The 115,510-nt window shown below is 39.5% G+C and overlaps 6 protein-coding genes across 6 annotated transcripts; 2 read left to right on the forward strand and 4 right to left on the reverse strand.

Moving 5' to 3' along the window:
• Positions 1 to 746: 746 nt before the first annotated feature.
• LOC120717579 (protocadherin-17-like) lies at positions 747 to 13,518 on the reverse strand. Its single transcript, XM_040005684.1, has 4 exons — positions 9,746 to 13,518; positions 8,511 to 8,569; positions 8,191 to 8,360; positions 747 to 1,534 (listed from the first exon to the last, which is right to left on the reverse strand). Exons 1-4 carry the CDS (start codon positions 12,212 to 12,214, stop codon positions 957 to 959), a joined length of 3,276 nt encoding a protein of 1,091 aa, XP_039861618.1. The 5' UTR covers positions 12,215 to 13,518; the 3' UTR covers positions 747 to 956.
• Positions 13,519 to 31,817: 18,299 nt separating this feature from the next.
• Positions 31,818 to 35,536, reverse strand: pcdh8 (protocadherin 8). Its single transcript, XM_040005685.1, has 4 exons — positions 33,104 to 35,536; positions 32,899 to 32,969; positions 32,487 to 32,620; positions 31,818 to 32,334 (listed from the first exon to the last, which is right to left on the reverse strand). Exons 1-4 carry the CDS (start codon positions 35,465 to 35,467, stop codon positions 32,006 to 32,008), a joined length of 2,898 nt encoding a protein of 965 aa, XP_039861619.1. The 5' UTR covers positions 35,468 to 35,536; the 3' UTR covers positions 31,818 to 32,005.
• A 25,927-nt stretch (positions 35,537 to 61,463) lies between these two features.
• Positions 61,464 to 65,957, forward strand: si:ch211-199f5.1 (protocadherin-8). Its single transcript, XM_040005855.1, has 3 exons — positions 61,464 to 64,237; positions 64,344 to 64,542; positions 64,837 to 65,957. Exons 1-3 carry the CDS (start codon positions 61,772 to 61,774, stop codon positions 65,148 to 65,150), a joined length of 2,979 nt encoding a protein of 992 aa, XP_039861789.1. The 5' UTR covers positions 61,464 to 61,771; the 3' UTR covers positions 65,151 to 65,957.
• Positions 65,958 to 67,009: 1,052 nt separating this feature from the next.
• On the forward strand, positions 67,010 to 70,150 carry cnmd (chondromodulin). The gene is made up of 7 exons (XM_040005694.1): positions 67,010 to 67,021; positions 67,398 to 67,541; positions 68,106 to 68,246; positions 68,364 to 68,477; positions 68,610 to 68,763; positions 69,175 to 69,365; positions 69,923 to 70,150. The coding sequence occupies exons 1-7, from the start codon at positions 67,010 to 67,012 to the stop codon at positions 70,148 to 70,150; spliced, it is 984 nt and encodes a 327-aa protein (XP_039861628.1).
• Positions 70,151 to 79,416: 9,266 nt separating this feature from the next.
• Positions 79,417 to 84,240, reverse strand: LOC120717606 (endothelin receptor type B-like). Its single transcript, XM_040005743.1, has 8 exons — positions 83,383 to 84,240; positions 82,780 to 83,231; positions 82,536 to 82,648; positions 82,145 to 82,349; positions 81,797 to 81,937; positions 81,575 to 81,708; positions 81,345 to 81,453; positions 79,417 to 80,634 (listed from the first exon to the last, which is right to left on the reverse strand). Exons 1-8 carry the CDS (start codon positions 83,537 to 83,539, stop codon positions 80,467 to 80,469), a joined length of 1,479 nt encoding a protein of 492 aa, XP_039861677.1. The 5' UTR covers positions 83,540 to 84,240; the 3' UTR covers positions 79,417 to 80,466.
• A 12,717-nt stretch (positions 84,241 to 96,957) lies between these two features.
• On the reverse strand, positions 96,958 to 113,777 carry cog3 (component of oligomeric golgi complex 3). Its single transcript, XM_040005378.1, has 23 exons — positions 113,561 to 113,777; positions 113,171 to 113,317; positions 113,009 to 113,070; positions 111,006 to 111,171; positions 109,905 to 109,979; positions 109,494 to 109,586; positions 108,368 to 108,493; positions 108,186 to 108,266; positions 108,059 to 108,102; positions 107,812 to 107,938; positions 107,088 to 107,179; positions 106,676 to 106,815; positions 104,483 to 104,643; positions 102,493 to 102,601; positions 102,282 to 102,400; positions 102,078 to 102,167; positions 101,341 to 101,461; positions 100,943 to 101,031; positions 100,683 to 100,817; positions 100,165 to 100,240; positions 99,926 to 100,053; positions 99,343 to 99,441; positions 96,958 to 99,176 (listed from the first exon to the last, which is right to left on the reverse strand). Exons 1-23 carry the CDS (start codon positions 113,726 to 113,728, stop codon positions 99,147 to 99,149), a joined length of 2,478 nt encoding a protein of 825 aa, XP_039861312.1. The 5' UTR covers positions 113,729 to 113,777; the 3' UTR covers positions 96,958 to 99,146.
• Positions 113,778 to 115,510: the final 1,733 nt, after the last annotated feature.

The raw sequence follows: 115,510 nt of genomic DNA on the forward strand, positions 1-115,510 counted from the left end.
TTATTAAATAGAAATAGCTGTGTAAAATGTTGATTGTGATTTTCTTTAGCAGTTTCTGTGACTAAGATCTTTATTACTGCTAGGTCACATGTGCTGGTATACAGTATATAGCTAAAGTTGGCACATTTGCAGAGTCACTAGTGCTATCTGTCATTAACACACATTAAGCACCTTGTAGACATAAAAGCACTTCTCTCACATAAACAAGACAGCTTCAGAAGTTGTCACCAGTCAAAAATAATTGCCTTCCATGCACGCACAGTGTATACAAATTTAATAAAATACACAACAAGTACAGTGGCCCACATTCACGTGTAAGCTCAGCTTATTTTCACATAAACTGCAGAGAGGACGACAATAAAATTACAAATACATTCTTAAAAAATTGTTTTTCGAGGAACCTCAAATGGTTTTATGAAAAGGGACATTCCCTGTTGCACCACCATTAACAGTTCATAAGACACTTCACTTTTTGAATGTAACGTCACTGATATGTATTTCAGTTGCTGTGATATTCAAAGAGATGTTCCTTATACACTAAATGGAGACAGAAAGCTTCACTGTACAAAAGCAGACAGGACTCAATAGCTTAACAGTAGCAATTTGTTCAACAGCCTCACAAAATTGGAGTTTGAAATGTGTAAAATACAGACACCTAAATCGACGGGTACAGTACACTATGAAAACACTTGTAGTCAGGTAAGCACTGATTGGCCCCCACCTCCCCCCCCCACCCACCCCCCAAATCTTCACAGCAGTCAAAGACACATATTTCACTTGAACACAACAAGTCACAAACTCAAAAAGAAAAGACATACAAAGCAGATGGTTTTTGGTTACAATGCGTGTCTGAACACCTCTGTGGGTTAAATTAAATCAGCTCTTGGTCATTTGATCTGTGATATCATCATCATCACCCCTGGCAGGTGAGAGAGAACGGGATCGCGCCCCACCTGTCAGTTACCAGAGTCCCGAGGGTCGAGAGCACAATCTGACCCCCCACACTCCTGGCTGATGACAGAGCTGTGAATGAGACTGCTTGACAGGGACTTAGGCCTGAGCTCGCAGGTCAGGTAGGAGGGCTCCTCCAATTCTGTGTGCAGTGGGGAGCACTGGCCATCTGGAGGGCCATAGGCACTGCTGTCTGAACCCCCGTCCCTCACTTCTTTGGACTCTTGGTTGGCCATGTCCGGGGGCACACTACTCTTGGTGGGACTACTAGACGCAGATGGACTCTCCTGGAGCGGTGGGCTTAGTGCACGCTGCGATTTTAAGTAAGGTTTGACATTGGCCACAAGGATTGTACTGTCCCGCTGTTCCTTTCCAAACGTGCTGAGGGTTTTTCTGCTGTTGCAGCTGATGGTGCCATAAATCTCTGTCTCTACCATGGCATCCATTCCCACAGGGATGAAAAGGTTGGTGCGATTATCGGCGCTGTCTGCTTGGCTTCCTACCCGTAACTTTGGCATCCAGCATCTGTCAGAATGTCCCAGTGCACGACATTCATCGGTGCAGTGGACTGATTTGTCTTGCTCTGTAAAAACAGTTAAACATTTTGTTATTGGACCATGCTGGGGTGAGTAAAAAAAAAAACAGAAGATGATGTAGATGGCATTTGAAGGATGAGCAGCAATAATAAAACGCCACAAACGGATGCAAATTTTGATGCTATTAAAATCCAGCTCATAGCTAAGTATCTTTGTTGATATAGAGTATGTGTCACCAGACATTTTCAGAATAAATAGCAACAGCAGCTTATTGCGACAGCAACTGTGAGGGTTTGAATTTAGCAATGCATGTTTTCCATTCTAAAAACTGCTTACGATGCAACCTTAAAGCACTGATACGCAAATAAAGTCATATAAAAAAAAAGTTAATTTTATTCTTTTCTTTTTCCGTTATTGTACCAAATGAATGATTCGTCCTATATATGAAATCTTTTCCCTCTGCTATTCTCAACAACCTGTGTAGGTGTTTCCTGGAAAATATCATCTGGTGCAGAGGAAGTGATGTTTTTTTTTTTTTTCATTTACATTTCCATCAGAAGATGTTTGTGTGAAATAAACAAAAAAAAGAAAGAAAAACAAGCCTGAATTTGCATGACTGCATTCGCCATTTCTGACCAGAAAGTTTTGAAACAGTCCGTAGTTGGGATGTTGTTCGACATTGTGCGGGCTCATTATTTTCATTTTTGTATATTTTTTCTAAAACTTCAAAAGATAGAATGTTTGGGAGGGAGTTCAAAAACTGTTATATTGACACTAAAATAATATATCCAAGTCAGTGGATTTTAGTTTGATTGTGGAAGTGCCATTTGACCTTGAGTGTTTCTTTTATTTATTTTAAAGGACTCTGGTGCATAGCCAGGGGCTCATTGGCACATTTTTCATCTTTTTTAGTGGATGCATATTGTGAACTAAGCTGTTCTCTGAACACTTGTGGACCTCTGCTGTAGTAAACAGTCATCAACAAGCTCCCTAAACAACTGTCTTTGGACACTGGCTAAAATTAAGATTAAATCTTTCTCATAAGCTTCTTTTAAAAGGCCAAACAATAAGCTTTAAATATAATCCACACTGAAAGTATTGAGTACTGTTGATTTAAGTGGTCCGCTGGATATTCCATGGCTGCAGTAGATTCTGCTTGATTGGCTGATGCGGCACACCACAACACAGGACTGCACAACGTGTTCATGGCACTAAATGTCAGCAACAAAGGAGAAATGGACAGCGCTCTATATTTGGGTTGTAAATCCATCGTTTACATTTCACACCACACCCAGCCCTGGAGGGGTACAATAAGCACACAGAAAGCAACACGTACCACAGAGCCAATTTCCATGGTGTAATGATGTAGAAGGTGTTGTTTTTCCTGACGCCATTACACTTTGCTATTGAAATTAATTTGACAATGATGCAATGGGATGTCTTGCATGTAGCCACAAGAATAAAAATGTCAAACACGTCTTTGTAAATTGACGGTAAATCCTACTTTTCTTTCATTTGCTATACATGTAAATGAAACTGCAATTTAATCTATAAAACTAATATTTCAAAGAATCCTCCAATTGTTCTGCTGACTGATTAAACTTATGTAAAAAAACAAGTTTTCATTTGTTGTGATTACTTTGAGGTTTTAAAGGCACCCTTTCACTAAATATACAAAGAAATGCAAACGATGAATTGATTAGTATTTGATTAAATATTTAGATGTTGTAGATCCCAGAAAATTGATTCTGTTTACTTGGGGATAGTGTTTTCCTTTATCTCCAGATGAACAGAATCAACTTTCTGGCATTTCCTTACCTGGATGACTGAGCATGCATCAAGACATAGATGGCTTGTACGCTTATTGTTGAATGGGGTAGACATTAATACAGATTGGGACACAAACAAAACAGGACACAAACACCGCTAATACAATCTTGTTACATATGATGTTAAATCTTCACATCATTCCTCTCTCATAAATAAAAAAATCACTTTCCTGCAACTAAAATTCCAATCAAAACTTGTATTTCATTTATATAAATAACTGCAATATTTAATTCACATGACTTGATGCTACTCTGATTAGCTAGATAAGGCTCCTCTATCTTGCTCACATGTCATTCTGTGGAGCAAATGAGTAACCCTGAATGAGGCACTTGATCTCATTTTGAAACCCGGCTTTGATGAGGATGGGAATACACAGCCTGGAATAAGAGGAAGCTCCACATGAACGCGTTCATCCTAGAAGAGGTGGATAGATCCTCCTTTTCAAAGGCAACAGTACCTTCCGCATAAACTGGCCTCGACCAGTTTGCTGGAGGATACTAAACGGCAAAGAGGAAGTTCAAAATTTAAAAAAAAGATACCTCCTCTATGCCAAAACCCCCAAAAGCAGTAAAAAGCAGCACCATGTGCCACACAGCCAGTGGAAGCTCATTTGCAAAGTACATGCCACAATTATCACATACCGCTGCTCAAGTATACGAACACCAATACACCCACACATAGCCATAGGATATAATGGAACTGTTATTTATAAGGACTGGGCAGATTTAAATGGGGTTGTTAATTTACATAAGAACTGTTTTACAGATTCTACGTCTGCAAAAATGTTGAAGGGAAAGATTTTTACATTTTCTTCCCAACAAATGTTAAAATGGCATTCAGTGTGCTACAGATTTCTTGAAAGGGCAACAGTCATTTCTTTGTAACGTTGTGTGTGTTTTATGTGCAAAGTAAAGACTTTTGGGAATAATAGGTGTAATTTGAAATCATGTCATCTCCTAATTGTATATGAGATGTGACTTTTGTCTGTTTATACAGGCCAATTTTTTTCACATTGAGGTTTTCTGTAGAAAGATCTCGCATCAAAATGAGCATAAACACAGACCTTGCAGATTTCACTAAATGAAAACCCCACCTTTTACCTTTGTGTGCTGCTAGTTGCTCTGCTGCTATTCCCAGCTAAGTAAACATAACAAACATTGTAGGATTGAAGATCCTTTATATAAATGTGTGATGTAAGACGTGCTCTGAGAAGAATTAAACCAGCCGGTGCACAGCTAATGCACACAGACTCACATTTTCTTAACAGATAGCTCTAATAATTAGTTCAACGATCTGGAAATTTTGATCTTTTTATGATCTTTTTTTATATTTTGCTTTTTAAATTTTTTTTTTAATTTATTTTTATATAAGATATAAGCGGAACATGTGCTTTATCAAGTTTTCTCAGGTCAATGATCATCATCGATTGTGCTTTTACAGTTTATATTAAGTTGCATGTGGCCTGTCAGATCCAAGGTAAAGAACAGAAGCCTTTGCGATTATTGTTAAAGTTGTATCTAAACAGTAGAAATAAAGTCTTCTCTTGGTCGCTCATATTTGTACTGGGTCAGTACGATGTGTAAATGTATCTTTGAAAACACAAGTAGATGCTGACAAGCCATAGCAACTCTTAGATTTACTAAACAAATTTGTATTTCTGGGTTTCGGGCAGCAATGATTTTTTCCTCTCATGCTGGAGGTTGTAAGAACTTATGTTACATTCTTAGCATAAACTATTATGGTGCTTTGTCAGGATTCAAAATATGCATTTGCTCAAAAAGCATCTTACAAGAGAGAACTAAATTATGGCTTTGATTTGGCATAACTGCAACACAGATCCTGCATATTGTAAGTGCTACACGCTTTGATGCATCTACACCCCAGATTACAGTTCTGTGCCCCATGCATTTGTGTTTCTCCATCTTCTTTTCTCCGCCACAGAGAAAAAAGTATTTTTTATGCACAGATACACAAGGCCAGAACAATAAGCATAAGCAAGGAGAAGCAGGGAGATGCTGAATTCATTTCCATGCTGCCTATCACCAGTGCGGAGGAGCGAGCAGATGATGCTGATGCAAAAGGATGTATGTGCTTAGAAGGTACACCAGCAACAGAGTAAGGTATTTTTGCCGTTTGCACTATTGTGTGGTGCTAGAAAGCCCAGAGTAATTGAAAGACATGTTTATATTATATAAGGTTAAATTGTTACTCAGATAATACTTTACATTATAGACCTTTCTGCTTAGAATTTATTACCAGCATGTAAACCTTGTATATATGGCACCTGTGCAGTTTTAAGCATATCTAGGCTCATACACATGAGCTTATAGTGTCTATCAAAAGCTATAACGTACCCTATCCTGCAATTAAGATTATTAAATAGTTTATATTACTACAGTTATAATATATATATGTTTAGGGATTTTGCAGTCTCCACTTGGGTGCCAAAAAGAGGTGTTATAGCTTAGAACAAGCACATTCATTAACAGCTGAAGTGCATTAAAAGGCATATTTTAACTGTTTATATTGTCTGTTTGATTGGGAAGGTTAAGCTATTACCCTTTTTTTTTTTTTTTTTTTTGCAATTGTGTAAATTGCACCAAAAGGATATTTTTTCCACTTTTATTGTCCTACACTACAGGTTTTTCTACAACACACAATATATACATAGGAAATTAACTAGGCACACTAGCTTGTATAGCAGTACTGTTAGATGTTGTGGGATTTTGATAGTTTAAAACAGGCTAAATGAAGTGGGAGTGCCTTCATCTGCTCTGCCTGCTCTCCATTTTACATTTATCACTGAGTAAAATTTTGTTAAATGCGTGCTCTGAAACGACGGAGCACCTTTATGTATTCTGCTGCTGCATTTACACCGCCACATAACAGAAACATGACAAAGTGACAAATAGCTGTGATCTTATGGGCAACTGTAGAATGCAACAATAATGTGTTCTCAAAAACAAAGAAACTGCCTGCCCATTATAAATAGAATCAGAAAAAGCCTAGCAACATACCCACTGTGCATCTGGTGTCTGTGAGAGTGAATAAATATTCAGAGTGCATGATGGTGGAAGCTGCACAGGTGCATATATTACCTGTATCAAAGCAGCCAGGAGACTAGAGGGATGGTAAAGGTAAAGACATAAAAGCAATACTACTTAACCCACAAGCTTTTGTGTTGGTGCATTTGGAACTAAAATTCTGAGGTGTCTCCATTTTGGATAATAGCACTATCTTGTCTAAATCTGCAAAACAGTGGCTTTGTTGTTCAATAAATGTACCTGCATGTTTGTGTGGTGTGTGTTTGTGTGTGTGAGAGAGAGAGACAGTGAGAGACAGAAGGAGTATGTGGGTTGGAGGGTGTTTTGTGTGTGTGATCACGTCTAAGGCATAATGCATAATGTAGACCTTCCAGCTTGTAGTCTGCGGACAGTGACACCATTTAATGTTCAACTGACCAACCCCAGGAGAGAGAACAGAGTTTAATCCAACCATTAGTTTTGCCTTTTAACTGCATTCCTCACATGCAAGCAGGGAAGCCATTAGCAAAACATGTTGATATTAAAAGCAAAGCCCGAATTCATCGCTTTTCTCTTATCTTATAAATGCAGGTCTATAAATTAACTGACATTCCTGTCAAGCGAAGCGTCAGTACTGCACTTCTAAGTATTCAGTTTTGCATGTACAAAACATCTCCTTCAATATCTCTTCATGTGATTGGCCTTAGAACTTGGGTTGAATCAGATTCAGAAATGTGCTGCAAAAAAAAGTGATTGAATTTACACCTCCCACAGAGTCAAGTTTGGTCTACCATAATTCCTCATAGCACGCACACACACACACACTCACTCACTCACACATATATAAAAGTGAGATAGATCGAGAGAGAGAGATTCGCACATCCTTCTGGCAGCCGCAAGAGTGTTTCCATCTCTGCCCTCCTGAGCATGCTGCAAACAAACAGTACATAGCAATGTAAATGGTGTGGAAAGTACTGCACAGGGACATGATGACCACAGCCATTCTCTTCCAAGGCGCAGACAAGGAAATGAGAAACATCACCACTTCACTCAAGTCCCCCATTATCTTTTATCTTACCACTGAGAGTTGCTCTCATATTTTCAGTTTATATCCACAATAGCTAAATATATCAGACCCTATCAGGTCAGCCAGGTTGAAACAGATTGACAGTCATCTATGATTATACTCCTGGCAGCGCCAATCGTTTCAGATTTGTGAAATAAAATTTAACATTTCTATTTCCAGTTGGAAAGCAGGCTCCTCTCAAAACAGTGCAACCACAGCAAAACCAATAACAGCTGAGAAAGTCTTTCCAAGCAAAAGGTGGAAGCTCTGTGTCGTGTTGCACCATAAATATCTTTCATTTTGCACCGCAAGTGCCGATCATGTTTCTTGTCTCTGTCATCTTATTCAGGACATGTATGTGACAAACCTGTATTAAAATAATGACATGATCAAAGAAAGGCGCCTACGGAGGTACACTTTGCCATGCATATGAGGTGGTTTGATAGCTAAATCAGACAGAAGATGTTTGCAATTTCTACCTTCAGCCAAGGAACACTTTTATCCTTTTAAACTATCATCTGCCTTCCTCTCTGGTGCCTTCATGTCATCTTTGAAACACAACTCAGGCTGCATGCAAGTTAAAGTGGGACAAAGTAACACTGCAGCTACAGCATCTAATGACAGTTCAGCTTCTTGACAGGAGAAGTGGCTGCATTGGCTGCACCCCCCAAAATGGTAGACCCCCACTTAAAGATCAGTGAGGTGCATGCATGTTCCCACTGGATAAACTATAAATAATGTCTAGTGTAAGAGTCAGATAGGCATCTTCAAGATGTCCACTCACCCTGCTCGAAAGGCTGGCCATTAACTGCTGTTGCTTTCATCTTGAGGGCCTCCCTGGCAGACGTGTCGCAGTGTGAGCCTTTATTAGTATCCTGGTCACTATCAGCTTGGTCACTATCACCATGGCCACTGTCTCGGAGGCTTGCTCGTTCTGCATCCTTAAATGTTGAGCTGCAGCAGAACAGGAAGAGGACAAAAAGAAAGAAAAAAAAGAATTTAACTTACCTCTTAACTCCTGTTTGATAGCCATAGTCAGCTGGCTTGATACAAAAGTGAAGAAGCTAAATGCACTGGTCAGACGTTTTTGGCTAGTGCTCTTACCTTTGAACAAATGGCTGCCTGCTGCCAGCATAATTGGGCTCTGAGGGAAAATTTTCAGTCTAAAAATGAAAGGAAAATAATATTTTATATTGTCCATGTTAAAATTTTAATTGACAGCCCAAGTAACATGAGATTAAGACAGGAAAAGAAATTATCTTATCCAGTTTTTAGATTCGAATTTCTTTACTCTAGCACGTGGAAAATCTGCTCAAGAAAATCTGCTGAGCACCTGGCAGTGACGAAATCACGAGAGGAACAAATCTCCATTGTGACCATATGTACTCTCCCTCAGCGAGGCGAAGAGTTAAGCATTAGCCACTGTCATCAGCATCCTTTCCACCCTATCTTGACAATAATGTGTTTGTGTTGATCACACCCACATACTCTAGTGACTGGTGACAGTGCCAGGCCTTGTCATCTGCGTTATCATCTCCAAATGAGACTGTCTGTGAGACTGTCCTAGATATTTACATGGTTTACAACACATAATTCTGCTGTGCTAAACTGCACTACAAGCCTATGCTGTCAAATTAGCATGTTAGCTGGCTCGTGTATTCAACCCTGCCGTCTCTACAAGGCATGGCTGGACCCTATTAATGGCCTTATCGTGCCAACTTTGGATACGGGCTGGTGGATCTGGCCCATATTTGCGGGGAGCGAAAAATGCGATTGTAAGGTTATGCTGTGTGCATCTCGCTGTCTGGTGCACATTGGTTCAGTAATGTGATCGGACAAGCTGCTCAAACACCTGTCCAATCCCACATTTCAGGCAAGGTTTTGTTTTCACTCTATAGCAGCAGATCTGGCAGGGTCACAGCAGCCTTCTTCAAGACTCACACTGTTTGCATGTCTAACTGAGAGTGCTTTCTGATTATGAAGACCAACTGCACCATTTTCCAAAAGAAGACTTAAGATTGAGCAATTTCGAAATGATTCTCAAATACTGCTATGGATAAAAAAAAAATCAAAAAACCTCTCCTTAGTGAAATGCCATTTGAAGCACATGAATACGATTCAACAGTAAGTTGCCGTATAACGCTTTATATGCAGAGAATGATTCAGAGCATCATAACAGCGGGAGAAAAAGTGAAAATAATGATGTCTGCTCACAGTGACAGAGTTTCTCTTTTTTCAGTCGATTACTTTTCTTTTGTCAGATCAGTATGGCTAAGCAGTGTGTACAGATAAGCAAGAATAAAGGGCTGATAAAGAACACAGTGCAGCATCCTTCTTACCTGTATCACTGACATCCTATTCGCTGGAGTGTCTGTGCTAAGCCCGGCAAAGCTGGAGTGGCAACCTGCCCTGGGGACTGTCAGGCTGTTTGGGGTGGTTTTCAGGTACATGACCTCTGACCTGGGCAGTGTGAGTGGCAGGGGGCTCTGGTAGTCAAAACAAATTGGCGAGGTGATGAGAGACGGGCTGCTCACCACGTTCATTCGACTCGCAGAATCTCTCTCCTCCATCTCACTTTGAACCAGCATGATGTCACTCTTGTTGATCCGTTTCTTTTTCCCCTTCCCCACTGGAGGATTGGAGTACTCAGCCATGCGGCAGTTATAATTCCCAGCCTCCTTATCTTGATGCTTGGACTTGACAGCAATGGCGGTCATGACTGCTAAGAGCATGACAGAGATAATGCAGAGGGTAACTATGAGGGGCAGGGACACATCCCAGTGCTGCTGTTCCCCACTCGCGCTGGATCCCCCTCCTGTTGCTGTGTCTGTGTTCGCCTTAATGATCAGCTTAGCCACGGCAGATAAGGGGGGCTTGCCATGGTCAGTTACCTTCACCACCAGCTCAACCACTGGGGCGACCTCTTCCCAAAGAGCATGGGCAGTTCTGACCTCTCCTCCCACTGGATCCATCTCAAACAGGTGGTCATCGTTTCCCTCTGTGATCTCATAGGTCAAATGTCCACTTTCTCCATGGTCATGGTCCACTGCTTTCACTGTAGCCACAATGTATCCAATACCTACATTTCTAGGCACCGGGATTTCCGCTGTATCATTCTGAAGAAGCGGTAAAATAATAACCGGGAGATTGTCGTTGACATCGAGAACACTGACTCTAACTGTAGAAGTGCTTTCCATGTGAGGTGATCCTCCATCTTTAGCCTGAACTTTGAACTCAAATGATTTCGTTTGCTCATAATTGAAAGACCGGGAGGCATATATGGCTCCATTGGTGGGATTAACAGACACATATGTGTAGACTGAAACATCTCCTATATGTGATGGAAGAATGGAGTACATCACTGTCCCATTTCGACCCACGTCTGGGTCGTGGGCCAAAACGGAGCCCAAGTACTCCCCCGGGATGTTGTTCTCAGGCACCTGTAGCACATACACTGCTTTTGTAAAGCGTGGTGCGTTGTCATTTTCATCCAAGATTTTTACAGTAAATGACCTAGTGTAATTCAAAGACGGGATCCCATTATCTCTGGCTACAATTGTTACATTGTATTCATCTTTCATTTCCCTGTCCAGAGGTCTATCGGTGAGCAGCGTATAAAAATTGTCATTGTTTTCTTGCAGTCTGAAAGGTACATTTCCTAGTACCCGGCACTGAAGTTGACCATTACGGCCGGAGTCTTTATCTGTCACTCTGACCAGCGCTATGACAGATTCTGGAGGCGCTGCCTCGCTGATGGCTCCCTGCCGGACAGAAACAAAACTAATTATTGGCGAGTTGTCATTTTTGTCAAGCACTTTGACGGTAATTTTACAGTGGCCTGGTATTGGGTTGGGCCCCAGATCCTTAGCCTGCACATCAAACTCTATGATTGGATTCTCTTCATAGTCAATCTCTCCCTGGACCTTGATGACGCCAGTATTGGGGTCGATGGAGAACAAATCTTGTATTCGCTCAGATGCATACCCAGTGAAGGAATACACCACCTGCCCGTTACTTCCTTCATCTTGATCAGTGGCGTTCAAATCTATAAGTACTTTTCCAGGGGGAGAATTCTCTGGAATCTCTAAAACATAAGAGGATTTTTCAAAAACCGGGCTATTGTCATTCGAATCAGTCACTCTGACGTTGATCTGCATGGAGCCCGATCTTGGATACTCCCCTCCATCTATTGCTGTGAGAAGGAGGGTGTGATGACTCTGATCCTCCCTATCCAGAGGTCTCTGAACCACCAGCTCCGGATATATAGTCCCATCGCCTCTCACTTTTAAATCCAGAGAAAATGTATTGTAATCATCTCTTGTGACCTGGTATGTCTTTATCCCATTTTCCCCAGAATCTGAATCATGTGCAATAGTGAGAGGAAAGCGTGTCCCAGCAGCTGCGTTTTCTGAAATATCAATATTGACATGATCTGAGGGGAAACTGGGTGAGTTATCATTTATGTCCTGTATATCAATCTTGATCATGCATATTTCCTTGTCATTTGCAAACACTTCCATAGACAGCTGGCACTTTGGGTTACGCCTGCATAATGTCTCCCTGTCAATCCTTTGTTTGGTGAAGATTAGTCCACTCTCCGGGTCAACATCCACCAGATGTGGTGCTGAATTCTCCAGTACTCTGAAGTTTGATTTTTTCCCTCTCTCCATGGTCCCATATCCGGCATCTTTTGCTATATTACCTATAACAGTTCCAGGTCCTTGCTCCTCCGGGACAGAATAATTGAGATTTTTCAATGTCAGGGCTTTAACCCACAGCAGTAAGAAAACTGGTACAGAGAGACGCATCCCTTCAACCTGATCCGCAGTAGTGGCAGAGAGAAAAAAAATCCTCGTTGACTTTCAACCTGTTGATTACGGCAAACCTAGACTACTAAACCCTAACCCGGCATGTGGTTTACGCCGATCTTTGGCTAATTAGGTACTAAATCGATGCGTGAACCGCTACCTCTTTTTAAATTGGTATTTTAACCTCTTTCATATGCCGCTCGGCTATGATGAACTCTTTCTGTAAACAAAGATGACCGCCTGGCGATACCTGATGTATGAATTAAATATCAAATTCAACATCGTGTACGAGAAATGCTTTGGGGTTTTTTTCGTTGTTTTTTTTTCTCACGGGGGGGACTTAATGAATAATCGATGACTATAAAGTATTAATATTCCCTCCTGCATCCAAGGTTAAAGCGCTTGAATCTCTCTGGTGAAGGTTAGACCGTAGCTTACAAAAGCGCATTGCCCTCATGCGACATCTACACCTAGGCTACAGCAAATTCTGACATGCCCGTTCAAAATGCAGCATTGGCCGATGTTACCATTCGCAATGCATTTACTTTTTTCCCTGTGCGGCACACTGTTGCATATGGGTTCTGCTCGTGTAGCATATACAGCCTACCCATGCCACAAAGTAGAATAAAAGCAGGATATAGAGCTGCTACTCCTGTCCAACCTTTTGTGTTCCCGTCATTCAAGAGCATCTATAGCACGGCTGCGACTTTTGCCCGATGATTGTCCTATAATCAGTCCAGTAATCCCATAATCCAGTCCAATTGGACCCAGTGCTCTCGCATCCTTCATTCGGGCAATGCTCATCTGCACTGCCCCCGTAAACGTTGCCAGAAAATGCAAAAAGAAAAAAAGGCTGCTGGAAGATTTCAGATAATCAAAATTAATCGCTTTTCCTGCGCTCAGTTCTCTCCGCGTCAACTGTTGAAACCTGCTCCCTTCACAGTGAGCTGATCTGCCCGGAATCCTCTCGACGCCTTTATAACAGACTCCGGTGTAGGTTGTTTCTTGGTGCATTTAACATAGTTTCTGATCGTCTTCCAGCAAATGAGTGAACAGTGACAGATCTTGCCTTGGGGGTTTCTCCAATAGGTCTGGCAAGATCGCATGAAGAAGGGCTGTTCTAGTGCTACGTGATTCATTTACTGATGTGCGCGCACAGAGCAGCAGCATCAGAGGGAAAACGTGCTTGTGGATGTTGCTCCTAATACATGTGGAAGTGAACTAGGGATTATGAAAAGATAGGTGAAATGTGTTTGGCTGGGAGGAAGTAGAAGCGGTGAGGATTTGACAAGTGATCATTTTTAAGGTGAATTGGATCAGATGGCCAACATGGTGTGGAAAATGTGAAATTAAAGTTGATAAAAATGTTTCAAGGTTTCTTCCCCTTGCAGTGCCATGTTCTTGGTGTCATTGAACATCTTTGGATATTCAGAACTAAAGATTCTTATTAATTATTAAAAAAATAACAGGCGACCACCTGTCTCTTGCATTGCACCTTGTTGTCGATTAGTGCGATTAGTTCTGAGAAAATCTAACCATGACATAAAATAAGAGACAGACTGTGGGTGTTTTCAGGATTATCTCTGCAAAGGACATAAGAGAACTGCTTATTCCTCTGAAAAAAAAAATAACAAGGCTTATTTCCCAGCTCAAATATCACAGCTGTTGATATAACCTGCCTTCTGCATCTATCACACTTGCTTTCAATAGCCTATCCACATCAATCTCATATCTCATATGGAAAAAGATGGACTGACATTTAGTTCACTCAGCATTTCAACAATATGACATTTGCATTTTTTCCCCCTCACTTGACCAAATCTTAGTGACGCATGGGGCTCCTTGATGATGCAGGTACCATACCAGAGTCATTCTGAGAGGAAGCTGTGTCAACTAGTGTGGCCCGGTTTCTCATTTAATTCCATGTTGCCCAGGATCTAAATCAACCTTGAGTTGTCCCCGAGTTCATTTTCATTGTCTGAAACATGGCTGCTTTCCTCCTCTGGGGAGCATCAACTTTGCCTTGCCAGGGTGCAGCCTGCATAAATTGGCCATTTCTGCAGGTAAGAGATAAGGACAACAAAGGGAAACTAATTATCATTCAGTCTATGTTAAAACCTCAGGAAAGAACTGCTATTGACAAATGTGTGTGCATTGTCACAGTCATACCATTTAATATGATCTGAACTTTGAATGAGAGGGTGGTTCATATCCATAATAAATAGGCCACATCCTAATGTGAGGCTTTGGCTGCCTTGTTCTTATAGAAGCTGATGACTTTGTCATGGATAAGTTTCTCTAATGAGACCACTGTCCCCGCCCTGGAGTATGAACCACGATCTCTGCTGCTTTTCTTGCAGTGAAAACACAGGGATGTTTTATGACGAATTGATTTTTACCTGGAAGCACAATATTTGGCTGGTGTAAAATCATACCTGTTGTATTCCACAGGGGTTGAAACGGCAAAACACTGCTCATTTAAGCATACTTGTAATATCTTGGCATCTCTTTGATGTCATTCACTTACCACTCTGCACAAGCGTGATTAGAGGTGAGATTAAATTGTTTATCATTCTGTTTTTCCTCCCGTTGCTGGTTGCACCACACTTCAAGCTGCACACCGGAATACTGATGGTGGTGAGTGGGAATGATGATCAAGTCAATGAATCTTGGTGCAGAGTAAACAAAGGGAAAAGCAGGTTCTTCAAACAATTTCCTCCAAGAGACATTTTGCAAAGATGTAAATTGCGCACACAAAATAATTTGTACAGCAATGGTCGGGACAGCATCCCTATTAACTGTAAAGAAAAAAAGTTACAATAGTGACAACAGCTATTATGTATGATGGTCAAAATAACACAGAACAGTGACATCCAGTAATAATTATTACTCTGAACTACTTAAACTACTATATTGCAATAAAAAGAAGTCTGTATTTCTGTAAAGTTTCTTAAAGCCCACTATTATGTGTCTTTCACTGTGAAATAATGATCCATATCCCTGCATAATCGATGTGTCATGATTCTTCAGCAGAGTACCCATCTTAAAGGGACAGTTCATTCAAGCACCAAAAACTCTTCCCCCTATTCTTGTAACCACTCATGCAGAAAATTTTAGTTTTATGTGTCAAGATTTTTGAGAAGCCTGCCTCTGAAACTTCTGCTGCCAATATAATACAAAAAAAAAGTTGTACCGAAACACTGAAACTGAATTTCAATGTACCTGCCGAAGGGATTAAAGGGAAATCTGTTTTGTACATTCCACACAACATGATATCCACATTTTAAGGCAGTGGTTCTTATACTGGGGTTTATGCCATCTACTAGTGGGGCGAGGATCAGGAGAATGAAACTAAAAGTTGGGGGAAGGACATTGAGTTTTCCCTGTTTATGCAATAGGCATGCCAGAAAAAGAAACAAGAAGAGGGAATATTTCCCTCATAAAAATGAATTTGGATGAAAATGAGACTGATATAACCCTTGGAGGGGTTAATCAGTCTAAAGGACTATCATTGATGACTCCGACCCCAATCTTACCTCCAGACCTAAGATATATATAATTTCTGTTTTCATTAAATTGTTCTCCCATGTCTTGTTTATATGTAAACAAAGAAAACCATCATTTTAACTGACACACATAAATTTTGCCTTTCTCTAAAACACAGGATTAGTTTATGATCACCACCCATAACGACTTACACCTCAGAAGGTTAATATTTCCTCAGTGACTAACATACTGTTTTTGGAGAAAAAAAAGTTTGTTTTTGGTGACATGCAATTTTCTTTCACCACCCCAAAACAAATTCAGTTTGCTTCAGTTCAGTAAAGGTAGCAGCAGACATCTTGAAATTGCAGCAAATAAAATAAACATTATCTGCATGTGAGTCCAGTCATGTCCTATTTTCATCTATTCTGTTTTTGCACTCTTCTTAAAGCATAAGTCTGGCCATATTCCCTATTTTTTTCTTCACAACAAATCCTACAAAAAGACCAAATCCAACAATGCCAAAAAAATGATCTGACTGACAAGTGATGCCTGGAATGTAAGAGGTAAGGACGAGCAGAAAGATGGCACAAAGCATAGGACTTTGACTCTGGAGAGGTTTGCATCCTGAGCCCCATCTGTGGTTAGACTAAAGCAAGATTAGGAAAAGACTGTGGTCTCATCTAATGTTGATGACTGCAGTCGCCGTTCTGCATCGAGACACAACTGGAACTTACTCTAACCTTAACCATGTGCTTTCAGTGCATAATCACAACCATAACAAAGCTCAGTGACAGTGTGATTAGTTTTAGGTGTATGAAATGCGCTATTATATACTGTAATACAAACCCAACATGATAATAAATACACTGTCAGCAAACATTTCACTGAAACTTTATGTAAAACATTTGTGTAACTTGCCAAATACCTTAGTTAACAACATTTCCTTATTATGTTAATAGAATATGTAATTGGGGCAGCTTTACATTTCCTTCAAAATATATTAAAATATTTGCTGCTGCTACTTGTAGAAATACAATCTCATAGGGAGACGGGTTGACACTGTTGCACTGGGTAGCATGTTTCTTCATTAAGATTAACATGGGAGCTGTTGTTTATTTTTAGTCCCATATACACAAGCTGTCATAATTCACTGGCATACCAAATGTGCATTAATCTGCTGCTGAAAATATTCCCAGAGAAATGCCCTATTTGCCAACGAGTCTCCAAACATAAACAGCCATATAGGTCAGCTGTTCCTACCCAGTGATATGACCCGTAAGAGAATACCTGAAGCAGAAGAAATGCCACAGATAAATTGTCAACAACCTTGGCTGAAAAAAATAAAAAATAAAAAATAAAAAGCCATTTATGATATGACAGTGCTGTGGTGAAGGACTGGTTATTTTTAATTACTTTTTAGATTAGCTTTAATTCAAACTATGATCTTTTCAGGCATGCAGGCACTTATTTTTAAATTAGTCTCTTGTATTTACCTCAACCATGAAAGAGCAAGGTCGGCAGAAGAAAGATAGTACTTCTCTGTAGGGTTAGAGGACTTTTTGTCATTGCATAAAAACAATATAGGTTTAATCAGCTTGAAACAGAAAGTAAACAGCAGCCATCCATGTTACTGTCTGGTGTTGTGTTGTGTTGACCCATCCATAAACCCTGACCACCTTTGTATTTAAGGACTGGGATTTGATCTGTTTCCAAGTATCTGTGTTTAACTTTTCATTAACTGGAACTTGACCTCATCTAAAACCATCCATCTCTGATGATGTTTAACCTGACCCCAACCTTACAGCGAGTCTTGGAAGCAGATGTAAGAAACCTCACCTGATGTCCTCCTTTGGTCCTTCGATAATAATTATTCCCATAAGTGGACTTTGTTATTTGTGGCGTTTGGTGTTTTATGAAGTTGTCCAACAATTGAAAGGATTTTTTTTCTAGTGCACTGACTTGTCTTATTTGAGCTAATCTAGTTTTCAAGTATCTCCACTAATATGTTACAGTTCAAAGCACACTCAAATACCAGACCATTGTCACGTGTTATTCCCTCCACTTTCTTGTATTATTCCCTAATTTATAGATGTCTTTCTGTATATATGGAATAAAAACTTTTCTTGTTCATTTCTGGCAATAAATATAGTCAAAGGATAAAAAAAATATGTTTTGTTTTATTTCACTGGTTTTCTTTGCACAGCACATCCACATCTTGGCCTTTTACTAGTGGCCATTACTCTTCCATTTTTGTACTGCAGGTTGACAATTGTTATGTGGTTCTCTCATATCCACCTTTATAGCAGAGCTGCTTGCCTCTCTGTGGGTGCAACAAAAGGAGACTCACACATCTCACAAGCCTTGTTATCATGATACGTGTCGAATAAATTATTTTTGCTACAAACCAGCTGTGGATTTGCATGTAAATGCAAATCCTCAAGGGTCAGTGTGTCAATTCTCCAACATTTCAATTCTGAATCAGAACTGCGGAGTCAAGCCTCCCTCTCTAGAGTGTATGGGTTAAAGCGTTGATGTTTTTGCATTAGATTTTTAAAGAAGCTCTCTAGGGATCCAGCAGTTACAGCATCTGTCTGCCAAATTCTTAAAACATAAATTCTGAAAATAATTTTGGAGTCTTCATAGCACCCAGTGCAGTTTTGGTTGTTGGTTCCTAATAAATTCTGAAAACAAATCTCCATTTTTTTGTTTGTGTGTGGGGGGGAAGGAGTTAAAAATATGACAGTCTTTTTAAGAGTTTATGCAAATATGTACCTTAAAACCTCACAAATTGCCTGCTCATCAATCAGTCTGGTAAAGAAGCATGCAATGCTGTGCTGTGATCCAAACACAAAACACATTAGGATGGCAAAACTTGCAGGTACTTTAGTGGAGCTGAATTCCTATTCAGTTCACATTGAACATTTCAGACTGGAATCGTGAATGCAATTATAAGACACAAGGAAACACACGCCATAGCCTGCAATTGCACATTTCCAGAGTTTCTGCAGTAAATGAAAAACAGAGTTTAAAAAGAGCTCTGTTTGGGGGTCAGTGCTACATAAAGGCATGTCAGATTTGGTGCTAATTGCCTTTGACTAAGCCAAAACATCAGTGAGTCAAATATATTAAATCATTTTAATTTGGCTTCACTTGGTCACAGTTGCTGGTTTTAAGCTTTGTTCACGACACAAAGGCTAACATTATTTTAAGCACAAACTACTTAACAGTCAAAGAATGCAGTCAAATAGAGTCATTAATTCATGTCTGCCTCTTGATAAGGTGTACATAAAAAATGGTAATATATATTGAAATAGATACTAACACTCGCGCATTATTAATATTTCAGTAAATCTATACAATTTACCATTCAGCTAGGCTTCATTAAGGGATCTGGAATTTGTATTACAAATGAGTCCAATAATTGTAAATAGCCTGAGCTGTAAAGTATTGCAAGCATAAGGAAGAATCACACGCTCCTGAAGATACATTGATTATTCATTTCAGTAATGAGCTAATGTCCTAACTCGTTAGACCTCAGCGCTCTAAAGTCACGTGGCAGATTTTAGCGACTCCAGCAACAACTTACTGTTCAAATTTCAAAACAGGCCTGCAACACAACTGCTGCGTCTTTGATTATGTTGGGAATATCACAGATTTGGACATTTTGATTCAGGCTTTGAACAAGGCTGTTTGCTCAATTGAAGTCATTCTTTCCTATTGTAATGTAAGAATATCTAGTCAAAGTCTTGAAGCTATAAGTATCCTGCCAGCCTGCGCTTACACATTAACATCTTTCCAAGTACACTCCAAGGAGAAGATACCCCTTAAGTTAAAACTGATGTTTTTAACTCAAGGGATGGTGTATGAAAACCCTTGGGACAGCTGTAGGGGAGACTACAGGAAATGGTAAGGAGCCAGAACAAGAGCTGGGAAAAAAAAGAAAAGAAAAGAATAAGAAGAGCACACTTCTCCAGGTGCACACACACGCACACTCAAAATACGAAAAACACTACAAAGTCCAGCATCAAACTGCAATGTAACCAAGGTTTTTTTTGTTTTGTTTTGTGTTTTTAACCAGAAAGTAATAGATGAGTGGATAAAGCTTAAGAAGGCCATCATCAAGCATCTTACACTAAGATGTAATTTCTTCAATTACACGACAACTGAACCAGTATGAGAACTATGAAGAAAAGTGCATTGTATTTGCTAATAAAGACAGAAGTGAAAAGCACTTTGAAAAGGGCAAAAAGTTATGGAGTGCTCATAGATGGGCATATTACATAAGCGCATCAGTAATCCTACTGGTGCAAACATTTTAAGAGAAAAAAGAAAAGAAAAGATCGGTACCACTCTTATCGTGTCGATACATGTGGAGCAGGAAAGAAAAAAAAAACAGTTCGGCTAGATCTGATATAAGCCTATCAAGACTTCTAAAGCTCACGGAATAACACAATATATCTCATTTGTTTTATCTATACACAAAGAATGATCTTAAAATTGCACATAAATTTTGTTGCAGGTGGAGTTGTATTGTGCGCAGTGTCCCTACTGGTTGCAGTCTAATCTTGATTGCGATGACAAGACTTCAGATAACCAAGCAAACCTTGCTTGTAATTACCAAAATGATTGATTCTCATTAGCAGATTTCATTTTGTGTAGATATTAAACAAACAAAATCTGATAATTAGTGGGCTTTAAAGAGGTGGCAGGCATACAATTTGCTTTGGTGATATCTAGGGCATCTCTTTCCCCAGTGGTAAAAGCCTTTATGCTAAGCTAATCTAACTTCCACCTGGCTTCAGATCCACTCTTAGAGCACAGACACGAGTGGTGAGTAAGTTTTCCTCTAACTCCTGGAAAGAAGTCAGATTTTTTTTTCCAGGTTCATTCTATTTTTTCTAACTTCTATTTATTTAGTGAGACGTTAGAGGTGCATAGGCCCAGAATAACTTACAAAGACATATAAATGTTTAAATCTATTTGCATCTTTTTCCACAAACACAGAACTCAGTATCAAAGAGTGAATTTGAATCCTGCCACAGAAGAGCCATATATTATCAAGATAAATATAACATGTGTGCTACTTTATTTTGGGGGTCTCTGTCTAAATTTCACTGAGCTGAATCTAGTGCACAGTCTCGGGAAGGTTGTGCCAGATGTCTCATCTCACTCTTAGCTCAAGTGTCCCACATACAGTGTGAGAGAATTGCTGGTTACACTGCTCTTAGGACTGGCAGAGAAGCAGCAGGTTAGAAAAAAACACCTCCCAGGAGAAATGATTCAAGGTATTGGAGAGCCACAGAGGTGAATAAAGTGAATGCAATTTCAAAGGGGAAATAATGGAGGTCACAGTGTTTGATGTTCCTATGCTGGTCACGAAAATAACTTGGTTGATGATGGAATCAATCACACCTACACGGGAGTGAATGTTAATGAAGATATGTTTAGTAGTTGTTGTTTTTTTAATTCTTCTTCTTCTTTTTTTTTTTTTTTTTTTGCATTTTTAATAAACAAAGTTAACATCAAGCCTAGACATTGCTCCGTTGCTCCAGACAGAATGAAGCGCCGTTATCGGCAGCCATGATATCAGCTGACTGAAGCAATAATATTTGAAATGTGACGGGTGTTTCTTTTTTTCTTTTTTTTAAATGCTGTTCTTCTCCTGTGTTTTTGTTGAGATGAGTGAACACAAGGTCAAAATGGAGTTTATCCTCTGATATCACCTGCCAGTCCAGACAAGAGAAATGCTCACTCAAGGTGACATTACTTTGGTGTCTGTACTCAGCATGCCACTACATCTTTCATTTCCTGTGAGCTAAAATTTACAACTTATCCTTTGACAGGAGGAGTAAACATCTCTAATATGACCCAGGCTGTGATCTTCCTCGGTAAACAAAAGAAAACCTGCCTCAGCCTCTGTGATCTCTGAGAATCCAAAGCAAAACAATAAACAAACCGCTTTTTTGTTTTTATATATTTTGAATATGAGCCTAAAGCCCTTGAAAAATGAATCGTAAGGATTCAAATTCAGCATGCAACACTGCAGTGCATTTATTGTAAGATTAGTGGTTTTGACAGTGACTACATTCGGTATTCTGTGTGGGATTAAGGTGAGAGCCATGAAACGAACAGCGCTTACATAATTAGATTGATAATAGATAGCTACAATAGGGGAGTGATTTGGAAGAGCTCATAACATATTCTTATTCTTTCTGCTGTGGCACTTCATATTAGGCTTGGAAAGTTATTTAGTATGCAATGGATCAATCACCATCCTCAAAAAGTCATTTAAATTAACTTCTTGGGCAGATATCTATCCTGCAAAGTGGCCGACAGAGGCAAGGGACTATCAGAAAATTAAAAAAGCATAACACTTTTCAGTGTGAAATTGAAATGGAACAAAACTGTGCAAAGCATAAACATGCCAAGATGTTCACTGACAGACTGTCTTTCTTTTATATGTGGATGTTTTTTCTTTTCACAAATCTAAACAATGAGGAGCGACGCTTTTTTTTCTTGCATTCACGGCTCATCATCCTCTCTCTCACAACACACTCGGCCTTTTTTATTGACAACTGGACTAGGATTTTGTGTCCTAGCATGCCACTAATATGGTAGCCGTCAAAAGCATGACAGCTAAATTCATTTTTCAGTCGAGACATTGTCCAACTTATTAAAACTTAATAAGAACTGAGGGTAAAACCCCTGCACTAAGTCTCTCTCAGTCTCTCCTTTTAAATTAAGAGGAATCCAAAGTGAATGTTTGATTCTCACTAAATAAAAATAAGCCAATCTGTGTGCAGTGCATGTCTAATTGCAGATGAAGCATCAAATTAAAATGTCAGGGACCGGTTGGAGAAGCAGAGGCTGCCGAGCCTTAGTGTTTAAATTTATGTTTGAGATTATGCCATTTTCAAGGAAGGTGTAATTTGTGCAGCAGTATTACCAGCGCAACACCATGTTATTAGTTTCGACAATTCTCAGTCATGTTAATGTCGGGAAGGAAGGAAGACTGCGTGCCACCTAGTGGGATGTGAATAACCCATATATCTCGCCACCAATTAGTATTAGGCTGTACTGTAAAGTGACAGGAAACTAATTCATAAATACTGTAGCAACATGAAAGAGGAGGGAAGCCATCCGCAGAAGAAAAATAAACTGTCAGTTCCATACAGATTGGGGAACATCAACGGAGCCTTTCCAATTACTTCAAGGTTAACTGTGAACCAATAACTTCAGGGAACCGAAGAAACAAAACATTGTTAGCTAATTATAAGCAAGTCATTTAGACTGATTGATGCAACATATTATTCTGTCCTCTCCCTCTTGCACTCTCCCTCTCTCTCTCTCTCCTAATTTTCTCTCCCATGTAGCGGAGAATAGTATAAAAGCCGTGTTTCCTTTGGCAGCTGTCTCCATGACGGCCCACACTGACACAATGAATGAGACACTCTCCCTGCTCAGCAGTATACCACAATCAACTGGTGAACAACTGGCACAGATTTATCATCATCAGCACAGGACCAAAGCTCGATGTGTGAGCAGAATCAGTCTGCAGATACAGAACTGTAGGCAGGGCCATTACTGTTAAAGGCAGAGGTCAACCACACAGTTTCTGAGGTGGCAAAGATGCAGTCAAGCCCTTGTATGCATTTCCGTATTCAGAAAAAAACCTATTTGACTGTGCCTGTGGTTGGTTAGGTAAAACATTCTGTTTGCATAGATGCTACATAACAAAGATGCTTAAAAGAAGGTCCTTTATGAGAATGCTATGATCATTGTTTTCTTGAAAATGGATAATAACAGCTCATCCAGAATACAAGCTGAATTGGGATTTAAATGCATATTTTATATTGCGATCACTGTGAATATTCTCTGTAATGGTCTTTAGCGTGCTCCACTTTTTTCCCCTTAATCCATGAATAATAATTACAGTTGAAGCAAAAAGAAAGAAAATGGAATATATATTTATTTCTATATTGCGTGTAATTTTGATTTTCCTTTTTTGGGGGGTTCTGTTTGAGATAAAGATAAAAGAGCAGAATATGGATTGCATGGTACTGGATTACTCTTAGATGTGCTCGAGCTTAAAATGAGCACTCAGTGATCTGATTGCAGAAGCCCCTCAAAATGTACTCATCCTTTGTTTGTTCATCAGACTTGAATGCAACACGTTCGTAGCCTCCAGATGATGCCACGTTGGACTGACAGATTTAAATCAGTGGAAGCTCTTAACAGAATTATGTAAACAGCACTGAAAAATCTCGAGCTATACAATGGAAAAAGATGAAATAGTAGTGGGAAAGTAAAAGTACTGACACATTAATGCCGCGCTGCGTGATGTTACTACTGAACACAGGCTCCGTGTGAGACTAGAACTCCATTAAAAGCGGATGTTTTGTAAAAGCATAGCGAGAGCTCATGGATTACACTGCCCTGCTTTTGAAGAGAAACATTTTCTACTTTGAGTGAACCAGTCACAATACAATACATGAAAATACCTATTTTTTTTATTTGATTATTAATATATTTTTGAGACTTCATTTTAACAAGATTGCAGTACATAAATCTGCGCCCCATAAGTGTAAATGATGTTTGGGCAGACTGTAATTTCTTGAGGTTCCATAGCATGATGATTCCCCCTAGTGGTATAAGAACCAAAATAGAACAGACAGATACTGGCACTGTTATTTAGTGCTGCCATAAGCTACATAGAGTGCAGTTAATTATTCAGGTTGTAATAGTTTTATAGATAAAAAGCGAGGGTCTGTGTAAGATAACTTCATCTATATGGACTCAATTTCACCCCAGTTTGATTGAAACTGACAGAATTAAAACATATAATAAATCTTAACTAACCTAACTAACCTATGCCTGTTTACATTTATTTTCTTTAAATTTAAAGAAATAAGCTCAAGCATTCCTGTTTGTTCTTTGTGGTTCATGCTGTGAACATTAACCTCCTAGGACCTGGCGTCCACATATGTGGACATCACATTTTGGGTTATTTAGACCAAAATACTCAATTTTGCTCTACAAGGGCCTGATATCCACTTACAAGGACATTATACTGCTACTGTCCTATCAAAATTTTAAACGAATTTCCTCATATGTGGCTCTTATTTTTCTTAAAAACAAAAATAAGGTAAAAAAAAAAATCTGGTAATTCTTTGTTTTTACATTCATCGGGCCCCAATATGCCCAAATATCAAAGAGAAATTAAAAATGCACGCCATCGAAGAGTTCAGGTCTTAGGAGGTTAATACATTTCAGATTCAACTAGAGTAATAATATAAAATCAATAATGAATGATGAAGGAGCCAAGATGAATTGATGACCTCTATATTGTATTATATAGCAACATTCGCCTTTAAAATGTGCTCCTCATGTAAAAATTCTGACACATATCATACATGATGGTACCAACTTCCTAATCTGTGACAAATACAGGCAAATATTTCTATTTGTAAACCCACAGAGTATCATTTTGGTCATTTTTAGTAAACTTTGGGGAATATAATGACTTTCAGTGTACAGTTTCTCTAAACTTATGATGCTGTTTGCCAAATTAATCAGTACATAAAAAACTGCACCAATTTCTTCTAACAAATTGGGGATTTTAGCAAAAAGGATGAACACATTATACAGTGAATACTATGTGCTTATCCTTTGTCCTGCAAGTATAATTTGTTTTGTTTATGATCTGTAAGTAACTGATGTTAACTTGAGAGAGTTGAAAATAAAGAGAGCGATCCAGGCTACAGCATCTTGCAGTAGCTTGCTGTGTTGGTAATAATTCTAATAAACTTGAACACAAGAGAGAGGAAGACAACCTACAATGAGTTGAAACATTCACTTTTTATTTATTCCTGCTTAAAACAAATTATTATAGATTTCAAATTTTTCTTTGGTTTTCATATGTACCTGTTTTCAGTGATATCAACTTTCATAGCAGGAAGTTTAATAGGCAGATAATTCTTTTCTGTTTCTCATTTTTGCCATATTTTCTTTAAATAAACTATGTTGGGCAACAGCATAATAAAACTGGAAATTCTGTTTTTTGGTGTGACACCCCAATATTCTCAGTGGCCCCGATATGGCCACCCCTATGAAAAAACCCTGGAGGCGCTACTGGCTGTGTGACGTAAAGCAGAAAAAAAAAATAAAAGGTGTACTAATAAGTCGTTGTACCAGGATGTGGGGCTGTAACAGTTTCACTGCACCTTGGCATTGCCTTGACTGACAGCGCTCTATGCAGTCCTGTGAAAAACTAAGTATGTTCTTACTGTTTCCATAGGAATTAAGAGAGTGAGTGACAACCAGGGTCTGCTAATCAAATGCACTTGGCTGATTAAAGATCAGAAAATGAGTCTAACTGCAAAAGCAGAGCATGGTCCAGAGCAACAAGCGTGCATTAACAAAATACCACAATCTTGCAATCAGAGAAATTGCAAACAATCCGGGAGTTACATCTTAGACTATACAGGCCATTTTAAATATTGAAGTTCATGACAGTATAATTAGAAAAAGCCTGAAAAAGCATGGCTTGGGAAGGACTGCCTGAAGAAATCTTCTCTCTGAAACATCATGGGAGCACAACTTAGGTTTGCAACGTTGCAAAGTGGAGGTATCTGGCCGCAATACATAGCGCCACATTTGGTAAAAGCAAAACACATCACATCAACATAAACACCTCATATCTATCAAGCATGGTGGCAGAGATGTGATGATGTAGGTTCGATTTGTAGCCACACCATGACTGTGCACACCTCTGTATACCAAAGTATTCTAGAGTTATGAGTGAGTCTATCTGTCCTAAAGCTTGGCCCAAACTGTTGCATACAACAGGATAAGGATCTCAAGCAGAAACAGAAAAATCTACAACACAACGGCTGAAAAAGCAAGGAATCGAGGTGTTTCAGTCAAAGTCCAGACCTCAACCTGATCAAAATGCTGTGGCAGAAGTTTAAGAGAGTTGTGCATAAATGAATGCCCACAAACCTCAATGAACTGAAGCAACGTTGTAAAGAAGAGTGGGTCACAATTCCTCCACGGTGATGTGAGAGACTGATAAAGTCACAGAGAAAACAATTACTTCAAGTTATTGCTGCTAAAGGTGATTCACCAAGCTAGTGAATCATGGGTATACTCAGTTTTTCACAGGACTGCATAGAGTCCTGAGAAAAATATTTTTTCACATGACTGTATGTGGCCTTAGGCAATATATTCTTTATAAAAAATAAAAGGATACACAAACATGCACTGAATTGGATTTTTATGTTCTTATTTTAGCTGTTTTTAAATTCTTAAAATTGCCTTTTCTTTTCATTACATTGTAAATAGACACAAGGTGAGAACAATTTATGATTTATAACTAACAATTTATAATTAAAGGTTTGAATTAATAGTTAAAGGCTGTTCATTTAAAACAAAAGAACAACAAAAACAACCCAAAAGACCTTTTTTGAGAGGTATCTGGACTTATCGTTTAAAATAGACCCTGGATCTGAGCGATCCAGGGTCCCTGAGCAGTTATGGACTTGTATTATATTATATGTGTTTTTGGTGTTGCTGTCCTTCGTTCTCCCTGCTTGCAGGTATGTGTGTGTGGGTGTGTGTGTCTGGGAGCACCTGTTTACAGGTGCCTTCAGGCCTGGTAGGTGTGGCCCTGCCAGGTGGTTGACCACTCCTGAAGACCATCACACAGCTGATCAAGCCCCGTTGGAGGAGCTATTTAAGAGTGTGGTGGAGCTCTCTCCGACACTGGATCATTGCGTGGCTTCACGTTAGTCTCTTGACCAGTTACTAAGTTTAGTCTGCTGCGTGGTGGTGTGTCTGACGGCGGCCTCTCTGTTATTTCCCCAGGAGAAGCATGGAGACGAGAGGGCAGTGAGCACGGGGTGCTCAGACACTGAGAAGCGGAGACAGGGATACTAGACTGGGAAGAGGACATGTCACCGGAGTTGGGAACGCACTGGGGATCTATTGTTATGTTTTCCATTTTCACTGTAAATAAACGCACTGTTTGCATTCAGAGCTCCACGCCTGGGTCCTCCTTCCTCACATCCCCACGGTTGGCCAGCGTCAACCGTGGCAATAGTGTTTATAGGAATTGAAAAGTAACAAATATTCTGAGTCCTAAAAATATTCAAAAGCAGTATTTCATAAGGTAAAGACACATATATTAAACAATAGAGTCTAGAACTGAAAGAACACCTTGTATTAATTAAGGCTGAGTGCAGGAATGGCAGCAGTGCAACTGAAGGCAGCACACTGTGATCACTTGTTACAGTCTGAGTGTCTGGCATTGGGTACTGAATATTACAGGTTGTGATCCAGGCAAGAGACCTAATCCAGAGCGAGTTTTTTTTTTTTTTTTACTTTACTTTTCAAGACTCATTTTTATGCAACGTGTGATCAAACAGAGCAGGAAAGGGGGAGTTGGCTAGCTGAGAATTCTAGGTTAAGGTAATTGTTCCACATTTTTGATAAATATACTGCATTTCATTTTCTTTTTGCAGGTTACATAAAAGGTTAGATATGCCATATTCGTATCTGTCCATTCAATAATAACCGGAAGCCAGTAGCCAATCAGCTTAGCCTCGCTCCAAGACGAGAAATTGGGAAACGGCAATCCTGGCTCTGCCCTATTTTAAGAACATACCTTCGGCAGCAATAACATAAACGAGAATAAAACAATCTGCAGTCATCTATGTGAAGAAGTATTTATTGTCCCGGTATCCCACAACAACAGTTATCAGAGAATTTATCAGGTATCGGCTAATGACTTGCCCCTGGGGGTCTGAGGTGTAACCAGCAGCTACGCGAAATAAGGGATAACCTGATATTCAGGTCACCACTCCCTGTTCCCAATCGCTATTTGCTGTCCAACGATGGATGCTGAATAAAAAAAGCTATTAAGAAGCTAAACTGTCAGAAATTGATGGCTGATGGTTTCTAGATTTCATTTTAGACCATGGATTTCTCTTTCTCTCTGCACAGACAGTTATTCTGTATGCAAACTCAAAAAAATGACTGTTCTGTATTACTAGACTACAAAATGACGACAGATGGAAACCAGAAAATGTCTAGTATGAAAAATCTTGTCCCTTGCATACAGAGCCTGCATATTCACATGCAGATATCTGTTTATAGAGATTACAATTACAGTGACCTTTAGCAGTCTGGTTGCCTTGCAACCAAAGAGAAAAGGCTAACTGTTTCTCCCAATTTCAGTTCCTTGTGCTAAGCTAAGAATTGCCAGATGAAGGCCACATGTCAGCATGCATTGGTCAAGCAATAAATCTGTTCTGTTATGTGTTGCCTTGTTAAGCTAAGCTAAGCTAATGAGCTTCTGGATCCCACCGACTGATATAAGTGATATTGATCTTCTTATCTTATCTTCTTCAGCTCTCAGCAAGAAAACAAATCAGTTTTTTTCTTCCCAAAGTGACACATCGTCCTTTAAGATTGTTCATAATCTCAGTGTGGCCTGGATAGTGAGTCATAAAATCAAGGTTTCTGCTAGTCGGTGATTAAATTGAATCCATAATCTCAATAATCATAATAACAGTTTTTCATTCACTGTCACAATTACAGGCATTTACTTTACACAGGAGTAAAAAGCCATAGTTTGACATAGGCTTACATGTAAATGACGCAGATGACATCTTAATAGTAAATGAACATAAACAAAAGTTTTGCTTCTAGAAAAAACTGTCAAGTGGAAAACAAATGGTGTTATTTTTTTTCACACCAGCTTCACAATTCAAAGCATCCAAAAGTCAATACCCACACTTGGCAGTTCAGACAAAGATGAAGATGAGGTGCGAGACGTACAAAACATTGCATTCTGGGATCGGCCTGAAGCACAAAATGACAGTGATTCAAAAAAGCTCCATCTGTACATGCTGGGTACACTGGGGAATTGTGTCTCAAAGTTGAAATGCTAAGAGACCATAACAGCATAATCACAGTCACATAGTTAGCTATTTGTCAAAAATAAACCACAGGTGCTGAGGCTAGAAATGACGTGTGCAGATCTGACTCATTTGTCCGTAGACTACTGATGAGCTGAAAACCAGGTCTAAAACGCTCACTTTCTACTACTATGAGGAGATTTCAAATGCACTGCGAGAGTTGCTGCAGGACATTAATGGGAAATCCATTTGAAAATAAATGAACATGGTGCCTGCTAACAATGGCTTTTTCTGACAGACACGCAATTTATAACAAACTGTGTTTATAAATGTACCTTGTGGCATAAATTGTCAGGTCAGTGCACAACTTATTTGACCTACAAGGAGCATACAAAGCAATGACGAAGGGAACCATACTGTATTGATTGATAAATGCATTTTCTTTCTGTGTACAATTGGATATCTGTCAGACCAGTACACATCACTGGGGGCACAAATATGACCTTCTTTTTAATCGTTTGCCTTTTGTTTTGCATGGCCTTGAATAACTTAGCAATATTCGAACTGGAGTGACTTTGCAGAATACAAGCATTCAATAAAAAAAGGTGGCCATGACAGATTAAATATGGAATAAGGTTTGAACATTGTCCTTTATTCATGAGGCACATTGAGGTGATGTGTGAGAACTCTGTTAGTGCTTTAGGTGTTATGTAAAAGGCATCTAATCCACTCCATTCCAGCTTTTATCACAGCTATCAAAAACTAAAAAAGCAGGTATTTATGCTTATGCAAATGAGCACTGCCCTTAGCCCCCGCTTCCTGCAGATGAACAGAAAACAGAAAAAAAAAGTAATGGCTCAGGCTGTCATCAGATTCCACTGAGAGCTCTTTTTTTCTACAGCTTTTTTTCCACAACTATTTATTTCCTCTTAAGTAATGTCCCTTAAATGGCTGTTATGTAACTTGCCACAGCTTCAACTCTTGTCTCATTTGCCTCCATAAATCAAATGCTTATTTAAATCGACCTTTAAAATAACGAGGACAGAATATTGTGACAAATTTGGACATGAGCAGATGAAAATCAGCAGGTATTGAATACTGTTTAAAATGCTCATTTCCATGAGTAGTAAGTAACGCAGCTCAGAAGAAATTTTTGAAAAATGTTTATGTAAAGCAGTATTAAAACTGGCCCGTACTTTTGAAGTTGTTGATGAAAACTCAAGCACTTCCCCATGGACACGGTCTCTTGATTGAGAGATGTATTTAATTGATCTTTTTCCTGCATAATTTAAGTATAGGCTTTCTGGATTCCTGTAGCTGTCCTGGATTTGTACTTGTACTCACCAATGATGGGTCTTTCTGAGGAGACAAACAGTACAAGCATTACAGCTTTGAGATTGAAAATCATGTCAAGGTTGGCTAATTGTAGGCCAGGTTTCTGTATATCTGGCTTTTAAAAATCATCAGTGTTTCATCAATAAACTATTTGGGACCTGAGGCACTTCGCACTGTCACTAAATATTTCTGGTTGAAGTGAGCTGAAAAATAGCAACCAGTGTGGCAAATGTAAGAGTAGCTTGGCAAGAACATGGTTTATCAGTGTCAGAGAAGAAGTTGCATGAGAAAACTGTATATTACTTGTATATTTATGTGCTATTTTCTGAATAAATGTACATGAATTTATATTCACGGGCTAAGGATTTGTCCCTCACAGCAATGACAGGCAGGAATTTGTCAAGCACCATAATACCTGTTGTTCTGTGTTGTGTACAGTGATGTGAATTATTTCAAAGCACAAAAGCAGGTGTGACAGCACCCAGCATGAATTTGTAGGAATAATGGTTCGTACTTTATTTTCCACTTGAGTACCAGTTCTACTCTCTCATTTGCATGCAAGAAACTCCACGGAGCAACCTAGGAGTCTTCAAAGCCAGTCTCTCAGGTAATGCAGCATCAGGTTTTACATCTGATCGTATCTGACTGGAGTTTTGATCATGTCGATTCAAACTGCGGGAACAGTTCTATGTGTTTACCAATTCAGGCAGGGGTTTCTGATGGCAAGGGGCTACCACTTCATCTTGAAAAGCTAAGTTTTGTTCAGTTAAAATAGATTAATTGGCAATATTTTATTATGTTTGCCGTGTCACCACATTTGGAGAAGAAAATCTTGTAATGAATGAGCCTTTTTGGTATTTCAATCACACCTTTATTGGAAAAAGAATGAGCAGCGTGCAGAGTGCATTAAACTGAATTTCAAAGATGTAAAATTACATTTTGCAGTCGTGAAAAAATGTCTTCTATCATAAATATGTACATGTTTTAATGACCCACATGGACAACAAAAAATATTTACACTTTCTATGTACACTTGGAATAACCTTTTTTTTTAAAAGACAGTTGCAACTTCCGAACCTGTAGCCACAGTCACAATATTTGGGCTCTGCCTGACTGCACCACGAGCCTCGTGTTGTTGCTGAGGGTAGTAGGAAGGAAGGGTTCTGGTCCTGGAGAAGGTCTGCATGCTGCTCCGGGACTTGGGCTGACTTGTGCCATAACAAGAGTCCTTCCAAGACTCGGGGCAGCCATGAGGACTGTTGAAGACAGGCGCTGGGGAAAAGCCTATTGTGTATGCAGTGTTTCTAGGGGCTCGGAAGCTCTGTGGCTGTATTGCACAGTAGGTGCCTTGGCAATCCTCTGATAAGCCGTTAGCTGCACCTGAAATAGAAGCAATATGAATTTAATAAAATAATAATGGTGAGCATTTATAGATTAAGATTTTACATATATTTTGAAATAATTGATCATTTATATATTTCTGGTGAAGGTTTGCTTTATCTGAACTTCAAAACACATACAGGAAAACTCACTCTTTAGCCTCGGCTGGAAGGTTCTGAAGTTCTTTCTGACTCCATCGCCACTGATATCAGAGTCACTGTCGTTGAAGTCACTGTCCCCTTTACCACTGTCCTTCACGCTCAGCTGATCAGTGTTGCTCATCCCACTGCAAATGCAATCAACAAATACAGTATGAGGCACAACTGCATCACATTAGCTTGATTATTGATGACTTTTTTTTCTCTGCATACACAGCACGGGACTTTGTTGCCCATCTAACCTCATTTTGCATAGATGCCACAAGCAACTTGTATGTTTTGTGTCTGTGACTGTGTGCGCGCGTGTGTGTGAAGTACTGTTTTTTTTTAAGAAACTCTTTTTAGTTTGATTTCACTGTTTGTAAAGCATCGGATCTGAGAAAAGACATTCATTTAGTTGTCTTACCTCACTTGCAAGCAGTATTTGTCACCTTGCCACACAGATGTTGGTTGGAAATGCTTGGAGGGCAGGAACATCTAAGAGAACAAAGTGACAAGAGAGAGCTTAGTTTCCATTTCTGGCACACAGATCAAAGCAGTACTAGGAAACATCCTATAAAAATATGAGGGAAAATAAAACAGAAAAACAAGACTAAATGTAGTTTACTCACCTTCGTCTCAGAGTCCCTGCTCCTCTCCTCATACAGGCAGGAATCATCGAGAGACAAAGAGGTCCTCTCGTGGAAGAAGCCTCCTTGACCTGTGTAAATGTTTGGTTCTGTTGAACTAAGCATGGGCAGGGGCCTGCCATCAAACAGGCCCTGACACACTTCTCTCTTGGCGCCACGGCTTCTCCCCCCACATCTGAGTTTACATGTCACAGCTACAACCACTATTGCAATCAGCAACAATGCACAACCCCCACCGAGCATAATGATGATAATTAGTGAGCCATCAACGCCGGTGCTTTCTTCATCACTTGACCGTAGCACAATGACAACTTGGTCTTCGGAGGGCTCTGTGTCTGAGACGACAAACCTAATAGTGGCACTGCTAGAGAGTGGGGACCTGGCATTGTCACTCACTGCGATTTTCATTTCCAGCACGTCCCCAATTTCAGCTGTCAGCCATTGTTTTAAACCAATCTCTCCAGTGTCTTTGTTCATTGTAAAAAGCTTCAGATCACCTTGCACAATTTGGTATGAGAGTTCTCCATTCACTCCATCATCCTCGTCTTCAGCTGTTACACGAAGGGCAAGATAGCCAGGAGGTGCATTAAAGGGCAAAGGAATCTCAGCAGAGTCATTCACAAGGACAGGGAAGGTGAAATATGGATAGTTGTCATTTTGATCCACAACTCTGACCCTGATTGTTGATGTGCTTGACAGAGCAGGGGAACCTTTGTCTTCTGCTTGGATGACCAGCTCAATCTCCTGAAGCGTCTCATAATCAAAGGACCTTAAAGTATACAAAGACCCTGAGAGGGAATCCACAGAAACATAAGTGGACACTAAAGAGCCGCCTGGTACCTCTGAATCGAGGAGTTTGTATGAGACTTTGGCATTTTTTCCCATATCAGGATCTCGAGCAACAACAGTGGTCACATATGAGCCTGGGATGTTATTTTCCAGGACTGAAACTTCATAAAGTGGCTTACTGAACAGAGGGAAATTGTCATTCTCATCTGTTACACGGATAGTGTACTGTCTGATAGTTTTGAAAGGTGGGCTTCCCAGGTCTTCTGCAACCACAGTCAGGTTATACTCTGGTATCTTCTCTCTGTCTAAAGTGGTGGTGGTAACGATCATGAACGTGTCTCCATATGCCTGCTGGAGGGTGAAATGCTCGTGCTCGAGCAGACTAACGCGCACGTACCCATTGGAGCCAGAGTCTCTATCCGAGGTGCTGATCAGAGCCACGAAGCTCTCTGCCGCTGCAGCTTCCGTGATGTAGGCGACTCCATCACTGCTGGAGGTCATGGGTTTGATGCTGATTTCTGGTGCGTTGTCGTTCACGTCCACGATATCTATCACAACTTTGCAGGTGGAGGGGACAGAGTTCGCGCCTAAATCAGACGCTTTGATGCTCAGCTCATATGATCTCCTCTTCTCAAAATCGACAAGCGCCTTCAGGGTCACGTCACCGGAGTGGGGGTCGAGGTGGAAAAGGCGCGCAGCTTCTAACGACAGCCCGTCGGAGAACGCGTACATCACTTCGCCATTTATGCCGTCATCGGGATCAAACGCGTGCACTCTGAGAACACGGTGGCCCACCGGAGAGTCTTCATTCAGCTCAACTTTCAGAGAGCTGTGCTCAAAAGTCGGGCTGTTGTCGTTAAAGTCCAACACTTTGATACTCACAGTCATTGACCCGGACTTTGCAGGCATTCCCCCATCATATGCGGTGACTTCAATAGTGTAGGAGTCCTCCACCTCCCTGTCGAGCTGCCTCACCAGCACCAGTTCAGCAAACTTCACCCCATCCTCCCGATCGCGTACTTCAACAGAGAAATGACTGGAGGAGGAAGTGTTGTAGCTTTGGATGTAGTTGTCTCCCACGTCCTGGTCGAGCGCGATTTGCAGAGGGAATCTAGAGTCCAGTGGCACATTTTCTACTATCTCCAGAGTTGTCTCGTTGAGAGGAAAATTGGGAGAGTGGTCGTTGATGTCTTTCACCTCGATCTCCACGTGAATGAGTTGAAACTTCTCCCTGGAGAAGGCCACGATGTCGAAGGTGATGAAGCAACGGGGAGTCCTGGGGCAGAGCTGCTCTCGATCAATTATTTCTGCGACACTCAGAAGTCCGTCGTTCTCTCTCATGTGAATCACAGAAAAGTTATTCTCTTGCATAAAGCGGAAGGAAGTGGCAGGGTCATCAGCTGGATCAATCTTTAAATCTTGAGACAAATTACCTATTTCTGTCCCGGGTGCGTCTTCTTCATAGGTGAAATACCTTGTAGTTGTACACTGAGCAGTATTTAAAAATAAAACAAGCGCCACGCACAGCCCAGCTGCTGCAATCTTGCAAACTGTCATATTGAAGAGCTACTGAATGCTGCACAAAAAAAGTCATAAATCATGCAAGCAATCCGCCACTTGTGCTATGTCAGGTCGAATCACAACGGTGTTCAACTCTGACTTTGCTGCGGGACTATAAGCTCCGGTATATGCAAATAGGCTGCCCAGTCGACCAATGGCCTTCCAGTCCTGCACCAAACGGAACACGTTTGCCACTTCTGTTCACTGTTTGGGGTGCAAATGGTTCACTGAATAAACCGATTGTGGGGCTTTGTGCAGGCTGATAAGGTTGTTTTCTAAATAAATCTACATAGGGCCATTAATTAACTAACTAAATTACTTGGAGGACTGCATATAATAGGACTTCATGCCACAAGAGGAAGTTTAAAATTAACAACTTAGAATAAATGACTGGGCGAGTTTGTTGCCTCTCTAAAGGACATTATGCAGAAGCTAGGATGTAAAGACATTAAAGCGCAATGGACATATGCCAGTGAAATTATACATTGGTGGTAATTACTGAGAAGCAGAAAAACGTTAACAGGGGCGCATGACATAAGAAAATATTATGAGCATGATTGGCAGTCTGAGTGCAGTTTTTGCTTTGCGGGGAGTGATGCTTTTAAAATGTGAGGAATAAAGGTAGTGATGGAAGAAATGTAAGATGTTTGAAGTAGAAAAGCCACAATGCAAAAAAAAAAAAAAAAACTCATTACACAAGGAGGAGCAAATGCATAAAGTAAAAAATAAAAATGTTGCAGAATGATTGCCTGCATGTGTTTTCTTATAAACATTTTATTACAGCAATATTACTGTGGATGTTTTAACAGTGAGGAGCATCTTAATGTTGTGGAGGTGGTACTATTTTGAACACGTTTATACCTACTGGCTCTTTAATAATGCATTACATACATATGCCCAAGATTATCATATGAGTATAGCTGTCAATTAAATGTGATGCAGGAAAAAAGTTCTACATTTCCCTCTGAACTAAGTAGAAATATAATATAGCGTGAAAATGTAATATATATACAAGCAGCAGAACACAATAGTGAGTTAATGTATTTAGTTATTTCCAGCCTGTCTTTAAAGGCAGGAGAAAATGCAAAATATGAACTAGGAAAAATCTAATAATGGAGGGTCCCAACACTAATGACATTCATTTATATTCATTTTCACACATATTAAAATCACATAGTGTTCATATTTTGACATTTAAACTTAATAAAACTCCATACATATTTATTTTTGCAGTTTTTTTCTCCTTCCACATTTATCCGTGTAAATGTTGCAAATAAACACGATGCATAAGGAAAAGCATGTGTTTTTTTTATATTCTTTTTATTTTGGGGTGGAGCATCTGCAAATGCTGTCTCATCTGTTCAAATAGTGGAGAAGGAATTTCAGCTTAATGCGGTTGAGAAAACCCACAAAGCCAGACAAGTGTCATTTGATTAGTGCTGTGTTTTGGACACCCACAATGTTAATTACACATAGAATATCACTGTAACTCTGTGTTAGAGGAAAAACCTGCCAGTATAATCAAGACCATCTGTATTGTAATAAACACCCAGTCGTACTTAATTTACCCTTTTCAACAATGGTTCTATAACAGGAACTGTGGAAGTCTGAAAAATAAAGAAGTCATAAAGGACTGCATTGATTCCCAATCATACCACACACACAGGGTGAGAGACTTGCAGAGACTCGCGCACACACGCACACACAACAGCAACAGCCCTCACAGTGATAACAAAAGAGCATGAGTCAACCAGGCCTTTGTCAACCATATGGGTGATTAGCTTCTGCTGATTAAAAGGCGTCTATTACCCTTCAAAGGGCTCTTGACGCCTCACAAAAGTTTGGGTTAAATCTGTCTGAGCCCCCCCAAGAGGGCACACACTGAAAGGTGCAAAAAAGCACGCAATAAAGACCCACAGAGACCGGAGATACTTGTCAGTGAGAGGTGATAAGGAGCTCTGGGCTGCCATAGTTAGAGTGTTATACAAGCCCAATTTTGCTTGCTAAATGTGAAAATTGATTTTTTTTTTCTTTCAAATAACGGTGCCTGCTGTTCTTGGCAAGAACACCAGGCACCATTAACAAAAAACAATAACAAAATGTTCCAACACTTTGTAGCAGAGTAGGCTAATTTATAATGTATGGCACTGAAAGCTGCAGTATATCCATATTGAACTTGGAACGTGCCTCAGTCTGATCACATTTCAACAGAAATGGATGTTCAGAACTTGCCCTCCAATCCATAAGGCATCAAGTCAACAAGTGGGTTTTCCTATATGCTGAGTTCTGTTTACTGCCACAAATGATTACATCAAGTGGTATTTTGGGCTAAACGCCAAGGCAAGCCAATGCAAATCTAACCTAAATGGTTAATCTTGCAAGTGTAACAGCATTGCGTCACCATTTGTGCTACTCAGCACTAAGTGAGAGATGTTATGACGTGGAGTTAAGCGTAAAAATTAAATGTAGCCTCTATATCTAGTCATTTTTGGCTATTTGTTAGTCCGCATCTCTATTTTCAACCTTTATTAAAAACAAGATCATGCTGAACATATGAACACTGAGCCAGCAGGGGCTCAAACATAAGATACTTTTCTGCCATTACCAGACACACAAAGCCTTCAGCACAATGGCCCCATGCTGACTGGGTGTTAAAATCCAGGATTTTATAGCTATGAGGAGTCAGAAGGTAATACAGAATTATCAGGCAAATTAGTTGTTTGCCTCTAAGAGGATTATGCTTTAATCTTATCAAATGTCTCACACACTTACCACTCTGTGCTGCAATGGATTCAAGGTAACAACTGAGCAGCTGTTGATAAAATATTTTAGTCGGTACAGACATAGCGATTAAAAGAGCAGCTTCACAGGTTGTGATGATCTGTTCATTTGCGATTTTCTTCGTGCATCCTACAGTGTAAATGAGCTAACTGGCTCGATGAGAAACCTCAGCCACTCGTGTCCCGAGTGTTTTTTTCTGATCGATACATCATTACAAGGTCACCAGAGGTCTGGCCACAAACAAAGCCAGGCTAACACAGGAGTGATACTTGTTTGCCATTTAAGTCAGGTGATTAATGCAGATCACGGCTTGATTAAGATGTGTGTGGTGACAGTAAGAACATTACAGCAGATTAATGGGTTTTGCCATCTGTTCTCTCACTGAGGTGATTTTAATTAATGGTAAGAATATTGTTAATCTTGCCATAGCAGTGAGCATCACATTAATCACAATGATGGTCAGAAATCAATCTGATTGCCAGACAGTCTTCAACATCACATGAAAGCCATTTGAAGATTGCATCTTGCCCACTTCACACACCTCCAGGTATGGAGGCAGGAAAGGCATTTGGTGACACTGGGAGCAGTAATCCTGGCATATGCCACTGGGACCAAATGTCTCAAAAGTCCACCTTTTGGAAAACAGCCACAGCGTCACCCAGAGTTAGAAAATTCAGCCAATATTTTGCTGTTTTCAATAAAAGCTGAGAGGGTATGTAAACTACTTTAAAAAAAAGTTTCTGTGTAGGGATTTTTTTTCTTAACAATGTTTTTGGTTTGACTGCAAAAGACGCCTGCACAAATACTGAAGACAAACAAAGAGGCACAAAAATACAGGTATGTGTATGGACAAACTACAAAATTGACACTTGCTAGGAAACACAAATGAGCTATTATGCGTAAAACTAAAGCATGACACAGAATAAAAAACACTAATCAGCTTGGTTTCCTTTGTTGATCTGGCTCGAATTCATGACAACACTTTGTGTTGTATTTTACATAATTGAATAAAATGACAGTCGTGTCATGCAAATTTTGCAACCACCAGGCGTTGCATATTGTCACAGACACTGCATGTACTCTAGCTTAGATAATTTACATTAATTAAAAGTTTTTATACCGACTTTGAAATTCTTGTATGGAATCTCAAAACAATCATAACACGTCTTCCTTCTCCTAAAACTGATTCACATCTAAAAGAACCAGCTGTGTGAATCCAGAGTATGGACAAACGCTGTTCTCTGGTATGTTTAACCACCTGTAAATGTCCTGGCATCAGGTTGTTTAAACATTTACCCTGCTGCTAAGCGCCTCAGTGGAGTCTTCATTGATTTGTATTCATGACACAGCTTTTTTAAAATTTAGATTGGTGCAGACTTTTTTTTTTTGCTACGGCTAGAAACTCATCCAGGCATTTTCAGGCCAGTCCCTTATCAGTTTCCTCATCTCACTTTAACCTTAGGTGCTCTAATAAACTGGGGGTATACATGTCAGTACCCTGGTCGTGAGGGTCATGTAGCAGGTTTAATCTCAGCCATTTGGGCTGTCTGAAAGGCAGATAAAATAAGATTATCCTGTGCTTGCTTGTGGCCCTTGGTGAGACGAGAGGGTGGAAGTATGTGAGCAGCAGCTGCAGAGGTGCCAAATACTCAGACTGGTTTGTGGTCTCTGTGGCTTTTGGCACCTCCTGTAGCGTTACAGGCACAGATAACCACCACCCCCCCACCCCTCCCAACCAAAGCCCATCCTCGCAGCTCTCCAACCGATTACAACAGGCCAAATGTTTAACATACTGTCCCTAATCACACTTAACATTCTGTCACGATATGCTCCTAAACAGCTTTTAGGGCCATATAAATCACATAGGTACTTGTGGCCATGATTAGGTCTTTGGTAATTGTTTTCTTTTCCTGTTGGTTTCATTTTTTTTCCTGTTGAAGCAGAGTGACTAATGCATTCAGATCATTTCAGGGGGGATGAAATCTCTTTAGTACAGCTGCTGAATTTAGAACATGTGAGAGGCAACTTAAAAGATATATTTGTAAAACAAAGATCAATTATGGAAATAAATGCATAACATAAGAAAATCAGAAAATGCCTTACTATTTTATGATAAATTAATTAGTCTGTTAGGGCAAAGCATGAATAATAAAGGCTTCCCCATAATTAGATCTCGGTGGACTCTACATGTTTTAAACAAATCCAGAAAATTAATATCAGTGCCGTGTAAACATGTTTCCAGGATTTCTTCATGTTGGCCACAAAGGCTGAGTCTATTAAGAAATTTGGAAAGACAGATTTTGTTGTTTAAATCTCCTAAAAGCCGAGGCAGATCAAAAGAGGTATTAGTATTCAAAGACAAATCATGTTTGGCTGAGGTTCCTCTACCCCCACTCAACTCTAGCCATTCCCCACTGTGTAACTAATGCTCGCTGCCTGAAAACGATTGGAACAACAGTTGCTAGCTGCACTTTATTATGCATAAGCATTTCTGAATAAGCTTTGACCATATGCATGAAACAGGTATGCACAAAGATGTTTGGCATTTCGAATTTAACCACAGAGAGGACAAAAAACTGAATACAGTATATCACAGCATTTAAGAAAATACCTGCAAGAGAATCACATGAGCAAACAAAGGAAAACAGGTTTAGGAATTGAGGCCAGTCATTTCAAAATAGGGAGTCACCCTAAAGGTTTAGATTAAAACAGTGGCTGAGAGTGCCATCTACAGGTTGAAATGCTGCCATGTTAAGAGAGACGACTTGCAAGCAGCAACAAATATTGAAAACACTTCAAATTTCCACACTTGTTCACAGAAAATGATAACAAGTAAATTAAAATAAAACATTATCACACAGAAACAGATTGTTTGCTCTCACTAATGAATAATAAATCTGCATCGTTTGCCTTTCGTTCGAGGGAACACGCAGGCACAGCAGAGGATCTAAGATGCAAATATAGAGCAAAGATCAGGAACCTCAAAATAGAGAAGCAAACAACTGGATTCTGCACAAAAAATCAGCTTTTCCTCTTTTAGTGTGGCCCTGTGCGGGCTTTATATCACAGTAAAGACTCTACTATGAGTTTCAATCCAATTATGATGACTACTTCACATTTCATGCCTCATAGTGAATTTTACCACCCTAAGCGACATAGATGAACCCCCCCCCCCCAAAAAAAAAAAAAGATCAGTGGGCCTACATGTTAACCTCCAGTGATATTCTGTGCCTGCTGATTGCAGGCACATATTTGATGTGACAATATCCCTATCAAACTTTCACTCTGATTTTCATTTTCCACGTCACCATTTAAACCGGTCATTGTAGATACTAAAATATTCCCCGTTTCAAGGTGTCTGCAGCCACGGTGTAAACACTTGCCATTCATATTTCCATGGCTTGTTGGCTTTTATTATCAGGTGAGGTAAATAAGAATTTGCTCGGTAGTCCCGGCTGTGATTTTTTTTCTCTCCCTCTCTCCCTCTTGCATGGTTATATTATTCAAAGCAGGGAAGATAAAGTACAGCCGCTTTGCTTGTGTGTTTCTACATGGGAGTATTTATATGGGTCTGCATGTGTGCGTATGTGTGTCAATGCTAATTTGTGCCTTTTTCAAGGGCCAGGTCCCTCTCCTCCTTCTTGAATACATTTCACATCTCCATATTGCCATCCTAGAATGTCAGCTCCTTGAAGCAATTTCCTCTCAGCCATTATCTGATGGGTGAGAACTGTTTCCCATTGGCAGGTGCGGATGACACTTGGGCTGTGCAGGAGCTGGCTGTTAAACGTAGCACTGGCTCCTTACCAAGCTCCAGTCTGCCTGGTCCTGACAGCCCCCACAGGGCTGGCCACTGGGGGCAGACTGTTGGGCCAACTGGCCACTGAGGGGTGTAATCACTCCCTCTGACATATTTGGCACAAGCCATCCATTTGCTCCACAACAGAAAGCTTTGAATGACTGCCTTGCTTAATCCTGTTAGGCCAGGAGATGGCAACATTGAGGTGGGAGATAAACATTTGAAAAACTCTGTATACTCCAACCCTGTAATGGTTCATATCATATAAGATAAGAGGGAAAGGAAGTAGGGATGGAAAAGTCATGGTCAATTTAGGCAAAGAGCATTATGAAATCCAATTTGAGAAAATATTAATATGAATTACACCCTGTGAGTTTAATAAGGCTTATTTTATCATTTTTATTTGTCGTCATTGTAGTAAAGGGCATTTTGCTGTCAAGATGATTTCTCAATTTTCCACCAGATAACAAATTAACAATATATAAAATATAATCACAATTCAGCACAGTAAAACTGCAAAAGACACTAATCGCCACGCAAGAGGGTATAGTGCATACCCTCTTGCATGGTGATCATAATCTTAAAGGTGCATATTCATAGACCAACAAGTCCTCCAACCAGTTAAAGGTTCCATATGGAGACAATAGCCCCTTATTTTTCAGCCTCTGCTCATAAGAGTCCGCAATTAGGAATGCAAAATTGTAACAAAGGCACTAAAGAGAATGCCTACGGTGCATAGCTTGTGCATGTGCGGAAGTGCATGAGTGGAGCAGGGAGATAGATTAATGTTGAGGGGCATCAGCTTAGAGGATGTTTTGTTTCCCCACTGAGTGCCGAGTGCAGAGGGGAGTTAAGAGAATCCAATCTGGTCGCCGAGTCCTGCGGTGCGAAGAATGTTTGGAGTATGCTCGGTGATAGCGGACTCCATTACAGCACGAGTCTCCGGGTAGCCTGCCATTGTGCTGGCAAGCAAGGAGGTTAATCAGATCCCAGCTCCATTATGAATGCTTGCTATTTCTAAAGGGCTCTATGAATAGAAAACTGTAAGCTCTCATAAAATGAATCAAGGCTCTGTGCTTTTACAGAAAAAAAGGCCTGATAAAGAATAATGTTGGTGTATATTTGAAGTGATTCCACATCCTCCAGAGCAAAACCAAATGAGTGCTTTATAGAGCCCTAGTTATTAATTATCTGAGATTAAGAAATTCTCTTATAGCTCCGCCACTATGTTCCCCCATGTCTGCGTTGTTTGCTGTAAAGGGCAGATTAGCTTAATTGATTTTTGAGTATTAAATTAATTTTACATTGTGAGTCAATGACATCTGCTTTCACAAATTAGCTGGTACGTTATCGCCCTCCTGTCATTAAAGCAGGACACATTGCTAAACAAACTTTTCAGGCACTCTTTTGTTTTAGCTAATGAATCAATTTTCAGCTTGCCTTGTAGTAACTTATTAAATGGCTGTGTTAGTCTGTTGACAGACTTGATAGCACCATCTAAGGATGAAACCCTCATCTACAGCACAACCGAGGTTTGGCACTGGAAGTGAACAAGCTCCGGGATGTTTTAAAAGCCAAGTTTGGTTTTCTTGTGAGTTCAACTCAAGAAGATATCTGATAAGGCAGGCACTACTTGATAACACCACCAGCATACCCCAACTCACACATTCAGCTGAAAACCTTACAGATTAGGAGGCTGCTGAATGGTGCTTCTTGTCTGATGAATCTGCAGATTTGTGACAGGGCAGCTGATGTCTCCTGTGCCTCAAATTTCAGGGTAGGATCTACTGCTGATTATAGTAACACAAGGGAATTGTATGTTATACTTGCTAATGTTTCACTTTTTTTCCTACTTTATTATTATTATTATTTATTTTTTAGGTCCATTTAACTTACCCGATCTCGCTCATCTTTTATATTTATCCGCTAAAGCGCTTTAAAATGCAATCTGAAAAAGTGCACTATAAATAAGCGAGTGTTATGGAGTATACAATTACATAATGTGCTTTTACGATTGAAAATATTTAGCATGAATCACAATCAAAGTCACCATGCAGCACGTCTGTGAGGAAAACTGAATGAACAAGACAACAGGACATGGCTTCTGTGAATAATGCAAACAGGATATTCAACAGTCTGCCCTCAAGACAACATACACTAACTGTGATTTAGAGCGCAATCACCGCATGCTTAATAGGACAGTTCACATTTTGCACAATTTGTAGAAAATCCATTTCTTTGTGAAGGCTCAGGAGCTGAAATTCAACTAAGCTTTACAGAACAACAGAGAACTATTATGGGAGGAAATGTGTTAACAGGCTAGACAGCCCTATTCTGAGCAAAGAGGTATTTAAGTACTGAAGATGAAGTGAGATGGAAAATCTCATTTCCATAACAGAACAGGAAAAACAGTCTGGCAGAAGGTGGGTTTTTTTCCCCCTTTTTTTGCTGTTGAATTGTCAGAGCAATCACGGCCGAGCCACAGCCAGGGCAGCAGACTAAAAGGAGTGGGGGTTGGTCGGGTGGGGGTGGAGCCCTTTTTCCCAAAACACATACAAATGAACTTGAACAATCTCGTGCCTGCACACACACACGCGTGCTCTCTCCCCCTCCCTCTCTCTCTCTCTCTCTCTAGCACACAACCATAGATACACATAGATGCAGGCATGCACAAACATGGCTAGTCTCAAAGGAGCAGACAGTGAACACATTATGCAAACAGAGGCTTTTGTGTGTATGCTGTTGAACGTGCCTGTGTGTTGGAGAGAGAAATTAGACTGATTAAAAATCAGGAAAAATCACAAACTGTTAGATGAATCTCCTAGGGGCTAATTAGTATGTTGGATCCTGAGCCAAAAACACACTGTTTGACAAATCCGGAAATGTAGGTATATTCATGATTTGTTTTTCTGAAGTCTGATTTAAACGTCGGACATGTTTACATTTCAAATACCGCACGAGAGCAATATCTGCATCGCATCGTTTTCCTCCAAGCAATCAATGTGCCTGCCATACAGAAGCTGAATGTGGAGGCTTTGAGGCTGTGAGTTATAGACGTTACTACCATACAGAGTAAAGTACGGGCCATGGACAAACAGCAGAGCCGGTTTACAATTTTCATGTGTAAACCCAGAAACAGTGCAGTAGATAAACATTGGAGTACATTTTTGGTGCTTCAGGAGCAGGAAATGAACTATTGTTAGCTTTTCCATTGTGAGTTACACAACGGAAAATAAACTAGAGGAGCTTGCGAGAGCAAAACTGAAACGAGCATCTTTGCAAAGCACAATAAATATTTAATTCAACCCTAAGATTAGGTTAACACTGAATGTTTTGTCCTTGGCCATAAACTGAGCCCTGAAGATATTTGTTCAAAAGAAAGAACCATAAGCTGTGCGTGAGCTAATTCTGTTCACCTTATCAAGGAGAACTCTGAACCGTGCCCCTCTCTTCAATCATAAACTTTAGATTTTTATGCACCTGCTATCAGCACAGTCAGCCAGCCCACATGAATATATTCAACATCGCACAGAGACAGTGAACAGAGGGAGATCTGTTTTATGTTTTGAGTACAGGCAGAAATGTACTTTAATATTTAAACCACCTTCCACAGTCGGTAGCTCTCAGTATACTACTCACCCTGCCTTGTCGACTCCTCCTTGGTTTCAATGACACCCAGTAAGTTGAATGGTCATGACATGACAATCAATTGGACAGACACATGAGAAAGGCTATTGACTTCCATACATAATGCATATAAATCCTGCTTCGATTATCCAGTGTTTTATACTTGAAACAGAATGCATGCATTGTAGAATTTATAATCCTCATTTATTCTGGTTTTGCTGCACATACCGTGTAAATCTTAATCCAATAACCCCAGCTAGAGATACAGAGATAGGTTAACAGCAACATGCATGAATGAACAAAAGAATTACTTAGATTTTAGAGTACTATTAAATCAGTTGTGCAGTGGAGAACAGCATGGTTCATATTTCTGGAGAAAATCTGACATTTGGAGGCTGCCTCAATCTTTGCTGGGAGATGGTGGTCTTGGGTTAAAGCTGTATGGCCAGCAGGGCACAGACTGTGCTAAGGAAAGAGCCACCAGCAATCCAGCAGGTCAGCAAAGCACACCTGTGCCTAATTATGTTTTGTGCATGTGTGTCTGTTTGTGTAGAAACACACACAGAGACCTATATATCACCACTAACACAAAATATTAAACCCTAAGATCTGCAAGAGTAATTTTTTAAGTAATTCAGTAATTTAAGATACAATGGTATAATTAGTACTCGTTAGGAACCATTAGTGGCCAGAGGACCATTAGCCTTTTTGCAATTAAAAATACCAACTGGAGGGTTGCTACAAGCAAATTTACTGATTAGTTGAAAGTAAAAAATGTACTTCGAAAAAACTGGTTTAAAAAGAGTGACTCTGACAGGGAGTGTACCACTACAAATCAAAACACTCATCTGTATGTGACCCACATTTACTACCAAACACTTCTCAGTAAATGCATGTGCAAGACATAAAATGGAAGCTGTCTCTAGAGCAACCACAATCTGCCACCAGGAAACCTAACAGAAGAACTGGCCTTAAAATATTAAAAACCACAGTGCCAAAAAACAATCTAGCAGATAATGATCTGCGCCTGACTGGAAATAAAAGACACTGACAGTTAGACAGAAGTACAGCATGAAAGTAAATTATTTCGCATGCCCTCTGGCTTGTACATACTGTCTGTTTCACAGATATTCACCCAGCAGAGGCAGCCACAGGTCTGCATGTCCTCAAGGCACAGCTCCGGTCTTCACAAATCACTATAGAAGAAGCAAAATAGTAAACCAACCAACACTTCATATTTGCAACATACTTCCGTGTTTAGGCTAGATTGATTTTAGATTTTTATTACGGGTTAACACAGCCTGTTAAACAGCTATTATTATCTTTAAGAAGCTGTTGCAGGGATAATTAGCTTTTAATTCAGTTCAGTTTTAATTTTGTTTATGGCATCAATTCACAGTAACAATTGTCTTGAGGCACTATATTGTAAAGTAAAGCTCCTACAGTAATAGAGCGAAAACAAATACAAGTACAGAAAATTCCCTAAGACCAACAGTGGGGAGGAAGAACTCTAGTTTAACAGGAAGAAACTTCCATCAGATCAGGTTCAGGAAGGGACATCCACCTCCTGCAACCATTTGGGAGCCAACAGGATAAAGAAGGCGTAACAAGACCACAAAAAACAAACAAGAAAACACAAACTATGTGAAAAAGTAAAAAGTCCATGACATGCAGTAATGGCATTTACAGTAAGTGAAAATACAGAAGTAGAAGAAGCAGCCCGAGCCTATGACAGGAGGGGAGTTTGATAAGCTCAAGGCTCTGCCCTCCAGTCTGCTTTCGGAAAGTGCTGGAAAGCCTCTTTCTGAGAGCAAAGTGCTCTACTAGGATAACAGGTTGCTATGAGATCTTTAAGGTTTTATGAGGCCTCATCACTCTGAATTCTTTATGTTAGAAGAAATATTTGAAACCAAATTCTGCAAAGTCAATGCAGAGTACTTAATATGGAATAAATAGGATGTCTCTTTCTTGAGGCACCATCAATAATTACTTGGGACTCACTATGTGAAATCGGCAGCTTTCCTGTTGGGAATATGATACAAAGGATTTCTACTCATGCAGCATCATTTTTCTTGACTTGCAAGAAAACAGGTCTTCTTGACCTAAGCTTTGCTTTTACAGCTGTACTGAATCACTACCTCACTTCATCTTGTAGGTCTTGGATTGGTATTGATATTTTTTAAATCTTTGGATAGTTATGGGTTGGCCTGAATAACATGCAAAGGGCACCAAAATGCTCTAAAGGTGCTGTTGATATGAAATTCTCACCAGATGGTTGGTAACAACACTTCCAATCCACACAAAGAAATCAAAACTGTAGATGTACATAAATTAGTTACTGATTACTGATCTTAGTTATGTGTAATAATGAGACAGGGTGAAAGTATTGAACACTCTTGTTGAAATTGATCTAAAACTTTGTACAAAGGCCTTTGTTGGTGATGACAACTTCAAGACACTTCCTCCATGGAAAAAATAGTCACATGTGTTGCTCAGGTGTGATTTTGGTCCATTCTTCCACACAAACAGTCTTCAAATCCTGAAGATTTTCTGGGTCCCTTCGACGAACTCTGACTTTTAGTTCTTTCCATGAACTTTCAATTGGATTCAGGTCAGGTGATAGGCTGGGCCATTTCCAGCAACTTTAGTTTTCCTTCTCTGAAACCAAATGAGCATTTCCTGTGGGTTTGGGATCATTGCTGAAACTTCCACCTTTGTTTCATCGTCATCATCCTGGTAAATGGCAGCCATTTTTCCATCAATCCTTCCTCCAATTATACAAAGCATGCCAGTGCAATATGCTGAAAAAAGAGCCTCACACCATGATGTTCCCACCTCCACACTTCAGTGTTGGTCTGGTGTTTTTGGGGTGATATGCAGCACCTTTTGACCTCAAAACACAGTGTGCATTATGGCATCCAAAAATTTCAACTTTGCTCTCATCTGTCCCGACTATGTTCTCCCAGTATTTCATGGGCTTGTCTAAATGTTGTTCAGCAAATTTAAAATGTTCTTCAGAAATGGAGTCTTGAACATGCATCCAGGTCACTGCAGTTAAATGCATTACTCATTGTTTTCTTTGACACAATTGTACCTGCTGAATCCAAGTCTTTCTGTGGCTCTCCACAAGTAGTCCTTGGCTTTTGGACAAGTCTTCAGATAATTTTTTTCAGCTCTGTCTGAAGACTTGTGGGGAGCACCTGGTCGAGGCCTCTTTATAGTGAAATGATGTTCTTTCCACTTCTGGATTATGGTCCTTAAACTGTTCACTGGCACCTTCGATTGTTTATAAATTCTTGGGCAACCAATGGCATCAGTATCTTTTACAACAACAATAAGGTTGGACAGGTCTTGAGAGAGCTCATTGGTTTTACCCATCATGAGATTGTTGTGTTGTTGTGTGACACCTTGGTAATAACATCTTTTAATGGGCTATGAGTTCAGTCTGAACCAGCTGATATTATTTTGCACTAAGTGCCAAGATTGCTTTCTAATTAATTAAACAAATGAATGGCATGGCTGACAACTCCAAAACACAGTTTTTGGTTTTGCTCTTTCCACATGGTTGACTGACAAAAAAAACAGCAACATAATCAGCCTCAAAGTAAGAAAATGTATTTATGAGGCGAACTAACCCTTTAAAGCACCACATAGTCTGCTCATGTTTATATTTGGCAAGGAGAGCGCTTTGTACAAATAGTCAAAGCAAATTTCTCCACAATTGTTTCCTGTACACTGTGAGCACTGTCACAGCCTGTCACCAAAAAATCAAGCAGAAAACGCTCTTGTCAACCTAAATCACTTTCTCCGATGCTCCCTCATGTTCAGCATCTCTCTCGGTTGCATGTTTCCATACAAACTGCTGTGCGCAGCTAGACACGATAAAATCTGTGTAGTTTGCTTAGGCTATGTGGACAAACTGTCAACAGTGATGCGCTGCATCAAAGTGACAGTTCAGACATTAAAAAAATACCCCAAGATTATATGGATGAAGGGCTGATCATCTTCGGTTCTAGTTGGCATAAACGTTGATAAAGAGCTCAATTCAGGCTGGAGGACTAGTTGTATAAACTCATATCTATGTGCTGCTCTCCAGTGTTTCAGATTTTTGAAGAGCATGCAAATCTTCTCAACACCACAAGACATTTCAAATAAATTCTTCATTGGCCTGTCAAAATCCCTTTTCCTCTCCCTTCAACACCAGCAAGAGACTACCGCGAACTACTATGAAATGGCCTCATTGTGCAGGGCATCAAGGATTCTAAGGCTCCATCTCCGGGTGTGCTCTGAACTGTGAATTTCAGATTCAGACATCTCAAGGCCCAAGGCCATGAGCCGCCAGCGCTGGTGAAGCACTCTGTTGCTTCACACATTGGAAATTGGCTGACATGTTTAAATTTGCCATACCTTTGCTCAAAGTTAGTGTGATTGCTCTGTGGAAAAGCCAAGTGACTCAAGACCTACATGTGTCAGAGCAATGAAGTTCTCCCTTCTCTTATTTTAGTCTGCATTTCCTGAACTGCCATACATGCACATTTTGATGAGATTTATGGTATATGCAGAGGGACTGTTAGTTACATCCGCATGTGACACGGTAATCTGAGAGAGGATATTTGACAGAATGTTTTCCATTCGGTCACAGGATCCCACAGTGCTGTAATCCTTTAATATCTCACCAATAACTATTAAGGATTTAATGTCACTTGCTCTCTGCCGGAGTGTTACTTGATTCACTCTCAGTTTTCCTGAACTCGGGACGCAGCTGAGATTGACTGAGCCCATGAAATCTTTAAAGTCTCCTCTCACGGGTCACAGACTCACTCTCTGCAGGAACAGGATGTTCAGAGCCCGAGTGAAAGGAAGTCAAGGTGACCATTTCGGCTCGAGTCGGTAGTGCATCCATGTCAAGTTAACCTTTTTCGACATGCTTTAATGGAACACGCGTCAATATTACAAAGCAAATAAAAAAAAATGTCACAAAGCACATCAAAAGGATGACCTTAATATCTTGTGTGGAATAAGTGTCTTTTTTAACTCACTTTGCTGCAGATGCGCTGATTAAAGCAATGTCAGCCAAATTGTTTGTATTCATGCTCAGACTAGAGCCAGTCACAGTGGGGGGAAAACTGTAGATCACAGCAGCCAAGATAGATGAAAAAATACTCCATATTTTAAGTCTTCTCAAAAATCTTCCACTTAATTTTTCATGGCCGTACCTTTTAAGAGACATGTCAGTTTGATTTAATGTTCTGCTGACAGTTATTGGTTTTTGGTGTTTACCTCTTATCACTTCAGCAAACTGGAGAGGCCAATTTATACTCTGGATGCACATAAAGCAGCATCAAAAATTAAGATCTTGACGCCCAGGAAACATTATAAAAGCTTTCTATAATGCTGCTCTGTGTGTAATTGGCTCTTTTTGTGAGAGTGCATTAAGAGGATAGTAGGCTTTTTTTTTTTTAATTTATCACTATTTTCTCTATTCTGTGTTTAGACTGACATACTGTTACATACTGTAGAGCCATTTCTAAAACCACTCTTTTCCTTTTCTTCCAACAGCCTCATCTGCGTCTTCACTGTCTTCACTGTCTTCACTCTCTTGACTCTGGACAGCGTGCATCTGAATGATGGAAATGGAGCTTGGAAGTTGTTTCACTCTATTTACTGATTTTCCTCTGTCGAGTTGGAATTTTTTCACCGATAAAGAAAGCAGCCTGCGATAAGTGATCATTGACACATATGCTGCCCCATTTGATGAAGAAAATCTTTAAAAGGAGGGGCTTACATTTAAGAAATTGTCTCAAAAGATTCAAGGGATTTGAAGCGGAAGAAGAGAGGATTGATGTTTACGCTGCAAGCTCCTGAGTAGAACTGGCCCAGGGTCTAATCAGAGACCAACAACATACCCCTCCCCGGGCCCCCGCCTTCCACAGTGCCATAGGATTTTCTCTCACTATTCAGGGGCTGATAGATGAGCCTCTCTCTGTATTTCAGCCATGCACTTTCTTAAATCTGAAAAGCCAATTCATCTTGGGCAAACACATAAGAAGGAGGGAGAAAAAGAAAAACTTCAAAACTCCTTTTTCTTTTTTTTTTTCACTCCTTGCCAGCACTCGATTGTCATTCACAAGCTTTCAGAGCACTCCTTCATTAATTGTCTCAGGGCTTCACATATGTCACGTGCCTTGACGACAACCAAAGCTGAGGCGCAATGGTACCTTGGTTGTGCCCCACTGCACCATTCTCCGTGTTGATAAGTTCACAAAGATAAGTAATAGGTGGGTGAGATATCGCACAAAAAGGGGAGAAAATGTGTTTCTGTTTCCTTATAGACTGGATTAATCTTTCCCTTTCAGGTACACTGCTTTTCAGACATTCAAGCAAAGTAGTTTATCTACACATGCTGTCAAATAGAATTCAGGCATTTAGTGGGCCAGACAAATAACCAGTGTAATAAATCATCCATTTTTGTGTAGCAGGGCATCAGAGAGACTGCCTCACGGACAGGCTTTTTGAAGTTTAGGCACTTTCATTACACACATGTCAACAGCATGTACAAAGTTTAATGGTCCTGCCGTGAACTGGAGGGCAATTTTTTTTACACTTCAAGTAGCAAAATGAAAGCCTATTTTAGGGAGAAGATCATTTTTCAGACAGCAATACAATATACACCCCGGTATTTTTTTAATCCCACCGCGTCTCTCCGTGCCCATGTGTTGAAAGAGAAATGGTGTCAAGTTTAATTAGCAAATTCTCACAGCGAATGTGGACACCTTGTTGACACATCCATTCCACATGAGCTATTGCTGATTCCTTTGAATGCAATTTACATAATTATACCTCATCCAGGCCTGTGAAGCACATGCCTTAAACACTATGTTGCTCGCAGAAAAATTGCACGAGGAAATAAAGACATATTAACGCTTTTGGCAAGAAAACACTGAACGCCGAAGCGCCTTCCTCCATCTGCATTGTATGAGACATGATGGTTTTGTTACATTAAAGATGTGACCCCCCACCATCAGCGCTCTCCTCCCCATATGCGCACACACATGTGTAACCCCATCCTCTTAAAACATACACACACAAAGAGAGAGAAAAAAATTCACAATGCCCGGGAAAGGTGACCTACATTTCTACAAAGCTTTGCAGTTAGTGTACATATTTAAGTTGATCCGTCTTCAATATGCAAAACCCAAAGAGCACCACCTCATTCCAAAACATAAATTCTCATTTAGATGCACAATATTGCAAAAAGAGACACGCCACCGGTGAGTCCATAAGCTCTCTGGTAATATTCAAAGTCAAACAACACCCATCTTCCCCAAAGAACAATGAAGCATGACAGTCTGAATTGCCAAAAGGTACTGTCAGAGGGCTCCTCCAAAGCTCCCAGCATTGAATCTCCCCAGAATCATGTCTTGCTCATCTAATAACTTTGTTTATGTCTGCTATGGGACATGTCTAGAGAGACACCTTGAACATTGGGATACAGCTCTCAGTCCAAACATAAAGATAGAAATGAAATATTCACTTGCCTTATTGTCTCCAAACTCTAGGAGAGGAATCAATAAAACATAACACCGTCTCCACTCTGAGTTTAAGACTTCCAGTGGGGTTTGAAACCCCCATGTGACTTTGGAGGCTTTATTCTCGCATATGAAAACACTGGAGTTTTATTTTGATGTTTGAATTAATCAGCAGAGAGCATCTTCAGAACAAAAAGATCTGATGTTGCCTGTGGGATCTGCGGCCATCAGAGATTTCAAAGCCTGTATTTAAAAGCGTGTTTTGAAGAAACGCATTGAAGAAACAGCCCATAATAACCTAAGATGATCCATGGTGCCTCTCGCATGTGGTGTGCCAAACTCAGCCTGTCTTTTTTTTTCCCCGATTTTACATGCCACATGTTTTAAACGTACTGATCTATTCCCTTGGTGGACAGAACTGACTGACCTCAGAGACTTAAAAAAATTTGTGTTGACTGAAATAGCCTCACTGCATAGCATGTTAAAACATCACTTTCATGTGAAGGTTAAACTGTGAAGTGTGTCACTTCTGGTAATAGAATGAGGCCGATCAGGTCAACATATGTAGCTACTACTAGAAGACAAAGGGAAGAGCTCAATGGGAGGGGAGCGTGACCCCATTGCCAGTGTTATCTCAAGGCTATATAATATATATATATATATATAAATTCGAGGAACAAAAAGGGTAAAGGAAAGAAAGAACTCAGGCTTCAGTCAGCAATGTGTCAATTAAAATATTGTAAAGTGATAAATTGTCATGTTGGTAGACTTGTTTTTTTTTTTAAAGCTGTCTTACAGAGAATTAGTTTGGATGATTGATACCAGTCTCATTCTCAAACTGTGAAGCTACAGAAAAAAATACAGGAAAAATAGCCTTGCTCTAAAAAAAGATTCTTCAACCAGCACACCTTAAGATCATGAATTTCTAATCTGCAGGAAAAAAAAAACACAGTTTCTTGAGAGCTCATCCATCCATACATTCATTCCCAAACCTTTATCCAATTGTGGATGGACTAGGGTGACAGGGTGGGGTACTTCCTGGACAGGTCACCACCTGATCACAGAGCCAACAAACGAATGAGGTCAGACAGTATCTGTTTTTGCTCTTACGTGTGGAGTTGTTCATAACTGGATTTGGTATGGACAGAGCCTGGCTAGCTGTCTCCCCCAGCCTTTTTTTTCTGCCAAGATAAGCTAACCGGCTGCTGGCAATAGTGGTATCATCTTATGAGTTCCTTGGCAGGGAAATGAATTAGTGTATTTCCCAAAATGTCAAATGATTCTTTAAGCAAAAGGAGTTGGAGAAAGAGACATATTCAGAGGCAGAATAGAGTCTGGTTCTCAAAGACTTTGAATATTGAGTTCTTTAAGGCAAGCGATCTCCCACCAGAGCAATATTCAGTTGAAGCTGAGCTCCACCACAGTGTAATTTGCCTCTGATTTCTAATCTTTGTGAAAGAATGCGAAGCTAAATGCCTTCACAAAAATGCACGCTATCATGGCATTTCTTCGGGCACATTATGGACCAGAGTGATTAGAGAACTTAAAATGCACAGGCATCCCTTGAAACTGAATGCATTTACAATCCCATTAAATATGGAATTGTGTCTGTGGGCCAACAGTAATTTTGAAATATCTTTGCCTGCAACAGTTTTTTTTTAATGCATTTTTCAGTTTGCTGCTTGCTTCCTTCACTCTCTTGGTGAATCTGTTTGAGGCTGTGAATAATCCGTCAGTAACTTTAATGGAAATAGCTACGCCCGACATAATTATATAACATCAATCACAAAATTGCTATCACGATTTTCCAATCAGCATCGTGCAGACATTTGTTATTACTGATGATTCTTGACACTTGAATTGCTTTTACTATGGATAAAAACAGAGCCATTTGCACAAAGAAGTAAAGTCAAATATTAATATAAAATGCAACAAGAATTCAGAGCCTTTCAGTGCAATCTTTCTGCAGCACTGACCTTTTACTCATGTATTAGGATATACTGTAAAATCTCATTCTGCTGCCTGGGTTATTATTATCTAACCCTAAGGCAGAAACTCACATATCAAGCTTGAACCAGTGACAGGTCATAATTAGCAGAAAAGCTAGCACTAAAAAGAATTTAACAAACTATATGTTGTCTTTTATGTTCCCTAGAAAATTCAATTAAATATAATATGCAAATGAAACAACAACAAACTGCGGAATATTCAAATCACAATGAATAACAACCATCTGCTAAATAACCTTTCACAGACGTAAACAACCAATTACTTATATAGTCACATAAACTCCTCCGCACGCCAGTTCAAATAATGCTGTATTGTCGTGAAATAATCCATCTATCACAACAACAATTTGAACTGGTTTAATGAAATCCAAAGAGAATCGCCCACACTGAATCCACGGTCACCTCTGTTCTCATTAGAGTAAAAATCAGCCTGTCCAACATGTGCCTCTGAATTGAGCTGAGAGATGGAACGACTTTATCAGCCTGTTCAGTGAACAGTTTGTAGTTTTTCACTCTTTCCTTTCCTGTATTAGAAATGCATTACAATGTTATTTTTTGACAGTTAACATTAAAACTGTGGCATTCAAAGTAAGAGACTAAGATTTGATAGATAATGAAATATTATAAAGGCTCCAGAGAGGATAATGTGAGTCCAGCGCTCTGTCAGTCAGTTTACCGTATTGGTCTAAACTTATAGGTCAGGTAATTATGGATTACAATTCATAACAATTACAATATTTATGCAAGTGTTTGTGGTGGATGCGTGGTGGTAGAGGATTAGAAACTTGTAATCTATTGCAAAGAGGCTACGGCACTAAAAACCTCATTGTGTTTGCTTTGGTTGTTTGTAGATTGCTGTGGTCGTCCATAGTTTGCATCGAAGTTTCCAACTTGTCTACACACTTGTTAACTAACCACCAAGCAGTAGTAAAACTTGAAAAAGAAAAAAAAATAGCCTCAGTACTGCATCCCAGCACGTTTAAAAATTTGAAGGTGAACATTCTCCAGTTTGCATTGCACTTTTCTAAGTTTTACTAGCACTCTGTTATTAGTTAGTGAATAATATTTTTTTCTGAACAATTACTTCTATCACCAACCAACAACCTCGTACAACTACAGGAGTGGAGCAGGTCATTTCTTTGGTGTTGGTGGTTCGATTCCTCATTGCTCCAGTCTGTCTGCCAAAGTATCCTTGGATGAGATACTGACTCCTAAGTTGCTTTCTGATGTGAATGTTAGATATAAAGCACTTAGGTAGGAGAAGGATAGAAAAAAGTGGGTGTATGATTGGATGTGAACGGGTTAATGAGGTATGTGATATAAAGTGCTTTGAGTGTTCAAGTAGAGTATGATCAGTCCATTTACCACTGACCATTTAATTGCCAGTTGGTCGGGGAAAACACATACACGGGGGTTATCAGTGGGTCACTGACTGGTATATTTGTCTGCATGACTGGGGCTTTAATCAAGTTATCATTAAGGAATAAGCGATTGTGAGCAACCTCCAGCCAGCACTTGCATCTGGTTGGGAAATTTTTCTAAAGCAACCAATGGTTGCCAACCACCAATTCATATAAATTCAAGTTAATTTAATCCTTTAAGCAAACATAAACAGAATAGCCATTTTTCAACCTTCTTATGCAACTTAGTGCATGCAAAAAAAATTGTTTTTGTTTGTTTGTTTTTTTGCTTTTGTTCAATGAATTAAAAACATACATTGCAAAGGTGTGGGCACCTTACCCACTTGTGAAGTCTCAGACACCCTTTCTGCTTTAACAGACTCGACTAAAAAGAGGTGTCATCCTGGACATGTTGTGGCAAAGCGGAGCCTGAATATTGTACTGCCAGCTGTTGGAATGTTTCCATATTACTCACGGAAGGAATTCGTCATTGTTGTTACTGTCTGAAACCAGTGTAAATCAACACAGTGTTTGGTGTCCTCCATTATCACATGAAAAGGTTAACCAAATGACTGTGGCTGTTGTGAAGGGATGTGGAGCCCTACACCATACCATATACTGGACATGCAGCTGAACCCTTTCTCTGACATGGTCTCTAACATATTTTTTTTTTATAATAGTTTTTATAATAAATAGTTTTATAATATATAAATTAATCACTTTTTTCACTTTATTGGTTGCTGTAACACAGTAATTTCTTCTGCTTTAACTGACTTGTTATGACTTATAAAGCAAATCGAGAATTGAGGTTAGGAGCTGTCAATTACTGAAAACATATATTACAAAATTCATACATTTATGGAGTTGACTGAGGGTCTAAAAATATAGCTAACTGATGTCTCCAAAGCAGAGAAAGTCACTAAAAAAGCTTTCAAAGTTCTTCCAGGTAGCAATTTCCACTGTGCAAAATGTCATAAACAAATACCGGTTAAGGGCAAGTGTGGAAGCAAAGAAAGGACCTGGAAAGACCTTTCTACTAAAACTGCATGCATGTCTGTTGGGCAAGCAAACCTCCATAAAACCATGAAGGACCTGAGGGAAGGTTTAGCCAGTACAGAAGTAATGGTGCATCATGTAAGATTGGCCAGAAGAAAGCCTTACCTGTGACCTCATCAAAAAACTCAATGTATGAAGTCTGCAAAGCAACATCTGGATCAGCCAGTGTTGTTTAAAAGTAGCAAGGCAATAATGCGCTGTTGAAAAAACAAGGTAAAATGAGTTTTGGACCATATCCACGGCACAGGCAGGTTTATAGAAAAGAAGAAGAAGAAACAGCATTTCAAAATGAGGACCTTCCAATTGCTCAGCATTGTAGTTTAAAAAATCAATTTTGAGTCATTTTAACTGCTAATAATACAAAAAAAAACCATTATGTATCTAGGAGGAAGAATAACTTCTATAAATTCTCACAGATTCTGGATTTAAATTTAATGGAGTGAGTCAATAAAAAGGACAGGACTGTCCTACAAGAGGACAGTTAACAAATGCACACCTCATAGTCATAGCCTTGCATTAATATCACTTCAGCAACCTATGTGTATGTCTGTGTGTGTGTTGTTTTTTGTTAGTAAAAACTATTACCTGATGTGTGTAGAAATGTCATTATGATGTCAGCTTAAAAAGAATACTGGCAGCCTTGGAGTGAATCTGATTAGAGGATGGAGAAGTAAATCAGCATCTGCATTTACTGCGGTCTTAATAGAACATCTACACCAAAGCATGATATAAGCATGGTTTATTTCCCAGTGCGATGCCATCTGCCTTAAGAGCGAAAAACATTCTGTCACACTTGTTCTCCCTGTGTTGCAAAGCGTATAGTATGAAATTGCCCATCTATCATTATTATTTACTATAGCCGCAACTATTTAACTGTGTCTGTGTGGGCTCTTTGCAATGTCTCTGATCATTATTCACACTTTTAGCATTACTGTATAAGATTATATTATAAGGAGTTCAACCATAGCCACTTGTGGACTCCGTAGCTGACTGATGATTTGTTATAAGCATGAAGTGCTATAAATTGTCAGAGACTAATTGTAGTTGGATGTCTATCCAGATGCTGGATAATAGAACAGTTGCACTGTGTTTCCAAGGGATCCTCCAATCAATGTATCCTCTAAAGAAATGCAAGAACATAATTATACTGCAAAAATGCACTCTATCATTCTAATAATTAATAAGGTCCCACGGGAGCTAGGCAGAACACTGAAAAACAGTTAATATGGTTGCACACATACTTAATGGAAACTAAATCAAAGTCGCAGTTTACAGACTCAATCCAAAAAGCTGACGTTTGGGGTTAAACATTAAAGTGTTGTTGTACTGTGCAAAACATTAGCACTTAAAATACTTACATAGTTCACTTCATGTTTAAAAATATGTGGATACCTAAAGAAAGCATGTGAACATCATATCAACAAGTTACTCACGAACAGTGGGGAGGGGCACATTAATTTTAATATCATGCCTTTATCTCCCTCTGCTCATCTGGAAAGGCTATTCACAAGGCTTATGGATTTGTTCTCATTCAGCCACAAAGTTATCGCTGAGATGCGACACAGATAGTGAGTGATAAGGTCTGTCTCACACTCGGCATTCCGCATTCACCCCGAAGATGCTGGAAGGGTTTGAGATAAGGGCTCTGTGCAGTCCACTCAAGTGCTTCCATTTCAGACATAGAGAAACACTTGCTTAATGGTCAGAAATTTGTGCAGTCATCTTGAAAAATGGAAGTCCTTTTCCCAAATTGTGGCCATAATGTTTGTATTGCCTTGTGGTCTAAAATACCAGTGTATGCTATAGCAATAAAATTTCCATTAAGTAGAACTAAGGAGCTGCAGCCTGTGCCATGAAGAGCCACAAACCAAAATTGCACAGAAAGTACTGTCTACAGTTAACTCTGTCTTTGTGTTATTAGAGGAAAAGAAATGAATTTCAAACGATTATAGAAGCAGTAAAAAAAAAAGAAGAAGAAAATTGAAGCCCTATCTAAATTGTTTTCTCTGTTTTGTTTATGACTTTGTGGTTATGTCCACTAAAATGTTGTGTACCAGCTGAAAATGACAGCCACTCTTCTAAAAGCATCCAACTGGAAGCACATGAGGCTGAAATGCTTTAGTTGCAATTTTAAGGAACGTCTGCAGAGGTAATGTGACGCAAGTACCTGAATGTAGCTGCTGGCTGCCTGCAGGGGAGACAAATGGAAAAATAAATATTCCCCTCCAAAATTATTTTTTCAATGAATTATAGATGCAGACATCAGAAGTATTAACATTATGCTTTGTTGTTCAGCACTTACTTAAGTTTTAATATTTTATATAATCTCACTAATCACAAAAATAAATGATAATAGCTAGCTAACTAGATGCAGAATAGATGCTCATCTGGGCCGTTGCTGCTTTTAGCATAGTGTAAAGTAAAAATAGGTCTGTATAACTAAACAGTGTTCCCATACCAAACAACTTAACAGCTATGTTTGGCATTATTGCTTCTAATATTGTGTGGGATTACTGTAATGTTCAGTTTCGACAAATCCCTGAAAGCACTGGCAAAAATTCAACTCCGAGCCACGACAGAGCCTCCACTATGTTTTACAGATAGCAGTAGAAACTCATTATTGTATCTCTTTTCTGACCTCCTCTGTACATATTGATGATGTTTCAAACCAAGACTTTCAAACTTGAATCCATCACTCAATAAAACTTGTTAACACTGATTTTCAGCCCAATTATTGTATAATTTGGCATATCTAAAGATTTTCTCTCTGGTTCCATTGCTTTAAAATGGCTTGTTGACAGCTGCCTTTCCACTGAGAACATTTCTGATGAGCTTTCAGGGAACAATAGATGGATCAACTAAAGGGGCAGATGCATCTCTCGAGTATTATGTCAGGTTTTTTAAGGACATGACTTTAGATATTGCTCATCTCTGTAGATATTTTTAGATGCGATGCAGATATGCTTTTATTTTCCATTTGTCCAGTTTCCTCTGTGTTTTTTTTTTTATTAATACACAGTGCACACCATGTTGATATATGCCCAAGATATGCCGCGTTTTGACGTAGCAGATCCTTGGGAGTCACCTTGTTGGTGCAAAAATAAAATTTTATCCCTGTCAAACGGTGCTATCTTTGGCATTTTTGTAGATCCAATTAAAGAAATTGGAACAAATGATGTGTTTTTTCTGCTAGCAACAAAGTGCCTGTAGATACAATTTAAAATGCTTTTGTTTTGTTTTTTTGCTAAGATGTCTTTCTGAAGCAACAGAAAGAAGACTAAAGACCCCTAAAATGTATACTTGTACCTTTTTATTGATTGATTTGACACATTTGAGGGGTGCAGGCGGTTGTATATTCCTCTTTTTCTTATTTTCCCTTATACAAGTAAGATATAAGAAAAACATATTTCAGCTCCTGCCACACCAAGAGATCAATATAGCGCCACCCTTTACTCAGAGGGGAGACGTAGACAATTTAATGCGGATTTGTTTCTAGATAATTAAACTGTTCTCGTGTTAACTGAGCCCCGAAGAAAAGCCTTGCTCAGTTCACCAAAAACAATTGAGCTGGTCTTGTGAGTGTATGCAGACATTTGTGTAAGAGCGCGCACACTTGCACATATCTGCTCGCGCACAGGCACGCTCAACAGAAATACACTAGACATCAAAAGAAAAAGAAATAGGCTTTCGCTGAATAAAACCATCACTCGGTAATGGCTGTAATAAGACGATAAACACTACAGGAACTATCTTCAAGGACTGCCATATCTCTCTGCCCTTATTTCTGTTTTGCAACTTCCTTCAGTGTGCACTCTGAAGAAAAAAAAAAGAAAAGGCTCAGAGCTTTTTTTTCCTTTTTCATAAGGGGGTATTTTTAATTCTAAAGCGAGGGATTGGTCACACTTCGTCTCATTAGCATCAGCAGCTGTATAAACCCCGCCACTGCAGAATTTTGAGCTGTTGAAGGCGAGGCAACAAGCGTATCTGACTGGCTGCGCGCAAGGAGCAAGCAACTTTCACTTTCAGCACACTTCAGTTCATAAAAGCGGGAGCTGTATGGAGAGCTCGCTCCAGAGGTGAACTGCTCTCTCCTGCACACAATGAGGCTGCTTACCGAGAGGAAGATTACTACGAAGATGATAGGGGGCAAATTTAAAACTTATTGGCACCGGTGGATTTTAATATTCTCAATCCATCAATTTTTATTTGCCTCGTGGGCTCGGTCCGAGGGAAATACTATCAGATATCAGACCAATGAGGAGAACGCACCAGGTACGGTCATCGGAAACCTTGCCAAGGACATGTCCTTGAGTCTGTCTCATTCCTCCAAGAGCAATTTCAGGATGATGAAACAATTCAACGATTCATTCATCAGGGTGAGAGAAAGCGACGGGGAACTCACTGTCGGAGAACGAGTTGACAGGGAGAGAATCTGCAGACATTCTCTACAGTGTCTGATTACTTTTGACGTGGTTAATTTCTCAAAAGATCGCTACAAATTGATTCACGTTGAGGTGGAAATAAAGGACATCAATGACAACTCTCCGGAGTTTCCAAGCAAGGAGTCTATAGTGGAAATCTCAGAGAATGCAGCTGTTGGGTCCCGCATCCCTTTAGACCCGGCTGTGGACGCTGATGTCGGGTCAAACTACATCCAAAGCTATCAAATTTCCGTAAACAGTCATTTTACCATTGATGTGCTCCTGAGAGCGGATGGGGTTAAATATGCGGAATTGGTACTAATGAAAGAGCTAGACAGGGAGACTCAATCATCATACACTGTAGAGCTGGTCGCCACAGACGGAGGAAATCCGTACCGATCGGGGTCAACAAAGATAACTATAAAAGTGACCGACTTTAATGACAACAGTCCAGTTTTCGACCAAAATAGTTTCTCAGTCAGTTTGCCAGAGGACGCGCCTGTCGGCACTGTTATACTGGACTTAAACGCAGTTGATGCTGATGAGGGCTTAAACGGAGAGGTCGTTTACGGGTTCGGAAAACAGGTTTCTCATGAGATCCGACAACTTTTCCAAGTGGATAACAAATCAGGTCGCCTCACTCTCAGGGGCCCCGTGGATTTTGAGGACAAAAGCACCTATGAGCTAGACGTGCAGGCGACTGATCTGGGACCCAACCCCACCCCCTCCGTGTGCAAAATCATAATTCACGTCACCGACGTTAATGACAATGCCCCAGAAATCAGCATCACCCCTATGACCTCCATTACAACTGGCATTGCATACATCAGCGAGGCGGCAGACAAGGACAGTCTGGTGGCGCTCATCAGCACCATGGACAGAGACTCTGGAGTTAACAGCCAAGTCTACTGCACGTTATACGGCCACGACCATTTCAAACTCCGACAGGCGTACGAGGACAGCTACATGATAGTTACAGCAGCAGCCCTAGACAGAGAGCGGATTAGTGAGTATAACTTGACAGTCATGGCTGAGGATTTCGGGTCACCCCCACTGAGAAAAATCACTCAATACACCATAAGACTCACGGACGAGAATGACAACGCCCCTCACTTCGCTAAAGCTGTCTATGAAGTTTCAGTGGTAGAAAACAACGCTCCGGGTGCTTACATCACCACAGTTGAGGCCACCGACGCGGATCTGGGCAACAATGGGAAAATTACTTACAGGCTTGTGGAGAGCGTTATCATGGGATCCCCAGTGAACACATTTGTGTCTCTTAACTCAGTGTCTGGCTCTATATATGCACTCAGAAGCTTTAATTACGAAGTTATGAAACAGCTAGATGTACACATTCAAGCAAGTGATGGGGGGTCACCACAGCTTCAGAGCAGAGCTGTCATCAGATTAAAAATAGTTGATCAGAATGACAACCAGCCTTCTATCATAGAGCCCCCCCTTTACAAAGGATCTGCTGAAGTTTTCCTGCCTAAAGATGCACCTGCAGGTTATGTGGTAACCCAGATAAAGGCAACAGATGCTGATGAAGGCATAAATGCACAGCTGTCCTATAAAATCACCGAGGGGGGACACCTGGGTTTCTCTATCAACAAAGACACAGGCAAGGTGCACGTGAGTCGACAGCTGACGTATGATATCGCAGACAATGTCAAAGTCACAGTGTCAGTCGCTGACAATGGATCCCCCGCACTTACCTCCACAGCTACAATACATTTCAGTTTCGTAGAAGGTGCTCTACCAAGTTTACCTTCCTCAGCTCAAAATGGCAATGAGGAGCCCTTTGAATGGGACATGTCCGTAGCCATAATCATCGTCCTGGCAGGCAGTTGCTCTGTTCTCCTGGTGGCTATCATTCTCATCACAACCATTTGCAGCCGCCGGAAAAAGGAGACAGGGGATGGGGGAAGTGATGATAAAGAAGAAATTCCAAATGTGGAGAAAGTTGAAAGTGGACACATTGATTCATTAAATCAAAACCACAAAGGCAAAGTGTTTGATGCCCATCCATTTCCAGAGAATCCTCCATTGGCCAGCAGCAACACAATGGAGACAGGCTGCGAGGATGGCAGACAGACAGCAGGGATGTTTGATTCAAACAACAGGGTTATGGAGGGTAAATTAAAGGTATGTCCATTTAAAAGGTAATCAAATTTGTTTTCTTGTTTTGTTTTCTTTTGTTTTCTTTGTATTTAGACTCAAAATCTCCATGAATCTGTTTAAATCTCTGCAGGGATATTCTACACTACCAGGATATGGGAAAGAAACTGTCAGGCCGATAACAATATGGAAGGGCAATTCATTCACAACAATCTCAGCAAGAGATCCACACATCAGCGGCAAGGACAGTGGAAAAGGAGACAGTGACTTCAATGACAGCGATTCTGATATAAGTGGAGATGTGCACAAAAAAGAGTCACCCCCAACGAACAGTAAGTGAAACATATATCTAGAGAGAAAATAAGTCAAATAACAGCATATGTGAGCAGTTTCTTGAGGTAAAAAGAAAAAAAAGGAGATTATGTGGTTTATAACTGGATATAATAAAAAGATAACCTCTCTACCACTTCACTGGTAACATTTTGACTGATTTAACTGTACACTGGATGCATTGTGACGAATCATTTGGACTTGAGCTGAGATCTTTCATTTATCAAACACGCTCAACCAGGTGAGCCAGCAACTGTATTCATATCACATCCTGACAGCACCACTGTTTTCCACAGGTCTCTGGGCATGTACGAATGAGTGCAAAGTGCTGGGACACTCGGACCGATGCTGGAGCCCTTCAGCTACAAGACCAAACACGAGCCTGGCCTGCGGTCCCCATCTGTCAACATTTTCCAAGACAGCTTCACTTCCCAGGGACACCAGAAGGGAAAACTACTACCCACCTCACATGCCCAAAACCAGCGGTCTTCAGAGTGTGTATGAAAAAGTTCAACACCAGGAATTTGATTACATTCTCGTTGGTCCACCGACACCAGCGAGAATACAGGAAACAGACGAAATTTCCATCCCAGAGTATACAAAAACTTAAGTAAGCTTAAATGACAGATCAAATCAGTCACTAAGGGAGATTTTTTTCCTCTGTGCTGTCTCTATACTGTATAATACTTCTTAATCTTAATAGACTCTATGTTGGATTGTTGCAGTGTTTTGTAGTAAGTCATGTGTCTTTTGACTCATATAAGACTGTTCATTGTATCATGTGTAATATGCAAGATTTTTTACATTATTAATAATATATTTTTCATAATGATTCAATGTAAAAAGGAATTTTATTATGAATTTTTAAAAGCATGTGTTAATATTTAAGGGGCATGACCTGTGGACATTTAGGCTGAGAAGGGCCTTTCTGCTGTGGAAAACAATCAACGTGAAAGATTACCATGTTTGTGGTAGATTTTATCACATTGTTGCACAAATAAACAGTTTCAATTTAATAAAGAGAAGTTGTTTTTTGTTTTGTTTTTTTTGTTCAGTACTATTAAAAAAAATCCTGGGCTTGTAGGGCCTAGCTGTAATCTTACAGGCAGAGTACAACCTTTTGTCCTATTCACAAAGCATACAGAATAACCTCAATTAGCCAACTGAATGCATTTAATTTCCCTTAAAGGCTTATAGGCTGCAATAAATAAAATGAGGTTCTCCAACCATCACAGCAAAATTGATGACAAGCACAAGCCAATGTCACTGTCTTGTCATTGTACACAATATACTTACTGTGCTGCCTCAATTTGCATGCAAATAATGCATTGCCAGTCAAATGTACTTACAGTCACTCGGGGAATTAAAAAAGCAACACCCCCATTATTCAGGTTGTTTTTTTAAAAATGAAAGTCTTATATAACAAACAATATTTGTTTTTGTGTAGATATTGTCAACTATTGTAAAGAACACAGTGATTTATCATTGTTTCTAAAGTAATAAGAGTGTTTTTTCTATTCCGTGAGCACATTATTTTAATGGTCAAAGATTCCCCTCACCTTTTGTGATTGCCCCTCAGCTTATGTGGTTTTAAAACTGTGATTTTATCTTTTTCTAAGAAACAGCAGCACTTTACATTTAAATCTCTTTTCATGCAATTTTCTTTAAGCTGTGATAAAGACTACATCACCGCAAAATGTCCTTTCTCCTCTAGTCAGATGAAACAATTCATAATTCAGCAAAGGTTATGTCTATGTGTGTGCGTGCATGAATGTGTACATTACTTCCAGTCTGTGTGCTCTTGTATCATCTCGTAATATAAAGACTTACAAAGAGCATGAAAGCTTCTCTATCCAAGTTTTACTAGAATTATAGTGCATTACTTTAATCTGGAATCTCTAACAGCCGAGCAAATGCAGAAAATCGGCAGCAAACACATACAAGAACACAGAACGGTGAGAAAAGGGGAGAAATTAAAGCTAAGACATTGTTCGGATATAATTTCATCATTTCCATCCTGGGTGGTCTCTTCCAAAATGGCAATATGTCAGTGAATCGTTTGATGATTATAATATATTCACAGCATCTAAAAATAATTCTGCTATTTAGGAAACAATAAATCATCAATGTGTTCTTGTTATGGCCAGTGTAATCACCAGATTTCAACTCAAATGAGCACACAAAGGAATTCTGATGCAACTGTGGTGTCACACAGTGTACCAATACCCGACTGAGTGACTTTAAGGCATTTTTTCCCCCCTTTAATCTGTCCCTCATCTGTAGCTGTCGAGACAGGTTATATATTCTTTTCCAAACAATCACTGACTCAAAGGTCACATAACATCCCTTTGACCAACAATTGCATCCCTGTCCATAAAACACGGCACCAGTCCGTCTGTCGTGAACTCAGAGCTGCTTAAGCCTTGTTTTAGCTTGATACCACAGGGTGGCCACCTTGCTTTGAGCAATATGGAAATACAGGTAACATTCAGATGAAGAATTTTGCTCAAGTGAAGTAAATGAACACTACGTCATTCACACCTAAGGGCTAGAAAAAAACTCTTCTGGTGGACAAACCGATTCTCGGAGGAGAAGCAAGCAGAGAACGGTTCATACAAGACACAATAAGAGAGATTATGGAAAAAGTGCAAAATACAACTTGTGGATCTTGGTGTTTTGAGCACTGCAGGCCTCCGGTAAGGAAACCTTATTAGCTTTTTATTAGAAATAGAACTGACATCTGTGACATGTTAATAAAGCTGTCGACTCAGGAAAACCTAAAGCTTTCCAGGGATGTTTCTCTTGTCCTGGCTCAGTGTGTGTGTCACTTCTTACTTTGCTTACTCTGAACTTTCAGGGACAAAGCACCTGCAGCACACCAACCTCTGCTACACTCAGCCGTCCCCTGAGATTTGGAGCCGTGGTTGTCATTGTTGGTGCAGTTTTAATGTTGTGTGCATCCGTGGCTACTCTCTATCTGCAGAAGGGGAGCGATAAAAATGTAAGCGTTGAAAAAAAGGTAGTTATTGCATTGCCCCTTCAATAACAAATATCTGTGAGTGAATGTGACAGGGATGCTTTTGGTGAGGAGCACGCCGCGAGTACTTTTCAGAATCCTTTAATGATGGAAATTTAAATGGGCATGGTTGTTTTCAGCTCTGTGATATGTATATTAATCTCTTGGAAGCGCCGTCAACAACCATCACAATTCGGACTGTAAAAATGCATCTTTAATTTTGTTTGCAACACATAGCAACTACATAAATTGATCCTGGAATTCATTTCCATCTTATAAGAAATAGTGTAATGTTTATTTGTGTACTAATGAGCTCACCTGTAGGGCAAACATCCCCATCAAGGTCTGTAACAGCATCTCCTGTGGTGCTTTACTCAAATTCTCAGTGTGGTAAAACTACAGAGGATTTTGTGACTGATGACTGTGCTGGGGAATAACACAAGCAACGTGAAGCTTGTTTTCTATCTCTCTTCTCTCGTGTTCGCTACTGTGTCATTTACATAACTCGACTAATCAGTCATTTTAACATCCCACTTTGAATGCTGCCAGGTTTATAATGTTCATTACAGTATGAACATCAACGGGGAGGTGAGGGAGGGCTCCATGGAAATTGATTCTGACAACAATCTTGAGAGATTTAAAACCGGGAGTGGAGCTGAGGAAGCTGTGGAAATTCATGACTTTCAAATTGTGAGTAAGTTTGTCCTTGTTCTCGCTTCCCAAGGTAGCTCAGCTGAGACCTTCTGTGTGCTTAGCAAAGTCGCAAAGCCTTGAGTGTAAACATGGCATCTCTGTGATTTGGTGCAGGGAGTGACTGGAATCCGCTTCTTTGGAGGAGACAAGTGCTATATAAAATCCCAAATCAAAGCCAAACTTCCTCCCATGGGAGCTCACGACAAAGAGATGGTGATGTTTGACCTGGTACGTGCAAACTACTTGATACAGACCGTTGTAAATTGAAAAGAAAAAAAAGGAGAGAGATTACAGCTTAAATTTCTTTTTCCTTCTAAGTAATTCAAGGACATCCTCTCTCTTTTTTTCGCCCTCTGTCAGACAGATGAATTAATGCCAGTGAGCTTTGATGAGGAGTTCCTTATTTGGGTTGCAGCAGAGCAGCCGCTGAAGGACACCAGGTTTCTGAGCAAGAAAATTCTGGATCTTTGTGGGGAGCTTCCCATTTACTGGCTCAGACCGACATATCTAAAAGGTTTCCTTCTGTTCTGTTTAGTTGCTGTACACAGCATCATAATCTAGGAAGACTGGCCTTCGATCAATCTGCATGTTGCTCATTGCTTATTAAAACCTTAGTTATGTTTGCCCTGCTTATCTGCTGACACACTTGTAAAATTTACAGTCTTGTCTTAGAAGTTGGAGAAGCACTCGAACATCTTGAACATACACCACATTCAGAGCCCAACACCAAAAAAAGACTCGCAGAGTCTTGTATTAAAAAAGAATGATCTTGAAATATGCAAGACTGCTTGATATCACTGCTGCTAATTTAATTATTCAAGACATCTGAGACAGCTCCAGCTATGTAGGATTGAGCTCTGAGGACATGTATGGCTTCCTGTGTATGTTGACCCAATACTCTTGCCTCTTGCGACTGCTCTAACAGATGGGGAGAGGAAAAAGAGAGACACGCATCGAGCCAAACGGCAGTTTAACATGGAGGAGGTTGAGGCAGCTGCCGAGGAGGGGGACCTGGTGAGTCACGCAGAGAATGACACCTCCAGAGTTGTGGAAGAAGAGGAGGAGGGGGCGCAGTCAGCTGTGGGGTCAGCAGACAACCCCGAAAACCCCTATCAAGTGAGTCTCTTCATCCACAGTGCTGTTTATGGTAAACAAGTCTCAAGAGTTGGTGAATTTTTGATCAAGAAGCTTATATAGAGCCTTGAAGCAACCCTTTAAGGCTCATTATGAATTTACGTCTCTCTGTTTTGTCAACACTTTAATAGAGGACTACATCAGGACTCTTAAGATGGCAGCCTTGTTAAATGTATTTTCACACTGATAGAAGTTCACGGCGTGGAAATGTGTTTAAGTGGTTCCTGTATTTCTGCTGGCTGTAGGAGGTACATACTTACTGCTGCTGTTGTTAAGGTGTCATACTGGCAGCTGTAATTACAGGTCACTTGGGTAATATCTGCCGTTCCAACTTGATGAACTTATGAACTGAAGTGAAAACTCCCACCGGTTATAAAAATTCATGCTGCCTTCAAGAACTGCAGTCACATACTTGAGAGGATGAGAAGTTCTTCAAAACATTTGAATTGCAAATGAATATTAAAAAAATATATTCTTTTTTTTTTTTTTTCTTAAACACGATTGCTATTAAAAATCAACATTGGTTCCTTTAAATGCAGCGCAGCAGAGGGGCCGGAGAGGAAAGCGCCCTGACCTTTGACACCATGTTAGACCACCAGGGGATCTGCTGCTCCGAATGCCAACGCAGCTACACTCACTGCCAGAAAGTGTGTGAACCTCTGCGGGGCTACTGGCCTTGGCCTTACAACTACAGAGGGTGCCAGGTAGCTTGTCGAGTCATCATGCCTTGTCGCTGGTGGGTGGCACGCATTTTTGGAGTTGTGTAAAAGAACACACAACATATGTGAGCAAATGTGTGTGCGCATGTGTGCTTTGCAGCTCAGCTTCTTTTTCAGATCTGCACACAAATATCAGATTTCTCTTTTTATTAGCATCTACCAGAAAGCTATGCCTGCTAGCGTGATATGCAAAGTGTTTAAATGTGACCATTTTTATTGTAGCATATACACCATCACCAGCCACTTTATTAGGTACACCTTACTAGTACATGGTTGACCCTTCTTTTGCCCTCAGAGGTGCCTTAATTCTTCATGGCATAGATTCCTAAAATATTTTTGGTCATATTGACATGACAACATCATACAGTTTGTGCAGATTTGTTGGCTGCACATCCACGATCCCTTCTGTTACACCACATCCCAAAGTTGCTCTATTGCACTGAGATTTGGTAACTGTGGAGACCATTTGAGTAAACGTACTGTTCAGTTAAAAAAAAGAAAAGAAAACATATTGAGAAGATTTTAACCTTGCGACATTGGGTGTTATACTATTGGAAGCAGCTATCAAAAGATAAAGAAAGATAAAGATAAAGAGATTGGCATTTAAAGACCAGGTAGGCTCTGGTCTTTAATTGATCAGTTAAGCTCATTTGATACTATAGGGCCCAAAGTGTGTGAAAAAAACATCCCCCACACCATTACATCACCAGCAGCAACAGCCTGAACCATTGATTCAAGGCAATATAGATCCATGCATTCATGTGTGCTTACACCTGACCCTATGATCCGAATGTATCAGCAGAAACAGAGACTCAGGTTGTGCATTTTCACCCAGAGAATTGATGCTCACTGGACATTTTCGCTTTTAAAAAAAAATCCCTTCTCTGTAAATCCTAAAGATGATTGTGTAGGAAATTTCCAGTAGATCAACAGTTCCAGCCAACCTGTAACCAGCAACCATACCACATTCAAAGTCACTGCTCAGTTTAAACTTCATCAGGTCATCTTGACCATTGTTGCCATACTATTGGCTAATTAGAAATTTTCATTAGCACAAAGCAGCTGAATGCATGTACCTAACTGGCCAATGATCATATACTATACATGACAAGTTTTTCATCTTGATAGGAATGCTACATTTTTTTTAGATACAATTATTTGGAAATGCATACATGTAATGTTCTTATTTGCAGCTGCGGATTCAGAAATGAGTGCATTCGTTTTTGTATCGTGTCATGGCCAGGCTTAATGCACTGTACTGTGTTTAATGGAAGGCACTGGACTGAATCCAAAGGCTCAGCAGATCATGTACCTTTTCTGACAGGCTTCAATAAATTCTAATTACAGTATATGCTGGCTTTGATGTAGATGCTTTTTGTGTCACATGTTGTTACCATGGTTCCACTGCATGTTTTTCTGATAAAACTGAAGTGACAGCAATGGTTGCCATAACTTCCATTCACAGCTCAGAATCAGTTTGAGGGCAATACAATTTGTGCACACTGACATCTGCATTGATGTGAACTAATGTGAGATGAGTGTCATGGCAATGATGGAAAATGTTTCCATAAAAGTGACATTTTTTCTTTATTAAATATTTTTTTTCTATGAAAAGAGGCTGAATGCAAAGCTTCCAGAAAACATGATCACAGAAACTGTTTTTTTAGTACCTCTTTCTGGGACTTGTGGTGTAGTATCCTATTCCGAATACCTCAAAAATCAAAAGAAATGAGATTAGTATCTCTAAAGCCATATGCCCACTTTCTAAATAATTGAGAGGAGCCATGTTGTGATCAAGACGATTTCACAGAGGTTGATCCAGGCACATCAAATTACAACAGATGTGAAATTACACCATATCTGCCACTAAAGCTGCATTGAAACTCAGAAGCGGTGTGCGGAAACAACACAAAGAGATGCTTGTCTTTTTGCTTGGAGATTTTTTTCCTTCTTTTTGGTTTTCATGGGGGTAGAGGTGCTTATCACATCTGCAGTGCTGATAAGACGGCCTCTGTGCTTCCGTAGGCAATATAATATTAATCCCTCTCCCACGTCTACAGATACACTTAAAGGAAGGTGACAAGCATGACATATCCAGGACCTCCTGATGGCTCGTGCTCTGGAGTGCAGCCGCTAAAAGAGCCCCAAGTACCCTCAAGTGATGTAAATTTGCAGGGGGAGTCCAATTTCCATCACAGTGCTGTCACTGCCATGGTCATTAAACTAAATCATCCCGCTGTGTGTCACACAGCTCCCATTTTAAAGTCCCCTCAATAATGGAGTTATACTTGGACTGCAGATTGCTGCACAACAGTAATGTCTGACCTGACGGCAGCTGTAAGACTATCCTGCACATTATTTCATCCTTCGAAATCACAGGCAGACAGCACATACGGGTGTAAAAGACACCTTGAAATTATTAATCAAAGGAGGAACCTTTTTGTGTACTGTTTCCACCTGCTATAGTTCAATGCGGCAATAGATAATACGTATAGGCTTTCTACAGACAGAGGTACAGCAGGCGATGTGCATGGTATTTTTGTCATTTTCCACTGGTTTCACTCAGAATGTGTTGATACTGTAGCTCAATAAAAAGCTAGACAAATAGAAATGACAACCAAAGAAAACATATATATATATATACATATATATATATATATATATATATATATATATAATATATATATATATATATATATATATATACATATATATATATATGTATCACACACACACACACATATATATATATATATATATAAAACAAGCAACAACTCAAAATGCCATTTAAACTGAGAAAAATACATAGCTCAGAACAACAGCAGTTTTGTTATCCTCAGGCCCTGTTTCTAAAGAACTTGTTTCCTTTTGCCATTCCTCTCCTAAGAAGAGAAATGTACCCCTGTTGTGAAGAAAAGACGAATGTGTTGGAGATCACTTCAGTGTGCGAGACAGTGGTGCCTTTTTGTTTGTCTCCCCTCTGGAGCCAAGCTTACCCTGGGAGCCCTGCAGGCCAGGGAACAAACAGAGCTTTGTGAGCACTGACCCACTGTGCCCAGCAGCCAGACTGCAAACCTCCACTCCTGTGCTAATAGGAAACCACAGATGAGGAGTCGGTAGCTGACGAGGGAGGGGAGCTTTCTCGCGTCCACCTGCGCTTTCATCATTGCCCATCAAAACAAGTATAGGCAGGTGGGGTGCTGTGGTGCGCTGGTGATCACCGAATCAAAAGCTTTTTTCCCCAACATCCTCTTGGCACCAAAATTGAACTGAAAAAAAAAATCACTTTGGGAAACCCAGCTAGTAATTTAGTTTGCTGCATGGATTTGTACTAATCAAGCCCATGCGCTCACTAGAGCCCCCTATAAATATGTCAATAGCCTGTCATAAATTGCCAGTTGTTACCCAAGAGGCATTAGAAGTGTGAACAGGAGTGTGAAGTGAACCACTCTAGTCAACGTGTCCTACATTTGATTGCATGTTTTTTCATTACATGCAGACACGAATGAAATAAACAGTAGTGACAGCCCATTTTGCACCTTAACCAGAACACAGAAACCCTTTTAGGCTGGCTCATTATGTTTTTTCTGCAAGAAGGCACCGCAATACATTTATAGATGCTGGCATTGTGAAAAACCTGTAACCCACAGTTTTGCACCAGGCTCCAAACATTTGTCTTTTCTTTTTTCCTGAATGGTCAGATATACACGGCTGGATGAAGTGGGGGTTGGGGTGTCCTGGTACAAGGCTTAAATGCTTTTTAATCCCATGGTTGAGTGACCACTTGCAGTTCTGCCCAGTAGGTCTCTCTGAAGTTTCCTTGCCATTGGCTACACTGTCTGCTTGCCTCCCTCCCTCTCTTTCAAGACACTCTCCTATGCAACTCCCGAATGGCTATTAATTAAAAGCCTGCTAATATTGTCTAAAGAAGTCTGTCTTGCTTATTTCAGTAAGTTAATGTCTGTAAATAATGTCTGCAGACTTGCCTGCATTCCACAAATTCCTTTCTATGTAATGAAACATTACGGCAATTCTCCTGGGTCACTCGAGTACTCTGCACACATTGCAGGGATTCTTTTTTTCTGTGTATTGCACTTGGTTGCATGGTGTCCCTGTTACACTCAAATAGAAAACCTGTAGTGTGCTGTAGGTCTAAATTGGACACAGTGCTGGAGTTTGCACCAATGGTTTCCTGGGGACACGCTGTATATATGTGACAGTTAGTGCGGTGGTGGAGGCATCCAACCTGCAGTGGATGTTTCTCACAAGAGGTGGGCAGGTATCATTAAATCACAGCAGGCACGGGCTCCCTGAGAGGATCCTGTATAATCAACAATATAAATTAAACCACCTCACCCATATCACATTTTTTACCTTGTCAGTAAATTTTAATTTGAAATGCCATACCAATGTAATAAATATTAAAAAGATTCTCAATTGAAATATGCCGTTTGTCTGAACTTCAGTCACCGTAGGATGTACCCCAGAACATTCACATTCTCTGGTGGGGTGCTTAAAAAGAGCTATAGATAGCTCAAAGCAGAATCAAATCAAGACTTCACATCTACAAACCACAAAAAAAGAAAAAGAAAAAGAAAAAAAAGCTCCTCCACAAAGCAATGTCAAGAGGCTTTCCACATGAAAGCAGAAGTTGTCTAAAGAGTTGCAGGAAGTACTGACAAAGTTTATGAAGAAAAAAGTAAATGTGTTTCTAATCCTCAGCAGCACGTGCAACAATGAAGAAGCCTGAGCACTTAGATATGCCACCCCGGGGGCAGGCTCTATACTTAAGGCTTACAACAGCCTCATTATCTCCCTCAACTCACATCAGATCCTAGCAGCAGTTTGTCACAGGCAGGCTCCTCTCTGCCAGTAGGCATCAGACCAATCCTCCTGCAACACTACTGTACATAATTGCCATATGGACAGCATTTTGAGCCAGACTGAAGACTAAAAAGCCCTCCAGGCAGATTCCCCAGATAACTAAATGAATATTTTATCTCATTTCCATCTAATTTGCACCACATTATTATACAGAACTGAAATTTTTAATTAATTGATAGAACAGATCAAACACAGGTTTACACTTTGATTTTCGGGAGCTGTTATTTTGATAATTTGCATGACTTTTTTTTCCCATGCCAAGCTCTTTTAATCTCTCGGAATTTCAGCATCTCTATATAGAAACACTATAATCAAACATACAGCAAATTAATAACTGTCAGCACACATGAAATGCCTGTCTTGGTTGCGTGAGCAGTTCCAGTGAGAAGTCCTTTTACCTGCCACCCCACTGATTAATTAATTTCACACTGTTTAATTAAATCCACAGTCTGGGGAGTCTGGGAAGCACTGTGGGGAGCCATATTTGCACAGAGATTACTAAAGAAGGTCTGAGACTCGTGCTCTCCGGTTGATGTTGACACTGACGTCACCCTCCTCTGGATGCCGGAGCCTGATTGTGTCAGTGTCATCTGGCAGTTGTGAGCGTTTACTGCTGGGGAAATGATAGTAATGGCCCATTTGTTAATTATCTGCTGGCGTTTACATTAACAAAAGAGAGTTGAGCATTTGACAGCGTTGGACACAAATTAGCATTTGACAGGAGCATCTGATTGAGTGTGCTACTGCATATATGCAAACCTCATCGCCCTAAAGTTAGCTACCAGTACAAAAAATGATGAATTATAATGGCAAATCCATTGCTATAGAAAGGTATGTGGAATTTTTTTTTTTTTTTTGGGGGGGGGGGGGAGTCATAAAACATAAAGTAAGAAGAAACACGAGACCTAGACAGGAGTGATTTAAAAATGTGGGCCATAGATCAAAAACTGCACAAATTGGCTTCAGTATAAATGAGCATATTGAACTCCTGTGTCCTGTCCAATGCTGTTGCATCCAACAGTCAAAGCCTCAGAGACACGGTCTCTCTTATGTCAGAACAGAAAGGGATGCATGAGTGTATGAGCATAGCAGGCACTGTGACTGTGTGGGCTGAAAAGCGTGTACGTTACTTTCTCTGTTCTCTTGAAGCATATTTTTGGCATCTCTAATCACAAACAAACACATTTTGAGTCAGATGGTTCTAATAAAGTGCAATTTAAAAATGAGGTGATCTTCAAAGATTACAAGATATAAGTCTAAATAGGCATTTTTCTGATGCTCTAAGTTTTTGCACATAGAAAACAGAAAATATTATAGAAGTTAATCGGCTTTAAAATCGAAACCTGATTCTAATTTTTGATTGATTTATTCTAGTATTCATAGTTATTTGATTAGACACATAATGATGACAGCCTGCTGGTTTGAATGTATGTGGTGTGGGAATAAATAGTTGCTTGCGTTCTGTATATGATGTATTAAGAAATATTAAAGAAACACACAGTTAAAAAAATATTTTTTTTCTATTTTCAAAGTTCTGTGTGTAAGGATGTCAAACCTTTATGTTTTAACTTTTATATTGTGCTAATGGATTTAAAAAAAGAAGTACTTTCCCGACTTACATGGCTTTTTATGACAGCCTGTAGACTGATTTCCTCAGATGGATAAAGAAAAAGTAAATAGAGAAAAAAATAGTCAGACGGCATTTTGCTCAGAATAAACGTTAGGGAGCAGTTCTTCTACAGTGCACAAATCTGGCTTCGGTTAGCTGGCAATAAAAATTAGCACAAACAGGAGGATGCTGACCTCAGTTAATTGGTACCAGTGCCAATGTAATTAAGTTTTCAGAATTTTAAACAGAAATTTTAGAGTAAATGCCGAAACTTTTCATTTGTCTCCTGCCTGACTACAAAACAAACACAAATCTTTAAACTGCAGGCTTTCACAAAAGTGTAAATATATAAGATGCTCGATGATCAACATTAAACTCAGTTTTGAGCCATTGTGGTGAGGACAGGTGACCTCTGGTGGTGTCTCGTATTGTCTGAAATCAGGGCATTGGCAACTTATCCTTTGGGTCCTTTGGGTAGCTGCTCCATTCACATTCCAAGGATGCTTAAAAGGACTGTGATCTGGGGACTTTTGAGACCAGTTCAGTGGATTGATTGGTAAGTATGCAACAAAGTTCAGGTGAGTGACACATATCAAAGTAAGGGCCGTATGAATGTCTTGTCACTGTCCAAGAATGGTCAGGGTTGTTGTCCTTTGTTGCTCTCTCTCTCTCTCTCTCTCTCTCGTCACGCTCTTTCCTCTTCTCTCAGGTGGAGGGGGGCAGAGTAAACTCTGGGCTCCTGCTGGCAGTGCATACTGGTTTCCTGCTCTTCAGCCGATGTGCACCTCAGGATTTGATTCTTTGCCAGACTGTCATTGTTTGATTGTTAAAATCAGGCTTTCTGATGTCCAGGTTCCACCCCATCCACCCATCTTTATTTATAGAGCACTTTAAAACAACCACAGCTGACACAAAGTGCTGTACATTGAAACTAAATAATAAAAACACATAGGATATAAATAATAAACAAATAGAAAAAGTCAAATAATTAAAAGGAAAACTGAGAGAAAAAACTAAAAGTTGCCTGAGCTAACATCATCATGTTGACTAAAGAGCTCTCCCCCTGTGGAAAATACTTACCTGATATTCTGGACTTGTCCGCTCCTGCACAAAGGAATTGTGGAATTACTCACCTGCCTCTCAACCCTCCACCAACACCTGCCTCCTGGCCGGTCACTTCCCTCACTGCCTCTTTGCTTAGAATACTCAAGTAAGAATCCAATTCAGTTCAAACATTAAAGGCTTCAGAACTTACCAGCAACACGGATTAACCTCCTTCTTCTTTCTGACAGAAGTCACTTCCTGTGTGGAGAACCATAATTCCCCAGCTGCAAGTCTTTGTTGCTATATTTGAATTCCTGTCAAATAAACCTTTTAAATTGCACACTGAGAGTTTGGGGTCTTGCTTCAGTCCACAATAATTGCTATCACCATTGGTTCTGACATGCAAGGAAACACGGTTTTCAAGCAGAGCTCTGCATTATAACAACAGAATTTAAAAACAAAAAAAAAATTAAAACAGCTGCAGCTTCCAGTGGTTAACCCCAGTTATAACTGGAGGTAAAAATATTGGTGGGGGCGCAGTTGGGTCAGACAGGTCAAACAATGTAAAGCATCTTACAGATAAGGGGAAAAAACACAAATCTGACACCAATAGTAATATTTCTTAAACCGTTGCTATAAAAAAAAACTTTAAAAACACAAATCTTGAATAAACATGAACACTTCAACACAAGCAGCACTCGAAATTGCCATCCTTAGTCAAGAGCTAGCTAGCGAGTGCCTCTTCTTCCTCTACAAGACAAGAGTGCCTGTGCTGTCAGGATGTGTGATGTTAAATTGTCCAATCAAATTCTCAAACAAGGCAATAAACAAGGAAATCCATAAACGCCAATTGGTCACGGATGCACAAAACTGCACCCCGACAGCTGAACTCCAAGCTTCAAATAAAACTCACCCTCAGACCCTTCTTACTGAAAAACTTTCAGTCTGTCCTTTTTGACCACTGTCCGTACAAGGAAGTCGATACATAATTATATTATTCATAACACATAACGTAGTGAAGTTTGAGTACAAAATCGATTCTGGCAGACACGTGAAGGCAACCACACATGTTATATAAACAAAATGTACTTATTTGTATTGCAAGTTATATTTTTGCAAATTATTAATTATTTATGATGCGTTTTTTTCCTGGCAATATTTTTAAGGGGGTAGCACTGTCTGAAAGGAGATTTGACTTAAGCCAGCATTCTTCTTCATGTCCAGCAGGGGGCGACTCCTTTGTTTGCAAAAACAAGACGAGCTGGATAGATATTGGAAAACAGCTCACAGCTCTATGACCTCAGTGAACACTTTCCGATGACTTTATTGGCTCAGTCACTATTATTGGCTCAGTCACTAGTTTCAGGTCATATTGAATAAAACATGAAGTTCATTTTGTAATGCCATTGTTAGAATCAGACAGGAGGATAATCCAGGAAATGCTCTTTCGCTAAGGACTTGTGATTGACAAGCCCTTAGCCAAAGAGGACTTGTCAGTCACTTGTGATTGTGATTGACAAGTCCTTAACCAATAAGCGCGTCCTGTCCTCGGTTTAACACTGATTTTTACCCATCACCTGTCACGTCCTGTTCAAAACACCAACATGGCAACTGCAAAAACACTCAGCCTGTGGCTTCATAACTGCAGTTATGGACAGTTTAAAAAATATTGCTTATGATTATATAAGATAATCACTGTAATTCATTTAACCTGTCAGTGTTTTTATTATTTTCGCTGGTGTATACAACAGTTCAAAAAAAAAATAAAAAGCATTCACATAAAGGCTTTATTTGATCAGTATGCACCTCTCTTTTGTATAAGCGTCACAAAGCATAACAAGAAGTCAGAAGCTTTTATTCAAACAAACGACTCCATTTTTGCAAACAGTCAAGTTTACTTACACGAGATAAACTTTTAATAGGCATTCCAGCACACAGCGTCGAGACACTTCTGCAGACTGATACAACGTTAGCTGGGAGAGCAGCACTCTATTTGTGCTTGCCTTGTCCTGTGACAGGAAGACCTATCAGGTGCCCCCCTCAGACTCCCCCCAATCCCTCTCTCTTCCTGACCTCATTCTGTCATCTTCGTTTTTCTTCTCCCCCACTCACAGGTCTTTCATAAAGTGTCTCCATGCATTACACATTTAACAATGCATTAAAAATAGGCCACCATCAATCAGTCATTCAGTAGTGGAGACGAAATCTACTTGTGGCACCAATTTGATATATTTCTCAAGGTTCATGCAGGAAAAGAATGCCATAAACTCTTGAAATGATGTGCGGCATATGAAAGTTAACAGATATGTAAATAGTATGAGATAATAATACACCCTACCTCATAAAACCCACCATGATAATTCTGAATTCCCCTTCGCTTAATTTCCTCTGGCATAGTGTGTATCCAGAATCCAGAAACAGAATTAAGATAATATATATATGCAGGCGCTAAGCCGTGACAAGATTTCTGTTGATGGGTGCCAGGTTAACATCGTGCCCAAAACAGTGATTTGAGAACTATGATGCATGATACAGGATAGGTACTAGGTAAAATCTGATGTAATGTTAGGGAGTGAGTCAAGCCTCGAGGGCAAATAGTCTGAACAGTCTGACTCCAGGTTGCTCATGCCAAAGCAGATGTTCAACTGACGACAGCATTACAAAAGACAGGGCTCCATGTTATTCAGAAGGTATTTTATATTATTAGGATGGCATGTCAAGGTTGCCGAGCTGCCGATAGAGCTGCCTTTGTAGCTGTTTTGATGGCCATGTATATTTAATAAAGATATATCGACAATCTCACAAAGTGTTTTCAAAGTGAGTTTTGTTAGCACAGTAAGGTGTTCTCCTGCTCAGGTTCAGGTACAGGAGTCTGCTTGTGAGCTTTGATGTTGCAGCTCTGCTCTGAGGCTTGATCCTGCATTCTGGACTTCAAAACAGACTGCATCTCGTCATGGGCAACAGCTTGAAGAGGTAGACACCTGCACAGACATGCCTGAAGGACCACCCGGAAAATTTGGTCAGAGGACAACAAACATTTCCCATCAGCTTCACCTGGCAAAAACTGCCTATTATGACATTTTTATGTGAAGTAGTTCCTGTCCAAATCTACAGTAAAGCAATCGCTAATGATCCACAGATTGAGTTTTCATTCATTCAGAGAGCCCAAACCTTATCGGGAATAGAAATGTAGTCTGGAAAGACAGTTGTTTAAAGCAAGCTTCAGCTTTGGGTGTTTCATAAATATTACATAAAAAAAATATGTTGCTATGAAGAAAGAAATCCATGTATTGTGCAGTGCAAAAAAATGTAAGTATAGATAAAATAAATGAAAGAATATTTTAGGTATCTTCTTCTGAACTTGTGGTACAATAAAGGCTCTTGATTTTTTTTTTCCCTTAAAAATTGCCTCGAAGCGATGTTTTCTTCTTCTTTTATAGCACGTCACTTTGATTCAGTGACCAACTGTCTGGTAGATTGCCAAGTGTCTGATGATGTGTTTTTTTCTCAGACCATTTTCACTTATTACCCCCTCAGGTTATTACTTGCTGCAGTCTGGCTATTTTACAGACATGACTCCATATGTCCTTAATGACACCCCTGATAGCTCATACAATGTGGACCAATATGTTTTCAAGATATACCCGATTTATTTAAACTAAATAGTGCCATCTATAAGAATAACAATAAGAGCATGACGCTTACCTTAAAGCATCTCTTGAATCTTTTGCTGACAATGTACAATGCAATAGGGTTGATGCATGAGTTCAGGGATGCCATATTTATGCCAAAATAGTCAAGGACAAGAAAGACACTGAAAAAGAGTTGTCAGAAAATGTCAGGAAAGCTCATAGGCTGGCCAGTGAACAGCAGAAAAAAAATTATATATAAATAAATAAACTTTAAATTAAAGGTTCTTAGTACTTTGTGCTCACCTCAGCAGCTGACACCTATTAGGATCTTTTTCATCATAAATTGTTAATTTCAAGATTCTGCTGAGGTACAGAGGCAACCAGCAGAGTGCAAACACAATCACCAGGCAGAAGACAGTTTTTGCAACTTCTCTTCTCTTCAAAAGAAAGGACATGATCAAAATAAGCTTTAAAAAGGAAACATTGCCAGAATGATGCAAAATCTGCCAAAAACCACAATGCTACCTGCTTGATGTGTTCGCATAATGTAGTCTCAGTTTTTCTCAGCATTTTCCTGGTCATCAGTGTGTAGAACACTGCAGTCCAAACTAGTGGCATGCAAAAGTAGAAGCCAAAGAGCCACCAGTCTTTCACTGCTTTATAAATCTGTTGGTTGAACACGACAAGGCTATCAGTCGTGGACGCGAGAGCACCATTCAAGAAACAATATTTGACACACGTGTAGGTTGAAAACAAATGTACTTTGCATCTGCTGGCTGAAGACAGAAGAAAAACTATGATAATTGTTACATTTTTTAGTTATCTTTGACAATTGACATGAAAACTTAAATGTTATGAAGACAATTACATTACCTGCATGAACCCCGTGGTTTGCATTGGGTGTAGTAGACATATCGTGAGACGCTTTTCTTTATAGTCCATTGTTATCATATCAAAGCCCACAACTTCAGGGACAGCCAGCAGGATAGAAATAACCCATATCAGACCTATTTCAATTGCTGTCCACACTGAAACCCAGATGCCTTTGATTTGATTCCAGGACACAACAGCTCTGTATCTGTAAAATCAATGAGAAAATGTTATGGCTTGAGGAACTTTTTGTCTGTAACAATGATGCATTTTCAGCTAAAGAACATTTCAAGGGCTAATGCTAAATAAATCTGTCTGCCTGATGAAATACAGATAGGAGGCACGGAACACTATTTTCTTGGAGGGCACAGGACAGTGCTGTTTATCTCCTTACCTGTCAACACTCAAGGCACATAAGCTCAACACAGTAATTCCAACAGAGGTTTTTTGTATGAAGGGAATGAGTTTGCAAAGTACTAAACCGAAGGGCCAATTTTCTGCCATGAGCTGCAACAAAAACAAAAGGGCATTTTTGGCAATTTAAAAAAAGAAAAACACCCACACCCACAATCAATTCCAGCTGAAATTAAGTGCAGAAAAGAAAACAATAATTGCACACCATGTTGTAAATAACTCACCCTGTAAGCGTTGATTGGAATGTCTATCACAATGTGGATTAGATCTCCCAAAGCAAGGCTCGCAATGAGAATGTTAGGGCCACTTCTCATGCGTTTGTTTACGTAGATAATTCGAAGCAAGGCGGAATTCCCGACTATTCCAACAACGAAAACAACCAGGGAAACTATAATATTGACATATTTGAAGGTGACTCTGATTCCAGCTGACTCTGAACACATAGGAGGGTGTGATGTTTTTGGTCCTGCTACTCGAGGTGGATGAATTGAGCTGTTGGATTTCTCCTTTTCCAGTATTAAAAAACCAGGGGAGGTTGTTGCAGAGAGCTCAATTACAGGAGATGGTTCTGAGTCCTGGTTGTTGGCCGTTTCACCGACAAGAAGATTTCCCAAAAACAGAACCAGAGTGAAAATCCACATTGTTGTAAAATTCCTCAAAAATGCCTTTTTGCCAACTGTGGAATGGAAAAAATGAAAGCTGTTATAATCAGCACAGCTAATTAGCTTTACGATTTAGTGCAATGTAAATGATTCATTTAACTTATTTTTATTTATTTAAAAGGGAAAAAATATTAATAATAGCATTGATTATGATTGCCAGCTTACCTTCAGATGAACACATACACACTGCCTGCAGATAGTCTCTGTAATAATAAACAGGCTGTATGTTTAATACAAAGGACGGTTCTTTGTTGCCTGCTATAACTCGGCTGAGGAAAATCAGGGTTTTATAGACTAAGGTACTGTTGTCAGCATTAGTCATCGATCTGTCAGTAGTGACTGTAATTACTTCCCTTGATGCATCACCCTGAATGAAAGGATGGTGTTGAAGTGTATTGTCTGCTATCGCAGAGTGAGATCATTTTATAAGCTTCAGTAGGGATATTGTGTTACAGTTTTTCCCTCTGTTACTAAAATTTGTCCATTATCTTATTTGACATATCCTCACGAAATCTAAATGTAGCAAAATGTCTATTTTAGTGAAGCAAGAGATTTTCTTTGCTTAGAGCCACAAAGCCTTTATCACTAAGTCACACTCTATCGAGTCATCATTAATGAATGCAATGGGAACTGGAAAAATATCTTCTGCAGCTATATTACATTTTGGATGTACATGAGCCTGATGCACAAATACTGACAGGCAAACGCACTTGAATAATAACGAAAATGATGCAAATTTTAACTACAACATTTAGAGAGTTTCAGCTGACATTTTTTTGCCTCAGTTGACACATATCAATTTGAAAACATGACTCGGTCTCAGTCCTACCAGAGTTACTGCTTCTGCCTCTCCTGAGGGTCCCGGTGAAGGTGACTTCTCCCCCTCGACAGTCTAACGACAACCTGAAGAGCCTGGAGGAGCAGGAGACGTGACGACAAGAAAGATCCCACTGTTAATAACATACTTGACAACTACTCATTTCAACATTGAAATCTGTGCCTCGCTGCTCACAGATGACCTTGGGAAACTACATGCTGGCATGTTTTTTTGCAAGAAGTACAGATTATGAGAAGTGAATTGAGAATAAAAGACTGTGACAACTGTTCGCAGCTAAGTTTTCGGTATATTCCAAATAAATACAACATTTTTTTTGGTATCTTTTTCATGCAGGACCCATAGAAGTAATTATGGTAATATGTAAAGACTTCTAAACACAGCACCTTGCATTTCTGTTTCATTTGTCACTTTAATTAACTCCATTTTGAGTGAAATTGCTGGTAAAACTGATCTGAAACCAGCTGTTTTTTGGTCTTTGGCCTCAGTTGTGCTTTAATGGATATGACGGTTATCTTGCTGGTCGGTTTGGCTAAAGAGCTTTTTACCTGACAAACCCTACCACTGCTGTCAGATGTAATGACTCGCCAAACCCACCATTACCGCAGCTGCATATCTGCACTGGACACAGTTTAATTTGGAAACCAAAATGCTTGGGTTTATTACAGATTGCAGCCTCGGTATTTGCAATGATTATGGTCTAAGCTGTGAAATGTGTCCACGCTTACATGGCTTATCCCAGCAGGTAAGTCATGTGAGCAAGAAGCTCTTTTGTAGCTTATCCACCAAAAATACTGAATAAAATTGCTCTCGTGAAGCATTTTTTTGTCTCCCATTGCTGTTTTCTTCAGTTCCACCAGAGTTCATGAAGGTTTGTTTGTTGGATGGAAGATTTATTACTCTGATGAGCACTCAAACACACACAGATTGGGAGTGGGTGGAGCAGAGCCCCTCTTTCAGCTGTCAAGGTAAGCTGTGTCATCAGTGTGGCTAAGATTGGGTCACCTGTTCCAGCCCCCTCTTGGATCTCATGACTTAGACAGCTGTCAAAATCCTAATTATTTCTCTCTTGTGTAGTTCAAAAGGAAATTGAAGAATCCCGTTGATGCATGCAGAGGTGAACGTGGACAGTGTCCCCAATTAGCTGCTGTTTTTAATGCAGTTCTGGCTGATGGCTCTAACAGCAAAGCCATTCAGTATTGTGGTTTTGTGGATATTTTAAGCATTCCTGAAATCTTGAAATAAAATTATGTACCTAGATAGTAACTACTGACATTTTTAAACTGAGAAATTATGTTCTTAAAATGAACTAATTGCCAACACAGTCTTTCAAAGACAGTTGTACATTTTCCACCTTTTGTTGTTACCCAACTTTTCTTTTCTAGCACTTTTTTCACCAACACCATTTTTTATAATAATAATCATTTAAAAAAAAAACGTTGACATTTGATATGATATCTTATACAATTTTCTTCATATTTGCTTTAAGACACTGTAAACGTCATGAGATTATTGCATTTTATTTATAAACTGCAAATCTCTCTCTATATATAGAGCCTTTTTTTTTCTTTTTCGAAAAGTGCCCACCAGCATTAAAGCACTGCTTACATTGTATATTAATGCATCAGATATCACCGCTGTCACCACTGCCAGATTTCTCTGCAAGGGCAGAGTTAGGAGACAGATGATGAAAACCGTGTGGGTCATTCTTGTTTCCTATATACAGGCCAAAACAAACTTGGTAATGACAGTGATGGCTTTTTTCCCACAGTAATAGCTGCATGTGGTGGCTATAATATCAGAGGTGCAGAGGTGATTATGAATCAGTTTTTTTGCTGCTGGTTCCAGGTGTTGAATCTAAAAAAGATGGCCCTTTTTCCCCTCAGTCTGTCTATTGCCAGCACTTCTATTAGCCCTTCACATACACTCACCAGCCACTTTGTTAGGTACACCTGTTCAACTGCTCGTTAACACAAATATGTAATCTGCTATTCACGTGGCAGCAACTCAGTGCATTTAGGCACATAGACAGGATCAAGATGACCTGCTGAAAATCAAACTGAGCGTCAGAATGGGGAAGAAAGTTGATTTAGGTGACTTTGAATGTGTCATGCTTGTTGGTGCCAGACAGGCTGGTATAAATATTTCACAAACTGTTGATCTACTGGGAATTTCTTACACAATCATCTCTAAGGTTTACAGAGAATGAGAAAACATCCAGGGAGCGACAATACTCTGGAGGAAAATGTTTTGGTGATGTCAGAGGTCAGAGGAGACTGGCCAGAATGTTTGTGAGCTAGTATGAAGTAACTCAACTGTATCTCAATTAAACCGTCAACACAACCAAGATATATGGAAGGTTATCTCTGATTACACAACACCTCAGCCTCAGTTTCTCCTGCAACATTCAGATGGTAGGGTCAGAAATAGACAAAAATCCAGGCTTGTATCAACATTTCAGGCTTTTGCTGGGCACACTATTATGTCCCTTGGTACCAGCTGAGCATCATTTAAATAAAACAGCCTGAGTGTTGCTTCTGATCACATCCATCCCTTTATGACAACAGTGTACCCGTCTTCTGCTTCCAGCAAGACAAACGCCATGTCACAAATCATCTTAAACTATAGTTTCTTGAACATGATGGTGAGTTGATCACGGTGGGCTCCACCTCACCAGTCTCAAATACAATATAGCATCATTGATGTGATGTCAACAAGTCTGCAGAAATTGTACAATGCTATGATGTCAATACAATACCCTGTTGAATCTATGCCATGAAAAAAGTTTAAAGAAAACTACTGGCAACTGCTAGAAAGAGAGGCATATTCTTAGAGTGTGGATGTAGTTTTGTTAATTAAAAGTCAATGAATTGGAAAGCACTCCAGTTCTGATAATATTTACAGAATGACTGACTCACCTGGTAAGAAAGGGTTCATGCCCACTGTACGAGTGGGTGTAGGAAGCTTTCAGAGCATAACCAAAACCTCCCCAATTGTTGGGGCAGGTTGCAGTTCTTACACAAAAATAGGCTAAATTAATTTCACAATCACCACGTTGTGGTTATTCCACTCTAACAGTGCTTTACTCTAAAAGTAAGCTGCACATTCCTCATTCTATAACTGCACCACTACGGCCTCTGGATGTTAACAGAATGCACGTGACTACAATCTGAGGGAGCTCTCTCGCCCTCCCCAACTCATCCCAACTCATTTCATTACAGATATTTTTGTCAGCGGACACATGAACCCACAGCAGCCAGAGATGAAGACAAGTCTTGTAATTATTATTGAATATGATGTTGTCCAACTGTTACCAGAAAAACGCCCATTAAAATCAAATAACCTTATTTCCTCACCTCAGTATCGCACAGTATTTGTCTAAAGAGTAATTTGAACAAAGAAACAAAACAAGAGCTTAAAAAAAGGCGACGTACGACCTCTTTAACTAAATGGTTCTGTCACTGCTGAGAGTGATGATGGCAAAGCGATTAGCCAAAAGGAAGACAAGACAAGCAGCATACCAATATAAACAATAAGAAATAAAGTTTTTACACAAAATCCAGATGTTCAGTAGCATTTGGTGTTTAAATTAAATTCTAAGAAGAAAACAAAACTCTATATAAATTAAAACAACATTAATTGGCATCTAGTCAGCTGTCCAGTACATTTGAGTGTGTTAAATAAAATAATAAGACCGTTGTTAAATCAGTAGCTGCTTTGACTGTCCTGTGTTGTCTGTGCTAAGCTTACTTGATATCTTTCATTGACGACAAGTCTGATGGTGGTAGAAGGCAAAAGAGAAAGGAACACAGTGTCCCATGAGACAAAAGCACCCCAGCAGTTTCCTGAACCTTTAGTGCCACCGAGGGCTGATGGACAGAGTGATAGACAGATGGAGAGACATCCATCTATCCAGTTCCACATATTCAATTCAGGGTTCAGGGCTATCTATGGCCAGCTAGCTCTACCTAGTAATAGGTTCCAGCTGTCTTGGTCCAGCCACCCCCTTCAGCTCTGGGTCCAAACATGTGGGAGAGGTAGCGGCAGATACAACATAAGTTTTTTATTATTATGTATTTGTTTCGCATATTTGTCACGCTTACATGTTTCAGATCATAAAACATCAATATTAGACAACCAGATAACCAGAGTAAATTTAAAAAGCACTTTTCCAAGTTATCCAAGCCTACAGTACTGTAGATTTTTCTTGCAGAAGATGTGATTGCCTGTTACATGCCTCAGCGCACCAGCACATCTATCATCACTGATAGATAGATTGATATCATCATTGATTTTCTGTCATCCTTATTAAGGTGCTCTCTCCTCTTTGAGTCATCCCAAGTGCTGATTGGCAGCAGAAAGCTGACTGCACTCTTATATATAGTCAGAGAAGCTGGTGCATGAAGGTGGGCAAGGTTCACTCTCTCTTTCTCTTTCTCCCTTAAGTCCATCAACGGTGTTATCCCTCAGTTGCTTTTTCATTGTTGTTTATTAATTATTAGTTAATTTGGGAGTTTTTGGCAGTGCTGTTTTTGGCAGTCCTATTTTGGTTCTATTAGTCGAGTTTACTAATATTTGTTTAGGGGAGAAGCTTGAATTGTGTAGCTGGCAAATTGTCTTCTTACGCATTTTTTTTTTGTTTTGGTATGGATTGCTATCGCCGCTATTTGTGTTCTGCTGTTGTAAGTAAAAATCATATGTAAAGTCCTTTTGGGATACTGAAGCAGTCATTTAAAAACATTTAATTAAAAAATATAGACATCACTGTTTACCCAACTACCAGAACCAACCAATTTGATCATGAAATTATAGGCCATAGGAATATAGGACATAGGGAGAGGTAAAACTGTTTAAGAAGCTTTGAAAGCATTATCTATAGAATTAATTGTAGTTCTTGCAATTTCCGTCCCATTAGAATCTATCTGAGAAAGAAATTGGCACTTAATAGCTCCAAACTCGCAATATGATAAGATGTAACAGATTGTTGCCAGGTCCACACAGATTTAGCTGGACTACATTAAACCCTACTCATTTGGCCCTGCACTTAGCAACACTAGACCTGAAAGGTTCCTTAATAATTCTAATTGGTACAGTTTTCTGGCAACACCAGAGTACTATTTCCCCATTTCTGCAGATTTTTTATTTTATTTTTTTAAGGCTGAAACATTTGAAGCTCCATAGAAAACCCAAGACTTGTACAAAGGTATCATTATGTATGCAACCTCGAGACTTCTCAAGATAAATTACAGCAATATTAAGCATGTGGTCTTTTATGCTTCCCATGGAGATGATACGAATACATAGATAGTATCCTTTGTTTCTTAAGGTTGTATTAAGATCAAACAAACTCTTCAAATGGATGTCAAAAAAGATCATTGATGAGCCTCATCCCTGGGGTAATATTTAAAAACAAAAATTACTACTGGCATGTTTACATTGAGTCTACAAGAACAGACAGATGATGAGATGATGATGATCCAAAGGTATGCTCATGCATTTGTAATGACATTGCTGTTGTTGTGTTCCGTCTTAAAGCATATGTGTTTGATCATCTGTGGCAAAATCGAGAAGAAAAAAAAAAAGGACATCACTGCAGAATTCAAAAAGCTTTGTACGCTTCGGAAAAGGAGGGCAGACCAAAGTGTTGAGCCGATTGTGTTTATTTGGCTTCGTGTCACAGCTAAAGGAGGCAGGCTAATTAAGAAGTTCCACAAAAGTGGGAAATGTTTTCTGACCTTATGCGTGAATGGAACGGATAATGTTTTGCATCCTTTTAAGCAGTGCTTAAAGTGGACGATCAAGGACAAGGTCAAAGTACAAATGAGAGACTACATTTGTTCCCTTTGATAAAAGGTTTGCACAGTGTTAATGATCCTTAATAGACAAAGCTGTCCTTCTGGGAAAGCAGCCATTATAATATCTTCCGCAGAAGCTGCTGACTTCACTTACATAATCCTGGTAGAAAGGATGTAGCGCCCAGCATCAAAGGCATTTTTGCAAAATAAAAGCTGCTCCACATGCTATCATCCCAGTGGAATGATATGGTAATTGTTACTCTATAAGGGTTATGAAATGGATTTAAACAGAGGGCTTTCTAAAAATGAGGCCTTGAGGTAATGGTTTGACATTTTCAGAAACATATTTGCTTTGTGGTGGAGAATTAGAAGAAGATGTGCAGATGGATACCACTCTCCTGTCTTTACAGTAAATATGCAGCTTCTTAGCTCATCTCAGTAAAATACTAGTTGCAACTTGCCTAGTCCTGTCTTCATAGGTAGCAAAACTTCCTCCCACATAAATAGTCTGGTATATGACCTCAGTAAAAGATTACCTCAGCTTTCATCTAATATATTTTATTAGAAGAGAAGTGTGATCTCCAAAATGTAAAACTATTCCTTTTAACCAAATATAAATTTAATGTTGAAAACCAATTCAAACCTGCAGTTTTTTTGACAGGTTTCTTTAAAGACCTTTGGACCAGCTGCCTCACTAATCTCTGTGGTGTGTTTAAAGGTTGAATCTGACCCCTGGTAGAGGTCTCTGCTTTGGTGAGACTGGAGATCTGAGGAGGTGCAGGAATTGGCTGTATTTTTATCCACAAGTATGCAACCTTCCCTTCAAGCTTCTCACCTTCACTCTTGGGCTGCACATCAGTTTGTGTGTGCGCATATCCCCCTAAAAATGCACGTAACCTATTTCACCTTCGCACATCATGGAAATATTAAGCTTCATCTGAGGTCAAAGCTTAAAGTTGTTAATGGTAAATTTATGCACTACAAACTGTGCTTGCTATGATTTGATATGCCGCTCTTATACGTGAAAAATATACAGCGGGAGCCTCCATTATAAACCACGCAGTATATCAGAGCAGCCATTCATGATAATCATTAGTTGTAAAGAAAAGAAAAACAAATTTGAAAAGGGATAATGTGTCATTTTGATTTTAATGAAGCATTTTTTGTCTTTCGTTTCTAAAGAATCATAAAAAGCCAGAGCACAGTGTTCCAAATGACAAGCACAGAGACTTACTTTCTGCTTGGCCTGATGCAGACCTGCATGTTCCACCACTCTGCAAATCTGCACCACATTAAGCCACATTACATTTTCCTTCCCCAGATGCAGTGGTTTAACAAACAAATGGAGAAGGAGAAGTGACCCGGAAAGATAAAGGCCGATGTAAATTAAGAGAGAAATACAGAATTGGCAAAAAGCTCGCTGCTTTTATGGCAGCGATGGCGTTTTACAGCATTGCATTATTTCAGATTTGTTTGAATAATATGGTGCGAAGTCATTCATGGTTGCATTCAGATTGTAAAAGATTTGATCAGCAGCTACACACACACACACACACATTAAATGGTAAACACAGTCCATTCTGTCTTTCCTCGTTCTTCCTAGCTCTATGAATTACTCGCCATTTATACGAAATCTTTTAAACATAACAGATAACAACCGGTCATCTTCCAATAAATTGTTGACTGCTAATACGTTACCATTCAGCCGGACACATCGCAATACTATTTTTTTCACATTCTGTATGCTATTTCTAATTTATATGAAATGGTTGAACTGCATGCACTCTTGCTCTGTCTGCCCAGCTGTAGTGAGTCAGTCTGACTTAATTCTTAATAGGTCATACTTGCCAGTCTTGTGCAATTTCTTTAAAGTTAATAAACAAAAAAATACTAAAGCCTTTATTTTCATCATAATTGCTATCCACTTAGGTTCCTCTCTGACATTTTTTTCATCTCATTTGTTATCTAGGAGTCTTTCTAGAAAGGTATAAGGGATGGCTGTTTTTTGTGCAGAGCATATAAAAATGAAACTTGTAGAAATCCTTTCATAAATTAATCATGTCCGTAGCATCCCAATACATACACTGTGAGGCAACTATAAACTTTTCAGTCTCCATACTACCATACATGTTGTGTCAAAACATTCCTGTAAATGTACACTGAAAATAGATGAGTCTCCAATTCGTTGCATTTTTTTCACTCTGTTAAAATGAAACTTATTTTTTCAGTAACTGAAGATCTAATGATTGATTTTGACCATTTCTTCTTTCGACTGTTCCCTTTTGGTGTCGCCACAATGGATCTTCTGCCTGTATTTCCTGCTATCACTAGCATTTTCTTCTGCCACCCCAGAAATCTCCATTTCTTGTCTCACAACATCCATAAACCTTCTCTGTGCTCGTCCCCTTTTACTCCTGGTTAGCAGCTCCATATTCAACAGCCTTTGCCCAATATATCCACTATCCCTCCTCTGCATATGTCCAACCCATCTCAACATTACCGCTCTTACTTTGTCACCAATCCACTCAACCTGAGCTGTCAGAAGGACAAGTTGTAGGGAAATTGTCAGAAGAACAGCTCAGGTCTACCCACGTCTAATCCTGTCCCTCCAGGTCACTCCCAGTGAAAAGCTCAGCATCATCAACTCTGCCACGTCCATCTCAACCTCCTGTTCCCGCTAATAAAAATGGCCCATAAGAAGACTGTCAATTAACACATTCCCCAGAGATTTAAATGGCATGTACTAACCATGACCATAACGCTGTGTTAACTTGTCCAAGTTGTACGGATCATGACACACAACACAGCGCTGAGGCAAAAATGTTACTAGCAATGTCTTTTTCTTTTGGCTCTTCCCTCCTCTGCTTTGTTGGCATGAGCGTGATTAAGTACAGTAGTGTAAAGTATATTTAACAAGGTTTTCAGTGTCATTGGAAATGCACAACAAATTGGATCCATACTATCACATGTTATATTTAAATATACAGTATATATAAATAACTGGGAAAGTGTTCAGCATGTAGTGAAACTGGCATATCCTGTGCAAATCACTGAAATTGTAAATGAAAAATGTATCACTGTAGAAAAATCTTACACACTGACATGCCAGGCAGTGTATTCTAACTAAAATGTTAGCTTTTAATTACACATAAGACACTACTAATTATCTTAATTTAAGAATAATGCAGTTGTTGTGCTTTAGTTGTATATGCACATGGTTTTTGAAGACGGTAGGCCCACTCAGACTGACTCGGTTGCTTAGTTTCTTTGTGTTCTTTCCTACTAAATAGATATTATGATTAGACTTCTTAGAGGATCATACCATCTGTTGCAGGCTTCGTTGTTTTGCTTGTCACTGACGATAGTCTTTTATGTCTCTGGCTGCGTGTTTGCCTTGTTGTCATGCAGCAGGATGAATTTGGAACCAATCAAATATACCAAGCTAATGGTACCTGTTTGATGGATAAGACTCTAAACATCTAAAGTCCCTAAAGCTTTTGATTTTGCTTTTATCCACACCATATACTGTGCACAGTCCTGTACACTAATGGCTGTGGCGAGAACAGGAGAGATCAAACAGAAGATGAGGTAGGATTTAAAGAACTTGAGGTAAAGTTTTTTCCCTGTTGTGGTGTCTTATAGACACAATTGCTTACACTAGCGGTAAAAATTGTTGTTTTTATCCGTCCATTCTGTGTCTGCTTCTTCCTTTTTTGTGGTTTCTCTGCGCATCTCCAAAAGTATCACAGTAATGATGCAAAAACCTGACTCGCTAGGCAAATCAAGTGAGATGGAGACAACAAAAGAAAGAAGAAAAAAAATCAACATTTGTACAAAAAGGAAGGTTATAATAAGGATATATACTACGGAGAATGTTTACAACAATAATCTCTCGAGGAATTGTCTAATTTGCCTAGTGTAGCAGAGTTTCTTTGGATTCTAGTATTTTATGCTATTAAACCAACATTTAAAAACACCCTTTTTTTCTGGAGAGTCGAGAAATAAATGGTGAATTGATACAATTAGCATACATGGAGGCTTTTTTGTGTTTTTCGAGATCTTTTTCCTATTGCCAAAGAAATACTGAATGTGGGTTTTCAGAGCCTTGTCTATCCTTGTCACAGTGTAAGTTTTATCTTGTGAAAGATGATATGACATGGTATCCAGAGACCGAGTTTCACGGTTTTGATTTATTCATGAAGCACAAGTTAAAGACCTCAAAGAATTTAATAAATTATGAAGTGTCTTTGTTTTTTTTTCTCCTCAGAGTGTTCCTAAAAACACGAAATCTGAGGTGGATATATCCCCAGATAATGAAGTGTTGGATTTGCTCAGCACGGAAACTCCCCCAGCTCCTCCAGCCTGCCAAGGAGAAACGAATGAGCCGCTAACTAGTCTGGACAAGGTATGCAAGAAAGTACTACTTTTAAACTGCTGGTTTTCATCCCCTGCTATAAATGTGAATTCATTTATGGACCATGCAATTAGTGTGCATTTCTTTCTTTTTCTTTTTTGTATCAAAGCTTGCCTGTGGGGGCTTTTGCTTGTCTTAAAATGTGTCCGTCTCTGACCCTGTCTTTGAATACCTCATTAGCTGGGATATTTAGATGCTGTGTTTCTGACAGTGTCTTTTAGAGACAGAGACAGAGAGAAGAGAATGAAAAGCATCTATTCAAATAATGTCTTCAGACCCCCAACGTCAAGTGGATCAGAGGCATTGCCGCAGACCGTGTTGAACATTTGATGTGAGTGCTGCCAGCCGCTGAAGAAACCCCCGGTGACCAGCGATCTGATAGTCAACAGCAATGACCCAAAAGAGGTAAGAATGCGTGTGTGTGAGTGTGTGTGTGTGCAGCTCATGATAAATAAAAACTGACTGAAGTGAAAATAAGTGATTTTGCTCACAGAAGTCACTGTGTGCAGCAGTGAGTTACGATTACTGGGGATATCAAACAAACCGAGGTAATTTAAAACATCAAATATCTAATTCTGATATACGAGCACTACTTTGTTTAGAACCTAGTGAATTTGTGACTTAACAATGAGCCTCAGTTGAGCTTCACACAGTAAAGTGGGTTGGATAAGTATTTCAGCTTTAATCCATCGGGTTTAACCTAAGTAAATGCATTAGCCATTTAGAAAAGACAACCATTTTTATACATCGTGCACTATTTCAGAGCCTCAAAGATGATCGGACAACTGACTAACAGTTTTATAGCCAGGTGAAGCCTGTTCCCCCATTATTCAGTGATACATTAAGCAGATCTGGAGTTTATTCCAAGTTTTGAATTTGGATTTGGCAGCTTTCAATTGGAGCACTCTTATGTAAGCTACAATGCCAATAGCCTGTGATTCAGGTTCAGAAGTAAGCTATCAAGGCTGAATAAGTCAAATTTTAGTGCTTTTGCGGTGTGAGCATGTCCTCTCAGTCATTCTCTGTGACCCAACCATCCAAATTCACTAAAAGACATGAGGTATCCCAAGACGTTCTGTTTGAGTCTGCTTTAACCAAACAAATCTGAGGAATACTTTGGATCATTTTGATTGTTAGATTAGAATTAAATCACCTCCATTTGTTTATCTTTTGGAATAATTTGGATTTGTCTGCCTGGATAAATAAAATCTTAAATCAAGCACCATTTGAAATTACTCTTAAAAGAGAAGAGCTCAAAAAACATCAATCCAGATTCGTGGCCTTTAAAATAAAAACATTTCCGCTTAGATTTTTACCAAAACGCTCTTCTCTGCCTCTCTAACAAACAAATGATAATAAAAATGAGTGAATGAATAAATAATGACTGCTTCTGTGAAGAAGGCAGCTTGTGAGATATCAGAGGATTTCCTGAAGCCTGCGGTAGTTATTGCTGAAGAAAATGTGGCTGATGGGGACCCAGCGGTGTAGATAGATCAAAGGTCAGTACTGCTAACAATTCTGGTGGCTTCCAACATTACATTTTTGTATTACCTTTCTATGCATGAGGTGATTACCTCGACACTGCAAAGGAAGCACACACAGGTCCAACTCCTCCAAGAACGCACATCAATATGAACCAATGCCAGAAGGTTGTGTTGTGACTTCCAGCGATCCCAAAACCATGGAGGAGATTCCACAAGACAGTTACTCTAGCTCCTTAACCCATCAGCAGTCTTTGGTGCAAGGAGGAACAAAGTGAGCACTGCCAGAGGCACAAAATGTCTCTGACCAAACAATGAGAAACAGACTTCATGAAGGTGGCCTGAGGGCCTGACCTCCTCTTGTGGCTCCTGTGCTCACTGCCCAGCACTGTGGAGCCCAATTAGCATTTCCTATAGAATACCAGAATTGGCAGGTTCACCACTGGCACCCTGTGCTATTCACAGATGAGAGCAGGTTCACCCTGAATATGTGACTGACGTGAAAGGCTCCAAGGAAGCCGTGGAGAACATTATGCTGTCTGTAATATCGATCAGCATGACCAGTGTGATGGCTGGAGGGATGCATAGACCTCTATGTCCTGATTGCATGTATAAAAATTCTCCATATGCTTAGACCCTGGTGCAGAAGGTCCTGGGTTTCTCCAAGTGCATAACAAAGCCCAGTCTTATGTGAAGAGAGTATGGAGAAAGTTCCAGTTGGATAAAGGATTAGATACTGTTGACTGGCATCCATGCTTGCAAAATCTAAAGAACACAAAGCACCTCTGTGACATTATGTTTTACCATCCGGCAGCTGGAATGACTCTCCAGGAGCTCAGTGGTCCCCTGGTCCAGACCTGGGAGGAGACCCTCCAAGACACCATCTGTTTTCTCTTTAGGAGCACGTCCCGACGCTGTCAGGCATGCACACAATACACATACAATGAATGTGGGGCCATACAAACTACTGAGTTCCATTTTGTAACATGGAGTAGACTACTACATCGTTTTTTCACTTTGAATTTTTTGGGTGTGTTTGATTTCTGCTCTCTGTAGATTGATCATTTTCATTCCCATCAGATGATGTGGCATCCTTTTGTTCCTAACACATTACCCAGTCAATATTGTTTTTTCTCCCCATTAAGATCTGATGTGTTTTCTGTGTGTTCCTTTAATTTTGTTTTTCTTTGATGAATAAATTTGTCTCATCAGGGGTGGCACCACTTACGAAACATTTTTATTTTTTTTTCAGATAGAAAATTCATGTGAGTCTTTAGTGTATATCTAATTGAAGATCAGAGATTCACCAAACAATCACACATCATTTTGATTACCAGCCTTAACTATATAAATACATATAAAATCAGCTATTCTGACAGCTGAATGGTCTTCTATGTGTGATCCTCTAAAGACAAAAATTAGCAGCTTCACACTGAAGCAACTTAGGACAGGTTACTGGTTACCAAGGAGATGGCTATAATTGGTTCTTTAATATTTTTCCTATTTTTCTTCATAGTGGAAATGTAATTGGTATAAAATGAGCATTTTACTTTATAATTAAATTCTGTTTTGTTCTCAGCATGTTTCTGTTGAAGAATTTCAAGTTTCACTGTTCAATTATTGACAAACTTGGCAGCAGAAGGAAATGACAAACGATCTGGAAGAGACAGTAAGACCCCTGAGGGGTTTATTGTTCAGCCGCTGCTTCTCTTTATAAGGGTAAATCTGACTTCATGTGGAGGCACGTACTGTAGTAACTCAAAACATTTTAAGGAAAACAAAACAAAAGCAAAACACCGGAGCTGTCTTGACAATAAGCATCATGTAGTGTTTCACAGTGACAGCACTTCTGCCCAACACAACTGCATTCAATCCAAAACACTGATAAAGTCAGTGTAAAGTTTGGACAAAACTGAAAGTAAGTTAGTGTGGCTTGTGTTATTATTATAGTTTTTTAGGAATTGCAGGAATACAAGATACGAAGAGCAAACCTAATTTTAGACCAAAGCATTGATTCTCCTTTCTACTGCCTTGCTGTCGCAGCTGAATCAAGGCAAAGGTCTAATGCTGCCAGAGCCTGACATGCTTCAGAGGTATCTGCAGCAGAAGAGTGCAGAGATCAATGTCCTGCTCCAGAACATCCAGTCCCTCATCACCTATCAAAAGCCTGTCAGTCCACAGAAGGTCAAGCCCCAGCAAAGCTTCATCTCTCAGATGGAAAGACGGCAGCTGCCAGTGAAACAGCAACGGTCTGCCAAGAAGACCCCCTAAAGCCGATGATGTCCTTGAATGGCAGTTTCTCATTTGTTTGAAGTGACTAAAGCTGCAGTGTGCTCCGAATTTGAATTCAGTGACAAAGAGCTTTATAAAACGAGCCGAAGATCATCAACTTTTTTTTTTTTTTTTTTTTAAATCAGAATGTCCTTAAATATAATAACTGTACACATCATTTTACATCGGACAGAGCAACGCAAAAGTTACATGTATAATGTCCTGTTACTTTTGTTACTTTGCAGGAAACATACCCACAAGTCATGTGCAGGGCACAGCTCCCAACAGTCTATTATTGTGATAGAGTAGAAGTATATTTGTTTTAATAAACTTAGTTATAAAAGGAAAAAGTATAAAACATAACATTCCATTTACACACTTGCAATAGAAATAAGAAAACAATTTGTAAGGAGGTGAAAAAACAGCTGCTTGGATTTTGCGTTGATTAGAGGGGAAAACTTTGTTGGATCTGAGACACACGTACTACAGGTCATCATATTTCTGTTAACTGTGTTACAAAGACTCTTACAGTTTAAAATAGATGAATAAAACATTTTGCAGCATTTTCTCTTACCCTTCCAAACCACTCAAGGGAGCTCTGAATGTGAGCCCCTTTTACTGGCTGTTAGCTACCTGCGCTGATGAGCGACTGCTTAGTGGCTCCATTCGTGCACCTGAAGCGCCGCTGCCTGCACCCCACCATCACAGAGTGTGCAAATTCGATTTGGTGTACAGAGAGATGCAACTGTAATCACAAATCCGCCCTTTTCAAAGTGGATTTGTTCTACAACAAAGCAACCTTAAAACCCCCAACACCACATTTAATTTTAGTCAAACAAAATGATCAACTCAGTAACCCACAGGATAATCTCCACTTCCCAGTTTGTGTGTAGACTTCACCTGAACCCCCTTCATACTTGTAGCTACTTGAGTTTCTATAGGAAATTCTTTGGCCCTGTGCTGATTTTTCTTTTTTTTTTGCTGTTGGTTCAGTTCTCCTGGTCCAGCATGCAGCTCAGGTGCAGTCTTCTGGTCATCTCGCCCACTCAACCTCAAAGCTCCTGGTCATGGCCGGCGCTGGAGCAGCCCATCACTATCCAGAGGCAGTTAAATCAGAATCCTTACACCCCACATTACTTATTCACAGACAGCAGCAGGTTAATCTGAAAGAGAGCCGTGAAAAATGATGAGTGCTCACCGTGCCTTAGCTGATATACCTTATTTAATGTTTCTTCACTCAAGTTGCTTTCAGCAGTTTTGGATGCTGCAGCAGTGTTATTAAAACTAAGTCAGATGCCTTTAGGCAGTGCTAATCCCACAGTGCTGTACCTGCTCCATAGATGGACATGCAATGATTTGAAGGTCTTCTCCACTGTATTCCTCCTGAAGCAAAGCGTGCAGTCTTTGGAATACCTGCTGGATGTTATTCTGTGGAAAAAGCCATCCTATTACTGAGTGCTGGAAGGAAATTAAAACCGCATTTCCATCTGGCCTATGTCCCCTCGCTATCTTGTTTCCATGTCAACCGCTGAATTTTGTTTCTCTCTCATTCAGCCTCACCTGGCACCTTGACGAACAGTACACAGGCAGCACAAAGATTTCTCTATTAGAGTTCAATCTCACTGACAATTTATAGCTAAAGGCACAATCTAAAAGCCAAAATTTAAACAAGAGTCATCCCAAAAGTAGATTTCAAATGTGACCGTTTTCTATAGCTCTCGAAAAATGATACATGCAAATACTGTGTTATTTATATTATTAAAAACTGCTGATTGGACCTTGGGGAGCATAATATCCCTGCTTTGTAAAGACAGTCTTAAAGGATTCTTGGATTCCTCGAGCTTTAACAATGGCTTAAAAAGAAAGTGACTCATGTAGTAACATGCTATATCCTTGGTTTGCTGCCACCCACCCGGACAGGCTTGAAAAGGATGAACTCTGTGTCTCTATTGGCCAAGTACAAGGACATGCTCTGTAAAGTGCTTGGCAGCTTGCTCTTCATCACGCGGTAGGTAGCCATCACTATATCGTTGATCTTTGCTGAAAAGAGAGAAAGAAAAAAAACACACTGACATGCCCTCTAGCATTTACTATACAGGTTTTGATGAATTACAGTACGATGCTTATGGCATTTCCTGAGACAAATCTTACCTGGCTGTGCCCAAGGTTGCTGAGACAGACTGTACGTGGGACCACCTTGGATAGCCATAGTTTTAAGAGCTGCAACCTGAAAGCAGACGCAGTCAAGGCAAAACATGAAAATTTGAAAAGGCTTAAATTGTGTCATTTATGGTAAGAAAACAAGCACAAGAGGGTCCGCTGCCATTTAAACTAATTCAATCACAGCGGTATTTACATAAATAATAGCACAAAACAGAGTCTGGTAGGTAGAAAGAAGGCATAGGCAGTGTGTTACCTGGTAGAATTATTGCAGTGAAAGAACACAAAGCACGAGAACACATATACACACACACTGAATTAGATTTTCTCGATGGAGAAAAAAAAAAAAAAAACTGCCATTTTATCTTCGCTTGTCAGTTAAGTACCGAGACCTTCAGTGATCACTGAATAAGCAAATGATGTTTGTAAAAGGTAAAAGCTGAAAAAAATGAAGGTCAGGATGAGCCTTCGCTGCCTGAGGCTAACTCTGCCTTCGCTCTAACAGTTACCTTGGTGAGAAACTCCTCAAGGTTCCCCACAAAGATCTGAGTCTGCTGCTGAATAAACTGCTCACAGCTGAACTTCAGGTGTCGGTCCACATCCTTCTTAGAGTCAATGTAGTGCTCCTTTATCTCTGGTGTTCCCTGGGGGCCACAGAGAAAAAGGCTTTAGGACTATCAAGTGGCATTTCCCTCAGGCAGGGTGCTATCAAAGTACATAAAGTGTATGGTATATTTAGTCAAAAAAGGTGAAGAAAAAAAAACACTACCTCCAACAGGAATTCAAGTATGGCGTTGTGACTGTTAAGTCGGAAGAATTTGGGAACAGCCTTAGGGTTCAGGATTTTGAAGGCAGCATCTTAACCAAAAAAAAAAAAGAAAAAAAAGAAAAAAACAGAAGAGACGCTAAATCTGTGCTGGTGCAGAATTAGATTGCCCTCTAGTGGCCACATGTAATACTTTACTGACTATGAGGAGGGTGATGGGGGAGCAAATCTGCCCTGTGTGCCACTGGTTAATGTACATTATAGTGTTGGATTACAATTTCCACATTAATTGTTGCCACCGGTGCATGTGATAGGCACAAGTTGCTTAATGAGCATGAAAATGTAATGAGTGGCTTTATGGAGCTGAACGTCAATGTTCCCTCCACCTTTAATTATCTTACCTCGCGTTTTTTTCAGGTCCAGTGAGATTTCCTTGATGGCAAAATCGGTGTGAAATGGGGCAATCTGTTCACGCATTATCAGCAGGTGCTTGATCAGGAAAAGTTGCCCATCTATTTGTGTCTACAGAACGTAAAAGGCACACGGTAAAATCCACACTGCAGGCAGCCAAGAACAAAAGGACATCTGATGACTATCCAAACTACAGAGAACATAAAAAGCATGGGCTCAGTGACGATAAGGGAATATGCCTAATTAATAACTGCTGATTAACCATAGCCAGAAAGAGACATATTACTGTGAGGGGGTGGGGGAAAGGCATCTGAAATCATTTATTGCTCAACTAGCAACTAAAACATTGGAAAAAGACATCAACAAGGGGTGGGAATGTGTCCTCTGAGACTGATGCTGCTGCTTTAATTTAAAGCGTCAGGTTGAAATGGGCCAGTTAGCACAGATATTGACAACAAATTTGAAGGTGAGAGAAGCCCATAAATAAGGGATGGTCTGCTGAACACTCTGTGGAGCATAATAAAGTACCGATTAAAATAAACTTTAAATGACATCCCAGCTGCTTTAGTTAAGGATCTTGTAGCCTGAAGGAATTTTTCATTAGCGGGGACCACATCTTATTTACTACGTAAAAAGAAAGGCACTTTCCAGACTATTTTTTTTAATAAAAATGCAATTTTAAAAGCTCAGAAGAAATACAAAGGCATACTCTACACTGCGTGCCAACCTTGTTTTTAAGGATGATATCAGAAGCTTTAAGCAGGGACTGGATGCAGGCAGATAAGGCTTCTTGAGATAAACCCTGGAAGACTGCTTTCTGGAAAAAGACCAAGAGTTGGAAATGCATGAATAAGAAATTTAAAAGCGTTAAAATAAACGCTGTACACGTTTCCATACAAAAATATAACAACTAATAACACAAAGAACTCACATCAATACATCTGTAGAGCTTGGACAGACAAACCAGTGTTCGTCTGACGGTAGGGTACCACATGCCATGCAGATCTGCAGGAGAGACGGATGTCTGGAGGCGAGATGCTTCTACTTTGCCTATATTCAAAAGAGGAGAAGCCATTGGGCAATAAATGACAGCAACACCAAACACTGTCAGGAAGCTAGTGTCACAATCTGGAAACACAGACCAGCGCTGCTGTTTCTTCTTCCACTAGAATCGTCAAGCTGTACATCAGAAAAAACGGACTCCTGTGACATCTGCTTCATCTGCTCTTCCTTCAAGCTCTGAGCAATTTTCTATTGAAGACAGGGAAAGTAAAACGCGAGAGTTGGTAGGCAGGAACATTTTAAGATTCTGGAAAGTCATGTTCTTCCACTTTTGCTTCAACGGGAGGCCCACGGGTTTCGAAAAGGCTAAATGAATATAAAATTTTACTTGCAAAACAAGTTTGTATACAAACAGGAAGTCAGATAAACATCTAAAGAAATACTAAGAACATCAGGGTGATCTGATGTTAATGGGGAAAAAAAGTGTAGGTGCAAAACATTTAAAAGTCGTTAAATAAAAGTTAGGACTCAAAGGCATATCTAACGGCATTTGAGTATTCACAAGACCAAAGAAATTCCACAGTAATAAATTTGCATAATTCAGCTTAAAACATTCAAACTTATTATGAAGCTGCAGACAGAAAGCGTTAGATGTCTCTTCTACAGAAGAAATCTATGGGTCTTTGAAAGTTTAACATAAAATAAAACTTAAAAAGTCAAAGAAGCGAGACAAAAAGACTCATAAATATCAGAGGAAATATCAGAGAATGTGTGATTTTGAGAAAGTGTATATATGCAAGACATTAGAAGATTTTAAGACATTAGTAACAATTCAAAGGCATATTTAACAACACGTTCGGACATTCATGAAACTTAAGTTTTCTAAGGCTTAAATTCACACTTAGAATATATTTTCATGGACCTGCAGACAGTGCTAATGGTGCGTATGAAAAAACACTTACGTGGGAGCTTGTGATCACCACTTTTCCTTTCTACTGACATATAATTTAAACTAGAGTATCAACAATAAAAAAATAAATAAATAAAATACATACACAGTATATGAAAATACTATTTTTGCAGCACTAATTACATCGAGGTTGCATAGCAGCTAACTGCATAGAAGCTGAAAGTATTACAGCAGTATTTATTTATTTAAAAAAGCATATGTAGAGGGACAAGTATATACTATGACGCCACAGCACATAACAGAATTTATAAGTTAAAATGACAGTTCTGGTTCTTTGAAAGGACGTTGTATGAGGAACTCATTCACAGCGTATTCCCTACAAAAAAAGGAAGCAAAAGCACTTTACTGCTGTGAAAGACATCAGCAGCAAAATGTGCTTTAGCCAGCTAACCCAAAAATTGTATCAGTTAAAGTGCATGCCGTATTCAGGAATACTTTCACCTCTACACCTCTTTTTGTTAGACAGGCCTTTCCAATCAGCAGCTAAAACAGCTGCCTCAGCTGTGATGTTTTAAAGGGTAACTCCTATGTTCTGCAAGGTGAAATGACTGTTTCTGACTGGTGGTTTTGAGGAGGGCACAGATGGTTAATGACTAATAATGACTTCAGTTCCACCAAAACCTTTTTAAAAATAGACCTTTAATGGAAAATTAAGTGGCAAAAATATCATAAATTACAGGGAGAGATACGTTTAGCTTTATGCCAAAGGTTAGCACTGTGTTTAAAAAAAAAAAGTCCCCACTCAGCAAGATGTTACCCAGACATCAAAGCACCAACTAGGTGAGCTCCAAAAGATTTAGACAAAGGTATACAAACACAAAAGGAACCAATTTAACCTCAAGTTATTGTTATTTCTCAAGTATCTTTACTCTTAAGACAAAAAAAGTATGAAGTCCCAAACCAACAACAGTATATAACATGTTTGGTCACTACAAAAGTAATAAGACATGTCAAAAGTCTTATTTACTCCTACTCGTAATATTTTGAGCAATTGCATCTTTTAACACTCAATCACATACTAGGTGAACTGTTTAGGTCTTAGGGCACAAATTTGGATTGGACCACTACCTTTGAATAAGAACCAAACCAAATTATCCCTTAAAGCTTGCCTGCAAAACTACATAACAGAGATCTTAAAAAGGAACATATAAAAACCTTACCTCCATCATCTCCAGTTTTTCAGGGTAAGCCAGATCCCCTGGAGCTGGTTTGTAGCCTATGATATCGGTCTGGATATAAATGTGAGTCCTATAGACCAGCCTCTCCTGAACGTCCTCCAGCATCTGCTTCACGACGGCATCAAAGGCCCCCAGCTGAGCAGCTGCATGAAAGCACGCAGGTCAGTTTACAGTTCAACCACTACTTTGCTGTGAAAAGATTCAACAAATACAAGTCCCTTTAGGGTCTGAACTATAACCTGAATATTATGTAAAAAGATTTAAAATGTGTTGGTCTCGCACAAAGGGAAAATCAGTTGTTCTTTGCCCTATAAGCTTCAAATAAATCCTATCTTCTCTTGCAGCTCCTCCATGGGATGATAAACTTATTGGAGCGATAGCTGATTATTGCTCTGAAATGTATTTGCTATGATTCATTAATCCATTCGAGAAAGTGTGCTGTGCCTCCGTTCGCCTACACATCCATGTGCAGTGCCTCGATAGCGCAACAAATACAACCCAGCTCTGTGGGGAACAATACATCTCATTTAATAAATGTACCTAATTTGTAATTTTAAAATAATTTACCGTTTTTAACAATGTGGATTTTCATTAAAGGGGATCTTTAATACTTTTAATTATTGTCTGTAAGATAGATACACAGTATGCAGCTGGAATGATGCAGACGCTCATATTAAAACATCAAATAGTTTTTAATATTTCAAATATTAAAAAGTTTAAAATACTAATATAGTAAGTTCAGGATGTAGAGTTGTGGTCAGATGTTTCCATACACTCACCATGGGCATTACTCTCATGGTAATTTGGGGCTTTTATAGATTTCTTTGAAGTGTGGTGGAGGTGGGGTGGAGTGATTTTACAGCAAACACCTTTATTTGGATTTTCTGTCATTCACACAGGTTCAAAACTAAACATAAGTGTCTTTTAATAGGTAGTACTGAAGGTTCTACAATGTCTTTTAACTTATCAAGGCCAAGTGATATTAATTTCTTATTTGGGATCATGACTGACTACGACTGTCAGTTTCTTTTTAACACTATAAAAAGGATTTATTTGACACTTCTCACTGGGCTGACGGATATAACAAAAAAAAAACCCGAAACAAAATGGAAAGGTCCAGTGAAACCCAGTGACGATCTAAGAAAGTGAATTATAGATTTATACAAGTTGGAAAGTTTCAAACTTCAACTTCACACCTCAAATCAAAAGCTAGATGACTGAAGCTTGGACAAAGTTGGGTGTTCCAACAGGACAATGATCCCAAACACACATCAAAACTGGGTTCAGAATGGATAGAGCAGCCTAGACTTGAGCTTCTGGATTGGCCTTCCAAAAGCCCTGAATTCAACCCTATTGAAAACTTGCTGACTATGTTTAAAAGCTGGGTCGGTGTCAGGAAACTAAACAATATCAATCAACTCTACAAATCCAGCCAGAATTATCCCAGAATTTTGCAGACCTGGGAGTTTATCAAACTCACCACAAAATGAAGAAAATCAGGTCTGTTGCTACTCTACCTAGGAGTGGGTGTCTGGCAAAAATCAAGCCAAAAGCACAATGTGAAAAAGGACCCAAGGACCCTCACTCACAGCTCGCTTTGTCTCTGATCACATGTCCACAAGAAGAAAAGCAGTAAATGAAAATGACGGTAATGAAAGAACACTACAAAAAAATACCACTGCGCTCAAGAGTTTTTAAAAAAAGAGACATGTCTCAAGTTTGCCTCGGTGCTGCACAACATTTCTGCTGTGTTAGGACAGAAAAAAGGCACTCCACACCAATATCAAAACCTCATCCCAACTGTGGAGTGTGATTGAGCAGGAGCCAAGAGGCTTTGCAATTATTTGAAAGAAATTTTAAATTTTACGGGAGAATTTCAGCCAAGCACTACATGAACTCTAGCTTAAGAAACATTGGGTGATGCAACAAAAACATCGATCCACAAGATACAAGTCTATCAATCAACAACACAGAACAGTGGCTGAAAAAGAGTCCTGACAATAACTCAGCTGACATGTTGTGATATGAGATGTGGCACTGAAGAAGACTGTTTAATCAAAACATCTCAGAAATATTGATGAGCTGGCAGAATTTATTTTTTAACTTCTCTTCATGACTCTGCAAGTCAAATAATCGCCTACAGAAAAAAGAAAAAGGAACCAAGTTCCAACATACCATTATTTTGAACATGATCTTCCAACATCTCATTCTTGAGGATGCTACAGAGCTCAGACAGGGTTTCCAGGTGGATGATGTGAATTATCAGAGGCCGGAGGACATCATACAGGGACAAACACAGCTTCTCCAGCAGCTCACTGTCAAATATTAAAAACTGTTTCATTGCATTGTAAGAAACATATGCGATACTTTCTGTCTAAGCTTCCATTGGCAGAATCAAAGACTTAAGTAATGGCATTTCGATATTTAAATATGCAAAAAAAGCCCTTAAACTACAACACAAACTGTCATAACACTGCACATAATAAGCAAAACTGGAAATGCCTATTGTTCTGTTTAAAATGCCACACCTTAAACAAACACACATTTCCTGCATGAGCTACTAAACACTAATGTGAATACCGCTCACTCTAGTTTAGGTGTAGGTTTGGAGAAGAACTCATTGTACAGCTGGTGTTCATCCTGACACACGTGAACCATAAAGGCACAGCCACTGCGAACCTGTACAAATACACATAATGATCACATGCTGTATTGCCTGCAAATACTTTGGCTTCACCTCAAACAAGCAAACACACATAAATGATACAGCCACCTATTACAGCAGTCATTAACAAGATGCATAACCTGAGCAGATGGTGCGGCTGTTATGACGTTCTGTTGCATGAAATGCTTTAATTATAGCATCCCCATCAAGCCAATTAGAGAAGTGTTTCAAATGCCATGATAGTGTCAAAATACTGAGCCTTTGCAGGCTTCAAAACTGGATCGGGTTTGTCGGAAGTATGAAATTGGAGATGACTAAAAGAAAAAAGTTTTACTTTTATTGTGCCAATTTTTGGGTCTATTAAAATTTCAAACACAAAGCGTAATAATCAGCACTGTTATGGATGACTAGGGATACACTGACAACACCTAGTCTCCAAAGCAATCCACTTCTGAATAAAACAGGAGAAATCTCTAGACCCCTGCTGTTCACAACTTCAAGTTAAGGTCATTTATAATGTGCACAGCTTTGTGCTTCAACACAGTGCAGAAAATATCCCAGAGGGCCCCAAGCTGTCCATTCTTAGCAAACTCAAATGTCACCTTACTATATCTAAAGAGCCATTCCAGCCTTTAAGTAGACTTACCAAAGCACAGTGGTCTTTGCTGTTCTGGCTGGTCAAGTCAGTAATGGTGGATGTAATGCAGGGACTTAAGAGCTGCTCTCTTTGATCAAGATAACACTGATGAACTTCATCAAGAAGCTGATGGTATCTGTTTGCATAAATATAAATATAGAAGACTTCATTTAGCACATTAACTATAACAAAATATACATTTATAAAAGGTTAATGCTACCGCTGTCACTGCTGCTTTTTCTAAAGAAATACTCACTCTGGAATCTTCTCTGCTCGCTGCTCTATCTGTTCAATCAATGACTGAAGAGGGGAAAAAAGAAAATTTGATTTTTACTGTAGAAAATTATCTACATAAATAGCAGGCAACAGAACGTTAAACTCACCCGAACTTTGGGTGAAGCTGCTCTGAACTTTACATAGTAAAGGGTAAAGGCGTTGTCTGCATTAGTTAAACCCATTGGATCCTGTGGGAGTCAAAAAGAAAGAAAAATTAAACTCCACTAAACGCATACAGTGTGTGTACCAGTGGTCAATAGCACTAAAGAAAAACAGAATGCTTACTTACCCTTTTTGTTAACTGGCTTGTGAGGTTTTGCATAGTGTTTACAATGTGAATCTTCATGAAATGCATAGCTTTAGAGAGACATTGTTTAAATTTGGCCAAATAAACAGGATAGTCCTTGAAACTTGGCTGGAATGAAAAGAGATAAGCAAGTGTTAAACATCATTCATTCTGGAGTTATCACAGGTTATCATTTTGGTCTGCGTTTCCCTGATCCCCACCCCCTTGTCTACATCCCTGATTACTCACTGGTGCCCGATTACTCACTGTAAATGTACACTGAGCATATGAGGTGTGATTAAAGTGTTCTGAGAGCACCTCCATAATAATCAAAAGATTTGACACGCTCAAGGTCACCTTGCTGGTCATGTCCATGGTGCTATTTCTAGACTGTAAATCCTGTTCTGACCACATGCACTGTGCACTCTGCAATTTCACTTTGGACCTCAAACTCACACAGAGAGGAAGCACAAATTCCTGTTTCAACATGATTTCATCTGGAGGCTCATCAAGACATCTGGATCTCTGGGTATGAGCAAGCATTTTTTTAAGTTGATGACTCCTGAGTGTCCAAGCCTGAAGGCAGCTTATTGCTCAACATAAATTTTATCAATGCCGAGTTCTACTGTAACATCCTGAGGTGTCTGACGGAGAACATTTTGAGGAAACAATCTAAAGTATTGTGCACGGCGGGATGGCTCACAGTGCACTTTTTTGGAGGTATACCAAAACAATTTTCCCTCACCATCAGAACCACTCATGAGATTTGTCTCCCAGCAACAATGTCTGCAGTTTTGACACGCTGGTAGAGATCCAGATCACAAGTGCAAGGGACAATAACAAGACTTCCACTAAAAGTTGTAAAAAACACCATCTGCACTAAAAATGCTTTAGAGGTGTAAAAGAATATGACCTTTAACACAATATAAGGCATGTTTTTGATTTTAATGGATCTTTTTACAGAACTTTTCTATCACACGCTGTAAATGTGCATTCACTACATAAAAGGAAATTCGCTTCCAACAAAAATGTCACATCCTGCTGATTACTGATTACTCTATCCCTGATATTCCTACAAAAAGGTAAAACGAGATCTTCAAAGGCAAAACTGACAGCACAAGGTACTTACATGTGATGAAACATATTCAATGCAGTCATCCAACTTAGACAGCATTGGTATAAAACCTTCACTATTTACAGACAAGGTTGGCGAGTTCAGTTTCTGCAAAGGCAAAGACATTCGATTTTAATTAATTAATACTTTTATATAATTAAAAAAAATGTTTTTGGTAAACACTGCTATGTGTGTTATTCGTAATTTCAGATCAGTAAAAATTAAATCTATATCTAGAAAAAAACAAGAAACTACAGATTTTACTTCGTCTTATTTTTCAAGATGTAAAAATTGAGAATAATTTCTTATTTAAAATTACAGCAACTGAGTGCGAAAACAAAATCTATATCTAATAACCAGTTAAACATATTTCAGTGCATAGTTTTAGTCATTTAACAAACGAACAAACAATCAGACACAGCCTACCGTGTTTATGTTTTCTAACTCATTAAAATATGACAGTTTCTGCTGTATGCTTTCTGCCAGGTCAACAAGTTCTGCCTGCAAACAGAGAGAAAACAAAACACCATTATTAAAACAAGCAAAAATAGATAATAAAAAACATGCTATAAGAAGCTTAATAATTTCAGTTCAGCTTCTAACAACAGTGCAGTCTCTACAAGCCTGAGCACAAATCTCCAACACTTGTGGGGGAAAAAAAAAAGAACAAAAAGAAAAAAGCTCGAGTTTATAACACATTTATAAGACATTTAACAGCAGACTCAACAATTTATTCCTCAGAGAACGGCGAAACAATTATTACCATCCCTGGTTTGGTATAGTCCATAATTTCATTTTCTTCTTTGTAGACCTTGACAATGATACATCCACCACCTCAAGAGTGTTCTTGACTTGGTTAGATATTTTGAAGTAGTTTTTCTTAATCATGGAAATAATTCTGTCATCACGCACTTAGTTCTCTGTGGTCTTTCAGGCTCTTTGGCATAGCTGAGCTGGCCAGTGCATTCATTATCTTTAAGAATGCACCAGTTTGCTGATTTGACCACTTCCAAAGATGATGTTATTTTTCTGGAAGGTTCATTTGTTTTGTGTTTTATCCTAACGATGATCTCCCTCACTTGAATCATCATCTCTCTGACATCCTCATATTCCTTTGAAAAGCTTTTAATTACAAATTTAAAACAGTTTTTTTATCTTCTTCATTTGTCATGAAATAACGAGGGAACAGGCTTCATCTTGCCATGAAATTACTTCTCAGGCAGTTGTGAGTGTTCAATTAATGTTGAAAACTGAGGACTTCATATAAATTTGACTTGAATTCATAAACAGTTAATACAATTTTATTGTAAAACAACTTGAATCAAAGCAGGAAATCGGTATTTCAAGCACATATTGATTAACTTAAAATAAGAATAATCTTTACAAAATGACACCAAAAATGGCTTTATTTAATAATTATATATGCTTTATATTGCATTAAAGTACATACAATTTCTGATTACCAGGGATCTGCTGATTTTAATAAAGGAAAGTGCTCACAGTCTGATGTGCCCGTGCGCATCTCACCTGTTCTTTAAGAAGCTGTTCACAGGCCTCATGTAGGGCGCCAGTCTTATTGGACACAAACAGGTACTGTTTCTGAAGGGAATCCAAGTGCTCAAGAGCTGTGTTGACATCTTTTAGTATAACATCACAGTGTTCCTGGTAGCAGTTTAGATCATCTCTGGTTTTCCTAAGTGGAAAGCAGACATTATCTTTTGCTTCCTTTCATTCAACTTTGACAGCATAGTGCACTGAAGCTAAATATTGGCTTCATGCTTTAGAAGATTTGACAACAGCAACAGTAAGGTGACACTTGATGGTTGCACTTTTTTGGCTGAGTGAAACTAACACAGCGGCGCATGCCTGATGATATGTGAAAAGCAGCGCACACTGTGAGCTGTCATTTCTTACTTCATTCATTTTACTCTTGAAACAACTTTGCTGCAATTAAGAGATCTGAAAACTGAGTGAGTAGTGTATGATGGTGCATTTTATAAAGCACAGAGGTGGGAGAGAATGGTGATGCAGTGTTTAGCAGTGTCACACATCTGTCTGCGTGGGTTCTCTCTGGATAGTCCAGCTTCCTCCCGCATGGCGTTAGGCCAGTGATTCTAAACTGACAGTAGATGTGAATGTGAGCTTAAATGGCTGTCTGTCTCTGTGTGTTACACCTGATTAATGACCTATCCACGGTGTACCCTGCCTCTAACAGTAGGATGGATCGACTCCAGCCCCCCACGACCCTCAACTGGATAAGCAGACGAAGGATGGATGCATCACAGAGCATCATGTTTGATTCTGATTTATTCTTTCAAAAACATGTAATTTGACCTTGTCCTCCTCTAAACAAACACCCAGTCAACGCACACACAATCTGGAAAACCTCTGGCTATTGTCTGCTGGCCTTCGCAGAGTTAGTGGATATCCGGGTCAAACCTTCCTGTTCAGTCTGCCAGTCATTGTTTAAAAATGCCAATGAGTTCTTTTATAAAAAGTGATTTTAAAAAACAAAACTGTTGGAATATATCCGATGGTTAGAAATCTCATTTCAGCAAATCGATCCTTCTTTTGCTGCCCTCACCAACTATTAAGCTGCATGCAAATGTCTTCTCAAACATGACTGGTGAACATAAATCTGACTGTCTGACCGAACAGAAAGCTTGAACCTTGCAAATAGAATTATGCATGTTTAATAACGCCTTTAAATCAAAGCTGATGTGTTTCTCTGATTCAGAATGCAAACATCTGATACACTGTTCAACAAGCACTTTCACCAACACCTTTACAAATTTCACTTGCTGGTTCATGTATATGTTCTTTTTTTTTAAGTTATTATTTTCCAAGTAGTCAACAACGAGAATGACTGGATAGAAAACTGAACAGATACTCGGTGACAAGTTCAAAAAGAAAAATGACACCAAATGAATCTGCAGCTTTGGAAGCACTGGTGCACATTGTCCAGAATTTTTGCAGAGCAGAGAATAACGCTGAGCTTATGGCCAACATGCTGGGTAGGGGGCCAGAATTTCACTGAAGATGCACGTTTTACATTTTCATCTCTAATTTTTTCCACCAAATTTAGGTGATGTCAGCGATGAGCAAGCAAAAAGCTTTCATCTTGATATAAAAGTGATGGAAAACCGATATTAGGGAAAATTCAATCCAAGCATGATGGGTGACTAAAATTGTGATTTTAGACATGCAATGATGATTATTTAGATGAAGAGCTGGTTTGAAAACAAAAAAAATGCCTGGTGTTCTGGAGCAGAGCAATACCAAATATTAAAATTTATGAAAAACACATGGCAGTGAAGCATATGCGAACCTCAGTGAGGTTATTTGTACTGTACACTTGAGACTAATACATAACTTGATTCATGACCTATTAAGGCCTATCTTTTTGGAAAACTGATCAGGAATAAATTAGACAACTGGTAAAGGATCCAGCCTATAACTTGTATATAATCTTATCAATATCCAGCCCTACACACCGCATGACACTACGGAGGAGTTTAAGATTTACATACCTGTATTTTGCATTCTCGTCCTGGTCCATGTTTGCCTGCAGCTTGGCAAACCAGGCAAAAAACTACAAAAAAAAGAGGAATTATATTACACCCATGCATCTTATTAAGGTATAGTAAATCTGACTGGGTGCATAACTGCTTAAAGCTGACTGGGTCAGACACCTGTTGTGCAGTTTCTATTCTATTGTTTTCCATGTTGAGCATCTGAAATCCTTTGAGCAGGATGTCTTCTGTTGAATCGGGAACAGTCGCAGTGAAAGGGGACTGCAAGGATCTAGATGACAAGCTACACAAGTCTTCAATGGGTAGCTGCAAAACAAAACAAGGCTCCTTATTTCTAAGCTCCTTGATTTCAAGCTAACTACCTGGACATGTTGACGAGGTGGTGAAGCACAAATACATACATGCCAGATAAATTAACTTGTAACGTAATGAAAGGGGGAATTAAGGTCATACAGTGGCAGCCTCGACTTTTATTTGACATCACTTGCGTTTAGAAAGTAAGTTAGCAGCACTGCTAGCTAGCTAGCAGAGTCCAGAGCTCCAGCTCACCTCAGAGGGCACAGAGAGCTTTTCGGCCGCGGCTCGGATCTCCAGGACGGAGTCCATCTGTTTCTCCGTGAGGGGAGCCGTGGCATCGGTACGGCGGTCCCATAGCGACAGTTTCTCCCGGGTTTCCTTATCTGTTAAGTCCAAGAGGGACTGATCTGTGGACGCCATCGTCAGATTAGACAGCACCAACGTCAGCAGCAACGCGCTGGTACTTCCTGTTCCGGGAGTGTGGGCGGGGCTTGATAAAGAGGTCGGCGATCCCACTGCGATGGTGAGTTTCGCTCCGTGTCTTAAAACACTTTTGCAAATATATTTTAAAAGCATGAAAAGGATAATATACAGAACTTCTCTGTCTTCATTTTTTTTAATTACAAAATGACATTTATTCAGTATTAAAAAAACGAGTTATTAAGCAAAATGGTACAATGGGAGATATTATCATATGAGTTTCCGCCCACAGTCCAAAGACATTTTCCTGAACTGGTTTAGATGTGGATTTGACAGTGGATTTGAGGTTTTCTGTCTGTAATGGATTCTGATAACCTACCCAGGATGCACCCCTGCTGCCAGGTGGGGATCAGCTGCTCCAGACATCCACCTCCACATCCTTGAATTGTATAAGGGAAAGTAAATGGATGGATGGATGGATGGAGGGAGGGATAGAAGTTATAACTACTCATGTTCAAGGACGTGGCTACAGTTTTGGGCCTCCTGTGTCACCTCTCCAAAGCTGTGTTGTCATAACATTGCAACACCATCATCTGTTTTTGAGGAAAAACAGTATTGTGCTCCTCAGTGAGTTATCGTAATACAGCTATATAACGATATGCAACTGAATAACATTACTTTTTTACCTTGCACAGGTTAACATAAAACAAAGGAATAATGGGAGATCTGTCTTTAATTCTACCACTCAGCAGAGCAATAGACATAAAATGGTTGCACCCGGACTGCAATTTGTGAGCTCCATTACCTTGGGGCTCAGTGTTTAATGTTTTGTTTCAGTTCCATGGTCAAGGGTCACCCACATCCAATGCACATTTATTAAGGCAACAACTAAAGTTTTTCTAATGTGCTGAATTTTCAGTTTGTCTTTTAGTGATGTGGTTTGATATTTATTTCTCATAGAATTTTCTGTTTTCTCATGCCCCCTGCCAGCTGATTGTTGGTCCTCCAGTGCCACCTCATTTCAAAAAATCTTGGGAACACTCCTGTTTGTGTATTTTATTGCATTTTGTTTCTCTGGGAAAAGTGTGTGTATGCATGTACTGGTCATAACAGAACCACTTGAAAGTGACTGTTCGTGCATAGCTGGTTTTGATCGTTAAATAAATAAATAAATAAATGTTAGATGCCTAACCAGAAATTTCAGCTATCATCCAGGTTATGGTGAAGGCCCATTGTAGGTTTTACTAAACAAACACCACAAAACAAACAGATCAACGTGGCAGATGGAATTTGTGGGCGGGACAAAAAATGGCACCCAGCAACACGTTAATCCATCACAGAAAAAAATAAATAAATCCAGCAGGTGGAGCCCTGGGAAACATTTTTAATAGACAAAAATTCAGGCTCCGGGATATTTTCACTCCGTTAACTCTTCTATGTCTGCGTCCATTTATTCATGCAGAAGTAAAAGTAAAAACAATAATGTGTCTACTTGTGTTTTTCATGCTACAGCGTTTCTTTACTAAAGTTGATGTATATAAGCTTAGCATGTTTTACTATTTTTTTTTTAATCAGTAGAAAAAAACTGTCCTTAAGTTAAATCTTACTAGTTAACAGGAAGGAACTATAATACCACTGTTTATTTTACAGCTAACAAATCTACTGACAAATTTCAATAATTAATTTTAATTTAATGATTTATTTTTTTAATTGAGGTGAAGTGACAACTGGCAATGTGTAGCATTTAGTATACTTCTGGTTGACTAGATCCTCTTCACAAAT

The sequence above is a fragment of the Simochromis diagramma genome, unplaced genomic scaffold (assembly GCF_900408965.1).
Source record: "Simochromis diagramma unplaced genomic scaffold, fSimDia1.1 OVJJ01000501.1, whole genome shotgun sequence".
Taxonomy (NCBI): Eukaryota; Metazoa; Chordata; class Actinopteri; order Cichliformes; family Cichlidae; genus Simochromis; species Simochromis diagramma.

Bases quoted from the DNA above. Each gene is read 5' to 3' on its own strand.
- LOC120717579 (XM_040005684.1), bottom strand. From the start codon at position 12,214: ATGCGTCTCTCTGTACCAGTTTTCTTACTGCTGTGGGTTAAAGCCCTG. The intron at 8,570-9,745 runs GTAAGAAGGATG...TTTCATTTTTAG, and splicing joins ATAGGATGTCAGTGATACAG to ACTGAAAATTTTCCCTCAGA. The intron at 8,361-8,510 runs GTAAGAGCACTA...GTTCTGCTGCAG, and splicing joins AGGCAGCCATTTGTTCAAAG to CTCAACATTTAAGGATGCAG.
- pcdh8 (XM_040005685.1), bottom strand. From the start codon at position 35,467: ATGACAGTTTGCAAGATTGCAGCAGCTGGGCTGTGCGTGGCGCTTGTT. The intron at 32,970-33,103 runs GTGAGTAAACTA...TTGTTCTCTTAG, and splicing joins GCAGGGACTCTGAGACGAAG to ATGTTCCTGCCCTCCAAGCA. The intron at 32,335-32,486 runs GTGAGTTTTCCT...CTTCTATTTCAG, and splicing joins CTTCCAGCCGAGGCTAAAGA to GTGCAGCTAACGGCTTATCA.
- si:ch211-199f5.1 (XM_040005855.1), top strand. From the start codon at position 61,772: ATGAGGCTGCTTACCGAGAGGAAGATTACTACGAAGATGATAGGGGGC. The intron at 64,238-64,343 runs GTATGTCCATTT...AAATCTCTGCAG, and splicing joins TTATGGAGGGTAAATTAAAG to GGATATTCTACACTACCAGG. The intron at 64,543-64,836 runs GTAAGTGAAACA...TGTTTTCCACAG, and splicing joins AGAGTCACCCCCAACGAACA to GTCTCTGGGCATGTACGAAT.
- cnmd (XM_040005694.1), top strand. The intron at 67,542-68,105 runs GTAAGCGTTGAA...GAATGCTGCCAG, and splicing joins AGAAGGGGAGCGATAAAAAT to GTTTATAATGTTCATTACAG. The intron at 68,247-68,363 runs GTGAGTAAGTTT...GATTTGGTGCAG, and splicing joins AAATTCATGACTTTCAAATT to GGAGTGACTGGAATCCGCTT.
- LOC120717606 (XM_040005743.1), bottom strand. From the start codon at position 83,539: ATGACTAATGCTGACAACAGTACCTTAGTCTATAAAACCCTGATTTTC. The intron at 82,649-82,779 runs GTGAGTTATTTA...TTTTTGTTGCAG, and splicing joins TTCCAATCAACGCTTACAGG to CTCATGGCAGAAAATTGGCC. The intron at 81,938-82,144 runs GTAATGTAATTG...TTCAACCAACAG, and splicing joins AAACCACGGGGTTCATGCAG to ATTTATAAAGCAGTGAAAGA.
- cog3 (XM_040005378.1), bottom strand. From the start codon at position 113,728: ATGGCGTCCACAGATCAGTCCCTCTTGGACTTAACAGATAAGGAAACC. The intron at 111,172-113,008 runs GTATGTAAATCT...CTTTCCACTTAG, and splicing joins GACGAGAATGCAAAATACAG to GAAAACCAGAGATGATCTAA. The intron at 108,103-108,185 runs GTGAGTTTAACG...TCCCCTCTTCAG, and splicing joins CAGCTTCACCCAAAGTTCGG to TCATTGATTGAACAGATAGA.